We start from the raw sequence: 144,179 nt of genomic DNA on the forward strand, positions 1-144,179 counted from the left end.
ATGACGGGGAGCAAGAGCAAACTGAGGCCTTGGGGAAAAGCAGGTTGCTGAGAAGGTAGTAACAAAACTCATTCCTCCCTTCCACTTCACACACCAGCCCCACTGTCTAAAACAGAGAATGGTCACATAGGGCAGCTCTAAAGGTCAGAATACTCTGGTTACTGTGGTCTGGAATGATAACTGAGTGGCTAACGCCCTTAAGGTGAGCAGTAGAGCTTCTGATAGTCTAAGGATAAAGAGTGGCAGAAGAGCTATGAACAGAGGTGTCTCTACCATGTAGCTTTGCAAAGTGTAGTGATAAGGGATGACAAAAATCTCGAGCCCAAGCATACAGCAAGAGGCAATCCTGACATTCAGAATTCCCAGCGCCTGCCTCCTCCTTCCCTCTCCTAGAGAGGCTGGGTGCTGCCAGGTCAGTGTCGCTGGGTGTGACTCATGTCTCAGCAGCCCTGCCTGGGACACTGACAGCCACCCCCGCCCTTGCAGGCCTGCTTGAGACATGACTGCTCACTCCTTTTATTTATTCCCTGTTCCTCAACCACCTCACGTCAGCCCACCCCATGACTAATGGGCTCCCACCACCCACACCGGGGCATGCTGAGAGGGTATCACCAGCACTGCAATTACCTGGATCATTCAGGCCCAAAGACTCTCTCCACCCCCAGCCACCAGCACCAGCTTTGTTCTGAAATTATCTGCCTCGCCCCAGCGATTCTGATGCCCTGTCTACCCATGAGGTGACTCTGTTGCCACTGTTTTCCTCTGGTTGTAAAGGCCAGTGCTGGGCTGGCCAGTGATTCCTTCACACTGGCCATGTCACCAACTTCTCATGCCTCAGAAACATGGTCATTTTAGAGCTAACTAGATCTTAGAAATGACTTAAGCCAGTGATCCACATCAGAAGCACCAAGCATCTTTAAATACCCAGACATGTCCAGGCCACATCCCCAGAGATACCCCAGAACTAGCTCTAGGTATGTATATGTATATAAAGCACACTTGTCCTCCTGACTGGGAACCTCTGCTCTGGTCCAGCCCCCTCATCTGACCCAGAGGGAGAAGTATCTTGCCCAAGACACAGGCTGATTAGTGGCAGAGCTAGGATTGGATGTGCCTGCCTCTCTTCTCTTGCACACAGAAGAGCTTACCTCACTGGACAGGCATTCAAGTCTCCCTACCCCCTCAGGCTTGCCCACCATCCATGTCCCTGAGCTCTCCCATCAATCTTCTGGTTCTATCATTACTCCAGCCTGAAATTTCCTCACCACCCCTCATGTCGTTTTCCTCCTGGAAGCATCTCCATCCATTCCCCAACTCCATCCATCCCCAGTTTCCAGACTAACTCACAGTGAGCCCTTAAGCCCTTCCTCCACTAAACTTATTATTATTATTATTATTATTATTATTATTATTTTTGGAGACTGAGTCTTGCTCTGTTGCCCAGGCTGGAGTGCAGTGGCATGATCTTGGCTCACTGCAACCTCCACTTCCTGGGTTCAAGTGATTCTCCTGCCTCAGCTTCCAGAGTAGCTTGGATTACAGGCATCTGTTACCACGCCTGGCTAATTTTTTGTGTTTTTAGTAGAGATGGGGTTTCACCATGTTGGCCAGGCTGGTCTCGAACTCCTGACTTCAGGTAGTCTGCCCACCTTGGCCTGCCGAAGTGCTGGGATTAAAGGCATGAGCCACTGCGCTTAGCCCACTAAACCTTTTTTGTCCATGCCTGGGGCAAGTTGCATCTGCTGGACAGTTCAGTTTGCCACAGCACTGTGACACTGACTCTGGGATTTTACAAGTTGGAAGTTGCCTTTTTCTTTAGGTAGCTCTGGAAGGGCAGGGAGCCTTCTCCATCCTCTTGCCCACAGAGGTACTAAGTGAATGTGGGGATGTGAGTCAATGCGACATTGTGATGTCCCATACTCAGAGGAAGCATGCTCACCTTTAGATGTTTGGTTTTGGAGCTTTGCAATCTGGGCTCCCTTTACAGATGAAACACTGACATTTTCCATTTGTGTAAACATTCACAATGAGACAGGCCTCCAGGCAGGCCAGCAAGGACCAGGGACTGGCAAGTGCTAGGGTCTGGAGGAGGAGACAATTCCTGCACCCCAGGCTGGCCAATACCATTCGGGAGCACTAAGAGGTAATAAACAAGGACAACTGTTATCACCCAGCAGACTAGGAAACATCTAAGTTGTGATTTTTTTAAAAATTAGGGAGTCAACTCAGAGCAGCCTCCTTCCTACTGCTGCTTTCATCTGCAAGAACACAGGCTGGAGACAAGTGAGGCTGCCAAGCGTGGATACCTGGGAGGGTGGATACTGGCTTGCGGGCTCCTGCCAACTCCTGTACACTTGAAAGGACACTGCCAGTCCAGTGTGCTGCCCAGCTGGGAGGGCAGGCCTAGCCATCTGCCTGCCCTCGAGGAGTGCAGGCATTTATGTCTCTGTTTGTGGCAAAGGAGGGTTCAGCCCAGAAACCAGTCCTGACAAGGACTCTGTCCTCAGAAGTGCTTGTCCAGGAGAGTAGGTAAAGAGGTGGCTGAGCTCTGTGGCAGCTGCCAGCAACTCAGGGGTGAGGGGTGGGCAGCTCCCTGCAGGGACCTGCAATCCAAAGCAAAGCAGCCATGACTGACAGTTCAGGGCAGCACCAGGTAAACATGGGTGGGGAACAGCTGCATGCTCAGGACCGTCTCTCTCTTCTGGTCTTTGTGTCGCTGTGGTCACCAGGACTTTGCTCTTCTTAAAACTTGCTCTCTGCCCACAACGTCAGGCTCCTTTCTCCCTCCCTTGCTTCATCTCCTGGCATTCCCTTGCCTCCCCCATCCTCACGCTTACTGTCTTCTCTTCTCCATTGAATACCCTCCAGTCCACTACACAAGCCTCTCTGGGGGTCAGTGCCTTTGCTTTTATTGTTCCTTCCTTAGTAAACAGTACCCTTTCTCTGATACCTGGTAAACTCCTAGGCATACCTCAAGACCCAGCTTAAATGCTACTTTCCTGATGAAATGCTTCCAGACTCCATGAGACAGAATGGGTTCCTCCATCTGTGCTCTTGGCCTTGCTGGTTTATGGTGCTTATTACACTGTTTGATAACTGTTTGTTTACATGTCTCCTTTTTGCTTTCCTTTAGATAGCGAAGGTCCTTGAAGGTGGCAACTATTTCTCTAATCTACCATGGAACATAGTGTCCAGTACACAGAAGCTGTCAATAAACATGTTGAATGAATGAATGAATGAATGAATGCAAATTCTTTCACCCTGCTACCTCCTGCTCCATAACTCTTAATGCTGGCCTCTTACCTGAAGACAAAATCTGTGGCAATTCATTCCACACATTGTCTGTACACATCATAATTACCTCCATGTTAGGCATTATGGAAAAATGCAAAAATGTGTCTCCACCCTGAGTTCCAAAAAGTAAGTAAGGCAAGAACCCAGATGAAACCATGAAGGAGGCAGTGGAGACCACAGGGGCATTCTAGATGAAGGGAGCCTTGCCTCCAGCAGGGAGAATCCAAGACTGTCTCCTGGGCACCAGGTCATGTTTGAGTCAGCTCTGAAGAGAGGGTCGATTTTTTTTTTAATTTTGGGACAGAGTTTCACCTTGTTTCCCAGGCTGGAGTACAGTGGCGCGATCTTGGCTCACTGCAACCTACGCCTCACGGATTCAAGCAATTATTCTTCCTCAGCCTCCAGACTAGCTGGACCTATAGGCATGTGCCACCGTACCCAGCTAATTTCTGTATTTTTAGTAGAGATGCAGTTTCACCATGTTGGCCAGGATGGTCTCAATCTCTTGACCTTGTGATCCACCTGCCTCAGCCTCCCGAAGTGCTGGGATTACAGGCATGAGCCACCACGCCTGGCCAAGTGTGTCGTTTTCAATAGACACAGGAGTATGGGCAATAAGGGTATGGAAAAAGGGCTTTACTGGTCCCAAAGGCAAACATGTTCAGGATATGTTCAGAATGTGGCTGGAGCAAAGGCCACATGGAAGGGAGCAGCAGAAAGTGGAGGTGGACAGGGCTTGTCCAAGGACAGCCAGGGTGTGGTTCTTGTCAGCAGGTGGGTTCCAAAAGGACTCACTCAGAGCCGGGCAGCCACACTGCCTCTGAGGAGGCACTGAAAGGGAGAGGCTTGCAAATTCACTCCAGCTGTCACAGCCCACACGAGGGGTGAAGGAGGCACAGCAGTGTGGGCCAGTTATGAAAACGGAATGTTGTAGAGTTTCTTATCTCTCTACATCTCCTAAATCCCATACCTAGTAGGGACTTGGTCCAAGGGTGCACCTTAATCCACCAGCCTCCAGCAAGATAACTTATAGAGCTTCTCCCACCTTCTCTCCCCTCAGTAGATTGGGGCCTATGGATCTCGCAACCATGGGACAGATAAATATTTCTTAGGCACCATCTACCTGAAAGATAGCAAGGGAAGAATGGTGGGAAATACGCACGAATAGAAGCCACAGACCTCTAGTGATTAACAACATACGGCATGAAACACCCACAGAACCAAGCCAGGCCAGGGGTGACAAGTGTTAGGTGAATACAGGGAGCAACTGTTCTACCCTTTTTAGGGTGACTATATTCATTACTGTTCAAACTTGGCAAGGTACAGTTGTTCATGCCTGTAATCCTACCACTTTGGGAGGCTAAGATGAGAGGATTACTTGAGGCCATGAGTTCAAGACGAGCCTGGGCAACATAGTGAGACTCTTGCCTCTACAAAACGAAACAAACTATTGCTCAAACTGGAAAAGTGAAAGAGGGAGCAATTAATAAATATGCTGGAACACAGGCATGAACAGGGGCTGTGCCTGCCATCCAGGATGGCAGTCATCCTATCCACAAAACTCTTATGATTCCAACATTTCCATCCCCAGACTTGTCTTGGCCCTGAGATACAGATTCAGAATCAATTGCCTGCTGGGTATTCCATTTAAATGTCTTACAGGCCATCCAGCTTCCATGCATCAAACACTGCGGTCAGCACCTCCTTCACTCCCCACTCCCTCACCACTGGCTTCTCCTCTGTATTCCCCATCTGGAAAAACAGCACTGGCCTCTAGTCACATGTTCCCAGCCAGTCCCTCGGAGTTGTCCTGAATCCTCCTCACCTCACCACACCCAGGCAGTCACTCCAAAAGCTACTCATTCTACATCCTTCTGGCCCCTCTCACCTGTTCAGGCCTCCTTGTCTTTGTCCTGGACCATAACTGGTCTTCCCTTCCAACCCACCACCCACACCTTGAAAGTGTCTCTTCAACATGGTAGGAGAGAGATCTTTAAAATGCACAAAACTGGCTGGGCACCGTGGCTCACACCTATAATCCTAGTACTTTGGGAGGCTGAGGTAGATGGATCACATGAGGTCAGAAGTTTGAGCCCAGCCTGGTCAACATGGCAAAACCCCATCTCTACTAAAAATACAAAAATTAGCTGGGCATGGTTGCATCTGCCTGTGATCTCAGCTACTCGGGAGGATAAGATATGAGAAACACTTGGACTCCTGGAGGTGGAGGTTGCAGTGAGCCAAGATCATACCTCTGCACTCCAGCCTGGGTGATAGAATGAGACTCGGTCTCAAAATAAAATAAAATGCACAAAACTGCTCATGTTACTCCTCTCAGTGGCTCCCTGTATTATTAGTCTGTTCTTCCACTGATATAGAGAAATACCTGAGACTCAGTAATTTACAAAGAAAAGAGGTTTAACTGGCTCACAGTTCCATAGGCTGTACAGGAAACACAGCAGTATCTGCTGGGATACTGGGGTGGCCTCAGGAAATATACCATCATGGCAGAAGGTCAAGGGGATGCCAGCAGTTCACATGGCCAGAGCAAGAGGAAGAGAGAGCGGTGAGAGGTGCCACACACTTTTAAGCAACCAGATCTCAAGAACTGACTATGATGAGAAGAGCACCAAGATGATGGGGCTAACTCCTTAACAGAACCCTGCCCCCATGATCCAGTCACCTCCCGCAAGGCCCCACCTCCAACACCGGGGATTATAATTCAACATGAGATTTGGTGGGGACACGGATCTAAACCATATCATTCCCCTTATACTTTGTCACTTTTGGGTTACCTCTGAGATTTTTGGGAACCTCCTAGTTCCAGGCTCTCCTCCACCTCCCTCCCACACCCTGTGGGCCAGCTCTATGACCTTCTTGAAGTTCTGTGCTGCCCACCCTCTGAGCCTTTGCTTGCACTGGTCTCTGCCTGTGATGTTCGTCTGCCTCTGGTTCTCTTCCAGCCACCCACTGGACCTCAGATAGTGCCCACTATATGACCCATCTTGCCCTTTAAGGACTGGCCTTTCTGCCAGTCCAGTCATTCATTTATTCAGCCCAGTGTTAGGTGATGAGCGGTGACATACATAGAACCACATGTAGACAGCACATGTGGCAAAATGCTCCTAGTCAATCCATCTAGGTGAAAGAAATGTGGGTGTTGATTGTAATGGTACACCACTCATGCAACTTTTCTGTGGGTTTTAAGTTTTTCAAATTAGAAAATCAAGTAAAAAATGAATAGACTTCAATTAGCAATAGGGTAAAAGATCTGAATAGATATTTCTCAAAAGAAGACATACAAATGGCCAAAAGGTATAAGAAAAATTGCTGGACAGCACTAATCATTGGGGAAATTCAAATCAAAATCACAATGAGGTATTATCTCTCACTTGTTAAAATGGCTATTATCGAAAACAAAAGACAGCAAATGATGGTGCAAATGTGAAGAAAGGAGAACCCTCCTACCCTGTTGGTGGGAATGCAAATTAGTATAGCCATTATGGAAAAAAGTATGGAGGTTTCTCAAAAAATTAAAAATAGAACTACCATATGATCCAGCAATCCCACTACTGGGTACATATCCAACAGAAAGGAAGTCAGTGTGTCAAAGAGATATGTGTGTTCCCAAGTTCGTTGCAGTGCTATGCACAGTAGCCAAGATATGGAATCAACCTAAGTGTCCATCAATGGACAAATGGATAAAGAAAATGTGATACATATACACAATGAAATACTCTTCAACCTTAAAAAAGAAAGAGACCCTGTCATTCCTGGCAACAAGGATGAACCAAGAGGACACTATGTTAAGTGAAATAGCCATGCACAGAAAGACACATATCATATGATCTCACTCATATGTGGAATCTAAAGAAGCTGATCTCATAGAAGTAGAGAGTAGAATAGTGATCATTAGAAGTTTGGGATGGGATGAGGGAGACAGGGACAGGGAAAAGTTGGTCAGTGAGTACAAAGTTAAAATTAGAGAGAAGGGACATAGCTGATATCATACTGAATGGGGAAAAACTAAAAGCCTTTCCTGTAAGATCTGGACCATGACAAGGATTCCGCTCTCACCACTGTTATTCAACATACTACTGGAAGTCCTAGCTAGAGCAATCAGACAAGAGAAGAAAGTAAAGAGCATCCAAATTGGAAAGAAAGAAGTCAAACTATCCTTGTTTGCCGATGATAGGATCTTATATTTGGAAAACTTAAAAACTCTGTCAAAAAACTATTAGAACTTGTGAACAAATTTGGTAAAGTGGCAGGATACAAAATCAACATACAAAAATCAGTAGTATTTCTATACGTGACAGTGAACGATCTGAAAAAGAAATGAAAAAAATAATTCCATTAAAATAGCCACAAATAAAATTAAATACCTAGGAATTAACCAAAGAAGTGAAAAATCTCTGCAATGAAAACTATAAAACAGTGATGAAAGAAATTGAACACCAAAAAATGGAAAGATATTCCATGTTCATGAATTGGAGAAATAAATATTGTTAAAATGTCCATACTAACCAAAGCAATTTATAGATTCAATGCAATCCCTATCAGAATACTAATGACATTCTTCACAGAAATAGAAAAAAAATACACAGAAGACCCAGAATAGCCAAAGCTATCTTAAGCAAAGAACAAAGATAAAAAAACAAAAAACTGGAGGAATCACATTACCTGACTTTAAATTATACAACAGAGTTTTGTTAACCAAAACAGCATGGTACTGGCATAAAAACAAACACATAGATCAATGAAACAGAATAGAGAACCCAGAGACAAATCCACACACTCACAGTGAACTCATTTTCAACAAAGATGCCAAGCACATATACTGGGGAAAAGAAAGTCTCTTCAATAAATGGTGCTGGGAAAACTGGATATCCATATGCAGAAGACGGAAACTCAACCCCTATATCTTGTCATATACAAAAATTAAATCAAAATGAATTAAAGACTTAAATCTAAGACCTCAAACTATAAAACTACTACAAGAAAACATTGGGGAAACTCTCCAGGACATTGGTCTGGGCAAAAATTTCTTGAGTAATACCCTACAAGCACAGAAAACCAAAATTAAAAATGGACAAATGGGATCACATCAAGTTAAAAAGCTGTTGCATAGTGAAGGAAACAATCAACAGAGACAACCCACAGAATGGGGAAAAACTTAAACAAACTACTCGTCTGACAAGGGATTAATCACCAGAATATATAAGGAACTCAAACAACTTCATAGGAAAAAAAACTGATAATGTGACTGAAAAATGGGCAAAAGATTTGAATAGACATTTCTCAAAAGAAAACATACAAATGGCAAATAGGCATATGAAAAGGTGCTCCCCATCATTGATCATCAGAGAAATGCAAATCAAAACTACGAAGAGGCTGGGTACAGTGGCTCACACCTATTATCCCAGCACTTTGGGAGGCTGAGGTGGGTGAATCATTTGAGGTCAGGAGTTCAAAACCTGTCTGGCCAACATGGTGAAACCCCAGCTCTACTAAAAATACAAAAATTAGCCCAGCATGGTGGTGGGCACCTGTAATCCCAGCTACTTGGGAGGCTGAGGCAGGAGAATCACTTGAACCCCGGAGGTGAAGGTTGCAGTGAACTGAGATTGTGCCACTGCACTCCAGCCTGGGTAACAGAGCAAGACTTCATCTCAAAAAACAAAACAAAACAAAAACTACAATGAGATATCATTTCACCCCAGTTAAAATGGCTTTCATCCAAAAGGCAGACAGTAATACATCCTGGAGAGGAAGTGAAGAAAAGGGAATCCTCATGCACTGCTGGTAGAAATGTAAATTAGTACAACCACTATGGAGAACAGTTTGGAGGTTCCTAAAAACCTAAAAATAGAGTTACCATACAATCCAGCAATCCCACTGCTGGGTATATACCCAAAGAAAAGGAAATCAGTATATCAAAGAGATATCTGCACTCCCGTATTTGTTGCTGAACTGTTCACAATAGCCAAGACTTGGAAGCACCCTTAATGTCCAGCAACAGATGAATAAGGAAATGTGCTACATGTATATAACGGGATAATATTCATCCATAAAAAAAAATTATTCCTGCCGTTTGCAACAATATGGATGAAACTAGACATTACTATGTTAAGTGAAATAAGCCAAGTACAGGGGAAAAAAAAGCATTGTATGTTCTCTCTCATATGTGGGATCTAAAAATCAAAACAATTGACCTCATGGACTTAGAGTAGGAAAGGATGGTTAGTAGAGGCTGGAAAGCCTAGTGAAAAGGGTATAGGGAATAGACAGGGATGATTAATGGGTACAGAAAAAAATAGAATGAATAAGACCTAGTAATTGATAGCAAAACAGTGTAACTATAGTCAATAATAACTTAACTGTATATTTAGAAATAACTAAAAGAGTATAACTGGATTTTATGTAACATAAAGGATAGATGCTCAAGGTGATGGATACCCCATTTTCTATGATATGATTATAATGCACTGCATGTCTATACCCCATAAATATATACACCTATTATGTACCCACAAAAATTAAAAATTTAAAAATTTTAAAAACTAATTAAATAAAAGAAGTTCTGGTGTTCTATTGCATAGTATGATGACTATGGTTAACAATAATGTATTGTGTATTTCAAAATAGCTAGAAGAAAGGATCTCAAATGTTCGTACCATGAAGAAATAATAAGGATATGAGGTGAAAGATATGCTAATTACCCCAATTTGAATTTTACACAATGTATACATGTATTAGAACATCACATTGTACCCCATAATTATGTACAATTATTACATGTCGATAAAAATAGAATAAAATTGTAAAATGTTTAGATGACTCCAGGCGCAGTGGCTCATGTCTGTAATCACAGCACTTTGGAGGCCTAGGCAGGCAGATCAGAGTTCCAGATAAGGTCAAGAGTTTGAGACCAGCCAGGCCATCTCTACTAAAAATACAGAAAATTAGCCAGGCATGGTGGCAGGTAATCTCAGCTACTTGGGAGACTGAGGCAGGAGAATCGCTTGAACCCAGGAGACAGGTTGCAGTGAGCCAAGATCACACTACTGCACTCCAGCCTGGGCGACAGAGCAAGACTCTGTCTCAGAAAAAAAAAAAAAAAAAGTTTAAATAAAAAGAATATGGGTCTGCACAAAAATTCATTCAAATATTAAGTTTATTGTAACTGATTGAGAGACCAGTATTTACTGAAATTCAGGGAGAGGGTTTGCTATTACAGCTCCACACTTAACAGTACATTTGCTGTAGTATTTAAATTTATTTTTAAATTTAAACATGTCTATATTTATTTTATTTTCCTTTTCTTTTTTGAGGGGGGTTTAAGAGCGGCAGTTTAATAGGTGAAAGAAAGAAGAGAGAGCTTCCTTGTGCAGAGGGAGGGGGTCCGAGTGGGTTTCCCTTTTCTTTTTTAAAAAATTTTCCCACACTTGAAGAGTTGATATATGTGTTTAATTTGGGAGAAAAGTTAGGAGTAAAAAAACACATAAGTAGATAAAAGAAATACACAATGGATTATACCACACAGTTTTTTTTTTACTCCACAGTATATTATAAACACCTTTTCATATTGATAAATACTTTGGCATTTTAATAGCTTCATTACATTCCACAGAAGAGATCCTGCATAATTTATGTAACTCCAAGATTTTCCCCCTAGCCACAAAAACACAAGCGCCAGTTCCCGGATTCTGGCATCTTCCATGAATCTAGCCCAAAGAGAAATGTCAAAGCCAATGCTGGCTTTTTGTTGAGAAAGGTGACATGTTATTTGGGCTTCAAAGGAAAAAAAAAAGAAAATTGACAGGTTAGAATTAATTGGGAAAAGCACCTCATCTCAAATGTCACGAGCATTTCAATGGATGGAGCCCAATCTGCTCGGCAGTGCTGCCGTAGGAGGCCAACGGAGTTTCAGGCCACACCTGGGCCACTGGCAAGATAGAGGGGAGCTAAAAATAGAACCAGAACCGAGCACTGAGAGTTTCCTGAATTCATAGGCATAAATACTACTCCAGAAGGACTTGCCTCTCCAACAGTTTCCAACCATGGCATGTCACACTGCCTAAAATTCTCAAGGATTATGATTTTGTAAAAGGCCCCTGTCGGGAAGCAGCAGCTCTCCTGGGAGGAGGGCAGAGTGACCCTCCCATCAGGACAGAGTGGAGACGGCTGCAGCTTTGAAGTCAAATGGACTGGGGCTTGTTCCAGCTCTGCCCATCACCAGCTGTGTGACCTTGGGTCAAGTCCTCCACCTCTCTGAGCTGCTGTGTCCTCATCTGTAACAAGGAGATAACAGGCCACTTCAAAGAGTTACTGTGAGGATAAAATGGAATGTTGCCTGGAGCAGGGTATCGGAGGTGAACAAATGGGGCGTATTACTATTACTGAGGACTTGAATTTGTTTCTCAGATTAGCCAGGTGTGGTTTTGGGAGAGCTGAGTTTTCGCAGGGTTGGTGATGTGCGTGAAAGCTGTGCAGCAGAGCCCCCAAGCATGATATATGGAAAAGGAGGACAGGTCTGCACACCCAGGACCAACAGGGGCATTTAGGGTAAGATGCAAACGTGCTAGAATGGTATCAGAATACCTCATTCATTGCCACAGCCTCAGCATCCACAGATGTCACATTCATAGAGTCAGATATTCTCTAGTCAACTCTGAAGGTTTGTGGCCTATAATAACAATCTGCTGTTTTGCTGAGACATTAATCTGAAGCGCATTAACTTTGAGTGAGAAAGTATCTTACAGATTTCCCAGGGTTGGCCCCTAACGTGGCTTTGCAGCAGACATTGAAAGGCTGCATTAGGATCCAGGTCTATTAACTACCCTGACTCCAGAGGCCTGATCTTTGCCCAAGATCCTAGAGCAGCTCCACACACAGGTAGCTCCCTTGTTTTGATGGTGGCTAGGTTCCATCGAGGGCTTTCCAGGACTGGAGTGACTAATGAATCTCCAGGACGTGTGGGACCATCAATTGGCTGTGCACAGACAACATAAATCCTGTTTCAGTGGGTGCTATGGAGCGAAGTTGCTTTCACCTCTGTTAGTTTTCTAGGGCTGCTATAACAAAGCACCACAACTGGGTGGCTTAGAACAACAAAAATATATCATTTCCCAGTTCTGGAGGCTAGAAATCTGAAGGCATGGTGTTGATAGGGCCAAGCTCCCTCTGAAACCTGTAGGGGAGTATCCTTCCTTGCCTCTCTGGCTTCTGGTGGTTGCCGGCAGCCTTTGGCATTCCTTGGCTTATAGAGAGATGTGTTGCTGCCATCTCTGCCTCTACTGTCAAATGGCTGTCTTTAGCCTGCATGACTCTGATCTCTTATTTTTGTTTTATTATTTATTTATTTATTTTGAGACAGAGTCTTGCTCTGTTGCCCAGGCTGAAGTGCAGTGGTGCAATCTCGGCTCACTGCAACCTCCCCCAAACCCCAGATTCAAGCAATTCTCCTGTCTCAGCCTCCTGAGTAGCTGGGATTATAGGCATGTACCACCATGCCCAGCTTATTTTTGTATTTTTAGTAGAGATGAGGTTTTGTCATGTTGGCCAGGCTCGTCTCGAACTCCTGACCTCAGGCGATCTACCCACCTCTGCCTCCTAAAGTGCTGGGATTAAGGCATGAGCCATCATGCCCAGCCTGGCCTCTTCTTTTAAAAATACCAGTCACATTAGGCTATGCACAGTGGCTCACATCTGTAATCCCAGCACTTTGGGAGGCCACGGTAGAGGACTGCTTGAGCCAGGAGTTTGAGACCAGCCTGGCCAACATAGCAAGACCCCGTCTCTACAAAAAAAATTTTTTTAATTAGCCAATCATCATGGTATGTGACTATAATCCCAGTTACTCAGGAGGGGAGGATCCCTTGGGCCCAGGAGTTCAAGGCAACAGCGAGCTATGATCATACCACTACACTCCAGCCTGGGGTACAGGGTGAGACTATGCCAAAAATAAAAATAGACACCAGTCATATTAAATTTTGGACCCCTCCTACTCCAGTGTGGCCTTATCTTAACTAATTTCATCCATAACAACACTATTTCCAAGTGAGGTCACATTCTGGGGTACCAGGGGTTAGGACTTCAACATACCTTTCTGGAGGGCAATATAACTGAATCCATAAGAACCTCTGAACTCACTTTGAGACAAGCATTCTCTTCAGTGCGCCTGGGCTAAGATGAAAGAAACATCAGATATTCTCTCTGCAGCCACAGGAAGAACTCCCAGGACAGACCTGGGCCCACTTCTTGTTGGTGCCCTCCAGCCTCTCTGAGGGTGCATCAGAGGTAGGGATGGAAACGGGCCCAGGGAGACCCATGCAGATGAGCACCATGTCCTCCCTACTCGGTCCATCCTCATGACACGAGTTTTTATTAACTATGTAGAGCACTCAGAGTGCTGGGATCCCAAAGTCTTGGGGTCTGCTTCCTGAATATTTATCTTCCCTATAAAACATTCAGTGAAGAAACAGAGAACAGAGGGAAGCCACTCATCCATGAACACTCCTCCTGGCCAGATCGCTACAGCCTAGGCAATTTGGCCAGAGGAATGGCCGGAAGGGAACACAGCCCTACCTCCTTGCCCCATTTTGGGACTTCAGCTAGCTCTGGTGGTCTGCCAGGAGGACAGGCAGGAAAGGACTTCCTGATCCAATTGCTCAGGTACGCTAGAAAGAGAAAAGTGATGACAAAGCTCTCCACGCATTTCTTAACACATTTTAAAGTCCTTAACAAAACAAACCTCAGGGCCTGAATAAATTGGCTCCCAGATGCTGGCCAAGGAAGAAACCAGTTGGACAGTGTGGGGAGTCAGAGAGAGGACAGGCCAGGAGCAGGGTGAATAAAGAGACTGCCCTTCACCTGGCACCAGGCAGCTTCTTTTTTTTCTCTGAGACAGAGTCTTGTTCTGTCGCTCAGGTTGGAGCACAGTGATACAATTCCAGTTTACTGCAGCCTCCACCTCCTGGGTTCAAGCAATTCTCGTGCCTCAGCCTCACAAGTAGTTGGGATTACAGGTGCTGGCTACCATGCCTGGTTATATTTTTAGTAGAGATGGGGTTTCACCCTGTTGGTCAGGCTCGTCTCAAACTCCTGACCTCAAGTGATTCGCCTGCCTTAATCTCCCCAAGTGCTGGAATTACACACCGCAGTGGCAACTTCTTAATCAGATACCTCTGCTGCCAATGGGAACAAGGAGCTCTTGGAGCCCCAGGCAAGGGAGGAAGGAGGGGCTCCTCTGCAAGAGCGCTCCCTCCTCACCCAGCTGGTGCCTCCCTTCCCTTCCCCAGAAGCAGCACTGAGACACAGGCCTGTCAGCAAATTTTCCCTGGCACAGCTTGGGCCTCAGGCAATTTGGCCTGAGTTGGAGGACAGGCACTGAAGCCTAGTCCCAACTCTTCCACCCGCTCAGGAAGACAGCCAGCCTTGAAGTCACCTCCAGGGAGGCCCTTGGCTCCAAGGCTAAGCAACGTGGCCTGTTGGGAGTAGAACTGAAGGGGACTTTGGCTAACCCTCCCATCAGAGATGTTTGGGAGGCAGTGGAACACTCCCTCCTTGGAGGTGGCCTCCCACGGCTTTTCCCCATCACTCATCTCCCCAGCACAGCCTTTGCTTTCCCTCTGCCACTGGACACCCAGTGAGATGCTGAGCAGAGAGCTCAGTATTCAGTCTGTGGGCAAGGCCGCCAATGTCAACTCGGGACTTGGGGATAAGATTTACAGGCCGAGAGGTAGGGCTGGCCTTAGACAGGAAATAGGGATTGGGGTGAGATGCAGTGGGCACTGGTGGCATTGGTGAGAAACTGGAGAAGGAGTCTCCGCTGATGGTTTTTATTTGCAGGACAAGGTGCCTGCAAGGAGCTGAAATGGAGAGGGAAAGTGGATGTGGGGCTGGGTGGGAAGCGTGCAGGAAAGAGAATTTCCTCAGGAGGCATGCAAGGCAAAAACTGCCCCATGGTGTCGCCTGCACATTTGGGTTTAGGGTAATAAACATTAAGTGGATTGGCCCAAATACAAGATTTTCTCCAGCTATGTTTGGCCTCTCAGGCACAGAATGGAGGAGACAAGGGCTTGTCAGAGCAGGAGGGAAGCAAACAAGTTGAGGGTGCTTGCAACAAAGTTATGACAAAGATGGACTGTGAACTCTAAGTCAGAGGGATGGTAGGGTCAGTATGATGTGACCCTGTGCCTGGGCCTTTGGCAAGACTTCTGGGACAGCCAAGGATTGTCTGCCCTATCCAGGTGCAATAAGCCAGCCCTCCCCCTTGGCACTGTCAAACCCACACTGTTTGCCCCGCTCTCAAGTGGGGAGGGCACGGGCAAAATCAGGCAACCACGTGTCTTAATCAGATGGAAGATTTTTACAAGCAATCTATGACTAATAATAAAAAATTGAAGCTAGGGAATCATTTTCTTTGACTGAGTCATCAAAGGTTATCTTTATCATGTTACTTTATCTCACTTATGTCCAGCTAAGCTGTCTTGAATGGGGGAGAAATGACAAGTTATGGCCAGCACAAGAGTATTGTAAAAATCTGCGATGTCACTTTTTATGAAGAGTCCCTAATGAGTGATGCCTACGTAGCTCAAGAAATTTTTGTCCACATGAATGACAATGCCGTAGGGGTCTTTGTGCCCAGTAAATGGCTTACATCTGGGGCTCCATCTAAAGAGCTTTGTGGTACACAGAGTCAGGGCTACACAATTCATATTCAGAGGTTGCCATGGAGACTCCTGGCCATCCACCATCCTCTCTTTTACTCTTCTTCCAAAGTAGCAGGTGTAGCCTACCAGGCTGCCCAGGTACCAGGCTGCCCAGCTGCCAGGAGCTTCCCAGCCTCCTTGTGTGGAGCCCCATGACTACAGTGAAGTGATAGACGTGATGTGTATCACTTCCAGGCAAATGTCTTAAGGCACAGTGTGTTTCCTCTACATTCTCTTTCCAGTTCCCACAAACTGGAGCACAGAGGGTCCTGCAACCTGGCCTCAACCTGGGACAAAGCTGAAGGGATAATAAAGAACAAGATGGAAAAAACTTGGGTCCCTCAATGACCAAGGGCAGCAAAGCTACCTGCCAACCAGGAATGCTCACCTTGACTGTATCTTAGATCAGTTGACTTGGAAGACTCCCCAAGAGGTTTGTTGGGGAAAACTCTCAGGAGCAGCAACCTGTAAGTGGCAGGGCAGGAGAAACCGCAGTGAAGTTGGGCAAGAGCCCTTCACTGATCCAGTGGGGAGCTCTGGAGTTGGGATGGCCCTTCCAAGGTGCCCTAGACTGAAGCAAAGGGATGAAAACTTTTTATTCCATGCCTACTGGTCATTTTTGGATGAAGGCTGCTCCCAAAAGGGGCACAGCTTGGGGGAGGCAGCCCCTTTAATCCAACGGCAATTCCTGGAGAGGGACTAACCTAAGAACCCTCAACAACCAATGTGCCCAGCAGCTGGGGAAATGGATAAAGGGAGGGTCTGGGTGGCACACGGCAGCATACACTACAGACTGCCACCTAAGAGAGAAGCTTTGATCTTCGTTAAGCTACTGATTTATTATAGAGTCTCTTTATTACAGCAGCTCCCTCCACTCCCATCTACTAAACCTCTCTGCTGGTTACAGGTGCATATCCTTACCTCAACAGAGAGAAACTCCTTGAGATGGGCACTAACTCAAGTGGTTTGCAAAGTGTGGTCCCCAGACCAGCAGGGTTAGCATCACCTGGGAGATTGTTTAAATTGCAAATCCTACTCTTCCCTTTGGACCTACCGAGTCAGAAATTCTGGGGATGGGGTCCAGCAATGTGTGTGTCAACAAGCCCCCTGACAACACCCAAGACTGAGAACCACTGCTGTAGGTTTTCTCCTTTCTAGACTCAGAGTACCACCCACTGTGCAGACCACATGGTGGCCTTGAGGGCGGTTTGGAAGAGCCTCTCCTCGAAGCTCTGGAGCTGTGCATTAGGGTGCTCACAGCCTGATGATGTTTCATCTGCTGTTGGGATCCTATTCTTCCCTTCTGATACTATCAGCACGCTCCTCTCCTTTGCCTTGGAGGTGTGTAGGGCCATGGGATCCTCACTGCTTTGGGGCCAAGCAGTCCTGACTTCCAGTCCCAGCTGTGTCTACTCCCAGCTGACTTGTCTGTGCCTCAGTTTCCTCATTTATTCAATGATGATAAACCCAACTTTACATAGTTATTGTGAGACCAACATGAGAAAATATACCTTAGTGTCTAATCCTGCCTGGCACCCAGCACTCCGTAACTGTAGCTAGCTCTGTCCTTCAATATCCTTCAGGGCTCACCTGGTCATTCCAATAACAATTTTCAAGAATAGGTGTGGGACTCATTCATATTGCAAGGTAAATCACCAGAAACTCAAAGTACTGTGACCCTCCCAGGGGATTTGCATTTTAAACACAGCCTCAGGATCACATTAGAACTAATTTTTTTTTTTTTTTTTAAGTTGGGTGGTGAGGAGAGGAGGCTCCCTTCCCAGCCCCTGAAATCACATTGCACATCAGGCTCTCTCCCAGTCTGGACTCAAGGCCTTTGACCTTGAGGAGGTCTCATTCTAAAGTGCCCCTTTCAGCAGAAAGCTGAGCACACCAGTTGGGCTAATGGTGTTTACAGCTGTCTGATGAGCCCTGGGGGGCTAGGTGGCTCCCCATTTGGATAGGGGTGGAGGAGGTAACACTTCTCTATGTTTGTTTCTTTCATCCAAAAGTGGAAAATAATCCCTGAGACATTTCACAGTCCAGATCTCAGGGTTCTTCAAGTCCAGCCTGACACAGACAGAGAAAGGGAAGAATTTTAAGGATACCAGGGTAACCATCCTGCCCCAAAAGATTCTCCCTAACCTGCTAGTTGAGGGCTGATGGACCTCAGCTTGGGACCAAGGCCTTCCATTCTGCATTGGGAGTGCAGACACCCACAGGAGAAGGGTCAAATAACTTCCACTGACATCAAAGATGAAGTTACTGGCTGACAGCAGGCCTCTCCTGAGAGTGAGTTCCGGTAGATGGGAGCTCTGGGCAGCTGAAGAGGGAGAGTGCCCAGCTCAAACCAACCACAAATTTGAGTTCACCTATCATATCTCGGCACCCAGCACTATGTTGGCGTTTCATCCTAACTTTCACCCTTCTACGGAGGTCTTCATTAATTCCATAAGCTAGTCCCCTGTATTCTGCATTAGTGGCCAATTACAGAAGGAATCCATCCCTGTCCCCATACCACAGACAGGCCACCCTCAATAGCACTGCTCTGAGATGCTGCATGCCTGAGAAGCTTGAGAGATGCATTCAGGAGGTTAGGTTATAAAGCCTGTCCCCACCAGGGAAGCCCAGAGGTCAACTGACCATAGTCAATTCTGTCTTTAAGACCTTGCAGAGGACTCAGAACCTGCTCTCTGCAATGTTCCAAAATGAGGAACCTAAAGCCTTGTGCTGAGCCAGTGCCACTTACGATCTTCTATATAAGGACAGAAAGTTTTGTTTTGTCCAGGAGGAACCTCTCATTCTGGGTTCAAGCAACTCTCCTGCCTCAGCTTCCCAAGTAGCTGGGATTACAGGCATGTGCCACCACGTCTGGCTAATTTTTATATTTTTAGTAGAAATGGGGTTTCGCCATGTTGGCCAGGCTGGTCTTGAACACCTGGCCTCAAGCCATCCATCCACCTTGGCCCACCCAGTAATTCCAAAGTGCTGGGATTGCAGGCGTGAGCCACCACACCCAGGCCAGACAGAGAGTTTTGGAACTCAACAGGCTTTTTCTCATGCCATCTCATCTGGTCCACTTCCAGCCTGTGAGGATAGGTAGGCAGGCTCAGAGAGGCTAGGGGATTTCCCCCAGTTACACAGCGAGTAAGAGGGCAGCTGGGGCTTGTCCCCAGGTCTTGCATTTCCAAATCTTGTGCATTTTCCATTGCTTAAGGAGACAGCTGTAGCAGCGAAGCCCAGGGCCCATCTGAAGGGTCCCATGGCTTCCACCAAAGAAGAAAAAAGAGAGAGAGGCTGAGCCAGGTATGACCCTGGAATTCAATGGAAAGTCTCCTGTATTTCTCGGCGCTGGCTGTCCTTCTCCTTCGGTGCTGCCCAGGTGTGTGTGTTGGGGTTGTACAATGGCCTTCTCTTATGGTTTGGGACCATTCATTACTTTTCCAAGGAGACAGAGGCCAGGAATTACATGAGCAATTTCCTCAGAGAAATTTAATATACTTCATATATTAAAAGTTCTCCAATAGAGACTCTGAGATGGACCAGGAGAAGACAGCCTTGATCTAGAAGAGAAACAGGCAGCATGTAGCCATGGAGGTCACAGCCATAGGCCTGGGCCCCGAGAGAGGGTGGAGTCTGACCGTCTTAGAAACTCCCACTGGGTGTTTCTATAAGATCATGTGAGTGCCATGGCTCTGTCCAATCCTCCTGGAAGGAGCTGGGAGGTGTGGCTTGCCTATTGGACAGCCAAGTACAAGTGACCCCTGAGCATTCCTTCCCCCATAAGTGTCTCTTCAGACCAGTCATATCACCATTACATTGAGGAAACTAAGGCAGCTTGGCAGTCTCATTTCCCTGTGATGTCAGAAGTGGAGGTGGCAGATTCCTTAGGAGGCCCCTTTTCAGAACAAAAGATGTCTTCTATATCTAGAAGTGACTCCCACTCCTTCCCTGCCCTCTGAGGCCTCGCTTCCTTCCTCAAAGCCACACTGTGATGGGGGAGGGGTCTATATGTCTGCAAGATTTTGGCAGCAAGAGAAAAACTTCTAGGTTTGGTATAGAGTGAAAAATTTTATAGTAGAAAACTCTATTCCATGGACTGTCTTACCTAATACATGGAACACCCTGGCTTTAACAGCTGCGGAACGTGCTCTTTAGCTGCTTCACGCCCACCCTCCATCCTTCCACCCACTCACCCTTAGAAAAAAGATCTTGCCTATTGTTTTCCCCGAGAAGCTAGTTCACCATACCCAAAACACTACAGTCTTAGTATCCCAATAAAGATCTTTAAATGTATTTTGGTAGCTGTTATTTAAACAATATGTTCAGTGGATAAAGACTTCCTTATTTTGCATGCATATGGGACCATGTGTAAAAACAAAATGATTGATTTACACTCTATGTTGGATCAAAACAAGTCATGGCTAAATGATGGCATGATTTAGTGGAGAGTCACTGGTCCATCCCTTCAGTGGGCAGAGACCAGAAAGATTTGAGAGATGGACACGCAGGGTCAGGCCAACTCTCAGTTACAGCAGGTCACCAAGCTGATCTCGGGTTCACATTTTCTGTCACTTAATGTTCCTCAAAGACTGAGATGTCAGGTTACCTCTTCTCTGCCTTCTGTGATCACATGAGGGAATATAATTCACCATGCCTTTTTTTTTTTAGAATTGAGCTCTCACTCTGTCACCCAGGCTGGAGTACAGTGGCCTGATCATAGCTCGCTGCAGCCTCAAACTCCTGAGATCAAGCAATTCTCTCATCTCAGCCCTCAGGCTCATATCCCTGGGCTAATTTTTTAAAACTTTTTTGTAGAGACTGGGTCTTGTTATATTGCCCAGGCTGGTCTTGAACTCCTGGCCTCAAATGATCTCCTGCCTCTGCCTCCCAAAAAGCTGAGATTATAGGTGTGAACCACTATATCTGGTACTGACTGAACCATCAGGTTTTTTTTTGTTTTTTTGTTTTGTTTTGTTTTTGATTTTTGAGGCAGAGTCTCACTCTGTCACCCACGCTGGAGTGCACTGGCACAATCTCAGCTCACTGAAACCTCCGCCTCCTGGTTTCAAGCTATTCTGTTTCAGCCTCCAGAGTAGCTGGGACTACAGGCACCTGCCACCATGCCTGGCTAATTTTTGTAATTTTAGTAGAGACAGGGTTTCACCATGTTGGCCAGGCTGGTCTCGAACTCCTGACCGCAAATGATCCGCCTTCCTCAGCCTCTCAAAGTGCTGGGATTACAGGCATAAGCTACCATGCTGGGCCTGGCATTTTGTTTTAGTATCCTGTAACAGTTACTGTTGATGCTTCTTATAAGCCCTAAACCTACCCTTAAGTATTTCTGAGCATCTCTTCCTCAACTTCGATGTGCCTTTATTATGAACACCCCATACCAGTGACTATCTTAAGAAGATAGTCGGTTACTGGGGATACTTTTCTCAGATGAAAGCACCTGGGAATTTGTATTCACCCTCCCACCCCCTACCCCAGGGTAGGTCATAGCCAATGACAGACCAGTAAAAGAGTGTGACAGATTGCCCTTTCTCAAAATGGCCACATCTTGGTCCCACATGTTCCAGAACATTGTTGCTCCCCAACCAAGAGGTGAAGTCTATTTTCCCTCCTTTTGAAATTGGGTGGGCCTTCATGACCAATTCTATGCAGAATGTGGTGGAAGCAATGCTGTGTAGTTCATAAGTCTAGGCCATAACAGGAGACATTGCTTATACCTGCCTCTCTCAGGACACATGCCCTTGGAACCCAGCCACCATGGTGTGAAGAAGCCTAGGACACGTGGGGAAGGCATGTATAGACTGGCTGGCCAAGAGGCCCAGCTAAGGTCCCAGCCCACAGCAAGGACCAGCTGTCAGACCTGTGAGTGATTGCACCTTCAGAGGACCCAGGCCCCAGCCTTCAAGCTGCTCCAGCTGGTATGGTGTGGGGCAGAGATGAGCTATCCCCACCAAGTCCCACACCAAATTGAAGACCTATGAGAAAAATTAGTCTTGTAGTTGTTTTTGAGCTACTACGTTTGGGGATGGTTTATTGCTCAGCAATTGATACTTGACATAGACTTAAATACTTGGAAGTGGGGTATTACTGTTGTACTGGACCGAGCATAGAAAGTTAGCACCAAGACAAAAGTATGCCAGATTGCAGGGTCATTTATTATGCCAGCGACCACAGAGGACTCACGTCTCTCCAACCTGTGGTGTCGAAAGGATGGTGCCAAGACTTTATACCCGAAAAACCACCTTGGGAGTGTGGGTGAGGAGCGGGGATGGGGATGAAAAGGTTTCGGACATTCAAGGGCCGGGGGTTCTGTGATTCACCTCCTGGGCGGAGACGAGGGTGGGGGTCTCCGGACATTCCAAGGGCCAGGGGACTTTTGTCATTCTGTTTGTTACTTCAGTGGTTTACAGAAGTCAAGATAAGCATTTGTTTATACATTATCTGGGTAGTGATAGAAGTCACAGATCTTAGTTACCTATTACAAGTCACAGGAGCCAGGATGGAATTAGCCTGGGCTGCTTATTTTAGTTATTACCGGTAAGCAAAAGCTAGCAATTCTGGCACAATATCACATTACCATAATGAAACCTAAAGAATGGGGCTTGGGACTGGGTGGCAGATGGGTGGTGGATGGAGGCTGGAAGCACCTTGATAAAGGGGTTAATGAAAACCTAAAGGGCCTCAAAGGGACTGTCAGGGGAAGCCAATGGCCCTGGAGGACCACTACAATATTTCCAGACCCCTATGAAGAAGTGGGGCTTTATTTCTCCTCCCTTGAAATTAGGCAGGCCTTAATTTTGCTAGATAAAGAGGGTAAAATTAATACTGTTACTGTTTTAAGCACTGTAGGGGAGGGTCAGGAAAGGGCCATCTCATGACACTAATCTATTAATTAATCTCAACAAGCTCTTTAAAACCACCAAATATACATGGATCATTCCTAAACTTAATTTTTAAAAACTAGTAATATTATTATTTTGATTTGCATTTTTATATCCATAATTAACTCTTTTTGTTGTTGTTGTTTTGAGACAGAGTCTTACTCTGTTGCCAGGCTAGAGTGCAGTGGCTCAATCTCAGCTCACTGGAGCCTCCACTGGATTCAGGCAATTCCCCTACCTCAGCCTCCTGAGTTACAGGAACATGTCACTATGCCCGGCTAATTTTTGTATTTTTAGTAGAGACAGGGGTTTCACCATGTTGGCCAGGCTGATCTTGAACTCCTGGCCTCAAGTGATCCAGCTGCTGTGGCCTTTCAAAGTGCTGGGATTACAGGCGTGAGCCACCAAGCCTGGCCTATTTCCACAATTAAGTCTAAACTTCCTCTGAGTTAAAGACCCTAACTCACAAAGAGAAAAAATATTTTTACCATTCCAAGAAATTAGGATTAACATTCCAAGCAAATTGGATGGCCCTCTTGCTAGGCTGAGTTGCTCACAGACCACATTTGTGGCTGGATCACGAGATCTGGAGCTATAGACACCTAGGGAGATTTTCCTCATGATAACAACAAATCACTTGAGCCCGATTATGTAGAAGCTGTGCTGAAACTTTGTGATTCCTAGTTCAAACCCTCCAAATGGGTGGTCTCACAGCCTGTGCCCTGGGTTATGTCTTCCTCACTTTCTATATCTTCCCTAATTATCAAGCCTGATTTGAATTTATAAAACCAGCCCCTCACCCACAACTCAGGTCCTTCCCCTCTATATTAGAAGTGCCCTATTGACTGCTTAATGTTATTCTGAATTCTTTTCATGCTCTTCCAATTTGGCGGGGCCACATCTCTTGAATATATTTAAATCCAATTGGATTCTGAACATCCTTCCCTATCTGTATTACATTGAAATTACTTCAGTGACAGGCAGAAGGCACAAAGATGATCACTGTAGCATCATTTATAACAGCCTAAGCATTGGAAACAAATAAAATGACCAGTAAAGAAACTGTTAGATCTCAGTCACATTCAGGGTAAGGTGGCAAGAGGGGAAACACAAGGTGGGCTTGGTGCCAGGTACCTATCGTCCCAGCTACTCAGGAAGCTGAGGCAGGCGGAGCTCGAGCCCAGGAATTCAAGGCTGCAGTGAGCTACAATGGTGCCAGCACTCCAGCCCGGGTGACAGAGCACGACCCCCCGCCCACCCCGACTACCACCACCAAAAAAAAAGACATGAAATACATCAGCTAAGGAACAAGCAAAAGGGTGTGAGACCTCAAGCCAACGCTGCACTTGGCATCTGTACACATACACCGTCCCTTACGCTCAGTTTTGACCACAGTGAAGCAAAGCTGCCTGGAAGGAATGAACAGTCTGTGTGTTGCATGTGCACAGAGGTATGTAGGACACAGATGAGACATTTACCTCATATTCATGCCCAGATTTTGAGATGCAGAGACCCAGCAACAAAAATGGGCCTGCAAGCTATGCCTCCCGCAAAGAGAAAGGCCTGATCAACTCATTCATACAGAGGGGTGGCGTGGCTATGGAATGTCTATCTAGAAAGGATTTAGAGAGAGCAATTGGTTGGAAGGATGACAATGGCAGATTTGGGTGGAAACAGTGCTAGCATTATAAGTGCAGTGTTTTTATTTTGAAATAGAGATGGTAGCTAACCACCTCCCAGCTACCCCTTGGTACTGCCTCTACCAGACACTAAAAAAGCACAGAGGAGAGTAGTGCCTTGCTCCACCAAAAAGACTCTCTAATGGTAAAGGCAGGGACAGAAAATTGGGCTCAATGGAGGGGTGTCCCTTGAGAGCAGAAAGCAATGATCAAATCTCTTACAACAAAATATGTTATCTGGCTTAGTGAAACAGATAGGCTGGCAAGAGTGTCTGGGAATTACTTTCCTGGTAAGAAACCCAAAAGAGAAAATTACCACTGGGCAGGCAGGGCTTTCTAGAATGCCCAAGGGCTTGTCCCCCCGTTCCACCAGCTGCTGAATCAGCAAAGGACCTTGTGTTTGTTTAATTCTGTATCTCGCCAGCTGTGTCTGTATCAACACTAGCACCAGACTTAGAATTAATCAACCTTCACATTTATAGGTGATGCTTTTTGCTGAGACGTTGAGAGCAAAGGAGAAAACAGAAGGAAAATTCCAGATTCTGTGGAGGGATTCTTCCAGCTGGAAAACCCCAATTCAAGGTGGTCCAACCTCGGAGAGGGTACAAGCCCAAGTCCCTCAGGCATGAGGGAAGTACTCAAGTTCCAGTGCTGATATTCTGACCTGGAGAGGGTGAGCAGGGCTGGAATTCAGCTGGGGTAGTGGAGGCAGTCCGAGTCCTGCTTGCTGGGCCCTCTCTGCTGAAGGAGGCCAGATGCCCTAACAGTGCAAGCAGTTCAGCCAGCACTAGTGAGAGCCCACACATGCCCAGCTCTGTGTCAGGGGCTGTGTGTTTGGGGTGGGAGTAGGATCTGGAATAAAGCAAGAAGACAGACAGGCCTCACAAAATAGAGGCAATTCAAGGCTACGGGTCAAATTCAAAGCATTGGGGCAGGCAGTGGGATGCATTTTCTTCACCAATAGGCATCAGAAAACCTGGCTTCCAGGCTGAGCAACATGACAGCTGAGGTCCCTATAACAAAAGATAGATCAACAAGAGAAAAGGTTCATTCCATTTTGATACAGCCACTTGACACATAATTTTACACTACAACCCAGATAAGCTATCTTAAGTGCAGCATTAAAATGAAAGGGCCCAGTGAAAGAACCTAGATATCATATCATCTGATATGGCCACATATCATATGATTTCACTTCTTAAAGATGTCCAGGATGGGCACATCCATAAAGACAGGCAGATTCATGGTTGTAAGGGGCTGGGGGAGGAAGTAATGGGGAGGGACTGCTTAATGGGTGCAGGGCATCCTGTCAGAGTGATGAAAATGTTTTGGAATTAGATAGTGAGGATGCTTGTAAGACATCGGGAGTATACTTATTGCCACTGAATTATTCACTTAAAAAGGGTAAAATAGTAAATTTTATATGTTTTTTTTTCTATAATTTTTAAAAAATGGAAAGGCCCACTTTCCATTTCTGGTTGCCTTTTACTCCTGTGTGTCCTTGAAGAGAGCAGCCTCTCTGTGCTTCAGCTCTCTTCCCCCGCAGCACGAGGCTGTCATCCCTGCCTTCCTCCAGGGCCATGGGAGGCCATGTGTGAGAGCAGGAAGGGCACGGGCATGGGCTCAAAGCCCACCCACAACACTCATTTACTATGGGATGTGAGCGAGTTACCTGGGCTCTCTGAATCTCCGTGTTGGCATCTACATATAGAGTTTCTGAGAGTCCAGACTTGCTGTTTGAGTTAGAATAACTTTTATGAAGAACCAGCCCTTACAAATCAAGCAAAAAAAGTACAAGTGTGTGTGTATATGTTGTGTGTGTGTGGTGTCTAGCATAGATAGCCTCACTAAAAGGGAGCCAATAGAGCTAATAAATGAACTAATAACTAATAAAGAACTAATAGAACCAATAAAAGTAGAAGCAAGTTATAAAATAAAACCTCTGATTGACCCTAAGGAACAGAAGATGGTAAAGTCAGCCATAATCGTTGGTAACATTTCATAGAAAAATAGGATTTGCACTGACCTTTAAGGAGAGGTGAGATTTGGACAGGTGGGTGTGAGGAGGGGCAGGACAGGGCATCCATGAGAAAGGCTTAGAGGTAGGAGCATGCTGAGGCCGGTAAGAAAACGGGGCTGGCTGGAGAAGAGTATTTAGCACAAATAGAGAAGGACCAGGTGTTGGGCTTTCTTGAACCCGGCCAAGAGTTTGGAACTCATCCTGAAGACACAAAGGAGTCTTGTTCTGTTGCCCAGGCTGGAGTACAACGGCACGATCTCAGCTCACTGCAACCTCCACCTCCCGGATTCAAGCAATTCTCCTGCCTCAGCTTCTCCAGTAGCTGGGATTGCAGGCACCCACCACTATACCCAGCTAATTTTTTTGTATTTGTAGTAGAGATGGGGTTTCACCATGTTAGCCAGGCTGGTTTCAAACTCCTGACCTCAAGTGATCTGCCCACTTTGGTCTCCCAAAGTTCGAGGATTACAGGCATGAGCCACCGCGCCCGGCCATGGATGGTTCTTGAACAGGGAAGGAAGATGATGGATATTTTAACAGAAGAGAATGAATCTGGCCCACACTGTAGAGCAATGCTTAAAGACAAGAGTCTAGAGGAAAGGAGATGAGCCTGGCATCTATGGCTTTAATCCAGCATGAGATAATGGGGCATGGGGGAGGGGAGTAAATCTTAGAAACACCCAGTGGAAGAATTCACAGAAGTTCTTCTGAGCTTCAGACTCACCCTGCCACTACTCCTTCTTGGCTTTTGGCATCAACAACATTGGTCTAGCTATTTCTCATCTGTGGGTGTGTTCCTGGAAAAAGTTATGGTAGTAGCCAAGAAAATGATTCAGGGGACACAAGCAGAGCTGCATTGACAAGCCCATGTCAGGAAGCACAACACCGTGTGGGAGGAAGGAGCTGGCTCTCTGCAAGATTGGCTTGATGGGGTTCAGGGCATGCTACCCCCAAATATGGTATCTTGGCATTTGCACAAGCAGCAGAAGCAGGGAGGTCACTTTCACCTTCCCCTCTTCTCCCCTGAAGCAGGCCATCTGATCTAGGAAGGATTTTTCTGACCCTCCCCTAGAGCAAATTAGAAGATCCTCATGTGAGAGGTAAGGAACATCCTCATCTCTGAAGACAAAGGGTCACTGAGAGGATCCAAACAAATAGGACTTATGAAGTTCCCCCAGTTTGTTGGCATTAGATAATACTTTTAATCCAATCATACTTCACCGCTATTATTCACTTCTTCATCAAACCTAGCATTAAAAATCCACAGGTTTAATTATTTCTTGGTGTCTTCATTTCCTTATCAACTGTAATAAGTTTCATGTAAAACTTACCAACTACATTTGTATGCCTTTCTCTTGTTGATCTACCTTTTGTTATAGGGACCTCAGCTGTGAACCTAGCAATGGGTGAGGAAAAGATATCCCTCTCCTATGGGGTTAACCTTGCTTCCTGGATTTGGATGCCATAAAGCTCCAAGGCACTTGGGCTGCTCTTGCAGATCTGTAGGATGGCAGCCAGAAAGGCTCATCATTCCCCGTGGTGGCCACAGGGTACTCCCTGGCAGGGAGAGTAGACAGCTGCTGATGCCATGTATTGGTAAGGATCTCCATGATCCCAGCAAGTGGCCCCAGGGGAAAATCCTGGATATATCAGTCAATCAGGTAACTATTGCAAACTTGAGCCCACCCAGGAGGTGGTGCTTCCACACCAGGGTATGTGGGAGCACAGATATCCTACAGAGATGCATGCTGGAAACTACAAAACATTGTTGAGAGCACTCTTCATAAAGAACTCTGAATTTGATAATAAGAAAACATGAGACCCAACTTTAAAAAATAATGAGCAGAAGATTTAGATAGACACTTCTTTAAAGAAGATAAACAGATGGCAAATAAACATATGAAAAGATGCTCAACATCACCAGTCATTGAGAAATGCACATTTAAATCATGATGCAATATCGTTATATACCTATTAAATTTAATACAATTTAAAAGATGGACCATTCCAAGTGTTAGAAAAAAACTACAAGCGACTAGTACTTTTATATACTGCTGATGGGAGTATAAAATAATAAAATCGCTTTAGAAAACAGTTTCATAGTTTCTTATAAAGTTAAACGTACATCTGCTGTAAGATCCCACATGGAACAACCCTAATGTCCATCAACTGGGGAATGGATAGAGAAATTGTGGCACATCCATAGAATGAACTACTAGTCAACAATAAAAAGAAATGAGCTACTAATACAAGCAGCAATATGGATGAACCTCAAAACAATTATGCCAAATTTTAAAAGCAACACTAAAAAGAGCACATACTGTTCCACTCTAGAAAATGTGACTAATCTGTAGTTTGCTCAATAGTTGACTGAGGATAGGTGGGTAGGGACAGGCAGGCAGGAGGAAGGAATTACCAAGGTCCACAAGGAAGCTTTTGGAGGAAGATGTTCACTGTCTTGATGGTGGTGATGGTTTCGTAGGTATACATACACACACACCAAAACTCACGAAATTGTATACTTTATTTGTGTGTAGTTGAGTTTTGTTTGTCAATTATATCTCAATAAACCTGTACAGAAAAAACAAACCTCCAAGTTATCTGCATCCTATTCAGGGTAAAAGCCAAAGTCCTCATAGCAGTGAAGCTACAGTGTGAATGGCTGACTCACCATTCACAGTGCTGCCTCCCCAGCTTCCAGAACAGTGCCTGGAACGTAAAAAGAGCTAAAGAGTTCATTGCTAAATGATTGTCTAGCAGGCCCTCACTTAATAATAATAGTTGTTTGGTAAGTGTTGTTAAAAACAAGGAGGAAGAAGCACTGACCCCATTTATCTGGCATCTGTGTATCCTGGAAAAAATAATAATAATTTTTAAAAAGAGCAAGAAAGAACTCCTCAAATAATTAAACATGGAGTTGCCGTATGACCCAGCAATCCCACTCCTGGGTATGTTCTCAAGGGAAAGGAAAAATATGCCCACACAAAAACTTGTTTATGAGAGTTATTTATTTATTTATTTATTTATTTATTGAGGCAGAGTTCCGCTGTTGTTGCCCAGGTTGGAGTGCAATGGCATGATCTCAGCTCACTGCAAGCTCTGCCTCCTGGGTTCAAGTGATTCTCCTGCCTCAGCCTCCCAAGTAGCTGGGATTATAGGCACCCGCCACCACCCCTGGCTAACATTTTGTATTTTTAGTAGAGACAGACTCTACTGTTGGCCAGGCAGGTCTCGAACTCGTGACCTCAGGTGATCTGCCCACCTCGGCCTCCCAAAGTGCTGAGATTATAGGCATGAGCCACTGCACCCGGCCGAATCATACACTTTAAATAAGTAAAATATATGCTATGTAAGCTGTACCTCAATAAATCTGTTTAGAAAGAATAAGGTGGCATATGAGGGAAGGCAGTGCCCTTGCTCAGAGTTCGAGTGCAGAATGGCAATCCCGTTCTACAGTTAGTTCACTGGTGTGGTTAGGACCTCATCGAGCACCCCCTGAGAATGAGGTGGCTCAATTTCTCCAGCAGAGAAGGGGCTAAGGGCCCCGAGAGAGCCCTGGAATGAAGAAAGGGCTTTTTATTTGGGGACAAGTAAATGAAAGCAGTTGCTCGTAGCTCTGCAGCCCACGGCTGGGGCTCCAGCTGCTACCTTGTGCTGTATTGAGTGACATGACATCCCCCAATTGCCTCTTAATGATAATACCTTCTATTTATACCAAACACCTCTCCTCCCAGGAGAGCGCTATGTTTTCCCAACATTGATTCAGTAAGCCAGCCAGACTGAATTGAATTAAAATTCACAGCAGCCACTCACACAAGCCTACCCCTTTCCCCTGCCTGCTCCCTACGTTGCACACTGCTGTGATGCTCACAGCAAAGCAAGGAAGTCAAGAACGCTAGACTTCTACACATCTGCCCCACTGAGGGAACTTGCCCCCACCCAGCTCCAGTCCTTGGGGGCAGCAGGGGTGGGGGCTAAGGGCCCTTTTATTATGGGAGAAATATAGTGCCGAAGAGAAGGGTCCTCACGTGTGATACCCTCCCCCTCTCCAGAAACGTATCCCTTTTAATCCATTAAAACCCAAAGGTGAGAACTGCTGACTAGGGGATATCAGGCACAAACAAGAACTGCATTGAGAGAGGCACTGGAGTTTTTTCTGACTGTTACTCTCTACCACACAGGCAGCTGTCTATTTTGCCTAGGCCAAAGGGCAACCCAGGCTTCTGGTCAGCACCAGCGGAGAGTTTCCATTGTGCAGGCCCCTGGCTCTCTGGCAGGCTCTGCTAGCCCCTTCCCCTTAGTACAGATTTCGCTGGCCCTGGCCAGTCTATATTCCTGGCTATTCCATATCCCTGGCCTGAGGGACAGAACAGTAGGGGCCCAAGGAAGAGCCTGCCCTGGTCTGATTGGATTGATGGATCGATGCTCCAAAATGCACACAACCACACACACAGTGCCTCACCTTCTTTGTGCCTCTGTCCTGCTCTGCCATCTGGCAGAATGCCTGGGGACCAGTGGAGTAAGCATAGTGCTGAGGGCAGGGGTCTCCTGCACACATACCCACTCCTTACATGCCACACAGCATTCATGAATCAGTCAGGAGCGAGGCCTTTTTGTGGCACTGTGTGCCTACCTTGTGTCCCCTTCTGCAAGAAGACCATATCCCCTGCCCTGGTTGGGGAGACACAGGTGGCTTGAGAGGTGAGGGCCTAAGGGTGCCTCCCAGGGCAAGGTGAAATCACATGGCCCAAATCCTCAGGGGCTGCAGTCCCAAGAGCTTTACTCACAGACCCTGGATCTCAGGGTAGGAACTACTTAGGGGTCGTTTCATCGCCTCCTGCCCCTACCCCATCCTCGTCCATCACCTGCCTCACCTTGCCAACATCAGCAGCACTTAAAAAGCAGGAACACCATCGCCCAAGTTTTTTCCACCCAGAATAGTTCACCCCTCACTGCTCTTCATTACGCAGGCCCCCTTGGCATTGCCTGTGGTCAAGGCCCCTTAGCCCACCAATAGCCATGTTAACCTTAGCTCCTTGAGAAGATACCTAGGGATGGGGCATGGAGCCCCAGGGCTCACACAGCACCCATCTTTCAATAAGGCAATTGAGTGACCCTGCAAAAAGTGAGTGTCCATGACATGAACAGGACATTCTTCAAACCACAGTTTTCAAACCACAGGCTGCCCCACTTCCACAGAAAGGGCCCGAGTGTTGGCCTCTATCATGTTGTATTTAAAATACTAGTCCAAGAGCATTAGATTTCCTATGCAAACATTCAAAGTTTGGGTATTGAGACTCCTCTTGAAATTGCAGTTAGGAAGTTGACATTTGCATCTTTTGGATTTATAAGGATTGGGCAATTATAATAGCAATAGTAACAAAGCACCTTACTCTGTTACAGCATTTTTTGATATACCAAGTATACTTAAATATTCTAAATTAGTGATCATTTGATTAGAATGATGGAATATTAGAGAGGGGCATTCTTATATGTATGTAGTAGGTAGAGGACAAGCCTCATGATAGCTCTGTGTGTGTGTGTATGTGTTTGTGTGTGTGTGTATGTGTGTACAAGAAAGACACCCCAAATGGTGCTCAGCACTCCATAGCTGCTGCAACAGGCATTGGGGGCACTTACAGTCTTGCTGTTGGTGTGGATGAAATTGGTGTCTCCAGGCCCTGCACTGAAATAGGAATCTGCCTAGCCCAGCAATCTTGGGAAGTCCAACATCATTAAGGGCCAGCTGTGGCAAGCACACCTCACTGTCCCTCCGTCCGTAACAACTGCTTTATCTACCGGGGCAGCTACAGGAAGACGCTGGTACTGATCGTGAATGCTCTCCAGGAGCTGCCTGGCACACAGTGGTCAGCATGCAAACTCTGAGAGATGAGAAGAGGCATCAGGGCAGGTGGTCTGGACTATCTCCATGGCCTCTGCCAGCTGCAAAATCCTAGACTTTTATGAAGATTCAGAGAGACAGGGAAAGCTTGGGAGCAGGGTGGAGTGAGATGCGCCCAGGACCAGAGACCATCAATGTCATCATTTAATAGGCCACTCTCATTTGTCACTTGAGAAACTGAAGCCCAGAGAGAGAAAGTGACTTGCTTAATGCCACATACTGGATAGGTGCCAGGTGAACCCCAATTGTCCTGGCCTTGGTTCTCTCTCCATGGTCACTCCCTGTCTTCGTCTGTTCAGGCTGCCATAACAAAATACCATAAACTGGGCAGCTTATAAACAGAAATTTACTTCTCACCATTCTGGAGGCTGGTAAGTCTAAGATCAAGGCACTAGCAGATTTGGTGTCTGGTGAGAAATCCCATTCTTATAGATGGCACCTTCTCACACGGTGGAAAAGGCAAGGCCACTCTCTGGGGCCTCTTTTATAAGGACACTAATCCCATTCAGGAGGTCTCCACCCTCATGACTTAATGACCTCCCGAAGATGCCACCTCCTAATACCATCACCCTGGGGGATTAGGATATCAACACATGAATTTTGAGGGGACACAAACATTCAAAGCATAGCACCTAATCCTGGCATTCCCATATCTGCTGATGGATGGAAAAGGCTATCCAAAGGCCTGGATCTATGGAGAGAGAGACCATCCCACAGCCTTGCTGCTACCTGAAATTCAGTCTAAACCAGCCTGCACCCTCTCAGCACTGCTCTGTGGGAGGCCGTTCAGGCAGAAGGCACAGACAGAATTACTGACAGTCACTGGCCAGGCAGGCCTCTCCCAGCAGCTGAATGAAGAGGGCTATTTTGGGGCATGGCTCCTTAGCTTTGGTCATTCCTGGGCTGCTATAGATTGCACCATTACAATTACCAGCCCAGGAACAATTCCAAACTAGTGAGGGACATTTTGCTGGAGGCTCTGGGGACAGTAAAGGTTTCAGTCTTGGCATGTAACACATCTTGTTCAGTCAAATGGGACAATAAAAAAGTAATTCGTGTTCAGATGCTGTGGAAGAGTCTGGCAGGTCTTCAAAAAGTTAAATACAGAATTACTATGTAATCCAGAAATTCCACTCCTAGACATACACCCAAAAAAATTGAAAAAAGGTGTTCAGACAAATACTTGTACATGAATTCTCATAGTAGTGCTGTTCACAATAGCCCAGAGGTGGAAACAACATAAACGTCCATCAACAGATGAATGAATAAACAAACTGTGGTTTGTGGGTGAGGTGTAGTGGCTTGTTCTTGTAATCCCAGCATTTTGGGAGGCCAAAGTAGGAAGATTGCTTGAGGCCAGGAGTTCAAGACCAGCCTGGGGAACATAGCAAGACCCTTGTCTCTACAAAGAAAAAAATCTTTTTAAGTTGGGCAGGCTATGATCACCCCACTGTACTCCAGCCTCGGTGAGAGTGAGATCCTGTCTCTAAATAAGTAAATAATGTGGTATGTCTACACAAGGGAATAACATTAAGCCATACGATATGACTTGGATCTGTGTCCTTACCAAATCACATATCAAATTGCAATCCCCAGTATTGGAGGTAGGGGCTGATGGGAGGTGATTGAGTCATGGGGGTGGATTTCTCATAAATGGTTTAGTACCATCTCCTTGGTACTGTCCTCACAGTAGTGAGTGAGTTCTCACGAGATCTGGTTGTTTAAAAGTGTAGAGCACGTCTCACCTCACTGTCTCTGGCTCCTGCTTGGCCACATGAAGTGTTGGCTCCCCCTTCACCTTCTGCCATGACTGTAAGTTTCCTGAGGCCTCCCCAGAAGCCAAGCAGAATACCAACATCATGTTTCCTGAACAGCCTGTGGAACCATGAGCCAATTAAACCTCTTTTCTTTATAAATTACCTAGTATCAGGTATTTCTTTATAGCAACACAAGAACAGACTACAGGTATTGATCGACTTACGACCTATGAAACTTAACAACCATTTGACTTTACGACCACAATCGCTAGCCACGACTGCTCTGCGTCTGTCTGGCAGCGCAAACATTGCCCAGCTGGGCATATGACAGTGCGGACCAGCTTCCGGCAGCACTACCATCTCCGCATGCACCATTTCAACTGTTATCCCAGACTCGGTACAGCAATTTGTGTTTTGTGTCTTGGATATTTTTCATCAAATCCCTCCCAAGATGTCTACCAAGAGGAAATTGTCTTTGTCTACGCCTCCGCCTGCCAAGAAGGAAGGAAAGGCCGTCAATCTCGACATGAAAATGAAGGTAATTAAGCAGTATGAAGGAGGAAAGAAAGTGAATGTGATCGCACGTGATATGAAGTTATCACACTCTACTGTGTTGACGATTTTGAAAGATAAAGAAAGAATTCGTGAAGCTGTGAAAGGTTCTGCACCCATGCGATCAACAGTTATAACAAAGCAACGAAGCAGGCCCATCCATGAAATGCAGAAATTGCTATATACTTGGATGGAAGATCAAATTAAAAAACGGACACCATTAAGTCTTTTTACTGTGCAGATGAAGGCGAGAAGTCTATTTCAGACTCTGAAGGAGCGTGCTGGAGAAGATTACAGTCAAGAATTTGTAGCAAGCACTGGCTGGTTCCAGAGATTCAAGAAAAGATTCCAAATGCGTAGTGTTCAAGTGACCGGAGAAGCAGCGAGTGTGGATGAGGAAGGAGCACGTAAGTTTGTTGATAGTCTGGATGAATTAATTACAGATGAGGTATATCTAGCAGAACAGATTTTCAATGTCGATGAAACTGGATTATTTTGGAAACGGATGCCAGCACGCACTTATATTCACAAAGAGACCAAAAGCATGCCGGGATTTAAAGCATTAAAGGATAGGCTAACTCTGCTGCTTGGCGGGAACATCGCAGGGTTTAAGCTGAAGCCGTTCTTAATTTATCACTCAGACAACCCGCGTGAGTTCAAGAATGTTAACAAGCACACACTGCCCATCTACTTTCGTTCTCAACGTAAAGCATGGATGACACAAGGATTGTTTGAAGACTGGTTTATGAACTGTTTTCTTCCTCAAATTCGAGAATATTGTTTGGAGAAAGATATTCCTTTCAAGATTTCATTGCTACTCAATAATGCGCCTGGACACCCCCACATCTAGGCGATCTCCATCCAGATGTAAAATTTTTCTTCTGCCAAACATGACTCCACTCATCCAGCCTATGGACCAAGGTTCGATTGCTACATTAAAGGCCAACTATCTCCAAACCACCGTCGCTCAAGCAATATCCGCCATAGATGCTGACTCAGAACTAACATTGTGAGATTTTTGGAAACACTACAACATTTTGATGTGTATCAACAATATCGCTACAGCCTGGGAGGCTGTGACGACAAAGTGCATGAATGGCATCTGGAAAAATTGTGTTAAGCGCTATGTTAATGATTTTGACGGATTTGACAGTGAACATGAACTTGAAACGATTCAGGAAAAAAAATAGTAAAACTCGCTAAAGACCTTTCTTTGGAGTGTGAAATGGAAGATGTTGAAGAGTTGCTACACAAAGAATCCGGATAACTTACAAATGAAGAGCTAATCGAACTGGAAGAAGAAAGAGTGGCGGAAGAAGAAAGAAGAGAAGCAGAGAAAGAAGAGGAGGAGCCAGAAAGAAAGTTTACCACTAAGGGATTATCAGACGGTTTATCTTTACTGAATAAACTTCTTATACATTTTGAAGCAATGGACACAAACATCGAACGATTTGCAAGGATTGAATGGATGGCACACGATGTGTTTCGTCCGTATCGTAAAATTTATGAAGAAAAAAATAAACATACAATTCAGACAAAGCTCACCATGTTTATGAAAAAACCAACTCCGGTAACCCCACCTGCTGCCTCAGATGACGACACCAACGATCCGCAGCCAAGCACCAGCGGCCAATAAAATGTTTCGTACATGTTTATATATTTTGATGTGTTTTGCAATTGGGAAAATGTTTCCTATGGTATTTTTTACACCTGTATTTTGTATTTTTGTATGCACCTGTATTTTGTAATTTTGTATGCTTTGCAAATATCAAACCAGTTGTACTGGTAATGCAGTGTTTTACTTAAACCTGACGAATGTAAAAATAAGAAACAAAATGGTGTAGAGATAATACAAATGGCATAAAATGAACAAAGAAAATTATGATAAAATATGACTTAAAGATTTTATAACATCATTTCACAGTACTGTACATATAGCCTACTCAACTTACGACCAAATCATGTTACGACTGGTCTGTCTGAACCAATCGTGGTCATAAGTCGAGCACTAGCTGTAATATACCATACAAGGAAATGAAGTACTGACCCATGCTATAAGGTGGATGAACCTCTAAAACATTTTACTATGGGAAAGAAGCCAGTCACAAAAGATCACATATTGTATGATTCTGTTTATGTGAAATATCCAGAATAGGTAAACTCATAGAAATAGAAAGTAGACTGGTGGTTGCCCGAGTTGAGGGGAGGCAGAATAAGGAGTAACTGCTAAATGAGCACAGGGTTTTATTCTGGGGTGATGAAAGTGTTTTGGAGCTAGAGGTGGTATTTGCACAACATTGTGAATGTACTAGATATCATAGATTTGTTCACTTTAAGATGGTTAATTTTTTTTTTCTAAAAGAAATTTGTAGGCTTCCATGTTCCCAAGATCTAAGCACTTGAAGGATCTCATCAGGACTTGATCTCTCTCCCACCATCCCTCAATGCTGCTGCTGCTTGATAGGCTAGGCCACATGCTGGCTTCTGGACTTTCCATCAGACATTATCCCTAGAGTTAGTGATCCCCACTGAAGGAGAGCTTCACTTTTCCTGGTGGATCTATCAAAAGCCCCTAATTTGAGTCTTATTTGCCCCACCCAGTCCCTGAGGCCAGGCAGGAAAAAGTCTTCAGCTGGCCAGGGTGGGTCTTGGCCTGACTCTGTGGCAACGGTTGGGGGTGAGCATCATAGGATCTGCGTCATCCAAATGAGAGGGGCTGAGAAAGGGGAAGAGGTGTTCCCCAAAGGCAATGGAGTCTGGATGGGCAGAAACATCCAATATACACTCCAGGACTCTGGAAAGTGTAGCTTCTCTTTCTCCCTCCCTCTCTTGTGCTGAGATACTTTTGAAGGCTGCAGCACAAGGGGAGGATGAGTTCCTTGGCATAGACCTGGTCTCCCCTCATCTGTCCCAATGTCCGAGTGTCTCAGCCCCACTAACTACATGTTCCTTCTCCTCATTATGGCCCCTCAGGCCAACTAGCCATTTTTGCCATGCCAGAACAAGCTGGCCCTCTGGAATTTTATCTTGATGATGAATAATGACTTTGGACCAGGAGAACAGAGCTGGTAAGAGAGAAAACATGCCCCTTCCCTCATGGGTGGCTGCCATTTCTCTCACACTTGAATCCAAGCCCTCTTTCTAAGACCTCCTTCCACAACCACCATGCCCACCCAGGTCTTCATTCCCAGCACTCTCTGAGCCCACACAGTTGTTAGGACCACTGTAGTGTCGATGATAGAGTTGGTGATGGATTGACCAAAGGAGTATGCCTGGCATAAGGCTTTTATTCCAGAAGGCTTCTGTCCTCTGCAGTTGGAATGACCTACCCCAGGGACCCCAGCCCCCATCCCACTCAGTTCCTAGGCCTGGATGAACTAGCATGGTTGTTGAGATTCTCGGGAAGCCAGGAGGTGGGAATGGGGGTGGGACAGGGAGAAAGTGGGTGTTAGGTCTTTTGCCTGGTCCCAAGTTGGCGGGCATCCAACTTGTATTCAGAATTTGCTGAGTCTCTCCAATGCTCTTTTTAAATAATTTGGGCTCACCCCTACATCAGGGGACTACTGAAGCCCTCTCCTATTTACTTGAAAATTTATTTAACTATCTCTGTGTAGCACTTTGCTTAAGAAACAGGGCACTTTCCTCTAGAGAACAGGAAGGTGATTTGAGGTCTTTTGGAATGTGAAAGGATTTCAGTGTGCAAGGGGAAGGCACAGGAGGCAGATGAAGAATGCTTCATTTAAAGAATGTGCTGTGCACTATGTGAGTGTCTGCCCCCAAGGGGTTCAGCCCACGCAGGGAATAGGACCTGCAGCAGCAGAATTACTCTGCCTGGGAGAGCCAATGGTGTTCTGGCATTCCCCCCACTATGTGGACAAAGGAAGAGAAGTTGAAGCCATCCTCACAGGGTTAACAAGAATTATGGACAGAAATATTGTTATAATTAAGCATTAATCGAGCTGCACTTTGAAATGCATTCAAATGAAGAATGCAGCCTTGGGGAGTGCTCTGTGGGGTGGAGGGGCTGGATAATGAGGCTTACCCCACTTTGTGCATTCCTTTCCCCACCAGTACCTAACCCCTTAATCTGGCCCAAATGGCCAATTCACAAACATATTAAAATAGTCTGTGTAGTCTGTTTCGTTCCAGGGAAAAAAAAACCCAAAACTGCACAACAGAAAGCTTTTCACAACACAAATAACTCTTCTGTGAAATCCTACTAAATGCAGATTTACTTCTGTGTGTTGTGTCCTGCACTGGGAGTCTTTCAGCCCAAATTGCATGCTTGCATGGATTGCTTGTCTCACTAACCACACAGCCCTGTGGGCTCTGTTTGTTGAATGGACTCTGGAGCCAGGTAGCCTAAGTTCAAATTCCAGCTCTGCCATTTGCTAGTTGTGTAACCTTGGGCAAATTATCTGTGCCTCGATTTCTTCATATGTAGAAAGGGGTTAACAGTAATCTACTTATAGGGTTGCTGTGAAGAATAAACGGGTTAGTCTATCAACAGCACTTAAAATACTGCTTGCTGTAAGAGTTAAAGAAAGAAGAAAGAAATATGAAAAGTGGCTCAACAGTCAAAGACAGGTTTATTTGACTGTCTTTGAATAAACCTGAGAGTGGCTTCTGGGCAATTTTGGTCAGGAGCGCTTTCTCTGACAAACTAAGAGGATTTAAGGGTTCAGGGTGAGAGAGCTTATCAAAGGCTTGGACTGTTTCTGTGTGGAGGAGAAGCTTATTGTGGGGCTGAAATGTCTCCGGTTAGAGAGGAGATTATCTTGGGGCTGACATCTCTCCAGTCAAAGGGGAGGTTATCTCGGGGCTGCCATGTCTCTGGTCAGGGAGGGGTTTATCTTAGGATTGGAATGTTTTGATGTCATTTGTGGTTTATGGTCATGCTGACATTAGCCATTAAGCTGATGCTTTATGGATTGGATTTAGGCTGGTTTTGCTCAAGGAGAACTTTAAAATGGCATTACTTGTCGAAGATGGCAATGTTCCTGCTCTTAGCATGTTTCATAGCATGTGCTATGAAAATGTTAGCTTACAACAAATAATAACATCATGTGTCTATAATGGGGTTGAAATTATCTTTGCATAAGGTAAGTAGAGATTTTCTGATTAATCCCTGGGAAAATACTTACAAAAGTTTTCATACAGTAACTGGTTCCCCAACTCCATTTTTTTCTATCATATCTTAAGTTGCTCAGCCAAAAATTCTCTGATCACAAGAATATTTAGGACACCTCAGGTGGAGGAATCACTATAATTTACATTTAATGATATGTCTCAGGTCTCTGGGGGCTGAAGATGGGAACTTGAGTTAATTATCTGAAGTGGAATTGTCATAGGTAACTTCATTAATTGGGACTTGTCTTTGCCATTCTCTCCTGAAGTGGCCACAGTGGTGCCTTCAACGCTTGTACATCCTATTGTTTCCAAGTGTTCCAGGCAGACTGGGCTCCACTCAGGAAATAATGAAGTAACAGGTACAAGCCTCATGCAGAGAAAGCCCAGCACATTCTCTCTCCTTATCCAACAGAAATAACCAACAGGTCAGAAGAGCCCAGCTCACCCCCTCAGCCCACTCACTAGTGAGAGCAGGTCAGAAGCTTTTTTTCTCCATCAAAAGGTAGCCCCCTGCCCTGCATGATGAATAAATGAACCCAGTGTGTGTGTATGTTTTAAGGGCTTTAAGGAGTTATTCTTGTCACAGTTAAACTGCATTCCTAATGATGCCTTTTCTCCTTGCTGGTTTCTCTTTTGCAGGGATTAGCCCAAGTTTGGTCTCCAGCAAGGTGGACAGATGGATGTATTAGAGATGACACCCACCAGGCCTAGACAGCTTCTCTCCATGCAGAGCTTCTACCTGAGCAGGAAAAGGACAAACAGCAAAAGCAACAGACACCATCGATATCGAGACTGCTAATTGGTGTTTGATTATAATTCAGATGTGGTCTGTGATTGAGTAAACACTTTCATTTAGATTATAATGGTTGCATATAGGGGAGTAGCTGAAGAATAACAAAAAGAATCTGGGATAAAAGCAAATTAGACAATAAGAAAAAGTATTTTGTTATCCCTTCATCTTTTCATCATTTCTGTCAAAAGACAAAATCCAAAATGATAACAAATTTAGTTAAATGATGGAATTGGCTTTTGTTTACAATTCATGAATTGGGGCAACATCTCCTGTAAAAATTTAGAAAATTGCCACAATAAGCTGAGCAGAGGTTGTTGGCTTTATAGGCAGAAAACACTGAGGAAATCAGAAACTGGGAACAAAAAGTGTTTTGGTTAGCATCAGGATACTTAGGTTCCTTTTCTCAGGGTTAAAGAAGAGGGGACTTCCTTATCATGAGGGCTAACACTAGCTTATTTGGGGATTTGCTTATTATCTCTCTCTTTCTTCTGATTTCTTGCAGGGTAAGATAAACAATTTAGTTTCGTTTTGGTAATGTGGGACTTCAGCATGAGTGATTCCATTTTGGCTTGGTCTACAGGGGTCTAGTGCAGGAGCTCGGGCTCAATCAATGCCCTCCTATAAATTTTATTTAACATTTTTAAAATAAAAATACTGAGATAAAATTCATCTATCACAAAATCTACCATTGTAACCATTTTAAAGTACACAATTCCATTGTTTTTAGTATATTCACAATATTGGGCAACTGTCACCCCTATCAAATTCCAAACCACTTTCATCACCTCAGAAAGAAACCTCATTGTAGAAAATAAGAATAAATAAAAGGTTTCTCTTCCAAGCTTTCCTCTTAGTTCATTAAGAATAAATCACAGTTTCTTCAAAGGTTAATTTACTTTAATGCTTTTGCTAATAATCTTAAAGTAGCTGTTAATCATAATAAAGAAATAAGTGCATCTCATGTTCTTAGTTCTTACAGTTTAACCCAGATATTTGCCCTGACATGCCTGGACAAGCCCAGGCAAGTCTTACATCATAGCTTATTCCCCTTCCTTATTTGGAAATGTTATCACTTCTCTAAGCATTCATCAAGTTACCTTCTCTGTTCCTTCGCTCTCCTCTGCCTTTACTTCTTTAGAAAATTTCCAAGTTTTTAGCCAATCGGGTCAAGCATAGAATGTGAGGGTCCCGTTCTGGCCAATGGAAACTAGACACAGCAGTAAGGCAATTGCATCAGGTTATGAAAGTTATAAATGTCCCTGTTTCCTCTGTTCAGGTGTGCTCTCGTGGCAAGACTACCAGCAGGTTGCACCCTTCCTGCAGGAGGTAAACTAGCCTTGCTGAGTGATCCACTGTCTCGGTGCGGATTTTTACCAACGCTATAAACCCGTTTCCAACACTTATACTTTCCAGTTCCCTCCTCCCCCATCCTGTAGCAACCACTAATCTATTTTCTGTCTCTATACATTTGTTTATTCTGGAAATTTAACAAAAATGAGAGCATATAACATGTGACCTCTTCTATCATCATCTCTTGAGCATCCACCATGGGCCAGGTACTATGTGACTATCTTCCCTCAGAGGTTCAGTCCAGCCAGGGAGAAGGACCTGCAGCAGCAGAATTATCCTGCCTGAGAGAGCTGATGGTGTCCTGACATTTCCTTTGCTATGTTGATAGAGAAATAGGAGGTAAAGCCATCCTCATAGGGTAACAATTATGGACAAAAATATTGTTAAAATGAAGCATTAATTAGGCTACACTTTGACCCACTTCCTTGTTGCTAAAAGTCTCCTAGCACAAGATACCTGACCATGTGTGTACCCATTGTTCCTATAAAGAAGACTTCTGATATTTGAATCATAAGGCTTTTTTTAAGGATCGCTTAAGATATTTTTCAGATCCCAAATTCCAGCAAAATAGCTGATACCAGCCAGTTTGAAGACTCCCACAAAGAAATGGAATTAGCATGAGAATACAGTTTCTTCATCTCCCTGTCCCAGGACTTCTCCCTGCACTATTTGACCAATTCATGTTCTCCACACTTTGGCCCGCTCCAAAATCCTTAAAAACCCTAGCTCCAAACTCCTCAGGGAGATGGATTTGAGGTGCCCTCTCATCTTTTTTGGGCAACTCTACAATTAAATCTCTTGTCTCTGCTGCAGCCCAGTATCTTGGTGTATTGCCTTGCTCCGCACATCAAACAATGGACCTATTATGGTTACAGTTTTCCAGTAAAAAGAGGGAAGGATGGGTATTCTAGGAAGACAGAATAGCAGAGATGATGTGTTGTTTGGGGAAAGCTGAGAAGGTCCTTGGGGCTATAGCATCAGATGTACAGGGAAGGCAGGAAGAATTTGGGGAGAAAGGAGATAAGGCAACAGGTAAGTTAGGTCAAAAGGAGCAGAGCATTGGGGGCTCCTTAAATGAGACTGGGATTTCTTCTCTAGGCTCTGGGGAGCCAGGCAAAGGTCAGTGTGTGTTTTAGGAAGGAAACCAGTCATGGAGGGTGGGTTGCAGAGGGAAGACTGTCAAGTGGAGGAACAGAAGGATGCAACAATCCAGTGTTGGAAAGGCTAGGCCTCCCACTCTGGCAGAGGCAGTAGGCTCAGGAAGCAGGAAACATCCATTTGAGAGGAATTTCCAAGGCTGAATGAATGGCAGTGGGTATCCCTAGATGGGGCAAGTGCAAGAGAGAGGGAGTCAGGGCTCTGAACAGGCTTCTCTTAACTCGCAGTGAGACCTTGGGAGAGGCAGAAGGAGCTGGTGAGTCCATCACCCTCTGCTTAGAACACCATGGCTTCCCCTTTTTCTTAGGAATTCTTATGCAGCTGTCAGAGGTGTTGGAACCAGAGCAACTCCATCTTGAATAGGAGCTTCATAAAATGAGGCTGAAACCTAGTGGGCTACATTCCCAGGCAGGCATTCTAAGTCACAGGTTGAGATAGAACATCAGCACAAGATACAGGTGATAAAGACCTTGCTGATAAAACAGCTTGCAGTAAAGAAGCTGGTTAAAACCCACAAACCAAGATGGTGACAACAGTGACCTCTGGTCGTCCTTACTGCTATATTCCCATGAGTGCCCTAACAGTTTACATATGCTATGGCAACATCAGGAAGTTATCCTATATAGTCTAAAAAGGGGAGACATGAATAATTCACCCATTGTTTAGCATATAATCAAGAAATAACCATAAAAATGGGCAACCTGTCTCTGGGGCTGCTCTGTCTAGGGAGTAACCATTCTTTATTCTTTAACTTTCTTAATAAACTTACTTTCACTTTAGTCTGTGCACTTGCCCTGAATTCTTTGAGATCTAACGACCCTCTCTTGGGGTCTGGATTGGGACCCCTTTCCAGTAACAGAGCTTCCAAAAGCCCTGTAGGGTCAGGCCCCTGCCCAGCCCCAAATACTCCCATAGTGGTCTTCCGCAGTTCTCTCCTCCTGCCAACAGCCTTGGCATGCCATTCCCTGTGCACAGCTGCCCTCTGGCATTCACCCACCCTCTTCCTGGTGAATGCCTACCTGTCTCAGCCCTGCCTAGGTCAAAGCTCCCTATATGCATCTTCTGAAACAATATAATCTTTCTTCATAGCCATTGTTACCATGGTCATTTTTCATTGACTTGTGTAATTTTTGATCCTGAAGCTCAATGAAGGCAGAAACCAAATTAGTTTTGGCTCTTGTATCCAGCACCTAGCCACATGTCTAGCATGTAGTTGGTGTTCCATAATACCTGATGGATAAAGAAATGAGCAAACCAAACTGGGATCCTTTCAATGAACCTGAGGCCCTTTGAGGTGTAGCTTCCGTTAAGAGAATTGAGAAGAGAGGAGAGAGTCACTCGAATCATGGCATTTTCACTCAGAGTGGGGAGGGGGCCTCCTCCACCCCAGCCTGAGGGGTTTTCTCAGGCTGTTTATGAAAAATCTGTTTATGAAGAAAAATCTGTTTATGAAGAATGCCAAGGGTGGCTATAGCTCCCAGGGTGAACCCTGCAAGTGCTTTGACTGGCTTATTACCCTCAGGTTACACTATATTATCCTTTTTAAGTATAACATAATGAGGGCTCATGTAATGAGACAGCCCCACCCAGACTGTAATCAATGTCTGAGTGTGCATTTATTCAGCACTTTTCTTCTTGTTCAATATGCATGGAAAAATTTGAACTTTCCAGCAAACCTTTCTTGAGCTGTTCTTTTCTCCAGCTTTTGTCTTCTGTCTTCCCTTTCATTCTCCCTCATCTCCCTCATCTCCATCTGGCAATTCTCCTCCAATTAATTGTTCTACTATAAGGCTCTGAGTTGCTGAATACGCTGAACAGAAAGGCCTGCATATTCAATAAGAGCCCCAGGGAACTTGCAGGCAGGAGGCTCCAGGACTATAAGGAGGTAGAATACGGTCCACTTCCAGGTCAGCTAGCCCAGGGGACTGTTCGGTTGATGGAGACTGCAAATACACTACTAGGTGAGTACTTCTGACTGCCCTTCTGGGCCTTAGCTTCCTTATCTGCTGTTCCAACAGCCCCTAATGGTACTCCCACCCTCCCTCCTACCTAGTCATTAATATAAAGGCAATTTTAAATGAGTTAGGATCCTTAATGGCACAGTGCCTGGCATAGAGTAGAGGTTTAAAAATATTTGTTGTATAGGAAGAAGGAAGGAAGAGAGTGAGGGAGGGAGGGAGAAGAAGGGAAGCCGACTGATCACACTCATATGCTCAACTATAGTGAAGATCTTCTATTCACAAGAAACATTCCTTCCCCCAGAAGCTCTATTGACTCATGTAATACCTGGAAAGACATCCCCAAGACTCTTCTCCCCACCTCATCCCCACACCTAACTCCATCAATGCTACCCCTCCAGACACCATCCCCAACTACACACCCTTCCTCCAATTTCCCCACTCATCAGTGCTCATTTCTGGGCTGTTAGCAAGTAAAACAGTTACCCAAAGTTTCCTATGCATTTCTTTATATCAAACATCATGTTCTATACTATGATCCATTTTCAGCATTCAGTTTTACTTAATGTCTAATGAACAAATCTCATCTTTGCACGTTTTGCAACCCACAGGCAAGTTAATAAATGAGAATGGTTTGATTATAAAAATCATTGCTTCCATAATCTATCTACTCCTCAATGACATCCTCCATTCTTTCCTCCTCTGGGTCTCATCCCCTTTCTAGAGTTGACTAGCTAAAACACATGCTCTCCCTAAAAAGATTAGTTCAATATTCTTAGATTCCTGGCTCTTTCAAATGATGAGCTATTAGCTCATAGCTCGTAGCATCTTTCTCCTAAACCCTCCTCCCTTGCTTTGTTTTTGTTCTTGGTTCTGACAGCCTGTGGGCTTTGGATTGGAAAAGTTATTGACATTTCATCTCTCTCAACTGCAAGAATATGGAGGAACCAAATGGAGGGGAAATCCCACAGGAAAGCCAACCATAATGAGAACACAAGGTACAAACACCTGAGAGAAGAGGGGAGATCAGGAAACGAGAGGAAAAAATTGAAGCAAATGAAGGTCAGGCCTGTTGATTGTCTCACCATATTTGAAGGTCTAAATTCCAGTCTCAGACTCATTCAAGCAGGAACTTGCTCCTTCACACTGTGGCTTCCATCCTCAAAGTCACCTCATGACTCAAGATGGCAGCCGGAGTCCTGGACATCACATCCATATTCTAGGAAGCATGACTGAGGAAAGAGAAATGGTGGAAAGAAATTAGCTTCCTTTATGCAGCCTTCCTGGAAGTCCCACAAAATATTTTGCTAAAACTTAAACATACAGTTTCACTTGCACTCCAGCCTGGGTAACAAGAGCGAAACTCCGTCTCAAAAAAAAAAAAAAAAATACAGTTTCACCTTATAAGGGAGAATGGAAAATAGGGTCTTTTAACTGGTCACAGTGACATCTCAAATAAAATGGGTGTTCTGTTGCTAAAAAAGAGGTTGAACAGATTTGGGTGGGAACTAGAAGTCTCACTGAGAAGCCAAACTCAAATATTTGCTGATATTTTAATGGGGGAAAAAAAGAATGATGAACTAAAGATGAGAAGAGGGAAGAGTAGGAAACCTTAAAAATCCAGCAATACCTACCAATGAGAAATTCAGCTACAGCTTTATTTTAGAGGACACTAGGCCAACAAATGATACTTTGTATGTATTTATTGACATAAAAGTAATATAAGGTCTATGTTCATTGGACAATCTCAGGTACCTTGAACAGTGCTTGGCACATAGTAGGTGCTCAACAAATATGTTTAAATCGAAAGGTGTCTTGAATGATATATGATGTTAAATTAAAAAGTAAGTTTAAAGTAGCATGTAAAATAACCTATAACTTTACTAAAGTCAAATATGTGTACGTATATATGGATAGACAGAGTCAGCCAACTAGGCAGTAAAATCATTAAAATGATTGATAACAGTAATTTTTTCTGCATAATGGGATAGAATTGGGTGTAATTTTTGTTTTCTTATTTTTAGCTTTCCTGAATTTTCCAATTATTTGAAGTTAATTATGCATTACTTTTTATAGTTTTTAAAAGTCACATTAGAATTTAATTATGTATTACTTATACAGTCTTAAAAAGTTATATCAAAATCCATTTGAGACAAAATCAATTCATATATGACCTTACCTAGAGCACAAAAAAATTTAGATTCGATTTTAAAATAAGAAAGAGTTGAAATATTTAAAAACCATTTTTTAAAAATCACTTCTTAATAAAGAATGATTCAGCATTAGAAGACAGGACTCCATAGAGACATTCAGACAAGGAATCCACAACTTTCTGGACAAGAGGATTAGGAAATAAGGAGTTGCCCTCAAAGCTTTAAGGCTCCTCTTCACTCTAGGATTCTTGTCTTCATTTCCAAACTCCCTATCAACAGGCAGCAATCAGTGGCTTCATTAATCCTCAAATATTATGGTGACTTAAAGATGACATAGTGCATTCTTCACAAAGGCAAATGTGGCAACTGAGCCCAGGGAGGTTTTAATACCAGAGCCCCTAACTTTACACCCAGTATGTTCCTAATTTGTCTTCCTGATCCCCTGCAGATATAGCTTATGTCTTTCAGTGTGGCAATGTTTGTGTGGAAACAAAGTTTGCCATAAAATTGGCTTTATCAAGCCTGAGTCAACCTATATTGTATATCTGACTCTCATTCTGGAAGGAAAAAATTCACCTTTGGGTTTCACAGGGTCAGTTAGTCTATGCCCTAAAGTTGTACAGAAAGGCTGAGAGGCCACCAATGGAGGTCCTGGATTATAACAAAGAGATTCTTCCCTCTCCTCTCACCCATACTCCACATCAGCCCACCATAGTTCCTTGAATACAATATGCTTTTTTTGCTTCTATACTTGCACCCAGGTCAATAATCCTGGTGGGCATAGCCCCTCTCTTTCAGTCAATCCAAACCTTACCCATCCTTCAGGTCTTGCTCCCGTTCTTTCTCTATCCAAAGCTTCCTGCTATCCAAAGCTTCCTCTGACTCCTGCAACCCTTGCTACAGGCTCCCTTCTCTGACGTCCTATGATCAGCACCACAGTCAGCTCCTAACTGTATCTGCTATGTCACAGTCCCTACTGCTTCATACATGTGCCTCTTATCACCCCAGCCAGACTCTAAGCTCTTGCAGGGAGAGCAAGGTTTATCACACGCACACACACACACACATACACACACACAGAGAGAGAGAGAGAGAGAGAGAGAGGGAGGAAGGGGGAGAGAGAGAGAGTTTATAGTATACTGCTTTGTACCTGGTAGCTTCTCAATAAATATCTGTTCATGAGTTAATCAGTTATTTGGAAATAACCAGAAAGCAGCTGAAAAATCACACATTTTTAACAAGTTGAGTTTTAAGAGTCTCATGACCCAACGATATGCTGTTTACACGAGACTCACTTAAGATCTACGAACAAATAGGTTGAAAATGAAAGAATGGAAAAGGATATTCCATGTAAACAGTAACCAAAAGACAGCTGGAAGGTTATACTAATATTAGAAAAAATATACTTTAAGCCAAAAATTGTTGTAGGCCAGTTGCAGTGGCTCATGCCTGTAACCTTAGCACTTTGAGAGACCAAGCCTGGACAACATAGTGAGACCCTATCTCCACGAAAAGTAAGAAAATTAGCTGGGCATGGTGGTGCGTGCCTGTAGTCCCAGCTACTTGGGAGGTGAAGGTGGGAGGATTGCTTGTGCCCAGGAGTTTTAGGTTGCAGTAAGCTATAATTGTGCCACTGCACTTCTGTCTAGGCAACAGAGAGAGACCCTGTCTCAAAAAGAAAAATTATAATAAAAGACAAAAAAAGGACATAATATACAGATGCTCCCCAATTTATGATGGGGGTAAATCCAAATTTAATTTCATTATTTTCTCTATACACAGTTAAATTGTTTCTAATTTTTCCATTTTTTTATTTTAAAGAAATTATTTTCCTTGAGATAAATTCTTTTCTATTTCTATCATTAGTTGAAAATATCTTAAGTCCAAAATGTATATTAGCTTACAATTGGACAAAATAATCTAACACAAAGCCTATTTTATAATAAAGTTTTGAATATCTTATGTAATTTATTGAGTACTACACATTAAGTCAAAAGTGCAATGGTTTTATACCATTGTAAAGTCAAAAAATTGTAAGTCAAACTATTGTAAATCAGGCACCAACTCTATTAATAAAAGGGTAAATTCCTCAAGAAGCCATAACAATTGTAACATATATGCAGCAAACAATGAGCCTCAAACTATATGACACCAGCACTGATGTATTTGAAGGGAGAACTAGATAGTTTCACTCATGTAGTTGGAGACCTCAATATTTCACTTTCAATAATGGATAGAACATCTAGACACAGGAGCAATATGGAAATAGAGGCATGTTACCCATGTTTCTTTCAGTTCAACAGGAACCCCATCCTTCAAATGCCAATTGGAAAGAAAAGGAGGACAGTATTATAAGTGCTATTACAAATGTTATTGTTAAATGCTGCTGCACCATTTGAGACATTTCGTGACTATCACCACTCAAGACGCACTTTATCATAAGGAACCACTTTAGGCACCAGACTACTGTCTTCTCAGGTCACAAGTCAAGGTTCAACACTTGTCTTCAAACCCCACACAGTTCTAGGGAGATTGAACTACAGGGCATCCAGCATCCGTTACTCCTGTGTCACCAAAGCACTTAGACCTTTGTCTAGGCCTCCAGTCAGACTCCTGCTTACTCAGAATAATTTTATTTCAAGGGGCCTTTCTCCCAGCTCCTAGGCTATGACCAGACTCCCCCCATGCTTTCCTTAACAAGATTCCTTGACCTTAAATTCAGGGAAGACAAATCAGATGTCTTTCCCTTCCATTCTGGAAGGCTCTGGGTAAAACTGGTTCACTCCTGCCCAGCTACCAGCTCTGTGAAACATGGTGGAAGGAAACATTTGCTAACTGACTTAAAACATAAAAGATTTTATAAAACCCTAATTCTAGCCGGGCGTGGTGGCTCAAGCCTGTAATCCCAGCACTTTGGGAGGCCGAGGCGGGTGGATCACGAGGTCAAGAGATCAAGACCATCCTGGTCAACACGGTGAAACCCCGTCTCTACTAAAAATACAAAAAATTAGCTGGGCATGGTGGCGTGTGCCTGTAATCCCAGCGACTCAGGAGGCTGAGGCAGGAGAATTGCCTGAACCCAGGAGACGGAGGTTGCGGTGAGCCGAGATCGCGCCATTGCACTCCATCCTGGGTAACAAGAGCGAAACTCCGTCTCAAAAAAAAAAAAAAAAAAAAAACCCTAATTCTAGGAGAATGGGGGGAGGAGGTTGCTGTATTTATTCTACTAAGAAGGCCACTCAAGTGACCCTTCACAGGATAGAGATAATCATCTTCTCCAGATTAAAAAGAAGTATCTGGTTAATTGCCAATAAGTAATACAGACAATGAGTACCAGAGGAGTTCTGAGAACAAGAAGATCAAAGAGGTTTGAAGGCAACCAGAACATTTTGAATCTGCTACTACTTAGAATGCAAAATTTGTCACCCAAATTTTACCATCACAGATTCATTTTTAAGAGAAAGTATTCTGGAGCAAACTCCTTTATTAAAATTTAATTTCATAAGTTTCTCTATAATACAACTAAATTGTTTCAAATTTTCTCATTTCTAAAAGAAATTATTTTCCTTGGGATAAATTCCTTTTTATTTCAATTTTTTGAATAAAGACTATCTCAATTCATACCATTGTATTTGTTTTTAACAGCTTTATTGAGCTATAATTCACATACCATGCAATTCATTCATTTAAAATGTACAATTTAATGCTTTTTAGTATATTTACAGAGCTGAACAATCATCACCACAATCAACTTTAGAACAATTTTATTACTTCCAAAAGAAACTCCATCCCTATTAGCAGACACTCCCATTCTCCTGAACCCTCATCCCTAAGCAACCACTAAGCTGCTTTGTCTTTATAGATTTTTCTATTCTGGACATTTTATACAAATGGAATCACACACTATATGATCCTTTCTGACTGGCATCTTTTATTTAGTATGCTTTCAAGATTTATGCACATTGTGGTATATATTAGTACTTACTCCTTCTTCTTGCCAAATATGTCACTGTATAAATATACTACATTGTATTTATTATTAATCAGGTAATGGACTTATAGTTTCATCACTTTCTACTTTTTGGCTATTATGAATGATGCTGCTATGAATATTCACATACAAGTTTTTGTGAAGGTACATTTTTGCTTATCTTCTTGGGTATATACCTAGGACTGGAGTTGTCAATTGGTTGCATTTGACCTTACCTAATTTTCTTGGCTAGCACTCCTATATTATGTTTATGTAATATATATATGGCAGAAAGACATAGAGAGAGACAGAAAGAGAAAGAGAGACTGTACCTATTTGCATGTCTTAATCAGGAATTTTTGCATGCATAGCAGATTCAATAATCATGGAGTTGAAAAGGTGGCATCAAAGTGATTGGCTCAAAATATCCTACAAAGGAAAAAATTTCTTGAAAAAATGTCTAACCAGAGTTGAGCTGGTTTTTGTAAAGAACTGGAGAGAAGAGAGAAGATGGTGCTCTAGTAGGGGCCACAGCACAAGTAAAGGCCTGGTGATTGGGCTGAATATAGAGTACATGGGGAATAAGTAAAAGTTAATAGAAGATGAGGCTGGAATGATTTGTTAGAAATCACCTCATCAAGGTCTTTGAATGGCATCCTCAAGGGTTTAAAGATTACATTTTTATAGCTTTAGGGGGCATTGGAGACTAGTTTTGATACATCAATCACATGATCAGATCAGATGGGCATGATCACAGTGAGGACTGGCAAGTGCAGGCAGGATGGACCTAAGTGAAGAGAAACTAAGGAAGCCCTCGTCCTTGGGTGTCTGTTGCAGCAATTCAGGGCTGGGATAAAAGTTTTGAGCATAGCCAGCTGGAAGTCAGTAGCTTAAATATTGATTTAGTGGGCAAACACCACATTCATCACGGGGCTGGTTCCCTAAAAACCCTGTGCCTGTGTGCAGGGAACTCATCATTTCCCTATTACATAAATTGATTAGGTCATTCAGAGCTGAGATTGATGCCAGAAATTTGCTGCTAATCAAGCTAAAATAGCAAGTTGGAGGACAAGACAGGCCTTCTGCCAACTGGGCAAGGAACTGGTCCCAGAGGCAGGGAACACTGCAGTGAAGCACCCTGTCTCTGCTTTGGGAGTCTGGGCAAAGACGGCCTCTGAGAAGCCTGGCAATGCCCTTCAGTTACATCTGGAGTCTCCAGGATACCTCCTAGAATGACACTTCTTAGGGCTTCTGTCAAGAGCTGACCAGCCAAGTAGAATCCAGCCCCAGAGGTCCATGACAGGGCTGTCCTCACTGTGTGCCGAAGCTATAAGAATGGGGTTACTGGGGGAACAGGGCCTAGGGCAGTATCTGTGGAGAGTCCAGGGGAGGCAAAACCTTGGAGAAAGAGGTGACTTGGTTTTGGCAATAATAACAATAGTCTGCAATAACTCAATTTTGTGTTTGTATACACCTTGTACTGTGCTCCAGAAAAGAGGTTGGTTCAGCTTTCTTGGTGGATAAGATATTCTCCCCCTCACACAGAGACACCCTGGTGCCATTCTAAGAAGAGCCCTGCAAAACTAGCCACATGCCATCCAGTGCCAGGAAGCCTAGTTCTGATATGGTGGTGGTGGAGTTTCTACCCATCTCTCCATAATACAGAGGAAAGTGTACTTGGCTCCATCTATAAACTGGAGCAGCATATCTGAGAAGACCCAATCTCCAAAGCCCCCTGGTTTGGGACAATCAACATCCCAAGTCAGATGCCTTTCAGCTTTGGGCAGCTCTCCTGTCCTGCAGCCCACCTCTCATTCTGTGACCGGCCCTGGTTTCAAAGGTGTGAAATGCTCAGTGAGTGGTACTTTTAGTACTGTGACCCATAATTGACTGGCGCTGCTACCACCCCTTTGGGTTGACCTTAGCCTGGAATCCTTCCTATTCTGGAAGCCAGACAGCCCCGGATTAGAAATGGGTGGGTGGCAGGGGCGGGGGGTGGCGGAGAGGCAAGGGGCAGGAGTCTGCATTTTGCCACCGCTCACCCTCCTGGGATATCCAAGCGTAGCCATCGTTGTTATTTTTATTTTCTGCCATCATATCATCACCAGGGTCCTTCTTCCTGCAGTCTATAGTAAGGGGGAGGACAGGAAAGGAGCTGGCTGCCCGAAGAGGATGATTTTCTGCCTATACTGAGGGTTTTGCTCGCCAGAACTTTGTGGCCCCGGCAAAGCCTGCTTGTGCCCAGCAGAGAAGCGCCCGCAGCCGCGCGGGACATCTGCAGTCTTTTCCTGCCGCGGTGGGGCGTAGGGGGCGACCATTTCCCCGGGGCGTTCCATAGCCCCCGCGCTGGCCTCAGGGGAGCTGCTACTGGAGCTTGCCCTACACCTCCTCTATTCCTCTACTCTCTACTGCAGCCAGGGTATTATTCCCTGCCCCGGGCTAGAGAGGCGGTGAGCTGGGGTGGCGACAGGAGCCCGGCAGTCCCCTGGGCGCTTTCTCCTCCCGTGGCACCTTGGTCCCCCACCCGCGCTTGACTCCTCCCCCGTCTCTATTCCGCAGCGTCCCCGCCCTGTCAGCAGTCTGCTTCAGCGACCGCACCTGCCTCGGGTGGCGGGTGGGGGGTGCACACGGAAGGTAGAAGGGAAAACAGGGAGGGTTTGAGGAGCACAGCGCATCGGGGTGAGCAGCCTCGCCCTGGCCTCGGATCCCTGCGACCCTAGCTGCTCGCGCCAGCCCGCAGCTGCCGCACCGATGCGCTGTCCGCGGTGCTGACGCCGGCTGCCCGCTCGGTCGGGAGGGGGAGAAAACGCCCTCGTTCTCCGGTAGCTCGGAGCCCAGCGATCGCCTCTTCCCGATTCCCGGTTTCCAATGGAACCCGCTGCTTCCTGGCGCCGCGGTTCTATCCAGAGCAAATGAGTTAGCGAAGGAGGAACTTAAACTTCGGACTAGAGCCCGAGAACCCAGTGTCGGGGATTCGCGTCGCGCGGCCCCCAGCCCTGGAGACCTCGGAGCACCACCAAGTTAAGCAAAGTTTCACCGCGGCTTGAGATAAGAGAGGGACTCCGGAGAAGAAGCGCAGGGAGGGGCAAGACGAGGTTCCCCAGCGGGGTGGTAGCCAGCACCGCAGTCGGACACCTGCTCCGATGCCCTGCATCAGTGCCACCAGAGCCACCGGGAGGCATCGCAGCAGCCCAACTCTCCACCCCCTCCCTCCCGTCCCTACTCACCCCTCCCCACACCCCGCCCCGGGCGCCAGTGACTCCGCCTCTCCCTGCCGGGCGGCTCTTCGGCTAGAGCTGAGAAAGGAGCGCTTCCCCGGACTCGGCTCGGCTCCGAGGCTCCGAAGCCGACGCCGCCAGCTCAGCTCCGGGGGCGGGAGCAGGACTGCCCGCGCAACCCGCACATAGGAGCCACCGAGCCCGAACGACTCATGGGACGCCCCCGGGGGCTCTCTACGTGCCTGGCTGCAGCGTCCCGGTCCTAGGCGCCCGGGCTCCACGGCCCATCCCGCCCGCAGCCCGCGGCCTGTTTGGAGAGGAGTATGAGGCCCGGGGCCCCGCGGACGCCGGCCACGGGGCGGCAGGGGCCTAGCTGCGGAGCCCCGCGCCCGAGGGCGGCGGGTAAGGAGCCGCAGGAGCCGGCGAGGCGTCGGGGCGCGGAGACAAGCGCCCCTGCCTGGGCACCCGCTGGGCCGCAAGACTCGCGTGTGGCCTGAGCGCCCGGGAGGAGGCAGAGGCGCCCCTCCGTCCGGGCTCTGGGAAGGCGGCGAGGGGCTCCGCGGCGGCCCCGGACCCCTGGCCACCATCCTCACGTTCCTGCTCCCGCCGGGGGGATGTCGCGGCCCGGGCCCCGAGCGCCGCCTCGGCCCCGGGGCTGAGCTCCGGACCATGTCCTCCCGCAGCCCCCGGCCCCCGCCCCGCCGTAGCCGCCGCCGCCTGCCGCGCCCCTCCTGCTGCTGCTGCTGCTGCCGCCGCTCGCACCTCAACGAGGACACCGGCCGCTTCGTGCTGCTGGCGGCGCTCATCGGCCTCTACCTAGTGGCGGGTGCCACAGTCTTCTCGGCGCTCGAGAGCCCCGGCGAGGCGGAGGCGCGGGCGCGCTGGGGCGCCACGCTGCGCAACTTCAGCGCTGCGCACGGCGTGGCCGAGCCGGAGCTGCGCGCCTTTCTCCGGCACTACGAGGCTGCGCTGGCCGCCGGCGTCCGCGCCGACGCGCTGCGCCCGCGCTGGGACTTCCCGGGCGCCTTCTACTTCGTGGGCACCGTGGTGTCAACCATAGGTGAGCGGCGCGCCCTCCGCGCGTCTTTCCTCTCCGTACCTTTCACCTGCTGCCCTTTCCGCTGCTCGGCCGCTCGGTTTGCGTCCCTCGGCTCGCCCTTCCCTTCTAATGTCCCTTTGCCTACTTTTGTCTCGCCCTCTCTTCTCCGCCCGCCCCCGCCCTCCCTCTTTCCCGGCTTTCGGTGCGGAAGGAAAGCCCACCTCTGGCGCTCACCCCGGGTAACTCGCCTGGCGGTGTGGCTGAATGGTGAGAGCCCGGGCTGCCTGCGTTCCGAGACTGTCCGGCTCCGTGACCTGACCTCTGTGAGCCTCTGTTTTCTCCTCTAAGAATACCTGCCAAGGGCTATGGGTTCTTTCCTATTTTCCATCCACAACCCCTGGGCCTCAGTTTCCTTCCCAGGATTATCTCAAAAGTCCCTTCTCCCTCCACCCTCAGTGCTTTTATTTCTTTTCATAGTCTCTCCCTCTTACTTCTTTTACCCTGTGTTTCCCCACCTCCAGTGGCCTCTAACTCCTTTACCCTGGAGAGGGGGACCACTTGCCCCAGAATCACTTTCCCTAGATCTCCTTCCCACCTGCTACTCCTATAATCCATACCGCCCCCCACGCGTCCCCCAAAGTAAAGCCCGTTAGCCTGAGGCCAGGACTTCGGCTGCTGCTGTTCTGTCTCCCTTCATTCTGCTCTCCCCCAACTCCCAGCCTTTTCTCCAATTTCTTGACCTTTTCTTTGTTCCCTTGCACTTTTTCCAACCATTAGTGGTAGCAAGGGGTAGCTGGGAGCAGGGATGGTTCCCCTGTTCTTTCCATCATCTCTTCTCCCATCTCATCTCTTTCCATCATCTCTTATATTTTGGGATATAAACAGTTCATGTTTTCTCAACCTTATGAAGAATGCTGTGTAAATAGTCCTTCAAGCCCCCACCCCTCTCTCTGTGGCCAGATTGCTGCCTCTGAGCTGCTGTGGAGAAATTCTGGAGCCACCACTGCTCTCCATCCACCCCTTCCTTCCTCTTTTTTTCCTCTCCTCTCACTCACTTTCCCCATCCCCCACTTTCCCTGGGCCCTGGGTGTCATGTGAAACAAAGCCTCCACCCTCAGTTACTCACCTGTATGGGGTGCAGCAGAAATGCAAGCTTATTACCTTGACAAGGATGTGTGTGTCCCCCATTCCTGCTTTGAATCCCAAGATGGAAGAACGCACTTGGCTGGTCACACCTCTAGTCACCCCAAGGCACTGTCTCCTGCTGTGCAGTTTTGGAGGAGGGGGCTGGATTTGCTGGGCTGAGACGTGAGGATTTCAAAGACACACCTTCTGGAGTGGTTTAGCATGCCAGTTCAGAGACAGAGGCATGGACTGTAACTGACCAGGGTAAGCCATGGCAGATGGCTGCTTGGAGGCAGGGAGAGAGGCTGCCTCCATGTGCAGCATATGAGCAGCTAGAGATGTCTCTCTAAGTGTATATGTATAGTCTATGAAAGCACTTCCTTGCCTTCAATGATTTTTCATGTGTCATGCTTGATCTGATTATTTTAAATAGAAAAGGCAAATATGGCCCAAGTCCAAAGCACACACAAATTGGATAAAAATACCCTTTAAAAAGCTATATCATGTTGTTATGGTGATAGAAGATATAAAATGACCCCCTCAAAAAAAAAATCCCCTTTTAAGAGCTGCATCAAGTTGCTATAGCAACTAGAGTTTTTTCTTTTTTTTTTTAAGTGCTTTAAAAGTACTAAGGATGCTTAGTCCTGGAGGATGACATCATGCATCCATAGCTCATTGTTGACCTGTGCTCTTCGTTTTGTAAACATGCCCTTTCCCTTTCTTCCACCTAGAGGCACCTCTGCACATACTGGGTGGTCACAGCATTTTTTTCCCCAGTGACATGTTCCAGCTTCCTAATGGAACCCACAGGCTAAAGGGGAAGCTGTTGGTAGTGTCCCTTTCGTTTTTGGGCCATGAGTCCATCCAAATAAGTCCCCATTCCAATGACCTGTGGTCTCTGATGAGTTCCATCAATCTGTCGTTTGGTGCCTCTTTGGAGGCACTGATTCTGAGCCCAGCCACAGCTTCTAACGCTTCTCTTTCAGCAATTTGCACAAAATCAAGTCAGTGTGTTGGGAAATTGTTCCATGCCCCAGCCTTTAGTCTATTGGCAGGATTGGCTGTTCTTTAGTCAAGTGGAAAGGAACTATACTCTCTTTCTTGATTTGTGTTTTCAGATGTAGGCAAGCAATGTAGGAGGGCTACACTGAACCATGTGGTTATGTTACGAGTGACCCAGCATGTTGCTTCCAAAATCTGCAGGGAAACATTCAAACCAGCCTCAGGATTGAACTAGCCCTCTGTGAGAATGCCAAGACAGCCACACAGGTAGCAGGGTTTCTGCTGGTTATCACCCTACTGGGGTCAGTGGTTCAAATTGGTCACTTCCATCAGTCAGATAAGTTCTGCTGAATCTCCAAGTAGCGTAATTGGCATTTCAGCCTTCTCTTTACAAAATGCACTTGGCTGAGATTTAAGTAAAGATCTGCACAGGTCAGTTTCTCTTCTGCTTACATAGTTCCTTTCTCTTAAATGGCCTAAATCTTCAGAGACAATTATTATTATTATTGATGCTTTTATGGGTTCAACATATCAGGGAGCCAAAGCTCAGTCCACAATGGGCTGTCAGGATTCTTTATCTGCCTCTTTATCCAATGAAGAGGAAAATTAGCACATACTCAGTTTTATTTGATGAGTGAGTATCACAGTGTATATGGTTCACACAGTGCCATGGAATTCAAGGGAACAAAATGATTTGGTTCAGCTATGTATACTGCCTAATCAAAAGGATATGTGTGTGTGTGTGTGTGTGTGTGTGTGTGTGTGTGTGTGTGTGTGTTGTAGACCCAGCTATATTATTCACCTAGACTTTAGTGTAGAAAATCTTCCCTTCCATTCATTCCATAACATGATTGTGTGTATCAGGCTATATTTTGAAAGGTTAAAGCTTATTCTACATGGCAAGATTAAGGCATATTCCAATATGGGCAGCTGGATCGCAGCATTTATGAGCAACATATCTTCGCCATCCTCACTGAAGAGGATTAGAACAAGAAAGGGACCTTTGGCCCAATCTCATTTGGCAACAGGGTTAGGGGACTTGTCAATGGTCACACAGTTAATGAGGGGCTCAGCTAGGTCCAGAAACCAAGTTGTGCAGTATCCACCAATTTCATGCATATAATTGGTGGGAACATTCTTGTTTGAAACTAAAGTATTTAATAAAGGATATGTGTCTGTCTGTCTGAATGAGAAAGAGAGAGAGAGAGAGAGAGAGAGAGAGAGAGAGGTGTGTGTGTGTGTTTGTGGGTGTGTGCGTGTTTGTGTGTGTGTGACCAGGCCAGGGACTGGTCTGCTGGTCTATTGGTCAGGTCATCAACTGATTAACTCCAGAGAAAACTTGAAGGATCAGACAGATCTTATAGGTCAGGCAAGTTAGAAGCATCTGGCAGGTCTTAGCTAGTCAGGCAAGAGCCAGCATAAAGGGCAGAGATGAGGCACTAACAAGTAAGAGAACTTCTGGCAAACTGGGATCTAAGGACAGAAGTCACTTGCTTTCTGCCCTTTTTTGCACCAGTGTGTGTATGTGTGCACAAGTGTGTGCATGTGTGTATGCATGAAGGCACACACACTCTTGGGAGCACATGTTTATAGAGGTGGGGAAGAAGGGGCAGGAATGGGCTTTTTCACCTGGTCAAAGATGTAATGAAAGGTTCAGGTATGGCTGTGTGTACTCAAGGTTACATGGAACACTATGATGATGTAGAATGTTTATCCTGACATTTGGTTTGAACAGGGTCCTGTATCCACAGCTGGCCAGTTTGCAATCGTGTAGATACACGTGTGTCTACACAGTGCAGTACCAGTGGAAAATTTTGCCTGTGATTATTCAGCAGTCGTTTAGGCTGTGTAGAAAGTTAATCTGAATAACTCAAGCGAAATAAAAATCCACTTTGTAGTCTGAGTTATTCATAGTGATTGCTTATACTGAACTGAAATCCTGGGTAATTATTATTTCTCCCATTTACGCTATGTGACATATTCCCTAGGGGTTGAAATCTAGTTTGTTTTAATGTGAATATATCCTTGTATTCATTTCCCCAATTAACAAACATCTAAGACAACCATCACTCATCACAGATGCATGTGTGGCCTTGGCCTTGTCGTCTGCACATCCTGTGATTCTATGAACTAAAGACAGAGATAGTGTCTTATGTTCTTTTAGCATGAAACAATATTCTTGAAGGCAGTATTCCAGCTCAGAGATATTCCAAACAATCCAAAGAGAATTAACCCATCACTTCACATCCTAAAGAATGTTTGTCGGTTAACTTTGAAAAGATTAAATGGAAACTCTCCACTGGGATTTTAATTATGCATCTGCTGTCAAATTTACACATAGGAAAGAACATATTTTAAAATCTTTCTCAAATGGCAGCTTGATATAAACAGAAATATTTTTGCTTCCTTTTATTAGGTTTTCTGGCAGGGTTTTTTAGCTATAAAGCTAAAATCATGCCGCTGTAGATGGGATGGTGTAGGTATGAGAGTTGTCACTTTTGGCACTGCATAATTTAGCTTGCTACTTTCAGAATTAGGCACACTTAATTATTCAGCCACGAGATTAGTAACAAGTCCTAACTTTTTCCCTCTTTTTCAACATGGGTTTTTTAAAACTGTTTTTGCTACAAAGGAAGCTAAGACATTATAAGCCCAAAAATGTCACTACCACATTTACATTCAACTTTCTTCTAACATATATGTAATCCAGCTGGAGATAGTTTTGATATCTGGAATAAAATACATTATCCAGAAGGAGAGGTGCACTCTTCCTTGCATATTTCTCTCATCAACTTTTTTTTTTTTTTCTAACAGACACAGTCTTACTCTATTGCCCAGGCTGGAGTACAGTGGAGTGAACACAACTTACCACAGCCTCAACCTCCTGGGCACAAGTAATCTTCCCACCTCAGCCTCCCAAGTAGCTGGGACCACAGGCACACATCACCACATCTGGCTAATATTTTTTTTTTTTTTGGTAGAGACAGCCTCCCCACATTCCCAGGCTGGTGTCAAACTCCCGGCTCAAGCAATCCTCATACCTCAGTCTTACAAAGTGCTGGCATTACAGCCGGGAGCCAACGTGCCCAGTCTCATCAACTATTTTTTATTGAAAGATGATGTTATGGCAGCTTTGAAGGACATTTAGGAAGAAAATATCTCATTAAATTTGAAACTCTGGGTAGAGAGCAGGAAATGTATTACCATTCACTGCTCCATCCTCAGCACGCAGCATCAGACTCAGCCCATAGTAAACAATAATTATTTATTAAATGAATGGGAGAACAAGCCATTCATGATACCACTGCACTAACACAACTCTTCATGTTTGTAGGTTCCCCTACAGTTCCTTATTATGCCTTTTGTAGGAAAAAGGAAGGAAACTAACTGGTGTGTGTGTACTAAGCTGCTTCTGTTTTGTTAACATTGTATTATCGATATTGTTTCTGTGTTTTCACATAGCCTTCACATGCAGATTTTAGTGGGTGCGTAATATTCCATATAGTTAATGTTCTGTAATTCACTACCCTTGTTGCTGGATAGCTGGGTGTTTCCCAGTTTGGGGCTATTTTGAGTAATGCCACAGTGATTATCTTTATGCAAGATGGCCTTTTCTTTCTGCGATATCTCCTTGGGATGACTTCCAGGTGGTAAAATTGCTGAGTCAATGGGTACTGCTGTCTTCATGGTGCTTGTGGCCAGCCCCTTTGGAGCGAGAGACTGTCTGGTCTCTTTGTATCTGAGCCTATGCCTCTACAAAGCCTAGCAGCAACTGGACAGTTATCCAGCTAATTGTTCCATGGAAAAGGGCCACACATCTACTTGGTTTTCTTCAGGATTGCACTTAGTTCCAGGAGCTGAGCTGCCTCCTGAACAAGGCTATGCTTAGCATCTTCAGCCTCCCTTGTTTTAATGAGAGCGGCTCCCTTTGGGAAGTTCTGGGTGAGTGGAGAAAGCTAAGAAGAAAAAAACGGTGGGGACACTGCCAGGCCATCAAAGACTGAGACAAGAAAGGTACCTGGACCCTCCTGCTGTCCTGTGGGCTCCCAGAAATGGTCTGCCACTATTCCTGGGCCAAGCCAGCTGAGAGAGAACATATTTCCACTCAGTCTTGGCTATGCCCTAGGGCCCCAGCCTTGAACAGCTCAGAATTGTGCCTAAAGGAGCAAAGATAACACTCCTAGAGTATTCTAGCTGGAAGTACCACAGAGATCCTTCAGAACTTTCCCCAGGCATGTAGACCATTTTGTCAACAAAAGCCAACAATTAGCCCGTTATAGAAAATAGGAGCAGAGCTGCTGTAATTGTGGTGGGGGCTGAAGCCAGCACCAGTGGGCCTTTCCTTGGATGCCACCCACTCTCTGAAGTCTTCTCTGAGGAACCCTAGAGCATCTCCAAGACCAGTCTGAAGAGGGTGAATTTAACCTCATTTCTCATTTTACACAAGGCTCAGAGAGGAGGAGAGGTTGCCCAAGTTATCCAGCAAGTACGAGGGACATTCACTGAGAGCTTGAGCTCTCATCCTCCCTGGAAGAGTTACATCAGTATTGCCAAAGGTGGGTGTCTCTCTCCAACTCTGTCCCACACCCTTTCTTACACACATAGTTCTCACACTCACAAACAGCATGCACGAACCCACACACACTGCGCATCTGGGGAGACAAGTAGAGAATCCAGCACAGTTTTGAGAGGGCACCAAGGCTTCCTGGTAGGGGTGAGTGTTGCACAGCACACAGTAGGGGAGGAGCTGGAGAGGAGGGTGCGCGTCTGAGGAGCAGAAGGCACGCTGAGTGACTTGTGGGGGCAGTTGGAGCCTTTGGGTAAAAACTCCTGCTTGATCTGGAGATGGTGGTGGTAGCCTTGTGTAAGTGTTCAGTAAGTGTCCCCATCCCAGACACCTGGAGTGGCACTCCCTTGCCTTGCTTGTCTGCCTCAAATCCAGAGGATCTCAGAGATAACAAAAGGCCATTGGTCTATTCCTGTGGTCACCCCCAGTTCTGGAGTCCTCCCCAAGCTTTCTGGCCCTTTCATTTTTTTCTGTCCAGTTCCACTGACTTTCCAGGGTCTAGAGCTCTTCGTGGGGCCACCAGCCAGCAACCCAGAATGTGTGTGGAGCCCGAGGTGGGTGCTCTGGGCAGAGTCCACCCTCTGATCCTCACTCAAGGCAGTAGCAGAGTTTCTGAACAGGGAGAGTTGGTGAGGAGCCGGGGGTGGAGGGGCTTGAAACTGCAGGAAGATGAGCACTTTCCAGGAGGTTGGGGAGGTGCTGGTAGAGAATGGAGAAGGGTACTAAAGCCTCTTGATCCCCACCCTAAGCCAACTCTTGGCTGCCACCACTGTTGTGAGACTCTGGCCCCCAGAAGTTCTACCTTAGCCACCTACCAGGGGAATCTAGGTCCCTTCTCCAAGTGGCCAGTGGCTATGGTGGAGAATGCTCTGGACTCTGTCTGTGAGTGCTGCCCCTACCCTTCACTTGACCAACCCTCAGCTCAGGGCTGAATTCCTGGCTTACTACTAGGTCCATGGTAACTGGTGTGCCTGGGCCTTAGAAGAATGGAGCTCTGGGGTTTCTCCTCCATCTGCTTCCTCCAGATCCCAGAGGATCTCATTCCGAGGTGACCTCACAGTGAAGCATCCAGAATCTTGTAAATGCAGGTTTTACAGTGTTCAAACACAGTGTCTTTATACTCATAGCAACAGATGTTACAGACCAGGAAGGTAGGATAGCATGCAAACTGTAAGGTACCTGCGAATCACCTGGGAATCTGCTTACCGTGCAGTTTCTGTTCGGTAGGTCTGGGGTGGGACCTGACAGCCCGCATTCCTCATGAGCTCCTGGAGATGTCCATGCTGACACACTTGGAGTCTTTAGGGTAGAGAGAACAGTGGTGAGTTAGGCACTGGGAGTCTAGACCTGGCTCTACCACTAACTGGCTGCGTGGCTTTAGGCAGTAGGTATCACCATTCAGTGCCTCAGTTTCTCCCTTACTAAAAGAATGGAATGTCCAAGGTCCTTTGAGCCCCTTCTAGCTAAGATGTTCTTATAGCTGGGAGGACTGTTGGCTCATATCCTTCCAGTATAGTTTAGTGTAGACTCTAAACACACCAGCACTGCAGCCAGCCTGCTTGCCTGGATTCATGTCCTAATTCTGCCATATTCAAACTATGTGCTGTCAGTGAGTAGATGTACTTCTCCTTGCCTCAGTTGCTGCCTCTCTAAAGTGAAGACCATGATGGTTCTTACCCCATGGGGTTACTTTAAAGACTGAAGGGTCTAACCCATGGATGCAGTCCTTGGTAACCCTGAGTAGCATCAGCTGCCCAGATCTCGGCAACCCTGTTGGCAAGCCCTGCCCTGCCTTTCTGTGCAGGAGGGAGACCAAGGCACGTTTCCTTCCCTGTAGCTTACCCGGCCACACCACCCTGTGCACGGCCCAGTCCTCTGGGCCTCAGCCCCCCTGCAGTGTGGCATCTGCTGCACTCTGGTTGGTCACTGCCTCTTGGGTATGTTGTGTCCTATGCTGTTACATAACCAGCCTGGAAGGGTACTTTTGAAAATGCATTTTCTTTGGGTCCTCAACTGGAATATCTTAATCATCCCTTGTAGATGCAGTGCTCTTTAATTATTGTCAAGGACGTAATTGGTGGATAACTGAATGAATGATTCAGTGGTGAGTCAGACCAGTGTCATCCAGTGCTTCTCTGCCCCCCACACCCAGAGCGGAGCCCTGGGCAGCCACACCCCTGCCCACCCTCCTTGTTTCTCGAGTGTGCTGGGACCTCTTGGCAGTGCTTAGCCTGAGAGGGAGGTCATGGAGCTGAAGAGTAGCAGGGAAGCTGGATGCTGGATGAGGCCAAACCCTGCCACACTCTGGCCCTGCCACCAGAGGTGGGTCCAGTGTCATGGCTGTTGGGTGGAGGTTACTAAAGGAAGGCACTGAAGCAAACAGCCCCATGCATGGGCAGCACGCTGCTGCCCCCTGCACACCGGGGCTACCATAGCTCCCTGGTGGGTGGAGAAAGCACCAGGACCCCCTTCCCAGGCAGAGACTTCCCGGGGCAGAACAGAATCTGGGGCAGGGGAGGCCACAGAGCCTGCCAGCATCTCACCTCTCCAAAGTCTTCATCATGCCACCAGCCAGTGCCTAGCTAGGGACTGAGGGAGATAAGTGAGGCATTTTTGGTGTCCCTGGTTGACTCACCTCCCTGCCACATGTCATGTTTGCCAGTTCACTGTGTTTTTATCAAGCGCCAAAAATCCTAGGACAGCAAAGAAGATGTTGCTTAACATCTGTCTTGTCAACATAGATGACAAGACAGGCTCAGAGAGGTTAAGCAACTTTCTTGGCATCAAACAGAAAGTCAATCAATGGCAGAATAGAAGAGCCAGGGCTCCTGACTGCTCAAGATCTTCTCTGCTGTCTCTGAATTGTGCAGTTCCACAGAGGGGGAAGAACCACAGCCCAGTCTGGGGGCTACAGGGTTGTATGGGTGGAGGAGGAGGATGAGGAGACATCAGCAAGAGCTGAAGCACAGTTTGGGGACTCTGGGATTTGGCTGTGCTGTGACTCCTGGCAGTGTCAGTGGCTGCACTGAAGCGAGGCTGCGCCTGCTTCCCATCCTTCGCCACCTAGTACCTCTCTGTGAAGGAGGCTGCCAACCAGATCTGAGAGGATAGAGCACGTGGTGCCTACAGGGCTCACTAGAGCTCTGGGAACTTGTTGAAGAGGACCAAGCTCCTGCCCAAACCTGAGAACCCTCAGCCTTGCTCTGGAAGTAGCTGCAGTGGGCATGGACAGGTGGGACAGAAAACCGAAAAAACCAGGCGGGCCTCCCTTAAGCACACCAGCAAGGAAAGCCTGGAGACATGGCCAGCTCAGGACTCACCTCCTGAGGTGATGTTGGCTTGAGGGAGGCTCTGCCTAAGGTCATGTCCTGGGAACAGACCCTGCCCAGACCTTGCACCAAGCACCTGCCAGTGCTACCCTCCTCTCTAGCCATCTTTAACTTCTATTCCCATCATCTCGCACTTTAAGCCTCTAGGCTGTTGCATATGCTGTTCTCTCCACCTGGAATGCCCTTCCCTTCCTCCCTATTTTCTACCAGGTGAAATCGGTCTTCAAGATCCAACTCAAATGATGTTACTACAGAAGCACCTACTGTGAAGTCCCTCTTAGTGCCCTCAGACCTATGGCAATTATTTGTTTCTATGCTAGCTTCCCCAGCTGTGAAGTAAGCCATTGTTGATGGGATAAGATGTATCTAAAGCTGGCCCAGGACCCAGCACATAGTAGGTATGCAGAAAACTTAGCTGCTTCTTTCTCCATGTCAGAAGCTACATCTTAGTAGTGCTTGTCACTGTTACAATTAATATCATGATAATAACCATGATGGCAGCAGCTATGCATTGAGTGACTACTTTGAAGTAGAGCAAAGAGGTAATTTCTGTCAATCATGGAGCATAATACTTGGCACAAAGTGGGTGATTAATCCACATATGTTGAGTGGATGGAATGAATGAGTAAGTGAAAACCTTGAACTGCTGGGAATTCATAACAAAAAATAAAAACTGAACAAGCTGGGCCCAGGCCAGGTTCCCAGAACCTCCCAGGGCCTCCCTGCTGGTCTCCCCGCCCCTGCAGCTAGAGGGGCTGGCTGTGCATGAGCCTCTCTGCTGGGCCATTGCTTTAATGCTCTCCCAGTGGCTGGCAGGTGCACAGCAGGGCAGCCAGCTCATTCTGGAGCTCCCCTCTCTGGCAGTGCTGTTTCTGTGGCTCTCTGAGTCAGCTGGGTCCTTGTCCTGACCCTGCCCTAGACTGAAACCAAACTAAACGATTGTAAGCCTCAGCCCTTGTTACCCCCAGAAAGCAGTAGGAAAAGTTCAGTCCTGAACTAAGAGGCCTTCTGGTCCTAGTTTTCCCACTGACTTGGATTTCCCATCTGGCCCTGGCCCTGGCTGCATCTCTTAGCCATAAGGAGGCCCTGCTGAAATTCTACCTCTCGGTCCAGTAGTTCCACCTTTTCTCTTCACCTGCCCATGACACATTCCTTAGAAACTGGATGTTGCTTCACAAATTTGACGGAAGTTTAATCAGTAATGAAATGCAATTCCACAAACCAGGAAAAGCCACCCCCACCCACACGGCCCAGCACCATCACAATGCCTCCAAAAATACTTGGGGAAGCTTTTATTGGAATCAGTTGTCCCAGCTTTCTGGAAAGTTTCAGTTGAGATAAACGCAAACTCCGAATCGCACTCCGCGTGACTCCTCTCTAATCCTTTCCAAATGGCCATGATCTCCTTCCCTGCTGCCAAGTGTTCTGAATTCGGAGCGCCTCGTGTGAGCCTGTTTAGCTGCTAACACCAGGACCTGCCAGGAATTCTGCAGGGACAGCCCAGGTGCGAGAGGGAAAGGTAGACAGGGGCCTCGGCCTGTGCTGAGTGTGTTGGCATTTCCTAGGGCAGGGTGCATTTTGGAGGCCTTGCAGCTTTGGATTGTTGTGTTCTCTTCTAAAATGGAAGGTCTGGAAAGAAAGCTGAGATCACATGGGAGCTGATTCTGAAGGTCTGGCAGCCCCCGTGGCAGGCAGGGAAGAGGTCCTTGCCTGTGTCAGTGCAGAAGTGGGACTGCAGGGCCTGCCCCTGCCAGCTCCCTCTTTGTCACTCCCCACACTTCCTGCTGGTTTGGCATGGAATCACTTGTGTGACTGTGTGCTTAGCATCTGCTTCTCTTGCCAGATTCTGGGTTCCTGGAAGATGAGAACCCTGTCTCCTCTGTTCCCCTCCATGTCTCTCCATTGCCTGGCACAGGGCATGGCGCATGGGAGGGGCTACAGAAATATTTTAGGAATCAGTGTAAATTTGAATGAATGGCTGTTTCCAAGATTCCCAACTCTACCTAGGCACCTATTTTTTTAAAAAGTAAAATATGATCAGATGATGACCTGCTTTGTAAAAGAAAGCTTTGCTTCTCAAAGGGATTCATTCCAAAGCCACATACCCCATTATATTGTAACCAGTGTTCCTGACCCTGGTTACAAGTTAAGAGATGTAACTTGTAACCAGTGTCAGGAACCCAGCAGCTGCACGAAGTCCACCTTACTGCCATGTTCACCTTCACACAATCCCCAAATCCCTCAGGCAGCTCAGTCCCTAACATCAAATTAGTGAGCAATATACATGGCCCAGATGGCAATTCAGAAGTGTGTATAACAAGAGCTGAAGTGGGTCGTACACCTGTACATCTGATTGGAGTTGTTCAGGCCTCCCGGCGCAGTCAAGCTGAGATTGGGTTGTATGCCTAACATACGGAAATTGCCTTACAAAGCTCCTTGATGTGCATTGTTCAGCCAGGCAGGTATGCATTATTCATGTATCCATTTTAAGAATTAAGAAATCTGCATAGCCAAGTGACAGTTTGTGGTACAATGTAGTGGTTAGGGAAAGAGTGCTGGGGGCCCTGTCTTGAGTTTGAATTTTAGCTTGTCTTGGTCTGTTTTCTGCTGCTGTAACAGAAGATCACAGACTGGGTAATTTATTAAAACAAAAAACAAACAAACAAAAAACAGGTTTATTTAGCTCACGGCTCTGGGGGCTGGGAAGTTTATGATAGAGGGCTCCAGCATCTGGCAAGAGTCATCCCACATGGAAGGCATCACGTGCTGAGCAAGTGTGGGACAGAATCAGCCCAAACTTATCCTTTTATCAGGGGCCCACTTCCGCAATAACCAACCCACTCCAGTGATGATGAGATTAATCCATTCATGAGAACAGAGCCCACATGACCCAATGGCCTCTTAAAGTTCTCACCTCTTAATAGTCTTACAATAGCCATTGAATTTCAACATGAGTTTTGGAGGAGACATCCAAACCATAGCAAGCTCTGTCATTGGGGTTGCCAGCATGCATCTCCTGCCCATTCACTGAAATCTGCCTCACTGAGTTCCTCTCCAGCCTTCTCTAGCCTCCTACAGATGATGCATCCAGGAACCAGGCTTCTTAACCATCTCATCTGTAACTATATTTCTTTCCATCCCACCCCAGCAGGTGATTTGGTTCTATCTATGTCCTTGCTATTACTAGTAACTGCACTACCTTCAAAGTTTTTGACTCCAAACATCTCACCTCTGACCAGCGCCTCCCATGCTTCCAGCTCCCATCCTTTGATCTCACCCTATATGGGTGAGATCATAATCCTTTGGCTGTAAGACCTACAGGTCATTCACACGCCCACTCTTATGTTTCCTCCGTTTTCTTTGGGCCTGCATTTCTTTTTTAACCCAGCTTGGATTCATTCCCTTTTGCAGAGACCCTTAACTTCCTTGTGCCTCTCTCCCTATTTTGTACCCCTATCAAGATACCAACTTCCCACTTATTCTTCATCTGTTCTCAAGCAGCTGAATATGGCTAAGAAACTATGCAGAGATGCTGACTGGTCCAACTTTAAATTAGTGACCCTGAGTACCAGCTGGATACTCCACATGGCAGGACCACCCCTCCATCCCACCATACTTCCTACTATGTCCACCACTTATCCCCCCTCTTCTCACCTTTAGCCTCCCATTCCCCTCACTCTCTGCTAATTACCTTTTTTTCACAGTCCATTGAGGAAATGAAAGTAATCAGATGTGGACTTTCTTACCTTCACACCCCTAAATCCACCCACCATGTGGAGCTGCTTTCTCTCCTATGACAGTGGATGAAGTGTCTACTTCCAAATGCCTGCTTCACTGGATCCCACTTCCTCTTTCTCCAGGACTTAGTTCCTGCCATTACTCACTCTCCATGCACTGTTCATTTATACTTCCTTAGTATGCAAACATGTATATTCTTTCTTCCTAACAGACCCTGCATCTCTCTCCTACTACTTCCCCAATTCTCTGCCCTCCTATACAGGAAAGCTTCTCAGAAGAGTAGTCAACATCTCCCTTCCTCACCTGCTCTTCTCCCCTGGATCCATGTCAATCAAAAGTCCAGCCCCACCTTTCCAGTGACTATGTGACTGTAAGGTCCCTAGTGGCTCCCTTCCTTAAAAAATCCAGTGATTTCCCTGTCCTCAGCATCTCAGCAACATTTGACATGGCTGACCATTTATCCTCAAAATCCTTTTTTCTCTTGGCTTCCAGAACATCGTGCTGCCCTTGATCCTCACTGGCTGCTTTCTTTGGTCCTTTTTGCTGGATCTTCTAGATGTGACCTCTCAGCGTGAGAGGGCCCCATGCTCAGTCCTTACTCTGCACTGCCTCTAAACAATCTCTCACCTGTGGAGGAAAAGCTTTTCCCCTACATTTTCTTAGTTTCAGTGAATAGGGCCCTGAATTAAACCAACAAAATACAGATTAACAGGAGAAAAGGTTTATTGCATATACATATAGAGGCCTTCATAGAAAAGTAATGACCTAAAAAGAATCTAATATACCATCTTAATAAAGAGTGATAAATTGTGGAGTAATGATGAGATAAAAGAAGTTTGGACTTCTAGAAGTGACAAATTATGGGAAGATAAATATAGGAGGGAAACTAATGGAGAATAAGGTTTGGTTTTAATATGGTTTATTATTCAGACTCAATCGGTGCAATCTCTGGAGTGATAATGGGGTCCCCAGTGATTAAGAGTACAGGGAGGGGAAGAAGGACACCTTGGCAAAGAAAAATTTATGTCCTGCCTTCAGGCAGATGGGGAGGATAAGGAGCTTTCTCTGCATCTTCTGCTTCCGAACTGCCTGCAGCTCAAAACAATCCTTATGCCAAAGTGACATATTTGGGGATGGCATACTCTGATCCCCTTCACACCCTTTGGCTTTAAACCCATCTATCTGTTGATGAACAACCCATCTTCTACACTAAGCTTCAGAGCTATGGGTACAACTACCCATTTGACATCTCCACATGGATATCCAGTATGTATCAGAACTTCTAAAAGCCCCAAATAGAACTCCTCATTCTTGCCCTACCCCACTCTTGACTGTTTTCCTCACAAGGTGTTCCTGCTCCTTGGTACACTGCACCATGAGTCTTCATCTCAATAAATGTCATCCATATAAAGAGTTGTCCTGATTCCTCTTTTTTCCTAAACTATTATATCGAATTCAGCATCAACTCTTGTCAGCTCAATCTGCAAAATACGTTCTGATTCCATCCACTTGTCTCTCTGCTCATCGCTACCAGTCAACTCCAACTGTCACCATCATTTCTTGCTGGAGCAACTAAATTAGTATTCCAACCAGTCCCCCTGCTTTCTCTATAATCCATGACAACCTGTTCTTCACACACAGCCAAAGAGATCTTAAAAGTGGAAGTCAGGCCAAGTCCTTTGCTTGTTTGAAATCCTTCAGTGACTTCCCATTGCACAAAATCTGACTCTTCACCATGACATTCAAGGCCCTGCACAATCTGGCCCTGCCTCCCCACTGGCACTGCTTTTCCCTTCACTCAACACACTGCAGCCACACTAGACCTACCAGACCTCTGGACATTTGCACTTGCTGTTCCTGCTGCCTGGTGCACTGCTCTGTGAGTCATAGCGTGACTGACTTCTTCTCAACCATATTCAAGCCTCATGTCTAAAGCTAAAATGTCACCCTTGAGGAGCCTTCCCTGGTCCCCCTGTTTACAGTAGTGTCCCCTACAAACCCCCAGTCACTCCCTCACACTACTCTGTCTTATTGTCGTTAGAGCATCTACCATTTTTGGAAATCATCTTGTTCATGAACAAATACGTGTTTATGTATTTGTTTGTTTCTTGACCTCTGCTCACCCCCTCCCTGCTCCATGAAAGCAGGGTTCTTCTTGTCTCTCGTGTCCACTATTATGTTCCCATTGCCTAGCACAGTACCTTGTGTTTGTTGAATAGATGAACTTCCAAAGCTTCCATTTTAACATTTATAAAATGGGAATAATAAAAACATCTGTATCACATGGTGGATGGGAGAATTATATGAGACAATGAATGCAGGTGCTTAGTCTGGCCCTGGTATTTCATAAGCACTCTAATGTGGACTTATGTTTTTATTAATAGATAATCTGGCTGAGTTCACACAGTAAGTGGCAAAGCTAGACCCTGAGCTGAGTTCTCTGACCCCAGATCTTTTGTTCTTTTCAGTATGTCTGATGCCACCTCTCAGGTTGCAGGGTAGGCAGGTTTGAAGGAATAGTGTAAGTGAGGTTCAGGACCAGCCTGCCTTAAGCAAGTTAAGGAACAATGACAGGTGAAACTGCTTCAATAGGTTAAGGTCATATTGGAGGGCTTTGAAAACCAGGCAGAAACATTTAGACTTGGTATGGGGGCATCAGGAAGCCACTGGAGTTCTTGAACAGGGGTTTAATGTGATGATGACTGTTTTAGAAGCAGATTCTGGTGCTTTAGTCACTATATGGTTATGCCATTAAGTCAGGCAATCTCTTTAGTCTAAATTGTTAGTCTCTAGACTGCCTTCAAACAACTAGATAATTGTGAAGTCCCTTTGTTTTGGTTGTTCACCTCAAACATTACATCAGTCCATTATCCACTGTTCCCTCACTTTATCAGGAACTTATTACCACCGTACTTCTGCTTGGGTGACAGAGCAAGATCCTGTGTCCAAAAAAAAAAAAAAAAAAAAAGCTTACATATCTCTATCAGTGGGAAATCATTGATGAATATGTGCTTTGTATATTCAGCTCTGAATTGCTATGATTCCAAACTCATTCAAGAGGACTGCCAATGTGAATTGTTTCCTTATGCGCTCTAAGTATAACTCATGATCTATGAGTTATAATTTTATTTTATAGCTACCGGTGTTCACACTTTAAACAAAGGGCAGAATTTGTCACATTAGATTGAAGAGCTGTATACTCTTGCAATGAGGTCTACCACACAGGGTTGTGAGGAGGACCCTTGCATAGGCTGAGAACCACTGAATGTTCATTCATTTGTTTATATAGCAGCCCACGATGCTGAATATTTGTGGCAGGATGAATTGGGTAGAGGGGACTAGGCATAGGGACTGGGGAATCATGTCACCTTTGGAAAGGAGCAAAAGAAAAGGGGTAAGAGATGTTTTCAGGAACCAAGACAGAATTTGGTTATTGGCCCTCAGCAAGACTCAACATGACGTCTGCTGATCTTGGGTCTTCTTGTTTTCTATTTCCCCTCATTTCTTGACATTATGCCCACACAGGAAGATTTAGGGAAAGGGGCTAACCGTGGACCTGGGGATTTCTTTTTCTTTTTTTTTTTGAGCCAGAGCCTGGCTCTGTCACCCAGACTGGAGTGCAGTGGTGTGATGCCTGCTCACTGCAACCTCTGCCTCCCAGGTTCAAGCGATTCTTGTGTCTCAGCCTCCCAAGTAGCTGGGATTATAGGCATGTGCCACCATGCCCAGCTAATTTTTATATTTTTTGTAGAGATGGGGTTTAGCTATGTTGGCCAGGCTGGCCTCGAATTCCTGGCCTCAAGTAATCCGCTCACCCAGCCTCCTAAAGCGCTGGGATTACAGGCATGAACCACCACGCCCTACAGGGCTCGGGGATTTCTAACGATAACAGTGCATCTGGAGATTGGTAGGCATGTCTGATACTAGGAGGAAGGCAGTTGCAGATGCTGCAGCCACACAGGAATTGGGGAATGAAGCAGGCTGAGGCTGAAGTAGGATATCCCTCCTCCAAAGCTAGGCTCAGCAGGTCAGCCCTCCCCTCACTGCTCAGAAATTGCTGAGAGCAGCCCCCTGTGTCCTGCAGGTGGGAAGGGCACTGCAGTTGGTGGGGGCAGGGGTGCAGCAGAGGTTGGTATGTAGCAGTGACCTTAATTCATAGAATTTTTGTCCCTAGAGTCTCCTTCACTTCCATCTATTTTCTTGCTTTATTTCTTTTTTAATGTTTTTTCATAAAACTTACTCTCTTTTAGCTGTTTATGGCTAAAGGGCATCCTAGCTGGAGCCATAGGCTGATTAAGTCTATCTCATTTCCTGACCTTCTCCCCACCCTCCCACCCGCCTGTCCCAAGGGCGGAGCAAGAAGGAAAGAGGTGATGAGGCCCTTCAGGCAGAGAGGCCCAGCTCCTCTAGATTGCAGGACTGAATGAGCTAGTATCTACAAGGCCCTGGCTCTACTCCCTTGTAGTATTTCCAGGCTTTCTCTGTAATGCCGCTGTAGTGAGAACTCCTTGTACCCCGCTAGATTTATGCACAGGGCAGCCTGTGGCTAGAACTGAATCTTAAACCAATAATCTGCCTTCCCCAGGACTAGCACCAAAATATTGTTATGTCTCTGGGGGTCTAGAATTGGAGAGCTCCAGAAAAATATGAAATATGGATGCTGTGTAGGGTAGGGGGTAATACTGATTTCACACGCTGTATTTTCCAGAACACTTAGCAGGCCCTGTATTCTAATTCGGCATCCAGAAAACATGATTCCCCATTCATCCATTTATTTAACAGATATTTCTTGAGCACCCCACTATGTGCCAGAAAACTTAAAGTCCCCAGGGATACAGCCGTGAACAAGTAGGCAAAGTCCCTACTGTATGAAGCCAACATTCTAGTTGGGGGAGACCGATGATAAGCAAATGAATGTCAGGTGGTGGTAAATGCTGCAAAAAGGAAAAAACCAGAGCAGGGTAAGAATAGCGTGATGGAAATAGGGTGGTCTGAAAGGGTCTCTTGGATGACGGGACCCCTGAGTGGAGGCTTGGAATGAAGTAAGAGAGTGAGCCATGTGGCTGTCTGGTGGAAGAGGGCTCCAGCCAATGCCAAGGTCCTTAGGAGGAGCTTGCAGGGTTTGCTGGAGGAGCCGCAAGGAGGCCAGTGTGTCTGAAATAGTGTCTGGAGGAAGGGCAGGTGAGAGTTAGAATGTGAGGTAGAGCAGTAGCCAGAGACTAGGTCATGCAGGGTCTCCAGGCCACCGCAGGACCTTTGGGTTTTACTCTGCGTGAAATGGGGAGCCACAGGAGGGTTCTGAGAAGAAGCATGAGTAAATCCTGAGGCAAAACTTAGGTAAGAAAGAGGGGGAGAAAAAAGAGGCATGACATGATCTGACTTACAACATCACTCTGATTGCTGTTCAAAAAAAACTACAGTGGAAATAGAGAAGTGTGGGGACTCATTAGCAGGCTTTTGACATATTCCAGGTGAGAGATGATGATGATTTGAACCAGAGCATGTTTGCTGGAGCCAGTGAGAAGTGATTACATCTTTCAGAAAAGAAATATGTATTTACTGAAGTGTGAGTTTTTTAAAAAAATTGTTTTTTGTCTTTCAGCCCCTTAAAGATTATTGTCTGGCTTGCATAATTTCTGGTAAGTGCGGTGGCCAGGTGCGGTGGCCCACACCTGTAATCACAGCACTTTGAGAGGCCGAGGTGGGTGGCAGATCACTTGAGGTCAGGAATTTGAGACCAGCCTGGCCAACATGGTGAAACCCCATCTCTACTAAACATACAAAAATTAGCCAGGCGTGGTGGTGCACGATTGTAATTCCAGCTACTTGGGAGGCTGAGGCAGGAGAATCGCTTTAACCTGGGAGGCAGAGGTTGCAGTGAGCTGAAATTATGCCACTGCACTCTAGCCTGGGCAACAGAGCAAGACTCCATCTCAAAAAAAAAATAAATAAAGAAGTCTGACTATTTTATTTTTATCTCTATCTATAAGTAATTGTACCCCTTTTCTTTGGCTGCTGTTAAGGTTTCTCTTCATTCCTGACTTTCAGCAAGTTGATTTTGGTGTGCCTTTGTGTAGTTTACTGTTTATTGAGATTCTTGGATCTGCATGTTTATAAATTTTCTCAAATTTGGAAAAACTTTGACCTTGCTTCAAATATTATTTTTGCTACCCTCTCCTCTCTTTTTGAACTCCAATTACACATATGTTAATTTGCATTGTTCCACAAGTAGCTGAGGCCCTTTTCTTTCTTTTTCAGTCTTTTTTTAGTTACAGTGCTTTAGTTTGAATAGTTCTATTACTATGTCAAGTTCAGCCTTTTTCAGCAGTCTCTAATAGGCTGTTCCGACATTATATTTTTCATCTCTAGAAATTCTACTTGGTTTTTAAATTTTTTGCCCATTTTTCTCATTATGTTTCTCCTTTAAATCTTGAGCATATTTTGCATATTTTAACAGGTATTTAAATGCCTTTGCTAATTCCATAATCTCTGGCATTTCTGGGTCTGTTTCTAGTAACTGTTTTTCTCATATTTGTGGGTCACATCTTCCTGCTTCTTTGCACATCTGATTTTTTATTAGAGATCAGAACATTATGAATTTTGCATTGTTGATGCTTGATTGTGTTGTACTCTTTAAAGCAGGGTTGGACTTTGTTCTGCCAGTTAGTTCTTTAAAGATCAGTTGATCTTTTCCAGACTTGTCAGCTTTTTAAAGGCAGGTCTAAAGGAGCCTTTTCTCTGGGACGAGGTAAGCCACCCTATTAAAGAATAACCTTTCTGGGGTCTCTACTGAATGCCTTGTGGATTCAGTGAAACCTTTCCGCCTGTGACTGGTCAGAACTCAGGTGGTTCCTGGTTTTGTGAGGGCTCTGGGAATTGTTCGGTTTACAACTCTCTGGAAATTGTTCTTTCCTGGAAGTTGTTTTTCTTGGTCTTGTTTTTTTCTAGGTTTTATCCTGTACCTGCACAGATTGTTAATCAGAGCTTTGTGAGTAACAAAGAGGTACCCCTAGTAGATTTCTGGAGTTCTATTTCTTGGTAGTTCCTTCCTCTCCAATACTCCACAGTAGTTATAGCAGTGAAGCAGAGACAGCTGCTTTATTCTCCCTGAACTTGAATGTCTCCCCTCAATTCAGCAAGAGTGCTGGGCTCTGTCTGGATCTCTGCCACTCCCATGGCTGTCTGAAAACTGACATCAGACAAAAACTAGGGCTTTTGAAGGGCTGAGCTTGTTTGTTTCCCTTCTCTCAGGGACCATAGTTCTGAGCTACCTGTTTTCCAGTGTCTGAAAATAATTGTCTCATAGACTTTCTCCACTTTCCTGGTTGATTATGGTGGGAGGGGAGTCTGGATTCAGCTATGACCTCATGGCCTGAAGCAAAAGTCAGTGTGTAGAATCTGGATAAGTGCCGACAGTAGGATGGCAAGATTTGTTCCTGGATTAGATCTAGGGTGTGAGAGAAAGCAAAAGAATAAAAAGGGATTCTAAGACTTTTGACCTTAGCAAGTGTAAGAATGGATTTGCCGTTTTCTGCGATAGGGAAGGCTGAAGTAGAATCAAGGAGGGGCTGGTTGGGAATGAGAATCAAGAGTCCTGTTTTGGAAATGCTAATTCTGAGATGACTTTTCCACTTCCAAGCTGAATGCCAGTGAGGCGGTGGATAGGCAAGTCCAGAACTCAAGGGACAGGTTGGGTTTGAGATACAAATTTGGGACTTGCCAGCATATAGACCACTGGTTCTTAACCCTGGCTACAGCAATGTTATCATCACTGAAGAAGTATTAAAAGAAAAATCAATGTTCAGTCCTGATCCTAGGCCAATTCAATCAGAATATCTGGGAAATATGTTTAAATCCAGATGATTCTTATGTTAGTTTGTTCTTGCATTGTTATAAATACCTGAGACTGGATAATTTATAAAGAAAAGAGGATTAATTGGCTCACTATTCTGCAAGCAACAGGAAGGTTGGCTGGAGAAGCCTATCAGGAAACTTATAATCATGTCAGAAGGCAGACAGGAAGCAGACACATCCTTCATAGCTGGAGCAGGAGGAAGAAGTGAAGGGGAAGGTGCTACACACTTTTAAACGACCAGATCTCATGAGAACAGCAAGGGGGAAATCCACCCCCATGTTTCAGTCACTTCCCACCAGGCCTCTCCTCCAACATTGGGGATTACAATTCGACATGAGATTTGGGCAGGGACACAGAACCAAACCCTATCAATTCTCATATGTAGCTAGGAGTGAGAATCACTCATATGTGTTATTTAAAACTGCCAAGGCCAGGCACAGTGGCTCATGTCTGGAATTCCAGCACTTTGGGAGGCCAAGGTGGGCAGATCACTTGAGGTCTGGAGTTGGAGACCAGCCTGGCCGACATGGTGAAACCCCTGTCTCTACTAAAAATACAGAAATTAGCTGGGTGTGGTGGCAGATGCCTGAAATCCCAGCTATTTGAAGGCAGAGGCAGAAGACTTGCTTGAAACAGGTAGGTGGAGGTTGCAGTGAGCTGAGATCGCGCCATTGCACTACAGCCTGGGCGACAGAGCCAGACTCCATCTCATAAATAAATAAATAAAGCCCTGCCAATATCAGGAGTTCAAGGTTACAGTGAGCTATGATGTGCCATTGCACTCCAGCCTGGCAATAGAGCCAGACCCAGACTCAAAAAGAGAAAAAAGAAAAAAGAAAAGATCACCTAGTACAGTGGTTCCCAACCCTGGCTGCATATTAAAACTACCTGGGAGTTTTTAAGCCTTGATGCCCAGGTTGCACCCTAACCAATTGCATCATTCTCTCTGGAAGTGGGAACTTATGAATGAGTATTTTGTAAACCTCCTCATGAGAATAATTTCAGTTCCTGTCAAGGTTAGAACCACAGAATCCTAGGCCGCGATCGTTGGAGCCAGAAGAGAACAGATCTAAAGATTGAGCCGCAGTGCCCTTGACAATGAAGGAGGCTAAGCTAGGAGGAGATGCAAGACAGGGCTTGCAAGTTTTCCTCAAATGTCTGAACTGTGGCTGTCCACTCACAATTAAGAATTAAAAATAGAAAATGGGACTGGAAGCTCTGTGTGCATAGGCGGGGCTTATGGCCTGTGGGCTTTCTTTTTGGGTCAGGGGTGGGAAGCCAGCCATTATCTATATGGCCTTTCCCAGATCCAAGTCTCTCTGGGGTTCTCCGGGGCAGTTCATTTCCCTCCCCTCCTTAGCTCTACTCCCTCTGAGCTGTGGGTTTCTCCACCTGCCTTCATCAGTTACAGCTCTGTCTAGCTGTCCATCTTGCAGAATCGTGTTGAAACTTCTGGGGCCCTTCCACTGTAAACTCTCTGCCCATTCCCTGTGTTGTTGCTAGTTTACACCTTTATGTCCTTTTACCATCATTTAAATAGGGTCTTAAGAGGGAGAGTAAATAAATTGAGGTAATTAAATAATCATCTTGAACCAGAATTCTCCCAACTATTTTTTCTTCCACTGAAGCAGAGTCTCACTCTGTCACCCAGACTGGAGAGCAGTGGCATGATCACAGCTCACTGTAGCCTCAACCTTCCCAGCTCAAAAGATCCTCTCACCTCAGCTTCCCCAGTAGCTAGGACTACAGGTGCTCATTCCCACGCCTGTCTAATTTTTGTAGTTTTCGTAGAGACAGGGTTTTGCCATCTTGCTCAGGCTGCTCCCAACTTTTTAAATGTGAGGATCACTTTAAATGAGAGGAATCTTTTCAGAGCACCCATATGATGGATGTTATAGATACTTCAAGTATCCATTAATTAATAGGGAAAATGCATATTGACACACAAAGTCCTCTGAATTAATTCTAGCACTTTTAAGTGCACCTTCATCAGAAAACCATTTACATATTTTTGGAAAGTCATAGCAAACCATGTAGGAGAAAGTTGAGGTTGCAAACAGCAATTTATGAACAAGTAGATTGATACGCCTTTGCAGTAACTGCAGAGTTCCCAAAGGATTCCAAGCTGGATATTGGGACTTACAGTTCTAGACCCTAGGAAGCCACTGGAGGTTTTTGAATGAGAGAGAAGGTGTTACTGAAGTACTTATGACTCTTGCTTCATTTACAGCTTTTCCCTGTCCATAGTTGCCTCTTTCCCTGGAAGTTTAGTGTTGGATGGGTTCTTCCCTGAGGGACAGAGCATCTAGATGATACTGGCTGCCCTAAGCAAATTATTTGAGCCAAAAAACAAAAGAAGTTAAGTGCAATTCAGTCTTGGCTTATATTCCATATCCTCCTCTTCTCTATTTTTTTCTTAACCACTCTGTTTAGAAATTCTCTTGCTTGCTGTCCATCAGTTAGCACAAATAGCCTGCATTTCATGGTGTTCATGCTGTTAGCACTGTGCTGAGCATTTTACACACTTCATCTCATTTAATCCTCATTGGCAACCTGTGGAGGTAAGCACAGTTCACATCTCATTTAGAGATGAGGAAACTGAGGCAAACAGAGGTTAAATGGCTTTCTCAGATCAAAGAGCCAGCAAGTGACAGAGCTGAAATTCTAGCCCAAGTGTCCCTGACTCCACAGCTAGTCACCCTACTCCTCACAGAGTTGGTGCTGCACAAATCATGAGGAATTTAGAGACATATGAGCTACTTATAAATGACTGAATTGGGAAAAGACATCCATCTATATCCAGGCATCCCAAAAGATCCATTCTCTGGCAGCAGCTGCCCTGGTTTCTTTCAGGGGAAGCTACTTTGCATTTCAGTGGTCCCCAGGTTTTCCAAGCCCAAGTGTGGCTAATGCTGCCCTCACTGCAGCCTCTCCTCCAGCCAAACTAGTCAGCAAGACCTTGACCCATTCCTCTGGTCTTCATAGCATTCTCTCTGCCTGGAGTGTCCCTGCCTGTCCTCTCCCCTTCATGTATCCAAGGTCCACTCCCTCTGCAGAGCCCACCTTAATCATCCAGGCTTCATAGAGCTGGCTCCTTCGTCTGCCTTCTGCCAGTGATGATCTGACCTCCTAGCACCTTGCCATCTCCTCCCTTGTGTATGCCTTCGCTCCGTACCCAGATGGTTAGACCCTGCCTTTAAAAAATAATGACAAAATGATTGGTCTTTAATTCACTCAAATAATATGTACTTATTATAGAACATTTGAAAAAGAGAAGCACAAAAAAGTGAGAGAGAAAAAAAAAGCCCTTAGTTTCACCACTAAAATAGTACTCCAGAGATTTTTTTTTGGTTTCAAGTCTACTTTCTGGATAAATTTTGGGTCTTGTTTTTGTGTATTGGTATGTGATGTCGAAATCAACTTTCTAAGTATTCCTCTTGTTGGATGCATAGTATTCCTAGGAGAGGATATGCCATGGTTTGTCATAAGCGTGACTGCATCCCCCATAGGACCTAGCCTGGGGGACCCACCCAGGAGGGCCCTGGTGAAGACTGTGTGAGTAATTGGGTTGTCTGCGGGGTAGGAAAAGAGTGGGTTACACCATGCGGTATGTGAGCTGCAAAGGGGCCATTTAGGAGGCTGGAAAATTACAGAGTGCTCATACTGAGCCTACATCTGCCAGAAAAGGGCACTTAAAACAAATCCTATGAAATTATAGCTTTTGCAATCTACGAGTTAGACAGGAAAGTACACACAACCAATGTGTTTCAGTAGGAACACTGGAAACAATGGTGTTAGCCATCACTGGGGCCTGGGAAGGAAGGGTTTGAAAGAGAAAGGTCTTCCCAAGTGTGGTTCTCAGTAGGCATTCTTTATAATTCAGAGCTAATACAGTTTATGCCATGGGCAGAGATGCCAGGGGTTCCCTGGGTTATGAGGCTTTGCTGAAGGGACAGCTCTTCAAAAAGGAAGCATTACAGGATGAGACTGTACCAAGCATTGATATGGAAGCGTTCCTTTGGTGTAGCTTTATCCCTGAAATACCACATGTATGTTGATGGGGAGTGCTGGCACGGGGTAGTACAAGATGCGAGTGCTCGTGTGTCTGTGTGTCTGACGTCACAGTGGAAGGCTGTCTTTGTTTTTAATACGCCTGCTGAGGCAGCAGAGTCGCTCCAACCAAAAGAGAGGAGACATGGGTGGTGAGCTTCTTAGAATGTTGTTGGCCTTTGGATGCCACCAAGAGTGGAGGGAAGGCAGACCCTAGGTACTCAGTGCCACATCTGGGAGTCCCTGCTTCCAGGAGCAGTGACAGCCATCCTCCTGGCTCCTTGGTAGGAAGAACCTCAGTCCTCCTCCCATCAGTGGCAGAAGTAGCTATGAGGATTGAAGCTGGGTGGGCGATGTCTCAATCCTTGGCAGAAGGATAGGAAACAAAGACTTTAAACATGTTAAACATCCTTTTACAGATCTCCAGAACTACATTGACAGCGGGGAGAAGGAGGGAATGACCCAACCCCCGTGCTCAGGTCCCCGAAGATCAGCCCCTGGGCAGTGCCAGCCTGTGTGACTGTCCTGATCCCCTACTCTGCCCTTTTGCCCAAAGAGCCAACAGAGCATATATCTTAGAGAAGACACCCTGTCACCTTCCAGGGTGTCCTGCCGCAGAACAGGAGCACCCAGCAATACAGCTGAGCTTCCAACAGGTTTCTGCAGTGTTGTCCAAGACCCACAAGGGAGGATCAGCCCCTGTGGAGTCCCTGACCCAAATTCTGACATAACCTCTATCACTTACTCACAAAGTGACCTTAGACTGCACTTTTCTGAGCCTCAGATTGTGCATCTAAAAATTGAGGTTAACAATGCTTACCACGTGGTTGTGAAGAAATGTAAATAAACCATGTGTGAAAATGATCTCTAAAACCAGAAAACCCCACATAAGCCTCAGTGAGGAAAGCAACACAGTGTAGTAATGAGAGAGAGATTGTTGTTGCCTATGCTTGTTGTTGTGGTTGTTGCTATTTATTATGGTGATGGTGGTTGTGTCAGGGTCTACAGTCTAATGCCCTGGTAGCTCTTTATTCACAGATACATACTTGATACATCTGCTCAAGTAAATTAAAGTTCCCACCTCAAAAAAATTCCTTTAAAAAGAACACATTGGCCAAGCACAGTGGTGCACACCTGTAGTCCCAGCTACTTGGAGGCTTTGGTAGGAGGATCTCTTGAGCTCAGAAGTTTGAGGTTATACTGCACTATGATTGTGCCTGTGAGTAGCCACTGCACTCCAGCCTTGGCAACACAGTAAGAACCCATCTCTAAATAAATAAATAAAAATAAAAAGAACTCATTCTCATGCCAATGTGTGAACTGACCCATGTATTTGTTGACCCAGAGTCTCAAGTGTGTTTTCACTAGCCAGTGCTGAAATCTGTAAGTTTCCCATGTCTTTCTTGCTTGTTGCTGTGCATGAGTGAGCTTCTCACATGCTCAAAGGCAGAAGCTGAGTGCTCTCACCTGGATTTGATACTCTCACCTCATGCTATTCTTGCTGAGGACCTTAAGGGTCACAGTGTGGCAGTGATTTCTCTGATAAAACAAAAATCTATGTAGTGTGATTAGGGCCCAGGTGAAATATCTCATAGGCTCCTGAAAACTCAGCCTGACTACAAGACCCCAGAACAGGCCCGGGGTTGCTGGAACCCACCCTAGAGACCCTCCCCTCAGAGCTCCCATGAAGGGGAACAAGAAGGGAGAGTGGGTGGCAGAGGCATTTTATAGTTTATCGAGGCATGGGTAGACTAATGTTTTAAAACAAACAAAAAAATCCTTGTTCTGTTTATTGAGCATCTTCTAAGCACCCAGTGTTGCACTGGATCTCAGACTATGACTGTGACTCGTTTGCAAAGGCTCCAGTCCCTGGGCTGTGCACATGCCAGGGTGCTTGTGAGGAGCAGTCAGTCTCTGTGCCTTTCAGGCAGACTGGGCTGTACCCCTGGACCCAAGCCTGGTGTGGGGTGAGGAGAGCTGCGTCAGAGAGAGCCTCGACAGAAGTGGTATGATGAGAACCTAGAGGAGCCCAGCAGGCCTGATGGAAGCAGCTGGTTCCTTGGCTGCCCTCATCCCGCCCAGGAGGTTATTTCTCTGGGTATAAACAGTCCCCTGCAGTTAGCAGGATAAATATAAACACAGCCTCCTGATCAGGGCTCAGAAACCAAGCTTTGCATTCTGGGCTCCCTGCTGCTGCCACTGCTGCTGCTGCAGAAAACAGAATGAGCCAGGGTGCAGCCACGTGGGACTTCTGCAGCCAAGCAAACAGGCTGCCCAGTCTCCTCCGGCTGCCATAACAAAGTACCACGGACTGGGGACTTAAACAAATGAAATGTATTTTCTCACAGTTCTGGAGGCCAGAAGTCTAAGATTGAGGGGCTGGCAGGGTTGGTTTCTTCTGAGGACTCTCTCCTTGGCTTGCAGACAGCCAACTTCTCCATGTCTACACATGGTCTTTGTGTATGTCTGTGTCTTAATATTCTCTTCCTATAAGGACACCAGCCGTATTGGATTAGAGCTCACCATAATGGCCTCATTTTACCTCAATTCCCTTTTTTAAAAGCCTGTCTACCAATGCAGTCACATTCTGAGATACTGGAGTGTTAGGATCTCAACATAGGAATTTATGGGGCATACAGTTCAGCCGAGAACAGGGGTCCAGGAGGTCACCAAGACCACCTCCCTGCCTTCAGACCGAAACTCATCAGAACCTTCCTAGGGGAAGGAGTCAGCCCAAATCTTAAAGACCACCTTAGAGAAAAATATTTCATATATTTGGTGTGGCTTGGTGATTTTCAGAAATTGCTGTTGCTGGTGACTAAAAGCCAGCTTGCTTCCACAAAGGATCTGAATGAATGTAAGTGCTGAAACTAGAATAACTGAACCATAAGCTCTAAGAGCGCAGGACAGTCCTAGCACAGCGCTGGCCATAGCATGCTCCCAACAAGCTTCCTATGGACAGGAAGAGAACAAGGGAAAGAAGGAAGGATGAAGGAAGCTAAAAATCAATTGGAAAAGGGTGAGGGATGTAACGAGTACTGGGACGCAGCTCTACAGCAATGAATGGCCACAGTGGCTCTGCACTTCCCATTGGAACACTCAAACTGGGCAATAGGGCACTCAGGGGTCAATAAAAGGCAGCAAGTAGCAAGTGTCCTCTAGAAAACCAGCACCTCAGATTCTGAATTCCAGGAGGAGGGAATCTCACAGATCGATCTTATTTATTTATGTAGAGACAGGGTCTCACTGTGTTGCCCATGCTGGAGTGCAGTGGTAGAATCACAGCTCACTGCAGCCTTGACCTCCTGGGCTCAAACAATCCTGCCTTGGCCTCCTGAGTATCTGGAACTACAGATGTAAGCCACCATGCCCAGCTTTTTTTTTTTTTTGATTGTTTATAGAGATGTCATCTCACCCTGTTGCCCAGGCTGGTCTCAAACTCCTGGCCTCAAGCAGTCCTCCTGCCTTGGCCTCCCAAAGTGCTGGGATGACAGGCATGAGCCACTGCACCTGGCCTAACAGATCTTTAAAGAGAGACATGGGCAGTGATGCTTTTTCTTTGGTTTTGCAGAAGACACAGCAAAGGTCTTCAAATGGTTGCTTCCTGTCCCTTCAGAAAGGCTGAAGATGGAGCACTAAATCCCAGTGAAGCCACTTCTTTGGGGAGCAAGAGCACTGTCATTCACTTGCTATTTTCTGATCACCCATCTTGATGTAGAGATGGCATTTGAGGGGTCTTTACTGCTATGGTTACCAGGCTCTCGTTGAAACCCTGACAGGGTGAGCCCATGCCCTCTCATGTCCCAGGCTGGACACTCAACCTCTGGCACAGTGACTACACCTTGTGGCTGGCACAGAGTAGGAAAGTGAGTAGCTGTGAGTACACGTGTAAGGGAGGGGTTTGATGCTGTTGTGAAACTTTAGCACCATTGCCTGTATCTTCTTCAAGACAGAGGTCTGCCCTTTGAGGCCTCCCCACTGCTCCACCCTTTGCAGAGGCCTAACCTTAATAAGGAGCTGAAGAAGCATATTTAGTGTTTCCTCTGTTCCAAGCACTCTGCTAAGTCTGCAGACCGTCCCCTCCCCTCTGATTCTCACAACCACCTGTAAGGCAGTGCTGTCTCTACTTGATAGATGGAGAAACTGAGGCATAGCGAGTAGCTTGCTGACAGCCACCAGTGAGTAGTGGGGGCTGAATCGACCTTAAACCCTTGACTCCAGGGCTTGTGATTTAGCCACTGTACTCAGACATGGGCAAGCCATGCAGCTCTTCTGACATAAAGCACAGTGTGTGCCCTGGTCCCAAGTACTTTTGCTGTGAATGTCCTTGGCCTCCCTGGGGAGGGGCTTTAACAGCAGCCTCCCTTGCCTGTGTCTTCTTCTTCCCCTTTTGGCTCCTTCTGCAGCCCTCCCAGTGTGGCATCCACTTAGCTATGTCCCTTCTCTCCTTCACAGAGCCAGCTTCCTCCCAGTTGCCAAATACCAGGAGAACTGTTAGGTTTCCATTGTACTAGATTCTTTGAGAAATTTCTGACCCCTTCCTTCCTTCCCAAATGGCCTCTAGCTTCAGCAACTTCATCCTCTCCTGCGTTTGTGGCCTCCCTTCCTTAGTCCCCTTATAGCTACTCCCCTGGTCTGGGCCACCCCACCTGTTTGATCTGCGGCCTCTGAACTAGACTCGCTGATCTCACCCCTGCAGTCTGTCCCCAGTATTATAGCCAGAGACACACTTTTTATTACACCTAAAAATTTTTAATAGTTATTGATTGAGAATATATAAACACTATGAACAAAACACAAACTGATATACCCTCAAGTGTTTCCCTTGTTAATAGGCTTGAGAGATGAGGTTGTGAAATGGGAGGTATAAATTCTGGCTCAGACCTCAGGGAGACAGATGTCATGTAAGCTACATTATTTCTCCTGGATTCAATTTCCCATCTACAAAATGGGGCAATGATGACATTGTCTTTACTGGGTTATGGTGATGACCACATTAAATAAGACAAAAAATTTGCTCCACATTGTTTGCCACTGTTAAAGAAGTTGATGGGTGTTCCTTTAATCTAATTTCCTTTTAAAATTGCATGAGACTGCTGACAGAGAAAAAGAAGACAGTTATCAAATACATTCAGCATATTTGCTTTCACTTGAAGTCGACTTGAATATTATATTTCTTTCTTTTTATGTAAAACCAGTGGTTTATCTGTTTCTCCCTCACATTAAAATCTAATGAAAGTCATAGTTTTTTCTCATTTCTGGGACATTTATGTCTCCTACACTTTGCCCTGAAAGTGTGCAGGAGGGATTTGCTGGCTAATCTCTTTGTCCAGTGTTTTCTCTGTCACTCAGGCTAGAGTACAGTGGCATGATCTCGGCTCACTGCAACGTCTGCCTCCTAGGTTCAAATGATTCTCCTGCCTCAGCCTTCAAAGTAACTGGGATTATAGGTGTGCACCACCACGTCTGGCTAATTTTTGTATTTTTAGTAGAAATAGGGTTTCACCATGTTGGCCAGGCTGGTCTCGAACTCCTGACCTCAAGTGATCCACCCACCTCAGCCTCCCATAGCACTGGGGTTACAGGCATGAGCCACCATGCCTAGCCCTTTTTCACTCTTTTCTGTTTCCAGCCCCTCTGCCTCAAGGCCTTTGCTTGGGCTGTTGACTGACCTGGAACACTCTTACTCTAGTCCTTTATCAAATGTCCCTTCCATAACAAGGCCTCCCTCACCCACCTCACTTAAAACCACAACCTGCCTCCTACCCACCCACACACTTTTCACCCTCTTAGTCTGCTCTGTTTTTTATTTTTCTGTAGCACTTGCCACTTTCTCACAGGCCACATAGTTGAGTATTGTTTGTGCTGTATTATTCTGTCTCCCATACTGAAATGGAAGCTTCATGAGGGCAGGGGACTTTGTCTATTTAGATCACTGCTGAATCCCAAGGGCCTAGCACAGTTCCTGGCACATAGTAGGCCCTCAAATGTTTGTTGAATGAATGCAGCCTCCTTTAGAGACTCCTCTTCTGCCCTTTAGATACTGGGGTTCTTCAGAGACCCTTGTTGTCATACCACATGTGCTCCCTGAAAAATCTTATCCACATGACACCTGAACCCTTGAGTGCCAACCTGGATGTTGCAGGCCTTGTCCCTGACTGCCTCTATCTCCTGGCTAAGGCATCTTCACTACTCAGTTCCAATGGCAACTGCTCTATGACACCCTCCCAAACCGCTTCTCTTGCTTCCTGGCATCCCCTGACATCTCCCTTGCTGTCATTTTCATAGGGTGTTGTGGTCGTTGTGTATGAGGAAAGGGACCATATCTTATTCATTTTTATTTATAAACTTTAAAAAAATAGTGCTTGTTGGGGGTGAACTTAATGGTTTCAAAAGTAGTAACTCCCATTTGCACCACAGAAAATGTGAAATATTTATAAAAGCATATAGAAACTTAAAATAAAAATCACCCATATTTTCACAACTAAGAGGTATGCTCCATATATGGAATTAAGTGCGTGTATGTGCACACATGCACATACATAGCCAAGTAAATTGGAACACTTGGAAAGAATTTCATTTACAAAAAATAATGAATGGCATCCAATAAAATGCTATCGCTATTATGGGCTGCCGAGTGCAGCAGCATTTTGAGAAAGACGAAAGCAGCCCCTGAGCAGGGAGCTGGCCTCACACTCCCAGTGGGGCTGGGGGTGTCTGCTGTGGAGCATAAGCGTTTCACAGAACCTCTGATCAGGCAAAGCCGCCTTATGACCATGATGCACTGAGAGAAAAACAAGACCATTCACCCCCCAATCATGTCCAAACACAGACTAAAACAATAACATCATCCAAAGCACAAAGAAGACCAACATCCCTCATCCGGTGAGTATGAGCAGCTGCTGCTTCTTGGCCAATCCCAGCTTGGCCTCTTTATGTTCCCATCTTCTAGCTAAGTTAGGATGCACAGTCATAGAAGTACTCCCCCTTTTTGGCAGTATCCTATCCAGAGTGAAAGCCGCTTCCTTAAGCCCTCCCTAAATCACCTAACTCAAGAAGTCAAGCCCAACTCCTAGAATTAGCCTACCGAGACCAGCTTGGCCATAGAGACACCCACCCTGCCGGCACTGAAGGCATTAAGAAGCAGACACCCAGATAGAACAGCAAAGTGGCACCATCCGAGGGCCAACTGCCTTCCCAGCTGAGAGCATCAGGGGGCTGACAGCATTCCAGGCTGAGGGCCTGGAGCAGATTCTGACCCACGTACTTATTCTCTCTGAACACATTATTATTAACAAACAGGTGTTCTGTGTTTTCTCATAGAACCAAGATAAACTACGTAGGCAGCTGGTGCCTGCTTACCACTGATCAAGGACAAACTAGAAAGTATTCTCCACGAGGGAGCCACGGCGGCAGGGTCACATATCTCATGCTTAAGGAATTGTTTTAAACGGCATAAGATATACTGTCTTGCTAATTTAGAATGCCCCAAGTAGTTTTCCACTTGGAGGGGGAAGCAGCTAGGTTTTCCTCGCCATTGTTCTTCTTAGCAAACAATATAATTTATAATATACTCAGCATTTCCCAGCATTAGCCCTCTTTGATAACCTCTGACTGAGATGCCCTAGGCTTCCTATGGTGGCCAGGCTTCCTCGTGGCAGTGAGCCAAGAAGCTCAGTTGTGTTTGACTACAGTTGTGTTCTTGGAGGTCTAGGGCCGCAGAGCATGGGCAATCTTACTACAGTCTTCCTCCCCCTGCCCTCATGCCTGGAACACAGCAGGTCTCAAAAACATGTTGAGTTAACGGAAACGAAGATGGAGACCATGTTTCTGGTACGGCGTCTGCTGGTAATCACTGGACAAACTGCCAATTCTGTCAGGAATTTAGCAGCTGTTCCCTGAGCACCTGCATTCTGGAGGGTGGTGGGAAGCCCAAGACATAGGCCATGTCCTCATTGGCAAGATAACGTAGAAAAACACAAAGGTTTAAATAATTCTCTGGGACAATAGGGCAGGGGCTGTCACAAGGCAGCACACAACTAAATGCCTGAGCTGACAGTGCTGCCACGTGATGGAGAGGATTCAGAAAGGCGAAGAGAAAAGGAAATAAGTCATTCCTGACCTTGAAATGGGAACCCAAGGCAGCTGAGCCGGAGACTGATCTGGGCAGAGCTGTACCTCAATACCACCACCTGGGACAGTGCGCAGAATGAGCCAAAATGTGAGAGAATGTTTCCAGAAAACCAGGGAGCCTGGGTCCCAGGCCATATGAAGGGAAGGGGACAATAGGCACAGCAAGGAGGTGGCAGGAAGGCAGATTTGAAATTGGGCGTACCTGAGTTGCAGTGCTTGTTGTGCCATCTTCTGTGACCCTGACCTTCAAGGTCATTAATGTCTCTGAACCTCAGCCTCCATCTCCTTCTGTCTCACAGGGTCAGACATGTCATGCCACAGACCCAGGGCAGGCATTTTGGCCACAGCAAGTACCCTGGCGCAGTGTACTTGCTCATCTCAGGGAAAAATCACAGCTGCATTCTCTGGACCTACGGCAGAGTCAGGCTTCAAGAGGCGGAGTGGAAAGAGCTGTGGGCATGGGTCTGGGGCCTGTGCTGCCTTACTTCTCTGAGCCTTGGTTTCCTCACCGGTGTAATGACGCCTCCCCCAGGAGTTGCTCTGGGGATTACACCTGTGAAAGCACCAGCAGAGTGCTTGGTCTGGGATGGGGTGCCATAAATTCAGTCCCTACCATCCCTCACTTCCTGTGTGCCAGCCATCAACCTCCCTGTCTGTCTGTGGCAGCTGAGAGTGGAATGTACCGTTGGTTCCGGCCCCACCCCCATTAGAGGAGGGGTGTGCCTTACCTCTCAGCCACAGTCCAGCAAGCCAGCCCCTGCTGACCACAGGCAGGCCCTGACAGATGCTGTGCTTTGACATTTTGGGCTGAATGAAAAGAGAGAGAGACCCTTGTGCTGAGGTGCTGTGGCAGTCCCTTTACCAGCCCATAGGGTAGGCAAGTCAGGGGCTAGCAGGACAGACACACCACTCCCCTTGGGTCTCTAGAGCACCTCCCTGGCTGCAGCTGAAAGGTGTGGGTTTGTTTTCATCATGGCCACTCGTCTTTATTACTCCTTTGAAGCAGCCAACCAGGCTGCCTTCTGTGGGAAGGCCAAGCCTGGGGACCCCTCATTTGGAGGGAGCCAGGCCCTTAAGGAGTGTCCTCTGTGCCCTGAGTTGTCCCCGAAGGTTCTGTGCCCCCTCAGCCTGGGCCTTGTGCCCCCCAGATGCAGCTTGTAGCTCCATGGAAAGGACGAGGCTGTGCTTCTCCAGGCGTATAAAACGAATCATTGAGAGGGCTTGGAACTACCCATTTTAGAGCAGGATTCTTTGCTTTACAAACCACCACAGACTTCCTTTTAAAATCTGCTCCTGTGTGACAGAAGAGTTGAGGTAAGGTGATTGAATTGACATTGTTTTGCGACTCCAAGTGCCTTCTCTCCATGGCCACCCAGCCGTTTTCCCTTCTGAGGGGTGCTGTGACCCGGGAGCTCTTCCCTGGACAAGCCACATGTGCGCCCTGAACTGGCTGGGAGGAGGGAGGGATGGGGTATGTGGGCAGAGCTTTCCTCAACTCACTGCCCCTAACTCTGGGTTCTTCGGTCACATCTTTGTCCCATCAAAGGCCTCCCTTGGTCTTGGATTCAGATATCTCCCAAAATTCTGGGCTTAGCTGAGGTCTCTGCTCTTTTTGTCGGGGGCAGAAGGGGCAGTGATCTCATCCCTGGGAAGGATTAATCATCAGGGAGACAGGGACAGATCTGGGGGGGCAGGCTGGAGACAGGCTCTATGTAAATGAGTCATCTTCCCGCCAGCTCAGGCCGAGCTTGACAGCTGCTCCCCAGGAGAGGTTGTTAAACGGGAGGTACCCGGAGGCAGGAGTGGTTAACTGGCTTTTAATAAGTCATTTTGCTGAATGATTTCTGGTGAGGAGAGAAAACCTTAATCCCAGAGATAAAGTGAAGAGTGGGGGGTTGAAGCCAGTCCCGCTGGCAAGGAAGGCTGTGCCGAGGTACAAAGCTGATTCAGGAAAGTCCCTTGCCTGTGCTCACAGTTAACCAAAACCTCTCTAATGGCAGAAGTCACTGGCCTGAGCCTGTGGGGTTCATCCTCTGTCGCTAGCTCCCCTACTCTTGCCACCTCATCTGGCCCCACCTCCAATCCTCTGCTGTCATCAAATGAAGAAAGTCACCTCAAAGGCCCCCAGAGAACAAGACAAAAGCAGAACAGGGATGGAGGACCGTTTCCTCTGTGCCTGGCTGACTGTAGCTTCTCTGTCCCGATCACCGCGCACCCAGGGAGAGAGGGGTGCAGTGGATGCTCCCACCCCACACCTGCCGTCAGAGGGAAGAAAACCAAGAGCTTCTGTCCTCAGGGAGCAGTCCATCCGGCTCCACAAATCAGACAAACCCACAAGTGCCAACAAATACAGCAGCCCACGGTCTCAGCTTTTCCACAACAGCCCCATTTTAAAATCTCCCTCCCACACACATACTCTCTCACTTTGGGGACTGGAAAAGATGGTGCCTAACCTCTAGCCAGGCCTCCTACCCAGCACAGGGTCCAATGCTGGAAGTGAGCTCAGAGGTGAGGAGATGGAGGCCCAGCGAGGTGGGAGAACGGCGAGTCCAAAGGTAGAGCCAGACTTGAGTGTACATACGACGGCGTTTCCCTGCCATGGAAATCCACACATTACTTTGTGATTTGCCCATTCCCTGCCTGCTCCACCTGAACCACCTCACTGTGAAATAAGGGCCATGCCTCATCCATCGGGCTTCCCAGCTATGCTTGGCGCTTTTGGGGAGCTTACTATGTCCCGGACACCGTGGGATGCATGTGGGAACTGCATCCTCATTTAATCCTCACAATGTCATTCAGGGGTAGGGCACTGGGCCAGATGCGGTGGCGAGTGCCTGTAATCCCAGTACTTTGGGAGGCCAAGGAGGGCAGATCACCTGAGGTCAGGAGTTGGAGACCAGCCTGGCCAACATGGTGAAACCCCATCTCTACTAAAAATACAAAAATTAACTGGGCATGATGGCAAGCGCCTATAGTCTCAGCTACTCAGGAGGCTGAGGCAGGGGAATGGCTTGAAGGTGGACTGAGCCGAGATTGCACCACTGCACTCCAGCCTGGGCAACAGAGTGAGATTGTCTCAAAAAAACAAAAGGTAGGCCATTGGGCCATTTTTAGAGGAAGAAGCAAGGGTCAGAGAAGGTGAGAAATATGTCCATGTCACTCCCTAAGCAAGTGGAGGCACCAGAGCCTGACACCACCGTCCCTGCTCCTAGCTCTGCTCTCAGCTCTCCAAGAGGCCCTTCCCAAGCCTGCAGGAGTGAAAACTCACTGAGTTTATCTTCTGAGCATGAGGTCACTCTAGAAGTTTCTACAGAGCAGGGCACAGTGACAGGTGCCAGGCAATGCTTACTCCACACAGCTCCTGTAGGGTCAGCCGGAGTCCAAGGTGCTGGGAGACGCTCCCAGGGCTACTAGGTAGAAGGCCTTGACTGTGAGTTGTCCAGGTTCTTAGCATGTTGAGCAAAGAACTGAACGCACAAACAAAGCAGCAAAAGAATAAAGCAATAAAAGACAAAGGAATAAAAGAATGGAGTAATTCCCAGGCACGGTGGCAGGAACCTGTGGTTTCAGCTACTCTGGAGGCTGAGGCGGGAGGATCACTTAAGCCCAGGGGCTGAAGGTTGCAGTAAGCCAAGATCATGCCACTGCACTCCAGCCTGGGTGACAGCAAGATCCTGTCTCAAAAAATAAAAAGCATAAAAAAAAAACCCAATAATGAAAGCACAGGTTTATTGAGGCAAAAGTCCATTCCACACAGTGGGAGCAGACTCAAGCAGGCAGCCCAAGAGCCTCCCTATTGCAGTGCTCCCCAGGGTGTTTTTTTTTAATGCTATTTATGAATTTGTGTTTGTTTATTGTTACTAGAATGTGTGCTCCAGGATAGTGTTGTCTGTTTTATTTAAAGCTGTATCCCTAATTCCTATAACAGCCTGGTACATAATGTGCAAATAAATATTTGTTGAATAAATGAATATTGGTTTTTGGTTTTTTGGGTTTTTTTGGGATGAAGTCTTGCTCTGTCACCCAAGCTGGAGTGCAGTTGCGCGATCTCAGCTCACTGCAACCTCCACCTCTCCCAGGGTTTTTATAAAGCTAAAAGAATTTGATAACACCCCTAGGTGCCCTTTAGAGGCCTAGGGTTGGTTACACCCTATGAAGAATTGGCCTGTGACAAATCAGAGGCTAAAATGACAGCTTGGCTCACAATCAGAGGCTGAAGTGGAAACTGCTGCCTTGTTATCACAGGAAGATGTGGCCTGTGTGCTGCCTAATCTTGCCTAGAATTGGCTGCACCTGCTGTTCTTTTGATTATGCCTTAACCCTTGGTTACCCTAATTCCCTATTCTCCTGCCTCACCAGCATCGTTCCTTCTCTTCTTCCACAGATTCCCCTGCTCCATCGGTGAGTTACTGGATATTTCCTATGGGCCAGGCTTCACCAGCAGGATGAACCCCTCACCCTGCCCAATGGCCCTGACACTGCACTCTCCCAGCAGGGGATGCCTTTCCCAAGCCTAGGCCTCTGCCCCTGGCCAATCTCTTAAAATCCCACCTAATCTTTTTTGTTTGTTTAGTTTTTGGTTTTTTTGAGACAGGGTCAGGCTAGAGTGCAATGGTACAGTCATGACTCACTGCAGCCTTGACCTCCCACTTCAGCCTCCTGAGTAACTGGAACCACAAGCATATGCCACCATGCCCAGCTGATTTTTAGGGTTTTTTTTGTTTTTTTTTTTTTTTTAGAAATGGGATCCCACTATGTTGCCCAGGCTGGTCTTGAACTCCTGGGCTCAAGCCATCCATCTGCCTCAGCCTCCTAAAGTGCTGGGATTACAGGTGTGAGCCACCATGCCTGGCCCCACCCAATTGTTGAGACTGGACACAAATATCTGTTCTTCTGTATGTCTTTCCTAATCATTCCATCAGGAAGTCCTCAGCTCTGATGCTGACCTAAATTGGTCTGGATGCATCTGGGGACTGGGGATTGTTTTCAGTTCCCCAGGTGATTCTGTTGTGCAGCCTGAGTTGAGAATTGCTGCTCTTGCCAAAAGCAGCCTACCTCTCCTTCCAGACTCTTGTGCATTTGCTGCTTTCCTTTATCTCATTGCAGACTCCTTCCTCTAGTTTCAAAGCTCTGCCATGTGCCCGCCCTGTGATCTTGGGCAAGTTACTGAACTTCAATGTCTTTCTCTGTTAAATGCAACTCAGTTTACTAATCTCACAACTGGGGATAATAATCATCCCCACTGTAGTTCATCAAGTCTTAGACACTATAGATTATAAACACACCATCATTGTGTGTACCATTTCAATTTTTAAATACTGCCAAATAAAGTGTCAGGCCATTGACTACAAGGTGCACGGTTTCAGAGATGTTAACGAGAGAGGAAAAAAGCTGTGACTTGGAATCAACGAAAACAGTCTCATGCAGTTGTGAGGATTAAATGAATTGAAGGGCTCAATACACACCAGCTGTTATTACACCCTCCGCATTTTCAGTCCTAAGTGCTTTAATGACTTCTCCAGCTATTCTTTTAGCACCCGCTCTCCCAAAAGGTTCAGGGCTTATCCAGGGTGGTCGGTTGTCCTACCCAGGGATGTGACATGGAGAAAGCTGACACATGCAGCCCTAAGGTACTGGGGCTGGAGCACATGTCCCAGGAGAGTCTCTGGGCCAGTGCCCTCTCAAGTGTCCAGTCCTCCCCCATGGAGTCTGGTTAGAAGCCCCTCCTGCTCCCAGATAGTGTCACAGTTCCAGCCACAGAGCAGGCTGTTGGCAGCCCTGCCCTCCATCCCACAGCCCTCCCCACATTTCCCACTCCTCCCTGTTTGGAGACAGGGACATGGGAGGCCTGGCTGCTGTCTTGGCTGGGCAGGGCTTAGCCTTGTGTGAGCCTTGGGTTCCTTATGAAAATGAGGCTTTTAATCCCAACACTGGCCAGTCAGGAAGGATCAAATGAGATAGGGATATTGGGAGAGGCTTCTCAGAGGAGTGTGCCAAGCTGACAAATGGGGTCATGAGTAGGGTTGCCAGGTTTAGGAAATAAAAAGACAGCATGCTTAGTGAAATTTGAATTTTAGAGAATCAACTATATTTTAGTACAAGTATGTCCCATGCAATATTTGAGATGTACTTAAAAAATGATTTCTTGTTTACTCAAGTCATATTTAACTGGGTGTCCTGTTACCTGGCAACCCTAATGAGCATGGGCCATGCCCAATATTTCTGAGTCTTTCTCCATACCTGCCCACTGAGTCCACACCTCAGCCTTCCCATGGCTTCTCTGCAGCCATGAAACTGCTTTGCACTGATTGACTTAGGTCTACTCATCCTTGAGCCAATCATGGTAAGGAATTGGATGATCCTGATTGGCCTAGACTAATAGAGTCCATTCCTGGGGCTGGGTCAGTTCTCCAAGTAGCCTGGCTGCTACTCAACATAGTACAGTTTGGGAGAATGATTGGTAAGGAGAGAGCTGCAATGCCCACCACAAAAACATTAGGTCAATGGAAATTTAAATCAAAATATTTGTAGTTGGACAGATTTCAACCAATAGGGTCATCTGGAATACCTTATTAACATTGTTTCTTAAAGGAATGACATTCTTAAAGGAATACTCCATTTACATCAGATGTATCTGGGGACTTTTGTTAAAATGCAGATTCCTGGGCCCCTTTTCTGACACACTAAATAAACCTCTGAGTGAGACCTGCCATGGAATCTGCATTTTAATCATGTGTCCCAGTTGCTTAGAACAGCCCTGGTTTATACATGCTGTCCTGGGGTAATTATTAGGAGAGCCACTTTCACTCTCAGAAGTATCCCAGATTGGACTATACAGTACATTTTATTTCCATCTCTCTCAGTTGACAGTGCAGAGCCCAGCAGGAAAAGCTTCCAGCTGGTAATGAGTCAAGACTTCCCATCTGTCCAGCACAGTGGAAAGGGCATGGGCTTCAGGGTCAGTTCAGCCACGTACAAACTAACTTCAATGAATGCTTCCCCTCCCTCAGCCCACTTCCTTGCCTGCATTGTTGGGGGTAATAGTGCCTCCCTCACAGAGTGGCTGGGAGGCCTGGATGGGAGGAGTATGTCAAGGGACCAGCCGATGCCACCCAGGGCTGCATGATACAGATCAGTGCTGGCCTCTCCATCTCGCTTCCATGCTCTCTGAGCTGAACTCCGAAGGCCCTGTCACCAGGGCCCCATTTGCGAAGGCGGCACCAGACAGACTGTGGGAACGAGCTTCACAGCTTTTGTCAAAGTGGCATAATAAAGCCCCCAAGTGTCTGCTCTTTGCAAATTGGGATGGCAGATCAATTGTAGCATAAACAAAATAGGCTTGGTGCGAGCCCAGGGACAGATTACGCCTCTGCAGGGTGTGATTGAGGGGGAGGAGGAGATTCTCAGGGTGGCTGGGTTTGCCTTTTCTCTGGCTGAAGCTTTGAGGCCCCTCTCCAGAGCAGCTTGGCGCCCCACAAATTGCAAGAGCTTGGGAGACTGCTCCTCTACTCTGGGAGGCAACTGGCTAGGCAGTAGCATGAGCATAGGCCCCAGTGCCCTCAGCAGGAAGCCTGTCCCAGGATCTCAGCATCCCCTAGAGCTCTGAACCTACTGACCTTGATGCGGAAGGAGGGTGGACTGTTTGTCTCCTAGGCTGAGCTGATTGTGCTCTGCAGGAAAGTGAAGGGCAGTAAAGCCGGCACAGAGCGACCTCAGGAACAGGACAGTAAGAAGGACGTTTTCACTGGCTGCCCTCTGCATTGTCGGAGACGCCTCTGACTTGCCTGTCCCTTAATTCTGGGCAGATGGTGCTACACAGCCAGTATGGTATTTAGCATCATTTGGGGCCTGCAGCCCCCCACCCCACCCCCAACTAAGTTGTTATGCTGAATGCAAGCTGAGCCATGGCCACGAGAAGATCCCAAGACGTGTTCTGGCCCAGACTCTATGTGACCTGTCCCAGGGGCGAGAGACTGCTGGCAGCAGAGGGGGCAGGATCTATACAAAACCACCAAGAAACCCAGTGAGGGGCCTCCAGGAAGGCACCCCAGAGACTCTGTTAGGACAGGAACTGCATCTGTCTGGTTTTCCACCATATTCCTGAGCCTCGAATCATGCTGCCAGCCTGATGCTGTCCTCAGTGAATGTTTGCTGAAGGAATGAACAGGTGGATGTTGGTCTTACCAGTTTCATGTCCGGTGTTAGTTGCCTTGCTGAGCCCCTCAGTTAAAGCCACATCCTGAGCATGAGGCCGGTCTCATTGTAGGTTTGGTCATCCAGGAAAAAGGCAGATCCTCAACTGGAAACCCCAACTCCAATAGATGGCCTTGGGAAGGAGCCAGGAGTCCAAACATGGAAGAGTTTGGAGGAGTCGGAAGAAGCCCCCAGAGAGTGGAGGAGATGGCCTTGGTCTCTCAAAAGTAGATCAGGCAGGGCAGGCCTGTGGGGACCCCAAAAGCCAATGAGTACTTTGCCTGTGGTCAACCAGGAAGGCTGTCTCCCAGAAGCAGCAGTCCCCTCTGCACCTCATTCCTCATGCTGTCCCCAAGCCCTGGGTCAAGTGTTACGTAAATACCCCAGCTTGTCTGAGTTTTGGCATGAGAAGGCAATGAGTCCACCTTCGTAGACTCTTTAGGGGACAGGCATAGCCCCTCTTCCCTGTTAAGAGGGCAGCAGTGGTCAGTGGAAAGGGGCCACAGAGGACAGAGGACTCTTAAGGGCGAGAGTCACAACTCTCAGCAGCAGCCACTCTCCCATGAAGATGCTCCCCTGGCTGCAGTCCTGAAGGACTGAAATTTGGTTTCTTAAGAACAGTGGAGTTTCCTTGGTGCCCTCAGAATACAGTCTGGTGTGGTGGAAAGAGCGTGAGCTTTAGATGCTAGCACACCTTGGTTTCAGTCTTGGTTCCACCATTTCCAAACTGTGGGGCCTTCGCAACTGCTTCACCCTTTAACCTGCAGTTTCCTCATCTGTTGAATGGAGCTGGCCTCTCCCTCAGGTTCTGTTGACAACCTGTGATAATGCAGGCAGGGTCGGCCCTGTTAGGTGGCAGCTTTCACCACAGTGGAGAGAAAATCCAGGTGGAACCAATTTATTAAATGGGCCAACACTGGAAATGGCTTTGTGTCATTTATCTTCTTTAAGAACTTTTTAGGCCAGGCACAGTGGCTCACGCCTGTAATCCCAGAACTTTGGGAGGCTGAGGTGAGCAGATCACCTGAGGTCGGGAGTTCGAGACCAGCCTGACCAACATGGAGAAACCCATCTCTACTAAAAATACAAAATTAGCCAGGCATGGTGGCACATGCTTGTAATCCCAGCTACTCAGGAGGCTGAGGCAGGAGAATTGCTTGCAGGAGGTGGAGGTTGCGGTGAGCCAAGATCACACCATTGGACTCCAGCCTGGGCAACAAGAATGAAACTCCATCTCAGAAAAAAAATAAACAACTCCCTTTTAGATTCCTTAAAATCTTAGGTAGATGCTAGAGTTTTCCAAATAGTTTGGTTTTTTTGTGGGGTTTTTTTGTTTGTTTTTTGAGAGAGAGTTTCACTCTGTGGTCCAGGCTGGATGCTAGGGACATGATCTCAGCTCATTGCAACCTCTGCCTCCCAGGTTCAAGCAATTCTTGTGCCTCAGCCTCCCAAGTAGGTGGGATTACAAGTGCACACCACCATACCTGGCTAATTTTTGCATTTTTAGTAGAGACGGGGTTTCGCCATGTTGCCCAGGCTGGTCTCAAGTCATTCACTCACCTTGGCCTCCCAAAGTGCTGGGATTACAGGCATGAGCCAGAGTGCTCAGCCAATTTTTCTTTTTTCTTCTTGAAACAAAGTTTCACTCTTGTTGCCCAGGCTGGAGTGCAATGGCGCAATCTCTGCTCACTGCAACCTCTGCCTCCTGGGTTCAAGCAATTCTCCTGCCTCAGCCTCCTGAGCAGCTGGGATTACAGGCGTGTGCCACCACACCCGGCTAATCTTTTGCATTTTTAGAAGAGACTGGGTTTTTCCATGTTGGTCAGATTGGTCTCAAACTCCCGACCTCAGGTGATCTGCCTGCCTCGGCCTCCCAAAGCGTTGGGATTACAGGGATAAGCCACTGTGCCCAGTTTTTTTTTTTTTTTTTTTTTTTTAAGTACCAGTTTAAGATTAAGACTCATTCTCAGATGTTTAATCAAATCTTCAAATTCACTTCTAATCAGAGCTTAGCCTCTCCCTCCAGCTCGGGGCTGATACATGGCTCACAGGACCCACAGTGGATGGGGCATGGGGGTGATCTTACATCACTGGAGCCACTATCATTCCTTCTTAACTTTTGCTAGTAGGGCTGCAAGGCTCCCTGTTAGAACAGGCATATGTGCTTTCATAGCAACTATTTATGGGTCCTTGGGAGCCCTGTACAGGGACCACTCCCTGCCCCACTCTCTGAGTGGGCACTGCCCTCTCCATCCTTCCTCCTGTGACTCCCTCTCACGCTGTCCCCAGCCCCCTGACCCTCAGCCTCTTCTTGCTGGGGCCACCTTGCACCAGCAGGCAGCCCTCTTGGGCAGTCTCTTCAGATCTCTTCCTTTCAATATCCACTTGTCACCCACTGGTGACCCATGTCACCCTCACACATCCTGATGCAGCAAGCCCTCGAAGTGCAGATGGCTCCCATGAGTGCCCTCTTCCCCCCCTGCCCTCTTCCTCACCTGCCTGTGGGGCCTGCCCCAGTCAGCTTCCCACCCAGAGAACTCTCCAGCACAGCTCTGGACTCCAGGGGAACTGTCAGATTCTCCCAGAACTCTCACCATGCTCCACTCTGGGCAGGGCTGTGAGCGGCTGTGCCCAGCCGCTGGGAAGTGAGCTGCCGGGCTCTCCTTTTGCTGCAGCCCCATAAGTCCTCTTGACCTTCCCTGCTCCAACCATCCCCTGGCCTAGGGGTGAGTGAAAGAAGCCACACCACTCCCCACCGCCACAACTCCCCAGAACAACTTCCTGACTAATGGAAGAGCCCTTCAATCCCCAGCCTTTCCATACAGCCTGGAGGTGGGGGTGTGGGGGGTTGCTAGCCCCAGACCTGTTTTGCTGTTTTAGTAAGTCCAGCATTGATGTGTCTGGAACTTCTGTTAGAATGGGGAGAACTGTACACATATTGTTCTCAGCTTTGAGACAGTAGCTGAAAAATACAATTCAACATTTTCTTAGACAAAGTACTGTTTCTTCAGGCCCAGGATTTTCAATTACCTTAGAAATTTAACAGAGTTATCCCTCTATAGGAGATTTTGTTTTCCCTCAGTGAGTAGACACAGTATTGTGCATACTGGTCTATGCACCAGGTTTGAACCCAGGACAAAAGGTGGCAGTCTGTCCCCAATAAGATGCAGGTTACAGCCCCTAAGCCCCCACTCCCTCACCTGTACAGTGAGGGGCATGTCAGAATTAGGGTATCTGAGAGTTCTAACAGTCTAGAAATTAAAATTTTTTTCTGATTATGAGTACAAAAAACTCATAAAACATACAATTTTACAAATTATTATACAGCTAACACACATGTAAATAACACCCAGGCCACAAAATCATTTCTAGTACCCCAGAGGTCCCCTCTGTCCCCTCTCAGCTCCTACCCCCTGCCATCCTCCAGAGGAAATCCCAGGTCTGACTTATCAAAATTACTTCCTTGCTTTCCCTTATAATTTTACCAACCATGCAGGCATCCCTAAAAAATATTGTAGTTTGGTCTGATTTCCAATTTTATACTAATGGAATAATGCAGAATGTATTCTTTTGTGTCCAGTTTATTTTGCTCAACGTTCTTTTTGTGAGATTTATCTGTGTTGTTGCAAGTAGCGATGGTTCATGCTTTTTCATTGCTGTATAGTATTCTTTTTATGAATAGGCAATCATATAGTTGTGTTGTTAGACATTTAGGTTATTGGTCTAAAACATTTTATAAACACACACACATACTCCCACTCCACCTATAGCCATGTAACTTCAGAATTGATTTATTTATAAATTCAAGAACTTGAGTGTGGCTTTACAATGTAGCACAATCCCTCCATCAGGTTCTTGGTTACATAGCTACTTTGGTTTTTTTCACTTTCTGTGAATGTAGGGACATAATCCATCTTCTTCCTCAACATGGGTAACATCATAAGATTTTCCCCTAACCCGAGACATTAAGCATAAGATGAACACCACGCTCAGGCAATTGGGCATTTCCTTCAGACAGTCTAGAAAATGATTGTTAGCACATAGGCTTAAGGAACATACTCTGAAAGTAATACAAGAAATATTTTCTATAGTCTGTTTAGGGAAATCATAAGCCACATGGGACAATTCTTCTCTACTTTCCCAAGGCTAGTCCCACCCCACTGGCAGGGCACAGGTAGCCCTTCTGCTATAGGGCACAAATTAAACAGGGATGCCCCTAACCACTGCCAGAGGTGTTGAATGGTACCATGGTGCTGCTCAGACAAATGATCCATTTTTTCAGCTCAGACTCCAAGCAGTAAGTGAATCTTCCCACCAAGAGATGAAACCCCCTCCCATAATCAGTCAGGCAACCATGAGTCCCACAGAGAGACCACAGCTAGCAGTCGGCAGAGAGCCCAGGCTGGAGAGGCAGAGCTGCCACTCTGCACTGCCCTGGATGGCATGAGCGAGCACACTGGCAGGCAGCCACACCTGCAGAAATCAATTGATAAGGACATCCTTAAAGCCTGTGCATTGAACATATGGTAAGTTAAGAATGATAAGAGCCTGAAACAATATGCAGTTGTGTAGACCTCTCAGAACAAAGAAATTTGAGACATACCACCAGCACGGGACCCAGCTGGGCCAGAGCCTTTCCTTGGCCATAAGTGTGAGCAAGGATGATTGATGGTGATCCTTGGTTGAGGAGCTGGCACCCAGTGGCAGAGCCATGCTTACTCCCTGAAGGGTGTGGGTGAACTACTCTCCAACAATCCTTTCGTCAGCTTCACAAAGCTCTTTTCAGAGACCATTAACTCTAGCCACCTGATTACACTCTACCTGATCCCAGAGTGAGAAATCCCAATTTAGGCAAAGCCCTACGGAATCTTCCCTAACAAGGCTGTCTGCCCAGGTGTGCTCCAGGTTACATTAAAAAACCAAGCGTTTCGAGAAAGACTTATAGTCGAGTTTTTCAGTTTGGATTCATTCACAATTCCAAATAACTTATTTGAGGAAAGAAGAGGAGCTACAGTTGACTTTTGAGCATTGACACTTAATTTTGGGGTCCATTAGTAGGCAGAGTTGGTAAACTGATTTTTTTTTATAACAGGGAGGGGTTGAAAATCTTTGACATACTTGGAAAAAAATGAGCACATATGACAACTCTTTAAACCTGCCCTTTCAACAGAAAAGCCTGCTATTCTAGTATGAAAGACTTTAGAATCATCTGGGAATTGGTTTGAAATGCACATTCTCGTGTCACCCCATATTCACATTGTAAGAACTAGGAAGTGACAGGACTACCCACTTGGCCTCATGCCCAATTCCAGAAGGCATGAAATGTTGGTAGACTAAGAAAATATGGTCCTTTCTCTGCCTCTAGAAAAAATAACAAAGAATTTGCTGGACCTGGTGGCAAACACCTGTAGTCCTATCACTTGGGAGGCTGAGGCAGGAGAATCACTTGAGCCCAGGAGTTCAAGGCTGCAGTGAGCTATGATTGCACCACAGCACTCCAGCCTGTGTGACAAAGAACCTGCCCCCCCACCACACACACACAAAAGAAAATATGATCCTTTGACCAAAGACCTTTTCAAAGTGCCTGTGCAGTGAAAATTAGTCACAGCACTAAGATTACTTGGCTTTTTTCCCCAGTCTCAAGTAGGCAGTGGAGTTTCCAAGTAACAAGACTGGTATAAAAAATGTACAAGCACATAAGAAGCTAGGTGTCTTCGAAGAGATCTATGTTGGTTTTTTTGCTAATGTAAATATTTGTAATTCACCCAGCAAAATTCACCTAAACTAGCATATTAATGTATTTATGAACTAAAATAAAGATGACAGCTTTCAAAAAACAATTTGGGGGAGTGGGAGAGCAGGTGTCACTTGTTTGCTTTGTGGGTATCTCAGTGGTTTGCACCTGTGCAGCAGTGGTTTCTATTTTGTATGTCATGATGGGTCCTTCCTAGTGACTACCTGCCCCACCCACTTGGATTTATAGGTCCCCAAGATGAAGGGCCCTGTCTCCCCCATCAGTATAGGGGCTGCCAAGATCATGAACCCTATCAGGTGCCACCAAGGGAGAGAAATGACTAAGTGATGTTTTCCCTCCACCTGAGTGGTGCCACTCAAAATAGGAGCCACGCGAGCACCTGCGTGCTCCGCACCCCCCCTCCAACGCCCCGTGAGGACCACCTGCGCGGCCAGGACCGCGCTGACCCTGCCCTGTCTCCACAGGTTTCGGCATGACCACCCCCGCGACGGTGGGCGGGAAGGCCTTCCTCATTGCCTACGGACTGTTCGGCTGCGCCGGGACCATCCTGTTCTTCAACCTCTTCCTGGAGCGCATCATCTCGCTGCTGGCCTTCATCATGCGCGCCTGCCGGGAGCGCCAGCTGCGCCGCAGCGGCCTGCTGCCAGCCACCTTCCGCCGGGGCTCCGCGCTCTCGGAGGCCGACAGCCTGGCGGGCTGGAAGCCCTCGGTGTACCACGTGCTGCTCATCCTAGGCCTGTTCGCCGTGCTGCTGTCGTGCTGCGCCTCGGCCATGTACACCAGCGTGGAAGGCTGGGATTACGTGGACTCGCTCTACTTCTGCTTCGTCACCTTCAGCACCATCGGCTTCGGGGACCTGGTGAGCAGCCAGCACGCCGCCTACCGGAACCAGGGGCTCTACCGCCTGGGCAACTTCCTCTTCATCCTGCTCGGCGTGTGCTGCATCTACTCGCTCTTCAACGTCATCTCCATCCTCATCAAGCAGGTGCTCAACTGGATGCTGCGCAAGCTGAGCTGCCGCTGCTGCGCGCGCTGCTGCCCGGCGCCCGGCGCGCCCCTGTCCCGGCGCAACGCCATCACCCCGGGCTCCCGGCTGCGCCGCCGCCTGGCCGCGCTCGGCGCCGACCCCGCGGCCCGCGACAGCGACGCCGAAGGCCGCCGCCTCTCGGGCGAGCTCATCTCCATGCGCGACCTCACGGCCTCCAACAAGGTGTCGCTGGCGCTGCTGCAGAAGCAGCTGTCGGAGACTGCCAACGGCTACCCGCGCAGCGTGTGCGTCAACACGCGCCAGAACGGCTTCTCGGGCGGCGTGGGCGCGCTGGGCATCATGAACAACCGGCTGGCCGAGACCAGCGCCTCCAGGTAGACCGCCCGTCCGCCCGCGCCGGGACCCTCTCCAGGCCCTGGGGCCGCCGGGCATGGTTTGCTTCCCTTCTCTCAGTCACTCACTGCTGGCGCTTTCTTAATCTTTATCCAATAAAATGAAACAAAAAAAATTTTTTAAAGAAATACTATTTGGCCAGGCCTGATGTTATCAAGGGCAGGTTTTGGGGACGCCTGTGTTCCTTATGAGTCCCCTCTTGGAGAACCGTGGCCCCCAGCATATTCTCCTTCAGGGAGAGAAAAGGTGGCTCCCCAGACCCCCACCCAGGGCATACCGCAGCGAGGAGAGTTTTGCAGACTGGCACTAAACCCTATCCCCATGCACAGAAGCAGCCGGCAACCCCAAAGCATATGGTGCAACTTTTCGTGGCTCTGAATTACCTCCTCAGCATTTAGAATCCTGGCCCAGCCTAGCAGCTTCCTTCTGGTCGTCAGAAGTGATATAGTCACAGTTTTGACAGGTGGGGGTAGGGAAAGCCATATGTTGCCTCCCGATGTATATATATAGAACAGCCACTACACACAGAGAATGGTGTAGTATTATGCAATGAGATGAAACATAGCACCAACTTGCGGACTGTGGCATTTCCCCCAGATTTGGAAATTGCGGTGGTGGGGGGCTTAGCTGGCCTTTCTCAGCCCAGAGTTAGTCCATTTAGGACAGAGCACAGGGCAGCTACTTCTAATGCTGGGCAGTCCAGGGCACCTGTGGGGAGGGGAGCGCTGAGGCTGCAGGAGCCCTGCTGGGCTTTAGCTGGCCGATCTCCAGTCTGGAATCAGCACATCTTGAATCCCCCAACCGTCCTTTCTGTCACAGCTCATCCACAGCAGTGCTTTTCATTATTAACCAGGAATATCTGAGTCTTCTCATACACAATTTTTCTTTGTTGGTGTGGATTGTTTTTTCTTAACTACTGTGGATCAGTTCAATTTTTCCTCCTTTAAGAGATCATGGGATTGCGGGGCACAGCCCTCCAGCCTCTCCTCCTCCTCTGAAGGAGGCAGCTCTGCCAGCCGCGTCCTTGGGAACCAGGACCTGCAGCACCAGGAACCCAAAAGAAGCCATCTTGTAAATGTCAGGGTATTTGGCTCCAGAGGCCATAATGTGTTTGGGGTCAGGAAGGACAGAATCCCTCTCCAAATATTGTTTATCAAGTGGATTTGTCTTCTCCATGCACAGCCTATTGGAGGTAGAGGAAGGCAGGAGGGAGGGAGCTGGTGAAACTGGTGGATGAAAGTAATGTTAGGATTAAAGTTTTGCTCTCAGGCTGAGGGACAGATTCTCCCAGACTTGCCTTCCGCAGCACAGGGGTCCCTGACCTGGAGGAAGGCCAGATACCCAGGATTCATTGAAAGGATGAGGGTCTGGAGCTGTAAACAAACACTCTCTCTGCCCATTTTTCTCATCTATGATGAGGCCAAGGACAGGTTCCAGAGTTTATACAGGCACGGTGTGACCCACCAGTATGCACAGCTTCTGATAGGAAGTCTTAGAAAAGCACCGCCTCGCCACCTCCAGCCCGAGCCATGCTGTGAAATCTCTCTCCCAGGCAACTGTGCCTGGAAAACACACACAAAACCATGCATGCACACGCTCATGCACACAGCATTAGAGTCAAACTTGAATGTCAGACTCTTCTTTTTTTTTTTTTTTTTTTTGAGATGGAGTTTCGCTCTTGTTACCCAGGCTGGAGTGCAATGGCGCGATCTCGGCTCACCGCAACCTCCGCCTCCTGGGTTCAGGCAATTCTCCTGCCTCAGCCTCCTGAGTAGCTGGGACTACAGGCACGCGCCACCATGCCCAGCTAATTTTTTGTAGTTTTAGTAGAGACGGGGTTTCACCATGTTGACCAGGATGGTCTTGATCTCTTGACCTCGTGATCCACCCGCCTCGGCCTCCCAAAGTGCTGGAATGTCAGACTCTTCTTTCCCCTTTCTGAGGGAAAGCTTACCTTGCATCTCAGTGACTCTCCAGCTAATTTCTGATTTGAGTTAGAATTGGTTTTTAAACACAGGCCCTAATCTGGGGTGAAGCCAGTGAAGCAATGCTGGCGAGGAGAGAGGTCAGTCTTGCTAAATCCTGAAGGGTGGGCTCCTGTGAAAGCCATGCTTTCAGGATTCACTGTGACTGTCAGGCCGGCCCAGTGAGCATCCCCGCCTTCCAAGCCATGGTTTCAGTCACAATGACGGGACTGCACACTCACAGGGGCATGTGTTCTCTAGGGCAGGGCCCTCTGACAAGACCTGGAAATAAAATCCACATTTATCCCTTTAAAAAAGGGAATGATTAAAAGGCATCCAATTAGAGGTATTACCTAGGCAACAGGAAATAAATAACTTGGGGATCAGAGCTATCCAGAGAGGAAAAAAGAGATCCCCATGATTGAGGCTTCTAGATAGTGAGGACTTGATCTGCGGGCAAAATAACAACCTACCCACAGGAAGTGAGCCCCGGCAACAGTACGGCAGCCTAAAACCCAGCCAGCAAGACTTTGTGAGCTAGACAGGCCTAAAGAGACGTCCAGGCAATCCGCCAACCAGCGTGCAGGACTACACAGAATCCTGGTCTCCAGGGGAGGAACCAGGACCCACCTCCAGAGAAGAAAAACTCAAAACGTTTCTTGGCAGCCTTCTCTGTTGGCAGTGCTTCCTAGAGTCTATCCTAAGTTGCTTATGCTGCAGCCTCAGCTGTTTTTACTTCTTTTCCTATGCGTTGGTTTTGGAAAGAGGCAATTAATTGGAGGCAGCTTGAGCAATCTTCTAAAAGAATCGTGAGCATGATTTCAAGGGACAGGAAAGTAAGACCCTTTCACTTCCCACCCCCAACTTCCCAGAGAAACACCAGTCCTCCAAGGTACAATGGCGGCTCAGGATCCATGTGGCACATGTGTATTTTTGCCTGTGTTCCCCTGTCCCCATCCCCCAACTCAGTCTCAGTCACACTGCCATGATACATCACACCATCATCCTTCACCTCAGGCCGCAGAGCTCAGTGCCCCAGATGCCGGGGGCTGCTTCCCTGAAAAGCTGGGGCTCCCTAGGTCAGGGGACTTGGTAGAGGATGAGACCCATGCCTAAAGGGGTCCTGCTGGAGGGAGAGCAGTGAGAAGCAGGGTTGGGGTTCTCCCATCATTTCAGGAACAGTGACATTGATAGGGATGCCTTTCCTTGGTGCAGTTTCTTCTGAACCTCAGGCCAAGAAAGAGCTCCATTCCCTCAGATGCTGTGGCCTCTCTCACTGTCTTGGGGGTCTCCAGTTTGCCCCACCACTGGTAGCTCACTGTTGCCTACAACTTCCTCAGGCTCCAGGAATTGCTCCTAACCTTAGGCCTGGACTTACCCATCTCATGCTGGCGCTGTGGGGCCCCCTTAAAGGTGGAATGAGCTCTAAGAAGCCCTCACCATCTAGCTATGGCCAGTAGAAGTCAGAGTCTTGGCAAGCAGCCTCCTCAGAGATGACTAGAAAGGTAAAGATGCCACCCTGGGTGTCCTAGCTTGCTAAAGCCAGGTAGTCAGGCCTTTGTGTCCTCTGAACGAAGCAGTGCCTCCAGGCCTGGAGAAGGCATCAGAAATCAGAAGGCTTAGGCAATCTCAAGCTCTCACTTTATGGAAAATGCCAGACAGCCCTGGGCATTTGCACAGCATCATGCATATGTATATATACACACACATACACACACACACACACACACCAGCCTTACAAAGAGCTACTAGCCCTTTTCCCAAAGGAAAAGTCTCAGTCTGGGCCACTTTAAGAAGAAAGATCTTCCATTTTTAACTCCCTAGAGATGTACCAGGGCCTGGAAAATCCCTCTCTGTTCTGGTGGAGTTTTATGTACAATTTGCATGTATTCGTGTTTCACACAGAAGCCAGCATCCAAACCCAAGCCAAACCCTGGAAAATAGCTGCTAAATGACCCAGGATCCTCCATCCTTCAGACAAGCCTCCCAGCAGACCCTCTCTTCCTGTGGGCTCTGGGGTGAACCAAAGGAGAAGCTTCTGGGGAACTGAGGCAGATGGCAACCCAGCCAGGCAGAGACCATAGGGAGTGGCGGGCCCCATGGTTCGATCTTACTGTAACTTTTTACATTCTTAAAAAACAAAAAGCACAATTCCACATGCACACTGTCTGGAATGCACAGCCAGACAGCCAGCCTAGGGCACTTCTGAGTCCAGAAGAGGTGCTGGGGCTTTGTTTATCTGTTGCAGGGTTGTTGTATTGTTGTATAATGTGCTCGTGGTGACTCTGAAGGCTCCTCACTTTGTAGAGTGGAGAGGGAGGGAGGGAGGGCCTGCTGAGGCCGTTCCTGACCCCCAGGGTGGGCTCATCAACATGGACTTGGGGCCTGGACTCTTGCCCCTGGAGCAACTCTGGCACCTTCAGGCACCCCAGAGCGCAATTGCTATACCCTCCACGCTAGTCTCATGCATTGAGGATTTCTGCATTTGGACCTGTCCTGAGACCCTCTTCCCCTTCCCCTTCTTCCCTAAGGAAGCTCCCCCTTGCTTTACAAATCATTTTCTATGCTACCTGTTCTCTCAGGAGGGGGTTAGAGCATGCAGGACAAGCTGCAGGTTTCTCAAACAATACATCTATTTTTCTGAGCAGCGCTCCAAGAGAGGACTTGAAGGGTGTTTAAATTAACGATGAATAAAATGCAGCCTGCCACCCCTCTCAGCTGTTTGCTTTCTGTCTGTCAGAGCCGCCTGCCTCCCCATCTTTCAGTTCACATTTCCTCTCAGGAGGGCCCTGGGGACTTCAGCTTCCAGGATGGGGCCCAGTGGCAGCTCTGCTGGGAAGTTACTCTACAAAACAATGACACTTATCAGAGCCCAGGGCACCAAGGGACCTCCTGGGCAGCTTGGCCACGCTGGGCCAAGGCTGGGGGACTGGGAGATGGACCCAACTTGGCTGTGCACAAGGCTTTCCAAATGGAGCTTTAAAGGATCCCAAGGCCCAGGCCCCACTCCCAGGACTCTGATTTCATTGGTTTAAGGAGCAACTCAGGCCACCCTGGAATTTTTTTGAGGGGATCCTAATGGATTGTAATGGACTTGAATGCGCCCTATAAACACAGAGCACTCACACCGCGGTGGTGTAGAAAGAGTGTCCACTTAGAAACTCGGAGGTCTGAATTCTACTTTTGGATCGGGCAGTCATTTAGCTCACGCCGATCCTGTTTCCCCATCTCTAAAGTGGAATAGTGATACCATCCCCCCAACTCCCAGAGGCCTTTTGAGAAATAAGTGAGTGTCTGGGAACTCTGAGAAGTATAAAGTGCTCCACAGTTGCAAGATGTCACAATTATAAGAGGCATTTCATGAGGGTATGGGACCAGGTTGCCCTATTGCTTCTGCAGGGGGTCCTTCCTGAAGTGTCAGCTGGGGAGGAAGGTCTTCCAGCAGATTGCTTTTGCAGGTTGCCTTTGCAAACCACTTCTTTTCAGAAGCAGCTTACTTGCCCTAATAATAGTGCAAACTGCACGGAGGCCTTCTCTCCCCTCTATATCCCCCTCCTTCTTTTCCTTTAATTTTCCTTAGATTTGGAAAGTAATTGACTGTCAGGCTCACACTGGCCCCACCCACCTCAATCTATAAGATCACTCCCCACTCCCCTGGGCTCCCCACCCCGTCGAGCATGACCACTCAGAAGCAGACGCTCCCCTGTCTTCTATCTACAGCAGGGCTTTCATGACATCAAATGATAAAACAAGAAGTTTTGTACAACTATACTGTACAGATCATGCACTGATTTCCATTCTCGTATTGTTTTGTTTTGTCTTGTTTTAACCCATTTATGCCAGAGGTTGCAAATATTTTTTTCAAGGTTTGATTGAAAAATCAGACCTTGGCGTTGAGCTTAAGCAGTAGGATGTAAATAACTCCCACAAGCTTAGTGTTCCAATAATGGAATGCTAGGCATCAATGGGTTAATGCTGGTCAAAGCTATTAAACTGATTTCATGATCTGCCTATGAATCAATCTGAGAAACACTGGCTTACAGTGTTTCTGGAAAGAGGCCTTCCTGTTACCTTCCAGCCAAGACCCATTAGCTAGGCTGCCATGATGGAGATGGGTCCTGGTCACCCATCAGCTCTCCTCTCTGTTGGGGTCTTCAGCTGTGTCCCAGCTCTATGAGGGGCACAGGTGGCTGTTTTACCTGCATGAAGCAGTCTAGATGATCCTTGGGTTCCTTTCAAGTTCTAAGGCTAGTGATTCCTGTAACATTTTTACAACACTCCAGTGATCCCTGGATAGACTGCCATTCCTCTCCCTTCTGTGCCCAGTTACCTTTCTATGAGTATATCTAACAACAAGATTTTTAAAAGGAAATTTTAGCTGGGCATGGTGGCTCATGCCTATAATCCCAGCACTTTGGGAGGCTGAGACAAGTAGGTCACTTGAGCCTAGGAGTTCGAGACCAGCCTAGGCAACATGTTGAAACCCTGTCTTTACTAAAAATACAAAAAATTAGCCAGTCATGGTTGTGCATGCCTGTAGTCCTAGAGAGTCAGGAGGCTGAGGTGGGAGGATCGCCTGAGCCTAGGAAGTTTATGCTTCAGTGAGCCATGATTATGTCACTGCACTCCAGCCTTGGTAACAGAGTAAAACCCTGTCTCAAAAAAGAAAAGAAAAAAGAACTTTAGACCAAGCCAGGCCCCTGGACAAGAGACTTGCATATTTATATTATTTAATTCCCTGGCCAATTGTGGAAATTTAGCACTTTCCTCCCATTTTGTCCTGGGTCAGAGAGGTCAAGTAACTTGTCTAGTTTGGGGTCAGACATCCCCTGTGTTAGGGACTAGAGAGACAAGGGTGAGAAAGACAGGATGGCCCTTGCTGTCCCTGGACTCTGGGCTCCTGGAGGCCAACAGGAGCAGGGCGCTGCAATACAGCCTGCTGAGGGCTCCCTGTCCACCAGGCATTCTAGGCTGCCATGGGCACACCAAAGAGAGGCACCCACCCAGCCTGGGTAGGCAGAGAAGGCTCTCAGAAGCAGCTGTCCATGCTGAGCCTGAGAGTCATGAGCCTGCTGATGAGGAGAAGAAAGAATGGCCCAGGCAGAGGAGCAGCTTGTGGGGCGAGCAGAGCTGGAGCTTGCTGAGCGAACTATGTGTAGTTCTGCAGGACTGGAGCATGCAGACAGAGCAGGAGAGGTAATGGGGGGCCAGACAGTGACGGGCCTTGCAAACCAAAGCAAAGACTTTTTGCCTAATCCTGAGGACACTGGCAAGCCAGTGGAGGGGTTTTAAGGATGCGTGTGCTGCCGAAAATGACTCAGAATGCAGCAGTGGAGGAGGAAAGCAGATGGCAGGGTGGACCGAGGTAGTGCTAGTGAGAACAGAGAGACATGGAGAGATTTGAGGGACACCCAAAAGAGTCGGTCCACAGAATCAATGATTTGCCTGGATGGGGATGATAAGACTGAGAGAGAGGAATTGGGATGGAGCCAGGTCTCAGGCTAAGCACCCAGGTAGACAGTGGTGCCACCACTGAGCCTGGGAACCCAGGAGGAGGAACAGAAGAGATGATGAGGTCAGTGAAGGAGAAGCTGGACTTGAGGGGCTCATGAGATAACCATGGGGGAGGGGTTTCCACCGAGCAATTGGCCATGTGAGTCTAGAGCTCATAACAATGATCCAGGCTAGATCAACATTTTAGAAGTTCTCAGCATCAAGATGGTGTGACTCACTCAGGCTGAGAGTGCAGAATGAGATAAAAAGAGGATCACAACCAGTATTTAAGGGACAGGAGGAAGAAGAAAAAAGACTAAGGAAAGAGGGTCAGAGATGCAGGAGAAAACCAAGAGCATAGGATGCCACAGAGCCAAGGGAAACAAGGGTTTCAAGAAAGAATGAGTGCTAAGTGCCACTGAGTGATTAAGTAAAACAGGGACTGAAGAAAATACCCACGAGATGTAGCGATGGGAGAAATCAGTGACCTTGGCAGAAGCAGCTTCAGAGGAGTGTGAGATTCTTTGGAACTGGGACTGCCATGCCTAATTTTCACGGGTCACACATTAGGGATACTAGTTAGGATGCAGATTCAAGCTGCTCTAACAAGCTCAAAATAATATTGGCTTCCCTGGGTAAAAGTTCATGTCTCTCTCTTAAGAGTGAGTGCAAGCATAATCTATGTAGTATCAGGTACCCAGGTACTTCTGTTTGTACACATCACTTGAGTTCCACTGCCATGGACCAGAACTTTATCACATGACCTAACAGAGCTGCAAGAGAATCCATAAAAGGTAGCTGTTATTCAAAGTGGCCATGTACCAAGCAGGGCTAGTACTCCCAAGAAGAGTGTTGTTCATCTCATGTTGCCACTGAGGGGACATTATGCAGCTGCAGTGGGACCTCTGAGGGGTGACAATGAGGGTAGTACCATAACTGCCTGCTGTTACTGTATTGATTTAGACTTCAGCTGGAAACAGGCAGTGAGTCCTCGCTCCCCCACCACCAACAAGCTCCCCCAGTGGCAAACCTGTTTGGAAGGAATCCAACAAGGAATTCTGGGAAATGTAGTTTGCAGACTTCTAGACTCAGCAATGCAGAGCAGAGTTCAGAAGCAGTGGGTGTACAAGGATACATCATTCCATAAGCACACCTTAGCCATTGTGAGGTTCCCAGAAGGTGCTTTCTCACTGTAAGTCCTGGAATCTGGGCAGAAAAAGTTATATTCCTGATCCCTTTCTGGTCCATTTTTGAGAACTTCCTGCTCCATTTTGATGGAGATGGTCACAGAGCGGATATTTGTAAAATTATGAATGAAAAACTTAACCAGAAGGCAACAGGTACCAGGTCATGAGAGCTCACTGCTGCCCGGGCTCCGTATCTCTGGCTGACTGCAAGCAGATCTCTTGCCCCCAAGAATTTTCCTTTTCCATGTCACCAAAATGAGGCACTGATCTTTTGGCTCTGTCACTCTGAGGTTCTGAAAGGAAGGAGAGGAGAGAAGAAAATGTAAGAGTTCCACTGGGATATCTATCAAGAACGATAGCAAACATCTGCTGAGTACCTGACCCAGCTTAGACGGTTCGTTTCAATTCTTTTTTCTCCATGAACTGGGAGGAGTAGGACCAGCCATCTGGACGCAGGATGGAAGGAACTGTCCTCCACTAAGGACTGGCCAGCTTCCTGCTGAAGGTGCAGCTTCAACACACATACCTCACCCCATGAGAACCCGAGCTCCAGATCCTTGTTTTCATTTGTTTTTGCTTCCCCAAGGACAAGTAAAATACCATTCTCTAGAATTGCACAGTCCAATAGGCAGCCATTAGCCACACACAGCTGTTTAAATGTAAGTGAATTTAAGTTAGATTAAATTTTCAGCTCATCAATTGCACTAACCCCATTTCAAGTGTTCAATAGCCACATGTAACTTGTGGCTACTATATTGGATAGCATAGATATAGAACATTCTGTCATTGTAGAAAAGGCTACAACCTAGGGCTGCTCTAATGAGAGCTCTGGGATCAGAAAGCCTGAACTGCAGGTCATCCTTCAGGGGCAGAAGTAAAAGGCCTTCCCCAACCATCATGCCCCACTGTGGTCTCCTCTGCCTCCAAGTGGCCTCTTCTTCCTCATCCCAAATGGAAAGACACCCCGCCTGCTGTTCAGCATGCACCCATCCCTCTCCCACCCCCAGAGCAAAAGCATTTGGTTACCCTGTAACATTACATGCACTTTGGGCATTTCTCTGTAAAATGGAAGCCCCTCCCGCAACAGACACCACAAATGCTGGGGTTCAACAGATTTCTTTGGGATACATGTATTTGCACACATGAGAGCATTGGTCCAAATACATATGTGCAGGCACAGGTACACAAATATTCATATTAAAAGCCTGATTCCACAAATGTCTGTAATTAAGACACAAAGCGAAACCTGATGAGGTTGCTCCCTTCAACGTGGACATTCATTCTGCCATGCTCTGGCAGCAGGGCAACAAGAAATGAAAGATTTGCTTGACTCTGCAGGCAGAGGTAAATGAGGAGGCCACACAGCAATTCACTAACCAACTCAAGCAGAAGCCAGATGTCCTTCCTGCTAGCCTACAGATCTGTTCTGTCCATTCATTTGGTATCGTGTGTACTCATTCATTCAACAAACGTATGTGAGAACCTACTGTGTGTATGCTCTGTGCTGGGCCACATGGAGATTACACAGTCAATGTGACATGAATCCAGCCTTCTATGGTCTAGGAGGTAGGATATGTCGGTTGGCAACTATAGACACAGGGAGATCACAGTCATACAGCCAGGGGCAGGCTCAGAGAAGACCTGGAGAGGTTGCTTCAGATCTGAGTCCCATGCCAAGCACTGGGTTGCTCTGCACTTCACCCAGCTCTACTTCTCCGACCCTTCATTCCTTTTCTATCTTCAACCTGGCAAAGAATAAGCTATTCTTTGTTTATTCTGGGCAGCCAATTAATATTAATACCAGAGTTAACAGATCTATTTCTCCCATACACCATCCTGTCTGCTGTCTGCTCCTCCACCTAAAATTGCTCTAAGTTCTTAAAAATCCTTCTTCTCATGGGCAGGTCACAGCACGGCTGTATTCCACTGAATAGAGACAAACCACGAGAGTTGGTCATATTCATAGCTAAACGTAACTCCCTGCAGTGAGAGTGTAGGGGTGTTGAGAAGGCCCCCAGGGAAGATTCTGGAGCCATGACTTTTGTGCACCCAGAATGCTTTCCTGTCCCCTTCTTCTAGGAATACTATCTCTGTTCTTTTAGATAACTTCATCCATCTCCATGTGGTCTAGTGGACCTGCCAATCACAGGGTCCCTCCTGTCTCAATTATGAAAACATTCAATTGTAATGAACAGAAAACCCATTGAAGGGTAGCTTTAAGGAATAGAAATCAAGGTTTATTTCATTACCATAACCAGCACTCTGGAGCAGGTGGTCCAGGGCTAGCATAGTGACAGTGATGCCATCAGTAAAGCTGGCTCCTCCTTCCCGCTCTTCCATCTTTTCCATGTTGGCTTGCCACCCCAGGTGCCAGATAGTAACTACCCCTCCAAGGCTCACTTACATGTTACTAGTAGCAAGAAGTAGCAGGGAGAAGGTAAAAAATGTTCTCTCCCAACAGGACTTTTCCTAGGCCTCCCTAGGACTTTCTGCTGCACCTCATTGACCAGAAGAGAGTCCTGTGAATATCACCACCTATAAGGGAGGTAGGAGAGAGTGTTGTGCTTTCAGTCCTCTGTACAAGAGGACAGCAAGGGTGAGGGAACTGGGATGGGTGTGAAGTGAGAATGCCTACAGTTCCTGCTGCCTCCCCGTCAAGGCTGGATTAATCACGGTTCCACATTCTCAGAGATACAGCCATTGACCTAGAGGAGGGTGCGTGCCTCAGGTCAGGGGCGGGGGAAAGTTTCCTGGCCTTACACAAATTGGAGGTGGTGGAGTAGCCCTTTCTTGTCTTAGTTTATAAATTAGGCATGGGGGCATGACTCAGGGTCAAGTTAATGCAATAGAATCCATCCAGCTGATTTAATCAGAAAAAGACCTATCATTGGCGATCAGCTCCAACCTGGCCACCTAGCTCGCTGACACTGACAACCTGACTGGGTGACAATCCTGACTCCAGCATGTCATGCCACAGTCCTCAGGCAGGGTCTTATGTGCTAAGAAGAGACACCTGGATACCACAATCCTGCGCCAGGTACCATCTGCCCACAGCAGGCCACCTCCAGCCAGCTAAGGCTGATACAACTGACGTGTTGGCAGCCAGCCGACATTACTCAGAGACTGTGCTTTCCTGCTCTGGGACAGAGAATTTGCAATCTGTTAGGTTTTTAAAGACCTACCCTATTTCTCCTCCCCCGCCTCATCCTGAACAGCCTTCCAAGACCCTGTCCTGAATCAGGTTTCTTGTTTGGCAATAAAACTTTTTCACTCAGTGCTCAATGTTCAGTCTCTAATGGGCTTTATTTTCTCTTTAACTTGTATTGTTAAATGCACCCCTCGCCCCTCCACCCGGGAAGCCTGGAGAGACTCTAGGTTGAGCTCTGGGATTAACTCTCAGGAGAGACACACCCACAGAACCAGGTCACTGAGGGCGTTGCTATCTCTCTGATCAAGAAATAGCCTTTTTCAGATGCCACCACATAAAGAAATCACTCCAGAAAAAATAGAACCCCTCACTTGCCAGCAAAAAAACAGCAAAAGCATGGACTCCTCCTCCAATCTGCCTTTTAAAATCTTGCTAAACTGCATCTAATGTGTAGAATCTAAATCTCATCCAGATTGATAGCTGCAAGAGAGGCTGGAAAATGTTGTTTCCAGTCTTTTCACCTCAACAGTACAGGATAGCCCTCTAGAAGGAGGACAGAAGAGATGCTGAGTGCCTGTCTACCACATCCTCCCTGCTGGGGCTGCCAATCAGCTGCTGTCCTCTGCCACAGGGAGCATCTGCCTACTTGAAAGGAGAAGGAGGCCACCGTGCCAAGGGAAGCAGAGGCAGGGCAGACTCCTGGTCCTGAGACCCAGCTGTGTTCCCTGCAGCCAGGCATCTGCAGTTCTTTCTCCAAGTGTAGGACTTTCCTCAGCTTTCTTCCCACCAGTTCAAACCAGCAATTTCCCTCTTTGCCTACTGGCTGAGTTAGGTTTACTTGCAACTGAAAAAAATTTGGACTAACTGCCCCTTTACCCAAAATGATCTCCTTTCTCAATCCCTGGGGGCTGAACTGCCTTTCACAGTGACAGCAATTTTCACAGAAAAGTTCAGTCTTGGAATGCAGACACCTCCAGGGAGAGCGTACAATAACATATTCACACCAAAGTGAAAATGATGTACAGGGAGCCTTGCCTAAGATTGGCTTCCGCTGTAGCAGAGGGAGGGGAAAGTCTTGGCTCCTGGGAGATGGAGAAGGGAGATAAAGGTCCCAGAAAGGGCAATGCCATGGATTGACCTTGCTAACTTTTGCCTTCAGAGGATGGAGGCTGAATATAAGCCCTAACTTAAAAACTTTCAAGCTTTCCCTTAAAAAACAAGTTTTCTGCCATTCCCGCTTACATTTCTAACAAATGCTCAGTCTCCAATGTTGACTTAATGTTTATGTGACAGGGTCTCTGCCAGCCCAACTTCTTATATTATTCACCAAACACCCCAACATTCACAGCAGTCCCTCAATCTGTCTCCCTCTTCTAGGTTCCGACCCCCTTGATTCTCCTCTAAGCACCCAGAGCTTGGGGCAAGACAGTGGGAGAGAGGCTTCTACTGGCTAGAGAGCCCGAGAGAGAATCACTGTTTCAAAAATTTGGAACACTTGCTTCTCCCCACCCCACTATTATCATCCTCACCCTCCCTAATAAGGGATTTTCCTTCCCGTTGGCTAAAAAAATCAAAACAATAAAAAGGAAAAAAATCTTATTCTGACAATGTTTTAATCCTATGCAAGTTAATAGGAAGGAAGCAAAAGCATTGGAGGCTGGCCAGACAGAGGCTCATGCCTGTACCCCCAGTACTTCAGGAAGCTGCAGTGGAGAGGATCGCTTGGCCCAGGAGTTCAAGACCAGCCTGGGCAACATAGCAAGACCTCACCTCTATAAACAACTTTAAAATTAGCCAGGGTTGGTAGTACATGCCTGTGGGCCCAGGTACTTGGGAGGCTAAGGCAGGAGAATTGCTTAAACCTGGGAGGTGGAGGCTGCAGTGAGCCATGATAACACCACTACACTCCAGCCTGAGTGACAAAGCAAGACCTGGTATCCTTTTTTTTTTTTTTGGAAGGGTGGGGTCGGAGTCAGGTTCTGTTACCCAGGCTGGAGTGCAATGGGTGCAATCTTGGCTCACTGCAACCTCCACCTCCCGGGTTCAAGCGATTCTCCTGCCTCAGCATCCTGAGTAGCTGGAACTACAGGCATCTGCCACTACACCTGGCTAATTTTTGTGTTTTTAGTAGAGACAGGTTTCACAATGTTGTCCAGGCTGGTCTTGAACTCCTAGCCTTATATGATCCACCCACCTCAGCCTCCCAAAGTGCACTGTGCCCAGCTACAAGACCCAGTCCTTAAAAAAAGAAAAGAAATAAAAAAGAAAGCACTAGAGCTAGAATCAAGCTTCTGGCCCCAAGAATTCTAGGGTCTGGTTGTCTCCTGGGCATTCTTCTTTGACGCCTTTCCCTGAAGGCATTAAGGCCCTCTTCCCACTCCCCACTCCTACCTCTCTCCTCCTGAAGTCTGCAGGCAGTGAGCTTCCCCTGCTCCTCTCTGTACCATGCCTATGGGTGCAGCAGGCCTGGCTGTTCCTGCACTGAAGTGCTCTAGGTGCTTTGCTCCTGCTGGAAAACTCCAGAGACATTTGCCACTGCCCCGCAAAGGCAGTGGTAAAACAAGCCAGCTGGTCACAGATGGCACAAAGCAAGCTCCATTGGCATCTCCTCGCCACTCTAGCTCACTCACTGCACACAAGGGAGGCTTTTTATATGGGAAAAGCCTGAATTAGAAGCAGATTTGCTGGGACTACAGCAAAAAGTCAGACTGCTTGACTTTTTCCATCACACCAAGTCATAGCCATGGAAAGCATTACCTTGACCCCTAACCCCAAAAGGGCGCTATACTCCCACTGCTTGTGAGTTCCTTCTCTTCTAACATTTCCTCTCCATTACCCATTTGAAGACCCAACACCAGATGATCCAAGCCTACCTAGAGAGTCCCACAGACAGTTGCCTGGAGAGTCATCCCGATCCACAGTATATTTGTATAAAGAAGAAATAAACCTCCTTAATGTTCTACCACTGAGATCTGGGGATTGTTTATTACTGCAGCTGAGCCTTGCCTATCCTGACTGATACACACCTGTTCATCTGCTGCTGTATAGCTGTTCTCATCATGGCTCCTGAGGGCATATGGTTTCCCCTGGGAGCACAAAATCTCCAGAGGAACAAGGGCCACCACGTCTTCTCTTGGACAAGTCATCACCTTGTTGAGGATTGCTTTCCTCACTATAAATGGAGCTTAAAATGTCAGCACATATTTCATAAAGGTTTTGTGAGACTCAAAAGAGACAAATCATGGAAACAGCTCAATTTCTTAAAGTTTTAAATCCCTTTACTCCCCACTTCATCATCAACCTCTACCCCTGTGTTTCCAGTGTCCATGTTAGGGCTAGGCCACAAGCAGCTGAGACTAAAGTGACCAGGACATCACCTGTCTCAAAGACTTGTATCCAGGGGGTATTCGAGGAAAAACCCTCAGGTGAATCGGAGGCTGACTATAACATGAGACTTCAGGGCATCTTAGCCCCACTTCATCTCCCTCCCCAATTTCACTTTTAAACAAACTCACTCTGCACCAGATTCTTGATGCTGAAAGTTGGTAAGACAGTGTGCCATAAGACCTTTGAAACAACAAGAGGTTCAGGTCCAGATATCTTTTGTTGGAGGTCCCCAAGACCACCTGGGATTCAATGATTCACTAGGAAGACTCACAGAGCTCAGAAAAGCTATTCTGCTCACAGTTGTAGATTATTACAATGAAACAATACAGATTAAAATTAACAAGGGAAAAAGGCGCACAGAGCAGAATCCAGGAGAAGCCAGATGCAAGCTTCCAGTTATCCTCTCCCAGTGGATTCACGTGGACAGTGCTTAATTCTCCCAGTAATCATGTGACAACACATGTCAATGAAGTACAGATCTTCCTCCACTTATGATGGGTTATGTCCCAATAAACCCATTGTAAAGTGCAAACCATTGTTAAGTTGGGACACCGGCTGTATTGCTCTCTTGAGCCTTGATGTTCAGGGTTTTTATTTGTGGTTGGTCACATAGGCCTGGAGCACCTGCATGACTGCAGCACCTGCTGACTAATCTAAGCTTCTCATTCTCTGTCGCTCCAGGGTCAAACTGATACAGTTTGGCCCAGGGCCTCAGAGGAACAAAGACAGGTGTTCATCAAAAATCCCCTTGTAAGCATACATTTTCTAGAGTGGTTCTAAGTTCAGCATTCAAAGATACTCTTTGAATACAAAGCAGGGTATTCCAAGGCCTTAGAGATTATTTCTGAGGCTCAGGCTAAGGGCCAGTCTTTTCTTCAGAATGTGCAGGGTGTGAGTACCTCAAATCGCCTGAGCTAACCCTTTACTGCATACACTTGCACTCCACCCAGTTCCTCATCTGTGGGTAGCCTCTGCCTCCCCAGTTCATGCCAACAGAGGCCAGGAACCAAAGTGGACAAGAACAGTGGAAGCCACAGCTGGTTTTGACTCCCTGCCCCTCCCAGCAGAACAAGCGCCGAAGATCCCAGACCCAAAGACCCAACCTCCTTTCTCTTTGCGGTACTCAAGGGGCTGATGCTCTCTCCAGGTGGCTTGCTGTACCCATGAAAACCTCACTGTGCCCCATCCCTTCTGCTTCATGAGGCTCCCTAGTGAGTGGGAGTGGCCCCGACATACACCTCTATAATCACACTGTTGACGACACTCCACTTTCACCCTCTCCGTGCATGTCTCTTTTGGGAGTTGGGGCAATTCTCTCCCCACCAATGCTACATCCCCTAATAGTGTCCCAAAGAGTGGGCCTGGCTTGCTTTCTTTCCTGTAGCCCTCGTGCTCAAGAATCCAGGGCCAAACTGGGTCAAATGGCACTCAGGTGGCACTATACAGTGTCATACCCAGGATGCCTCTCCCCAGGGAACTCCAAGGTCTGATGCAAGTGCCACAAGTCCTTGCAAGCTCACAGGAAGTTTCTTCTCCACCTTGTCAACTCCCTGGTGGATGGGAAGGGGCGATCTCAGCCCTCCGTGTCAGGTTTGAGTTCCAGGACCCAAGCACCCACTCCAAGGACCCTCCAAGGGTTCTTGCACAACCATACACCACACTGCCTGGGCCTTCCAGAGCCTGTCAAGAAGTAAGCGAGCCTCCCACAGGGAAGCAAGTGAAGCAGGGTTATACGAATCCATCCTCAGAAGATGACATATGTGAAAAAATCATGTCAACGATTGAAAGCCATACAAATAGAAATGAGGAGGATTCCTGAGATTTTTGCTGACAGAAATTTTCTCTCCACAATATGACTTGAAGTATAAATAACTGGGGAGGAAGGCGATTCTGTGGTTTCCACTTATACTACAATGCAAATGACTGGTAACAGAATTCTTGCGGAGGGCTGCTTATGGCCAGGCTGAGGCAGAAATAGGCCTCACTGGTACCTCGAGGCCATGGGGAGAGAGGGCTCCTGGTGAGAGGCGAGCAGATAGTGCACAAAGGATCACTAGCATTGTGGCTTGTCAGAAGCCCCACCTCGGAGAGGACAGAGTGGTTAGGGTGGCTTGTTCCATCAGAAAGGGGATGACCAACAGGGTCCTCACCTCCCAAGTCACCTAGATAAGGCTTTTGTGAGAGAAAGGCCGGCAGCCCAGAGCTGACTGGCTCCGGGAACCAGGATGCTGCCAGCAAAGCAAACCACAATCGTGCTGGGAATTCGGCTTCCAAAACTGAATCACAGTGTGGGCTTCTGAACTCCTGGGCCCGCTTACTCCCCAGATCCGTCTCCTCTGAGAGTGGCCTCAGCTTGAAGCCAAGCCGGGCAAATGCGGCTCCTGGGAGCCCCTACCTCCCAAAGTGAGGCCTCTTCTCTCCCCTCCTCTGAAGCCTGCCTACCTCTCAACCCCCAGGTAGCTCCTGCTCTCAGCTCTTGCACTCCAGAATAAGCATTGAGAAGGGTGTCATCTGCAGCCTGTGGGGGAGGCAAGGCTGGAAGACATGGGAGGGGAGAAGGACCACAACAGACAGGGCCAGATGGCCTTGACCTAGGCCCCACCTGCACCAACACACAGCATTGTGGAAGAGTTTTGCTGGGGGTTCAACCACAACTGTCCTCAAACTCCCCTCCAATTAAGGAGGGGAACGGGCTTCGGCGGCTGACAGTTGAGTCACCCAGGGCTTGGGGAGCCCAGCTCTTTCCTCAGCTCCTCCTGCAGATGCTCAGTCATGGCCGAGCCTGCTCCACTTTAATCCTGCATCCACATGCTTTCTGACTCAATGTTTCTGGGAAGCAACAGCACAAAAATCAAGGTTTTAGTGTCTACTTGGTGCTAGGCTGACTTTAAGAGTCTGGTAGGTCTTTCCATTCAGACTGATCTAGATTAGGGTCCCATTAATCAAATTCCTTAACTTCTCTGAGAATCAGTTTCAACAACTTGAAATGGGAAAACAAGCAACCTACCTTATTGCACTGTTGTGAGGATTAACTAAAGTGGTTATAAAGTACCGGACATAGTGTCTAGCACAGATATTCAGTGAATTTCACTTCCTCTTTTTGCCTCCTCTCCCACAAGTTCAACTTTTCTTGTGTGAACCTACCAGGACCCATCCATCCATTCACCCCCTCATCCATCCATCCATCCATCCACCCACCCATTTATCCATCCACCCATCCATCCATCCATCCATCCATCCACTCATCCATCCATCCATCCATCCACACATCCATCCATCCATTTATCCATCCTTCCATCCATCTATCCATCCATTTATCAATCCATCCATCCACTTATCCACCCATCCACTCATCCACCCATCTATCTGTCCATCCACTCATTCATCCACTCACTCACCTATCCATCCATTCAGCAACTCATTCATGTATTTATATTGTATCATTTATAATATAGCCACTAAGAGCAGCTGACCTTGAGGTCAAAGGATATATACAGAAAATAAAATGACAATTCCCTGAAAGGAACAGGGACAATATACTATCAGTCTATAAAAAATTTAAAGATCACAGACACCAGCTATCACTTCTATGATAGTGAATACACACTACCCACAAACTGCTGCAAGTTGTCCACAGAAGTAGGTATGGAAATATATAATCTAGAAGCAAAAATTAACTATCAAAGCTATGATATAAATAACTTGATAAAAAGTGAAAAGTGTCAAAAAGAGGTACAGGGAAAATGTCAGGAGATTAAACACCCTGGGCCTCTTTTCAAGTCTCAATTGAAGCCAACTGCCAGGATTACTCTTTATTTGAAAAAACATTTCTCTCTCCCTGATAAAGACCACTAGGACATTTGTTTCCTTTTACACAGGAAGGTGACTCAAATTCTAATTATCCTAACCCAGGCAATGACTTTGTCTTGCCTTTCATTTTACTGTGTTCAGCTCTCAGTTGCTCCGCTGAGGACAATCTACAGAGCCCAGGTTTCTTCCAAGATTTTAATTGGACCTTCCATGAGGGATTCTGAAACCCACAAAATGAGCTAAATGAAGAGATAATAGATACATTACAGGAAGACTCCTTGGGCCAGACATTCCCTACACAGCCATGTGCAGGTGAGTCAATCAGCTCAGGGCTCTGCAGTGTCTGCAGCCCATCTCCACCCCTTCAAAGACCTCTCTCTCTCCACCTCCTGGATCCTGCCCACATTTCAAGTCAACCTAGGAAGAATCGGGGTGGGGGGGAAGATCTCCCAATGAAAGTGCCTGACCAACAGTGTAGTTTGTAGCTGAGGAACGACAAAAATCTCACATCTTTCGTTTCCACGGTGAAAAACAAGGATCCATCCATATGCTGAAACAGTCCACTCACAGAACTCTCTGCAGGCTGCCACTCATCGCTGCAGGAGGATTTGACCATGAGGTTCCCGCAAAGCTATTCCTGAGAAAACACTGCAAATTGAGTTGTTTGGTGTGGTGGATTTAGAGACAGAAGACCCAACTCTGCCACTTACCAGCTGTGTGAGTTTGGGTGAGGCCCTTTAGCTCTCTAAATCTCTGTGTAGGCAGGGCACAGTGGCCCACACCTATACTCCCAGCAATTTGGGAGGCCAAGGTAGGAAGATTGCTTGAGTCCAGGAGTTCGAGACCAGCCTGGCCAACATGGCAAAACCCCACCTCTACTAAAAATACAAAAATTAGCCAGGCATGTTAGCACATGCCTGCAGTCCCAGCTAGTCAAGAGGCTGAGGCAGGAAAATTGCACGAACCCAGGAGGCAGAGGTGGCAGCAAGCCGAGATTGTGCCACTGTACTCCAACCTGGGCGACACAGCAAGACTCCGTCTCAAAAAAAAGAAAAAGAAAAACAGAAAAATAGGTCAGGCATGATGGCTCACGCCTGTAATCCCAGCACTTTGGTAGGCCAAGACGGGCAGATTGCCTGAGGTCAGGAGTTTGAGACCAGCCTGGTTACCATGGTAAAACCCCATCTCTACTAAAAATACAAAAATTAGCCAGGTGTGGAGGTGCACACCTGTAGTCCCAGCTACTTGGGAGGCTGAGGCAGGAGAATCACTTGAACCCAGGAGGTAGAGGTTGTAGTGAGCCAAGATCACGCCATTGCACCCCAGCCTGGGCAAGAAAGCAAGTTTGTCTCTAAAAAAAAATTAAAAATTGAAAAATAAAAAATTAGTTGGATGTGGTGGTGCGTGCCTTTAGTCCGAGCTACTTGAGGGGCTGATGTGCGAGGATCACTTGAGCCTGAGAGGTTGAGGCTGCAGTGAGCCATGATCGCACCACTGCACTCCAGCCTGGGTGACAGAGGAGACTCTTGTCTCAAAATAAATAAATACATACATATATCTCTGTGTATTATCTTACTTGGCTGTAAGTGGGGACTTCACACACCTTGCCTACACAACCAGCTTGTCTGAGTGCCAGAGTGACAATGATCGTGACTGTTCTCTCTGTGAGCCACTCTCAGAAGGTGAGGAGGCACAGTGGAAGCCAATCCTCCTTCCCTCCATCCACTCAGTGTCCTTGAGTGAATAACTTTCCTTTTCTGAGCCTCCTTGTTCTTATCTGTGAGCATTACAGGTTGTGTACAGATGAAATTAGATCACCTACGCGGAGTGTGGAGCACAAACCAAGTGTACAATAGATTTTAGCTCCCTTCCGAGAGAGTTTGCTGTCCCCACTCAGCAGAGCCTCCCTCAGCCAAGTTCAGGAGGCAAAGGATTTGCCTGGATCCCCAAGCTCGAACCAACAGAATATTGTTAGGGGCCCACCTCCTCTGTTGCCTGGGGCTGATTCTGTTACTGAAGCACCAGTGGTTTCAGTCCTGCTGCTCACCACGCAGAAAGCGGATCTCTGAGACAAGGAACACAGCAGGGGAAGAAGTGTTCCTTGGGTGCTGCAGCCGAGGAGATTGGAGATCAGTCTCAAATCCATCTCCCAGACCAGCTGAATTTAGTTTATATAGCAGGGAAGAATTGTAACTACATGTGGGAAAACAAGAATTAGGGAGAGGTAAGGAAAAAGATTTGGTCAAACAACAGATGGTTGCTTAGGCAATCATGATGCGTGAGGGATCTGGCGTCTCATTGTCCAGATGTGGTGATCTGGTAAGTTTCAGTTCCTAATACCATCTGCCAGGCCTGAGGGTCAGTTTCCTGAGGAAGGAACTCAGATAAGACAAATGTAAATTTCAACCTTTCGGAGCAGGAGGGTCCATTTCTGTGTTTATCCAAAAAAACAGTAAACATCAGTTCTATAGGATAATTGGGCCAGTTTCAGTTTCCACTTAGAAAGCAATCCAGGCTCAGCAACTTCTAGATCCTCGGAAATGATTTTCAAAACCCTTCTCATTTCACTACACCATCAGGTGCAAAATTGTGCTCCAATTCAGCAGTCTGTTACAAGACATTAAAATCATTTCCCCACCTCTCTCCCTTTGGTAAGCAAAGGGACCTTAGCTCTTCATACCTCAGTACAAGGAAATCCTCTTTTTCCCAAGACCATTGAGAGCTCCTGCAGTGCCTTAGCATGAAGTAGAATAAGGCTCCCCTTTGAGCAGACAAACCACATACACCCCGGCATGCAGTAGCTTGCAGGCTGGAGTGCAACTGGGCTGTATGCTGGCTGCCCTCACCAAAGCCAGGCATGTTGGCACATGCCTGCAGTCCCAGCTATTCAAGATGCTGAGGCAGGAGAATTGCATGAACCCAGGAGGCAGTGGTTACAGTGAGCCAATGTCACACCACTGCTCTCCAGCCTAGGTGACAAAGTGAGACTCTGTCTCAAAAAAAAAAAAAAAAATTAGCCAGGCATGGTGGCAGGCACCTGTAATCCCAGCTACTTGGGAGGCAGAGGCAAGAGAATCACATGAACCCGGGAGGTGGAGGTTGCAGTGAGCTGAGATCACGCTATTGCACTCCAGCCTGGGCAAGTGTGAGACTCCATCTCAAAATAAAAAAAGAAAATACTGTAAGAAACTGACCCTGTTGCTGTCAGTGGCCGTGTCCCCTGTCACATGAAGGAACCCAAAGATAAAGATGACACTCAGGATGAGAGAGGGAGTGAGGGAGGATGAAGCCGCGTGCCCCCCTCTAGTTTCAGAACCCAGCTGGGCCTGGGATCAGCACTGCTAACCCCAGATAGTTCTTAGGGCATAAGGTGATATGGGTTGAATTTCTCTCACCTGAAAGCAAAAGAGTTCTGATTATTAGTAGATAGATAGATAAATTACATAGATTTGATGGTTACCCTCCTTCTACAAATAGATGAGAGGTTAAGGGTCTGAAGTCGATTGCTACCCTTTTTCTAAAGAAAATGACGTCAAGGGTCTGCGGTGCAGAGGCAGATCGGGGACCCTTGTGTGCATTTATTTCATTCTACTTAAGCACCCATGCTGGACACTGTACACATAAAACAGCATAGAAGTGGTTATTCTTCTCTTTGAAGCAACAACCTACGAAAGAGGCGTAGTCACCTGTTACTGATAAAACCTCACTTCAATCAAATCCACGTGTGCAAGGCTACATTTATGGTCTGCATGAGGCCACTAAACAATTAGAGTTGCCTTCAACAGTGGCAGCGTTGATGCATTTAGATTCTAAGTAGTTCACAGAACGTCAGGCCCACTAGGAGTTTGTTGTCATGGGTTTTCATTCTGGCCCAGTCAGCGCTTGAACCATTCAGGGACCCTTTGGTCACAAGCAACAGAAACTGCACTCAGAGTACTTCTAACATAATACAAAATTTATTTGGTGTTTGTCTCCATTTCCTAGCACAGAGCTCCTAAAACCCTGAGAATTTCCTGAATGATGGAAGTGTTTTTTATTTATAAAGAGCCCCTTTCAACTATACTTGAGTTTATGCTAATGAGGTGACCCGGTAGCCAAAACCAACCCTGTGTGTAGAGGGTTGGAACTGTCAGCCCCACCCCCAATCTCAAGAGAGAGAAGAGAAGCTGGAGTGTTTTTTTGTTGTTTTTGTTTTTGCGACAGGGTCTCACTCTGTCACCCAGGCTGGAGCGCAGTGGCACAGTCAGAGCTCACTGCAGCCTCAACCTCCTGGGCTCCTCCCACCTCAGCCTCCCAGGTAGCTGAGACCACAGGTATGCATCACCATGCCTGGTTAATTATGTTTTCTTTTTTGTCAAGATTGGGTCTTGCTATGTTGGCTAGGCTGGTCTCAAACTCCTGGCCTCAAGCAATCCTCCTGCCTTCGCCTCCCAAAGTTCTGGGATTACACGCATGAGCCACCATACCTAGCCTGGGGACTGAGTTCAGTCACCAATGGCCAGTGATTTCCTCAGTCATGCCTGCTTAATGGAATTGCCAAAAAAAAAAAAAAAAAAAATCCTAAACGAAGAGATTCAAGGGGTTCAGGGAGCTTACAGGTTGCTGAGTATATCAAGGTGCTGGGAGGGTGATGTATCCTAAGAAGGCATGGTAGCTCTGAGCCACCCCTACTCCCACCCCCATACCTTGCCCTATCCAACTCTTCCATTTGGCTGTTTCTGAGTTTTAGCCTTTATAATAAACTAATAATGCTAAGTAAAGTGCTTTCCTGAGCTCAGTGAGTTGTTCTAGCAAATTATCAAACATGAGGAGAGCGGGTGGGAACCCTCAAATTTATAGTCAACTGGGCAGAAATGTAGGCAGCCTAGGTACCTTCTTTGCAGCTGATGTCTGAAGTGTGGACAGGCTTGTGGGACCAAGCCCTTAACCTCTGCAGTCCAGACAGTTATTGTCAGTATTGGGTTGCATTGCTGGATAACCAGTTGGTATAGGAGAATAAGAGAACAGCTTAAGCCAAAAGGGAATTGATTGCCTTGGTGACCTAGAGACTACCTGACCTAGACCAGGGACTCCAATAATGCGCTCAGCTCACTTTTGCTCCACATTGTACCTTTCCCCATCAACATGGAGTAGTTCTATGTCGATCTCATTCTTTCCTGCTGCTGATAGGTTCCCTCAGATGGCTAGGTGGAGGACAGGAAGATGAGAAGAGGTGGAGGTGGGGTATGCTCACAAACGGCCACAGCAGCATACAAGGTCATTAATCATGGGGGAAGGACAGCATCTTGTTCCCAGAATCTAAAGCTTGGCCCACTTCTGTGGCCAGGACAATGGGTCATGTGACTGGTAGTAGCAGCAACCAGCAAAGACAGGGAGAGGACGGTGAACAAATAGGCATCGGGTATCTCCTCACTGTCAAAGCAGATCTGAGTTTGTGGAAGGCTAAGTGGTGGTCATCCAGTCCAGCTGCCACAGACACACAGGGATGGGGCACACAATTGCTCACCCCTCCTCTCCTGGCAATGGCCACCTCACCCTACCTGTGTAGCCTTGGGTCCGTGGTTTCCTCACATTTAAATCAAGGGTTTGAACTTGATACAGTTGTTTGAAGCCCCTCCCCGCCCGGATCATCCAAGCATTGTCACAGCTGCATGAGATGAAGACGGCTCAGGGAAGGGCCCTGCCACGGCTTGAGCCTCAACCTGTACAGGTGCTGGTGCTCTGGCTGTTGAAGCCGGGCTGGCCAGCGGCAGGCAGGGGGAAAGGCTGAAGCCAGGACAAGAGGAGAGCAGGACAAACAGAGCTACTGGTCAGGACGCAGCTGGGCAGGGGTATAACCGGAAGATCAAATTGCTGCGGTGAGTGGCCCCGGCCGGGAAGAACTGATGTCAGCATATTGCAAGTAGTGAGGGTGCTGTCACAGAACTCGGACCTCGGGCTGCCTGGATCACTGGGGCGAATATGGGGATAGGGCGGCTGAGATCTGGAAGTCACCAGGGAGAGGAAGACCTGCATGTGGAATGGAAGCAACTCGGCTTCAGGCCAGGAGAGGTCGTGCCTCTCCTCACTTAGCTACTGGGCTTCCGGGACCCAGGTAGGATATACAAGATAATCTTTTTTTTTTTTTTTTTTTTTTTGAGAAGAGTTTCACTCTTGTTGTCCAGGCTGGAGGGCAATGGTGCGATCTCAGCTCATTGCAACCTCTGCCTCCCAGGTTCAATAGATTCTCCTGCCTCAGCCTTCTGAATAGCTGGGATTACAGGCATGTATCACCATGCCCGGCTAATTTGGTATTTTTAGTAGAGATGGAGTTTCTCCATGTTGATCAGGCTGGTCTCAAACTCCCGACCTCAGGTGACCTGCCTGCCTCGACCTCCCAAAGTGCTGGGATTATAGGGGTGAGCCACTGCACCCGGCCCAAGAGAATGTCTTAAAGCCAATGAATGGCCAAGTCCCCAAGGCTCCCAGGAAATGGTGCCCTCTCTGAACCACCGCCTGAAACCTCTAGTGACCACAGAACCTGGGCAGGAGTCACCATGGGACTAGCTGCAGAGGAGGTTGTGACACTGGGCTGACCAAGTACCGGAAACCATGCAGGTAGAGTTGCTCATGAACCCTGGAGAGACTCCAAGGAAGGGCTGCATTTGACACCCAGGAGAGGCCAGTTGAGGACAAACAAGGGCCTCCTTCATAAAAGGAGGAACCCAGAGACAGATGTGGATGGGGTCCAAGCAGGTCAGAGAGAGAATGTCATTAAAAGAGCCACAGATGTCTACTCTACTGAGGAAAGTCAGAAGAAAGAGGTACTGCTCAGAAAGCCCCATGAGATGACCCTGGGACCTCTGTCAACAAGATTCTTGGAAGGAAGGAGTTTGGCCAGTGAGTGTCCATGGAAGTCCTGAGCCGGCCATTCTTTCCCTGGCATTGCTTTCAGTGAGGGGTCCTTGAACCACAATTTCTTCTCTGAAGGGAGCAGAGTACTTACAGCACTGCCCTTTAGAAATATGACATAACTCCTAGAAAAAAAGAAAGGGCTCTCTCCTCCAGCTCATTTATGTTCTGGCTTGTTGGTTCTCATGCCAAGGGAGAAACTGGTGGGAGTGCAGGAGAAAAAAGGATTCTCTTAGTAGGTATTACAGTCTTCCCAAAGTCTTTAAACAAAGTACCAACTCAGTAATTACCGCTTAGATCTGGTGCTCAAAAAATCAGTTCAGGTTCATTACTTCCAGCTAAGTTAATCAACCCCAAGAGGAGGGAAGGAGAGAAACAATTTCTGCATACAAAAAATTTATTATCCGTTCCTATTTTACTTAATAACATTGTGTGATGAGGCTCTGCCTGGAAATCAGTGTTTGACTGGGAAGCTCAGGGTGAGAGGAGATGCCTGAGGGTCAGGAGGCCGGGCTCCGGGCCAGCTCTGCCTCCAGCCAGCTGGGAGACTGCCCTGCACTCTGGCTCTACCCCTCTGTCCTCGGGAGGGGCGTTTTGTTCCAGCCATGCCAACATTTGAGCGCTCTGCTACCATTCATTACACAGAGGAGGAAAGCATGCACATTTGGCTGCACCAGAGTGCCTGCTCAAGGTGTTCATAATCTCCATCCCCCAAGGAGCCCACACTCTGGGCACAAGTGTTTCCTGAGAGCCTAGCACTGTGAATGAGATAGACAAGGTACTGAGTCTTTAGTTGGATTCAATGGAAACAGTGATTACAGAATAGAGTGGAGTCCAAAAAAAGTATGAGAGAAAGAGAAGGAAGAACCAAATGATGCTTTGGGCAGAAATAAATATGAAAGGCTAGGTGAGGCTGTGAAGATGGTGGGCAGAAGAGACAGCATCATGCCAAAGCATTTACCAAGCACCAAACTGGAAACTCCTTGCCATTTGCAAAATGTGAATGCTTTTCAGAATGAGTTTTGGAAGTGAAGACTCCATTTCCTAGGCTCCAACAGTGTAGACATGTGACTCACTTCTCCCATGGAAGATGCAAGTGGAAACACTGAATTTGTGTTTCTTTATAGGTGGGACGAGCATCCTTGCACTCTCATCCTTCCTACTGCCTAAAATGTGGATGCATTGGTTGGAGCCCTGGCAGTCATCTTGGGCCATGAGGTGACCTTGAAAGAAGCCATGCACAGTGGAGAAACCAACTCAAATGTTCCAGGGTCTGCTGCATAATTGTGGAGCCACCTTACCAGCCCTAGACAGCCTACCTCCAGACTTCTTTTACATGAAAGAAAGTTAATTTCTAATCTATTCATGTCTGATGGTCTTAAGAAAGTTGCTTAGCTCCTCTGTACCCTGGTTTCGTGTATAAAATGGGATAACAGTATCCACCTTAGAGATTGTTGAATGTTGGCTATTATTATATTTTATTTATGCTATTATTTTTTAAACAGCTTTACTGGGATATAATTTGTATGCCACAATAGTTTGCTCACTTAAATGTGCAATTCAGTGGTTTCTAACATATTTATAGTTTTGCAATTATCACAACTTAATTTTAGAACATTTTTATCATCCCTCAAAGAAACCTTAATAGTCACTCACCATTTCCCCTCTGCTGTTCCCCAGACCTAGGCATAGATCTATTTTTTAAACATTAAATTATCTTTAATCACAATTTAAAGGGTGCCTGAAGGTACTTTGTGATCATAAGTACTCCTTAAGACAGATTTTTCCTATCAGTTTAGATTCTTCTCAAGAGAATCACCTTACATTACAATGCAATTTATTTGGGGTAAGAGTATGACATTGCGTTGGATTTTTCTTAAGGTGTTAATGTGCAAACTGAATGTCACTGTTTAAATATACTTTTAGACAGTTCTTTCTACGGTATTCACTTTCAGTATTGATTTTTATGAACACAAATCTTTAAAAAAATCAAATAAGATCATCATGAGGCTTGTGATGAAAAATGGCAGCTCCCTCCTCATTGCTGCCCTGTTCAATGTGCAAGAGGTAGCTACTTTTGGAATCCTCTATCACTTACCTCTATATTTTTAAATAACACACTTATACCACTATTTATTTTCTAATTTTAGACATCATCTTACAGAAAGAGCAGCAGATTTATACCCTTCCCTTATCCCAATATAATTTTTATTTTTTAGAGACAGGGTCTTGCCGTCACCCAGGCTGGAGTGCAGTGATCATAGCTCACTGTAGCCTTAACTCTTGGGCTCAAGCGAGCCTCCCTACCTGAGCCTCCCGAGTAGCTGGGACTACAGGTGTGTGCCACCATGCCCAATTATTTTTTATTTTTATTTTTATTTAGAGATGGGGGGGAGTGGGCTTGCTATGTTGCCTAGGCTGGTCTTGAACTCCTGATCTCAGCAATCCTCTCGCCTCTGCTTCCTATCTGGGATAACAGGCATGAGCCACCACACCTGGGTACAGTTATTTTATTATTTTTCTTAAATCATTTGTTGGTGTTTAAGTTAATATGAGTAAATGAGTAAAATTTATAATTGGCTAGGTGCAGTGGCTCACACCTGTAATCCCAGTACTTTGGGAGGCTGAGGTGGGCGGATCATGAGGTCAGGAGTTCAAGATCAGCATGGCTAACATAGTGAATCCCCTTCTCTACTAAAAATACAAAAAATTAGCCGGGTGTGGTGGCAGGTGCCTATCTATAATCCCAGCTACTCAGGCAGCTGAGGAAGGAGAATTGCTTGAACCCAGAAGGCGGAGGTTGCAGTGAGCCAAGATCATGCCATTGCACTCCAGCCTGGGTGACAGTGTGAAACTCCATCTTAAATCAAATCAAATCAAATAAATAAAGTAAAATTTACAATTGAGGTGGGCAGTATACTACCATGACATTTACTCTTTAAAAAAAAAAAAAAAAAAAAAAGGTTGATATTACTAGGCCTAATAGTACCCCCACCCTTTCTTCCCAACTGCTGTGTAGATGTTTTGTAGTTATTATTAATTCAACCCCAAACTCCTCTCAGCACCCTCAAACACAGCAGGTCCATTCATTCGTTTTTTCCTTGCATACCTCCTTCCTGGTGGCCCTGTCGTCCAGCTGGCTGGTCTCTAGACTTGCTTCAAGCTACTATTATTCAATCTTGAAAGATATTTGGGGCCAGGCACGATGGCTCTCATGCCTGTAATCCCAGCACTTTGGGAGGCCAAGGTGGGCAGATCACCTGAGGTCTGGAGTTCTAGACCAGCCTGGCCAACATGGTAAAACTCCATCTCTACTGAAACTACAAAAATTACCCAAGTGTGGTGGTAGGCGCTTGTAATCCCAGCTACTTGGGAGGCTGAAGCAGAATTGCTTAAACCTGGGAGGTGGAGGTTGCAGTGAGTTGAGATCATGCCACTGCACTACAACCTGGGCAACAGAGCAAGACTCTGTCTCAAAAAAAAAAAAAAAAAAAAAAAAAAAGTTATTCTGAAAGATGCAGTGTACTTTGTTTACTCTAAGATAGACTCTCCCCAAAACCTAGACTTACGTTCATTAAGCTGGAAGTGTTGCTTTCATCCAGCTGCTTTGCCTTTTCTTTCTCAGGCAGCCACACGTTGCTCAATGGCTCATCCCCCACTTTGTTGGCTTGGTATTCACGGGGTTCTTTTTCTCCAATTCTGATTCTAGTTAAGTGATCACAAAACGAGCTTCAGGGAAAAACATCATTGATAAATATTTCTAAGACTTAGCATACTTGGGCTGCTAAGATCACAGCTAACGATAAAAAGTAAAGTAGCAAAGTGCTTTACTGCTGATTAGAGAACTATGAGCTAGATTATTAACATGGGACTTAAAGAGGGAGGGAAGAAGTGGAGACCAACATGGGGTAGCTATTTGGATGCAGACAGACTGATTGCAGCAGAGGTGTGAGCTCCTTTATAGATGTATGGAAAAATTTCATATCATCATGAATATTAGAGAGCAGCCCAAAGGGCACAAACTTGTGACCCTTGGCCAAATTCAGATTTAAAGACATATTTGTTTGGTCTGTGATGTTTTAAATTTGTGAATGATTTTACATTGAGGTGTTCGCCTTAATCTACTATACTCTGCATCCTGCACCTGCCTGGCCTTGAAGGTATGGCATTTGAGAACTCTAATAATCTAACCCCCTTAAGTTACGGAAGGGAGGCAGGAGGAAGAATAGTGACGTTTATAGTCACACAGCTAGGTGGGGAAGCAAAGATTAGAACCCGAGCCAGGCAGTCTTCCCAATACACCACATTGCTGCTCACTTGAACTCAATTGCACATTCAGGCCTATAAGCCTTAGTCATCTGAAGTTTATTCCATCAACACATACTTAAGAGCATGGTAACAAAGAGACTCTCCAGGGTTATTCCCCAGAGCTTTGCTAAAACATTTCTGGCCCGATGGAACATACACATCCTCCAAGTGACTGGATTTCAGGGCACCAGCCCTTAGCAACCTGCTTCAAACACTGCTGACGTTTTATTCTAACTCCTCATTTGCCATACTTCCGGCTGATCATCTCTCTTTTCATTTGAACACAATCTTTCATCCAAACAGGGTACAGTGCAATCACTTGGTTGGATGCCAACATTTGGTGACTAGTCAACTTCCAAAAAGATGCAGCTTTCTAGCTGCTCACTCTTCTTTGTGTGAACAAGCCCCGAGAGAGCAGCCTTGGCAGCAGTCAACCAGGTGGGCAGCAAGGCCCCAGGTGGATGCCTCTGGCTGTGTCTGTGGCAAGCCTTCCGTGGGAGTGCCAGCATCCACAACAGAATTAGAAATATTTTACATCTGTACCACACTGTTTTTCTTAACTCCTGGTGTATTGCCCACAACACTTGCTTTGACACTTAATAATTTATTGAGAAATATTAAATTTATCACATGTACACCCAGATTCATTGGAGATAGGGTACTGGGGTTCAAATCCCAGCCCTGCAACTTACTGGCTGTGTGACATGGGCAAGTTACTAAACCTCTGTACCTAGGTTTCCTCAATGTAGATAATAAAAACACCTACCTTTCAGATTAAGAGAAGGAGCCTTCGGGGAGTCAAGCACAGTATTCTGCACTTTTCAGATAATGACAAAATATTTAATGTCAAATTGTTAATCCACATTGTGATGTTAAAGATTCAACATGGATCATTTTCATGATTGATTTGGCTAAGCCTGATGTTTAGCAATAAAACATATTAGAATTGAAAATAAATATTAAGTCTTAAGCATTATGTGAAAAAATGAACAAAGTATACCTTGCTGGATGGACAAGGCATTTAAAATTGCAGGTCAGGCTGGGCACGGTGGCTCACGACTGTAATCCCAGCACTTTGGAAGGCTGAGGCAGGTGGATCACTCGAGGTCAGGAGGTCAAAACCAGCCTGGCCAACATGGTGAAACCCTGTCTCTACTAAAACTACAAAAATTAGCCAGGTGTGGTGGCACGCACCTGTAGTCTCAGCTACCAGGGGGGCTGAGGCAGGAGAATCACTTGAACCCGGTAGGTGGAGGTTGCAGTGAGCCGAGATCCTGCCAATGCACTCCAGCTTGGGCAACAGAGTGACTCCATTTTCTAAACAAACAAATACATAAATAAATAAATAAAATTGCAGGTCATTGGGTGAACCTAAAACAGTTGCATTGTCTTAGATTTAATTATACTTAATTTGGCTTTAACATAGCTCTATTTATAAAATTTATTATTCATAACATTTATCGGACTAATTATAACTCTGTCAACAAAATTCCAGAAAATAAACAATTGTGATAGTGATAGGTTAATTGCTAAGGTTGTGTTCACTGGTTGATTCTGAACATGAAGGATTTCACTGCTCTTGTTTTTTTGTTAGACATTAAGAAGTTGCCCACTGACAGAACTGTTTCTAAATTTAACCATTTAAGTTTCTAATTTTTCTTTCCCTCTTTGAGGTGAACCCAGGGCAGCAAGCAACAGTGTGATCTTCTCCTCACCAAGTCCAGAAATAAGACCAGGGCAGTCCAGTCAGGGCTGCCCAACACCTGGCATCTCCATATGGTTCACCCCACTGCTGAATTCCCTACACGGCTGGACCAGAGACATGGCACTTTGGTTTGGACAACCACAAACAAAAGCAAATGCACATTGACATACATTGAATTTGAGCATGTTCTGAATGCCGTCTGACACCATGAAATACTGTTCTTCCAGGGAGGTCAAGGAAACTGTAGCAAATGCGAGGCAAGGACTTCCCGTTATCTTACTCAGAGAGAACAAGAGGCACTAATGACTCCTAGCAACAAGACACTGTCTACAAGGAATTATTTCCTCTGTGATATCCTAGCCCTGCACCAGAGGTAAGTGCTGAAGCAGAATAAGAGGAAGCAGTAGCTCTATCAATCAAGATAAGTGGTGTGGGTGTGAAGAGAGGGCAGCATCAGGCAGAAAACTATTAAATTGGGCTTGCACTTTCAGTTTCAGTATAAAAATACGTGTAACATTCTGGACATTTTCATCATTTTCTCCAGCAGCACCGCATCTCCTTAACCCAAACATATCGAGTCCAAAAAGACAATAAGAGATCTCCTTTGTATATGAAAATTCTCTTTACTCATTTGTTCTTCCCCATAAGCTAATTAACATTGTTTATTTCAGACCAGGGACTGGTTTTTCCTGACTATTCTGCACACCATTTTAATCAGCAGAATGTAACCAACAAGCTTAAAGAGCCACTCAATACTGAATCAGCAGCTCATACCATATGCTGTGGGTAAAAACATACTTCCCAAAAAAGCTAAATGCAGAAAGACCAAGGATAGAAGATGTATTTAATACTCAAGAAGTCTAACAGGATGTGGAATATTGAGATTTTAAGGGGGAAAAGTTATTCTTTAAATACATCTACCCTAGTCACCGGGCTAGCTTAGTCAATAGAGTATGAGACAAGACTTAAATATATCTACCCTAAAACATCTTCCTTATACCAGTTTTTTTTTTTTTTTTACAACTTTTAACTCCAAAACAGTATTTTAAGAAAAAAAAAAAAAATCCTATTACAAGAACAATTACATCTTAGCTTCTTAGTGCTAATTTTTTTTAAAGATTAAAAAAATCATATATCTTATCAGAAACATGGTTATGTGGTCAACAGATTTCTTAACAGTAGAGTTCTAAATCTTGGGTAATAGTTGTATATTCGGCTTTATTCTGGTATTATCCAAATTCATGTTTGAGTGGGAAAGAAAAATCAAACCACATTATAAATTAAAATTTTAAGGAAAACCTTTGACAGGTCAGAAATTATATTTTCTTTACATACAGCATTCTAAAAGGAAGGAAATGCTAATTGAAGGTCTGGTTTTCATTAGCATATTCATGTAATAAGCACAGATTAAGTCTTAAACTTCTTAGGCAGATCTATTTTGTATTTTCTCATTTTAAAAAACATCTTAGAACACTGTCTCTTTTAGAGAAATGAAAGCAGCCTGATAGACTACATGTTTTCTTAGAATCAACAGTCTCCCCCAATTTCTTGTAACCCTTACAACGAAAATCATAAGCTGATTTCCATGTTAAACATGCTTCTGTGCAGCAATCTAAAAGCACGCTTTCACAACTAACCATGGGATGAAATATTTCATTGGAATTTAAAATTTGCTTTTTGGATTATATGAAAGCTTTTCACGTATAAGTGATTAAGTGATTTGTAAACCAATATATTTCCACATTTAAAATCTTCCTCTGTAAGTCTGCCTTTTTCCTAAGCTTTTGGTGGCCAGAAAAGAAAAACGGATGTAACCCACTCTAAATTAACAATGAGGAAAAAGAACTTGGCAAACTGAGTATGTGAAAGGACTCATTGGCCATACATTTGTTCTCATATCAAACTGCATATTTTTAAAAATCGCAGTTAACTATAAAGCAAGCACCTGCAAAACCACTCCTCAGGTCAAAAACCAGAATTGTGGCCCTCCAGAAGCCCTAATGTGCCCCATCCCCATCAGCACCTCATTTCCCCAAAGACAATCACTCTCCTGATTGAGACAATCACTTTCTTTACAGTTGCCATCCCCATGACTCCATCCCTAAACCATACCACCTATTCTTAAACTTCACATAAATGGGAAAAAACTCATCTTTTTTGTATCAAATAATCCATGTTATTTTGTGTAGCTGTAGTTGATTTTCACTGCAGAGTTGTTTCCAGCGTGGGGGTATTAGGAACATTCTTGTGTACATCCTACAGCACAATGTGCAAAAGCATCTCTAGAGTATGCACCTAAAAGTGGAATTGCTGGGTTGTATGCGTATTTTCAATTTTACCAGATAATCTTAACACCCCCAGCAATGTTACTCCACATCCTCACCAACAGCTGGAACTGCCACACTTGAAATATTTGTCACTGTGGTGTTGGGAGGTGGGGTGGTTGGGGGTGGCCTGTTATGGTTTTCATTTTTTTGACTGGTGATTCAAGACCTTTTCATGTTTATGGACCACTTAGATTTCCTCTTGGGTGAAGTGTTTGAATTTTTAAAAATAGCTTTATTAAAAATAATCCCTATACAATTCATCCATTTAATGTGTACAGCTCACTGGTTTTTTGTATATTCAGACATGTATAAACATCACCAATTTTGTAACTTCCATCTCACAAAGAACCACCATATCCTTTAGCTTTCACCCCACCCACCCCCACTCCCTGGCACCAACCCTAAACAACTGCTACTTTCTGTCTACTGCTTTCTCTATTCTGAACTTTCACATGAATGAAATCGTATGTGTAGACTCTTGTAACCAGCTTCTTTCATTTAGCACAGTGTTTTCAAGGTTCATCTAAGCTGCACCATGTAACAGTACTTCATTCCTTTCATGGCTGAATAATATATTCCATTGTATGGATAGTCCACATTTTGTTTATGCAGTTATCTGCTGATGGACATTCGAGCTGTTTCCACCTTTTAGTTATTATGAATAATCCTGCTATAAACATTTGTGTCCAAGTTTTGTGGGGACATATGTTTTGACTCCACTTGGATATACACGTTGGAGTAGAATTGTTTCTCTGAGGAACTGCCAGCATGTTTTCCAAAGCAGCTGCACCATTTTACATTCCCACCAGCAGTGCATGAGAGTTCCAATTTCTCCACTTCCTTGCCAGTACTTACCATCTGACTTTTTGATTTTAAATGTCGTGATCAGCGTGAAGTTGCAGCTCACTGTGGTTTGGACTTGCATTTCCCTGATCTGCAACTTTTCATGTGCTTACTGTCCATTTGCACATCTTCCTTGGAAAAATATTCTTTTTGTTATTGAGACTCTGAAGTGACCCCTTTTCTTAGTGATTTTATATAGGAGTTATTTATTCCAGGTATTATTAAAAAGAAGAAGAAGAAATGCCATCTCGCTATATTGCCCAGGCTGGACTTGAACTGCTGAGCTCAAGTGATCCTCCTACCTCAGCCTCCTGCATAGCTGGGACTACAAGCATGAGCCACTGTGTCCAGCTCTTTGATATTTTATATCGTACCAGTATGTTCTTCCATTGTGAATTATGTCTTTTCACTCTGTGGTGCCTTTTAATAGAAGTTAATTTCAATTAGCTAAATAAGTCAAACTTTATGGATGGTGTTTTTCTGTGACTTAAATTCTTCTCAAAGTCAAGAATATAAAAATATTTTCCTGTTATCTTCTACAGAACTATAAAACATTAAAAACTTGATAGTATTACTTTGCAAATTTGGTCTTAAAAAAAAATCAGCAGAGGTGATTTTTTGTTTTGAGAGTCCCACTGTATTGCCCAGGATGGAGTGTAGTGGCATCATCACAGCTCATTGCAACCTCAACCTCTCCTGGCTCAGGTGATCCTCCAACCTCAGCCTCCTGAGTAGCTGGGACTACAGGCACACACCACTATGCCCGGCTAATTTTTGTATTTTTTTGTAGAGATGGGGTTTCATCATGTTGTCCAGGCTAGTCTTGAACTCCTGAGCTCAAGTGACTGGCTACCTTGGCCTCCCAAAGTGGAGGTGATTTTTATATATAACATGGAGTAGGGGTCCAATTTCATTTTTTTCCTATACAGATACCCCACCAGCCCACTGCATTTTTTAAAAAGACTATCCTTTTTCCCTCACATTGCGTAGGATTAGCTGCTAATTCTTAACCCCTTCATCTCTTTACTGTAAAACAGAAGTAAACTAAATCAGGGTTCCCAACCTGAAAGGTTTTATTTAAACCCAGATTTCTATGTTTCATCACAGACCAGGGATGGGAGAATGGCAGACGGGATGGAGGCTCATGGTAGGACTCTGGATGTATAATAAGCTCCTTAGCTAATGCATATGCAGCCAACCTGGCTCCTGCCAACAGATGGACACTCTGGGGAGTCACTGGCAATCATCTCCATGGAGCCGTCCAGTATAAGATCTTTTACAAAGAATCTGGGTTACTTGTTTCTTCCAAAATACTTGGGAACAAATGTGTATAGACATCACACTGCAAAGAACTACAATGCATCTTAAATTCCACAAACTACATGATTTTATTTATAAAATTCAGCACATCACTTATTATTGCCTATGTCAATTTAAACAGTCTTCAGTTACAGCTCTCATTTTTCAAAATAAAGATCTTTGAAAATGTCCTCAGAGCAAAGTATTACTAAATATCTTATTAATTTGATAACCCATGGGCACTGACAGTTAACACTATGGAAAAAGGGTTAATATAAAACAATATAAAAGTATTACAGACAACAGCTTATCAATATTACCTTCATTCCATTACTGGGATTTTTTACGTAGTAACTTTTATTCGTGAAATGATTTCATTTACAAAGCTATTATTCTTTGCTATTACCTCAGCTTTTAGCTGTTTTAACTTTATTGTGATGTTTTCTTCTGACATTTCAGTAAAGGGCATTTGTTTCACCTTGGACAGGAACTCCTGAATAATTTTTTCACCTTGCTGAAAAACATTTGAATGTCCCATTAGTAATTAAAATGTCTTTTCTAAAAGCCATGTTAGAAAGCGACAAATTGTCATCTAAACACATCAACCTCTTTTTTTCCATTGTTTTTTTTTTTAAGAGACGAGGGTCTCACTATGTTGCTCAGGCCGGGCCTTGAACTCCTCCCACATCAGCCCATCCAATATTTGAAGAACACATTTATTATTTATGTGCGCACTGTCTAGTTCCTAAATTCCTCCACTTTTATAATTGATACATAAACTTAATCCTCTGTGAAAAAAAGAATTCAAGGTTTACAAAGAATACTGGAAGGCATAAACAGTCACTGAAAAGTTAACACATACAGAAGATGCTTCATTTTTGTTTTATTGCCAAGTTATTGATGTTTCAGAGAGCATGATTATTACTTGCTATGTGACTCTTGGGCAAATTCCTTAACACAGTTTTCTCATTCATAAAGTGGAAATAATGTTACCAGCCTCACAGGGCTCAAAACACACTATAATTAATGTTATCGAAAGTACATGACTTCTATTCTATTTGGAAACAAGGGATTACATAAAAGAGTCTGCCTAATCCTGGATCACTGAAAGCTATGATTTTTGTCACATTAAAGTGCTAATAAAAAGACCACTTTATATTTGGGATGGCAGCCTGCCATACCTAAAATTATTAACAAGTTATATTTCTCCTGCTTGTATAGGCACAACAGATAAAACTGTATTTTTTAGGCTCAAAAGCCATACACATCTTCTATTATTATTGTAGCAATTATCTATCCTTCAATAAGAACAATGATAAGAAATTCATAGGTGAAAGCTAAAAACATGACGAGTAAAAAGTTGTCACAATGGGCCAGGCGAGGTGGCTCATGCCTGTAATCCCAACACTTTGGGAGGACGAGGCAGGTGGATCATGAGGCCAGGAGATCAAGACCTTCCTGGCTAACATGGTGAAACCCCGTCTCTACTAAAAATACAAAAAATTAACCAGGCATGGTAGCATGCACCTGTAGTCCCAGCTACTCAGGAGGCTGAGGCAGGAGAATCGCTTGAGGAGGCGGAGGTTGCAGTGCGCAGAGGTTGTACCACTGCACTCCAGCCTGCGCGACAGAACGAGACTCCAACTCAAATAAGCAAAGAAAAAAAAAGGTGTCACAAAGCATACTGCAGTAAATGTTGCCGGGACCAGGCAGTGAAATAAGACTTTCTTTTTTATTATTGAAGAGAACTAGTAAGCCGCTAATTAAAGAAAAAAAAAAAAAAAAAAAAAAAAAAAGGCATGTACTTGGATCTTTCTATGTGAACATCCAAATATGACCCACTACTCAAAGAAAAGCCAGCATAAAATCCACTTCTCCCGTGAGAGCTGAAACAACCTGTCCACAAATGGCTTTCTTAAATAAATATGGTCATATGCCATTCTCTATGTCACATTCAATATTCTTATCTCCCCAACTAAATTCTAAACAAAGAGAGGACAGAAATTATGAATGATGCTTTTTTATTTATTTGTCCTTTTCTTACCTAATATGTAATGTAATGGCTGAACTTGATATATTCATTTATGAACAAAGATATGCCTAGACATCTATAGTCCATAATAACTAATATTAGTGAAATGGCTAATTTTAAACCTAGGTTAGCTAATATTCCTTTACTCCTACTTTGGTACTTGAAATCATATCTTGATCATGCAGATGTATGTACTGCAGAAATCTAAATGACACAGAGATAGATTCTTTGCCATCAAATAAATTATTTAAAAAATAAACACTAGAAACATAAAGGGAAAAAAAAAACCCTCATCTTAGTGTCCTGGTTTATGTAATAATACAGAAGCTAAGGTAAACTATGAAAACAAATTGACAAACCTCTCTTTCCAGATAGCACCTCTTTGCTGCTGGTTCCATGTTATCATATCCTTGTGATTCTCCAATATACTGAAACTCCTCGAGTTCCAGGGCTTTCTGTTTAGCACACTCTATTACATGCTTAGGGAAATTAGCAAGCTCTGCAACATGAATCCCAAAACTTTGATCGCAGACACCTATAAAAAATTTGGGGAAGCGTGGGGGGACAGCATGAGCAGAGAAAACAATTTATGTAAATGGAATTTATCCTTCTCACCTTGTCATTAGAAAACTTAATTTTGGATTACTTCAAATACATTAACCAAATGAATCAGAGTAACAAATAAAGGAATTTTAATTAAGTCTCAAATGAAAAGTAATTATGACTTGGCACACAGTGCTGTATTTTATCCTTGACAAACATAGTAGGAAAAATAAAAATAGCAGGCAAAAACGCTCAGCAGATAATCCTCAAAGGCTTAGACAAATACATCTTAATCTGAAGAAAAATTAATCAAGCCAGTATCTCTGAGGTTTTCTCATTTCATGAGGGAGAAACTAAAGAAGGAAGGGAGGAAGGAAGGAAGGAAGGGAGGGAGGGAGGAAGGGAAGAAGGGGAAGGAAGGGAGGTGGGGAGTGAAGGGAAGGAGGTGTGTCACTAATTTCAAGTAGCATTTAATTAAAAATACTGATTTATTATTTGCAGGAAATAGTTAAAACTGAGTTAAGACTTT

General features: G+C 46.1%; 2 protein-coding genes across 3 annotated transcripts in view; one reads left to right on the forward strand and one right to left on the reverse strand.

The window, feature by feature from the left end:
- The first annotated feature begins 53,925 nt into the window (after window positions 1-53,925).
- On the forward strand, window positions 53,926-104,841 carry KCNK12 (potassium two pore domain channel subfamily K member 12). Its single transcript, XM_032292186.1, has 2 exons — window positions 53,926-55,606; window positions 103,797-104,841. Exons 1-2 carry the CDS (start codon window positions 55,216-55,218, stop codon window positions 104,696-104,698), a joined length of 1,293 nt encoding a protein of 430 aa, XP_032148077.1. The 5' UTR covers window positions 53,926-55,215; the 3' UTR covers window positions 104,699-104,841.
- Window positions 104,842-141,140: 36,299 nt separating this feature from the next.
- MSH2 (mutS homolog 2) overlaps window positions 141,141-144,179 on the reverse strand; it is an 88,948-nt gene continuing 85,909 nt past the window's right edge. For both annotated transcript variants that reach the window (XM_032292185.1, XM_032292184.1), the window contains 2 exons: window positions 143,467-143,642; window positions 141,141-141,589 (listed from right to left, as the gene is read on the reverse strand). In XM_032292185.1, the coding sequence (XP_032148076.1) occupies window positions 141,419-141,589; window positions 143,467-143,642 (347 nt within the window). In that variant the 3' untranslated portion in view covers window positions 141,141-141,418. The remainder of the gene's footprint in view (window positions 141,590-143,466; window positions 143,643-144,179) is intronic.

Source organism: Sapajus apella, unplaced genomic scaffold, assembly GCF_009761245.1.
Source record: "Sapajus apella isolate SASKATOON/1434 unplaced genomic scaffold, GSC_monkey_1.0 scaffold26, whole genome shotgun sequence".
In the NCBI taxonomy this organism is placed as follows: domain Eukaryota; kingdom Metazoa; phylum Chordata; class Mammalia; order Primates; family Cebidae; genus Sapajus; species Sapajus apella.

What these genes read in the sequence shown, in the direction of transcription:
- KCNK12 (XM_032292186.1), top strand. Translation starts at nt 55,216, where the DNA reads ATGTCCTCCCGCAGCCCCCGGCCCCCGCCCCGCCGTAGCCGCCGCCGC. An exon ending in CACCGTGGTGTCAACCATAG is followed by an intron (nt 55,607 to 103,796) that starts GTGAGCGGCGCG and finishes CTGTCTCCACAG; the next exon opens with GTTTCGGCATGACCACCCCC.